The following is a 111753-nucleotide window of genomic DNA, read 5'->3' as shown; positions in this document are numbered from 1 at the left end:
TTCAGCACTCCCAGGCCAAAGACTGGATGACAGCATGCAAAGAGTGCATATATTAACAAATATATTTGTCTTATAGCATCGACCCATCCTATTGTTAATGTAATTAGCACACACTCTGCTGTTTCCCATCAGAGGGTGATAGGGATTTAGAATTTGAATTCTGATAAGCATAGAATACAAGCATACAGTATGAACACTGATAAGAAAAAGGAAACAATTATAACTCTAAAGTTCTCCAATGATTTTGCCTTTGCTTGCTGAATAATTTTCTAATTTACTGGAACAATAACTGGAGATGAAGAGAACCTGATTGTTAGATTGTTAGATTGATTCCTCCACTAGACAGGTAGTGGAGGTGAGGAGGTGAGGAGGTGAGGGTGGAGGGGAGTGCTTGCGCTTGATGTGACAGCGAATCAGGTTTCACAGCTCATCGCTGAAGAGAAGAAGCCAAAGGAAGTGTCTGGGGAATCATTAGCCAAGCTCGTTAATGAGAGGAGGAAAGGGGAGCTGCTGGTTAAAACGCAGGTGCCGGCCGAGCGAGGAGTCTGCTGTGCAGCGCTGCTCTGGCCAGCGGCTGACATGAAGACGGAGAGCGGGAGGAGATCCTTCACAGGTCGGCGCTCTTCCAACACGACAGCAAAAACAGACTCGCAGGGGGTTATGAAGGTGGGAGGGGAGCTGGAGGAGGGGGATCAGATGCTTCGATTTCAGATTCTTGGTTTAATTTCTCCTTTTGAAAGGCCTTCCGTCAGCATGTGGCTCAGGAGAGGAAGAGGAGTGAAATGCATGTCAGTGTGGGAGTGCAGTAAATAGAGTAGGTTAATGTGCTGTAGTGGCGGCAGACTGTTCATCATGTCAGCACTGGCTGCTGCTGAGTTTAATAACATCGCACTTCTCCGCCTTTCCTGTGAAAGCATTTCATCTTCGATACCCTTAGTTTCAGCAATCTTCCTTTTATTCAGTATTTCTCTGAACAAGCTTTATTTATTTATCCTGAAGGTATTTTCTTCTTCAGTGGTTGTCTGCAAGTAACAGATAGGAAAGTTATGCAATATTAGGTATTTTGCTCAAATGCATGCAATTCTGACATTGGTTATTCTCACATGCCGAAAATAGTTCTGTTTTTAATGTCACACACTTTTTTCCCTTCTCCTATTGCAGATGAGTTCTTGAATGTCTTATACTGTTTGACTTTTTACTCAAAGTAAAGGGAAGCAAAAACGTTTGATTATCACTTCAAGATCAGGAGCTTTAAATAAGCCAGCGCACAGTTATTACAAAGCGGGGAATGTTATGTTTTGTTGTGGCAACCCTGTACTGCACAGTGTCTTCCTAGATTTTATTAGTGGAAATCTAATCCTGTTTTATGGCTGCCAGTTTCTTGCTCTTCATATAATTGTTAAAAAGTAAATAACACAGCGGGGATTATTGCAAGAGCCGCTCAGGCAGATTTCAAAGGAAAGAATTTTATTTCACACAGACAGGGTGCAGATGTTAGTGCAGTGTTTTCTTCAGGGGGCTTCTCCAGCACAGACGTGGTGCACAGTTCTTGTAGCTCTGTCGGCACCGAGCTTTATCTTTAATGGGGTTCCAGGAGAAGTAAGTCAACTGGGTCCAAAGTTAGCCATACTGAATGTGAGCACCTAAGAAAACGATACAACAAAATTCAAAGGCTTGTGTTGCACAGATGGCAGGTTTTGCTTTCAGGGATTAGAGAGCTCTATGACAGCTCAGCTTTCTCTTAAAGACAGAGAGGACCTAGAGTCAAAAAGAGAAGTTCCCACTTTGCAAAAACAAAATCCCTGTGGTTAAGCGACACCATGGGAGGCTCAATGGTGAGAATGACTGAACACTGCAATAACAATCAAGCCAAGAGCCGTTGTTAGTAAGAGGCAAGCATTTGCATTGACAGGCTATTTATGGTTTGGATTTATGAACGTTGATCGGTTTATGATTAGTGATAAAAATGTCTTATGAGATTCATCATGCTGCTTGACAGAGATCTATAAACAGATTCCCTTGTGACATTTTGTTCCTTTACTTCTGCTTACTGTAAGAGATCCATTCATTTGAATAGGGCTGCATTGTTGAAATAAGTAAATTAATTTCCTGTCTTCAATTTGATGTAAAGGGCAATGCATGACCACTTAAATGTTATCTGATGTGGCAATTATGCATGTGTGGGCGTGGAGCGTCGTCTGAGGAAGTTACTGTGGGTGGTTAAAGATATGTCACAGGTTAAAGTCTTGTGCATCCAGGAGAGCTACAGCAAGCTTCTCTGATGCTAGCCCTTGGCCGCTGTGCGTAAGAGTTTCTGTGGTTGACCATAGTGGAAAAAACACAAACGTGTTCAGACTTTTGAAGCAAGATATTCCACTACAGCAAGGGCAGACTGAGGGCCCGCGGGGTCTCGCAGAGTGAACACCTCTCTTCAGTCCACTACCGCTGTTGCCTGAACAGGAAACGTGTAAAATCGCAGCAGAATGTGGAGGCAGCAGAGGGAAGAGGGTTTTAGTGCTGGTGGGAAGGCAGCGAAAACAGGGGGCCAACCTCTTCAGCCTGCAGACCGATAGGCTTCCCCTGCAGAGCGGTCTTTCGTAATTGTGCGCAGCCCCAGCGTATGGGAAGCCAGGACCTACCAGCTGTCTCTACAGCCCCGCTGGGGCTTGCCCTGCTTTTTAATTTGCTCCACAGCTGCTGGCAACAGCACCCCGAGACCTGGCCAAGAGCCCCTGTTTTACACTTCACATCTGAGCTGTACGGCCTTGGAAGGGTGGAGAACAAACTGTGAATCACAGGAGAGCAAAGCACAGGAGAACGGGTCGAAACCAATCTGAAGGTCAAAGTGGCACAGCTCAGGTTATGACTTGGTGATTGATGCAGCCACTCATTTTCTAGCATCTTATCCAATTCAGGGTCGCAGGGGACCTGGAGTCTATGAGTCTATCCCAGCAACAGCATGCACAAGGCAGAGTACACCCTGGACAGGAGGCCACTCCACTGTAGGACACGCACAGACACAAACATGTGCACACTCCCACCACGGCCAGTTGTACTAGAAACCAATTCACCTACCAGTATGTCTATGGACTGTGTGAGGAAACTGGAGCACCCAGAGGAACTCCACGTGCACAAGGAGAGAACATACCCAGAACCCAGAGCCCCAGTGTTTCACGGCACCAATGCTAACCACTGCAGCACTGTGGCATTCCGATATAGTACTGTGTTTGAAAATTCAGTAAGAAGGAAATGCCATTGAACGTTTTTTTTTTTACAAAAACAGGCTACAATGATGCTATTAAATGCATATCCATTAGTTCCCCAGGCAACACAGCTGCTTAATTGACTCACTTGTTTCTCACGACTTCTGCTCTTTCAAAAGAGAAATACAGTCCAAAGTCGACAATATTGGTCTCTTTGGCAGCCGCAGCAGCCAGACCTGCCAGTTAAGCAACCCAGAAACTACCTGTTCAACAAGTGAGTTTCACTACAGTAAAACTTAAGTGAAATCCTTTATCTGAACATCTCCCATTTCATGCGGTGTGACAAGGGTTGTGGTTTTCTGGCTAGGCTTTGAACTGGGAAGCCACAGAACAGAAAAATGCTGTGACACAATGTGTGTGTCTGCCCTAGATTTTTCCCCATTATTAGTAGTAGTAGGGGTTGTAGTAAGAGTAGTAGTAATACTAGTTTTTAAAACTTGATTTGTTCATTGGATTTACTTTCTTGTGCTTTGTCTGCAGGACTGTAAAATGATCACCCTGAAAAGCACTCAAATAAATAATAATGTACAGAGATGACAGGCCAAAGGAAGGCAGATTTATGGTAAAGTCCCCCACTTGAAAAAAATACAATATCAGTGCAGGTACAGTTTGGGGAATCCCGGATGTGCAACTGTCTCTTAAGAGCTGCAGCCCTGACAGAGCTTCTCTCATTTAGAAGGGATTACGAACACATTTAGGGGGAGTTTCCACCTAAACATTTCTGTATTTTTCTATAAACTGGGTGTGATCGCACCTGAGCTGTGAAAAAAGAGAACTGTAATCGTTAGCCCAACACCACAGAGGACTTTACCTAAAACTTCTCACTGTACGTGAATGCAGGTCACAGCCTCTGGCTTCTAAGATCCCTTAGATGTTTTCCATGTCTCGTCTTAGTGCAATTACATTTATCTGGGGGAAATTGTCAATTTTACTTTGTGTATGAACCGCTGGGACAGAGGTGCAGCTGAACCTTTGACCCCTGTGAATAGGCAGAACATTTGGCTGCTTTCCCTCTCTCAGATTGAATGAGTTTGTTCCACAGCTGGCCTGCCTCATCCTGCCATTCAGAAATCCTCTTTAGTTGGGGAGCGGAGTGGCATTTAAAAGCCCTGCCTGACACTTTGCCTTTGCTGGCTCTCTAATTAATCCTTAACACTCAGTCTGTGTGAGTGAATCTTGGAATAATTACATCTAGCCTGCAGGTGCATGCCTGTGGTCTGGCTCTGTTGGTAACATCAACAGAATGTCATCTCAAGAATATCAGAGGGAAAAGGCCAGGAATGAATGGTTCACATCAATGTGTCCATTTCCTGAATGCTTTATCCACTTAAGGGTGTCAGGAGAGCCGGAGTCTATCCTGACAAGCAACAGGAACAAGGCAGGGCTTAGGAAGTTTGTTTCATGATTTTCTGGCAGACCTATCTTTTTGTTTTTTGTCCTTAATAAATTAATGCTTCGGACTTCATGGACTTAAACCCCTTGAGCTTATCTGCGGGTCTGGTGCCCAACTATTACATTGTGCTTTCATTTTGACAATCAAAGAGGAAAGGCTGTGAAACCTCCCCTACTTGGCACCACCGAGTTGTAAGTTACACAAGGGGATTTTCCAACATTGGGCTGCAATGTGTGCCCATCTTCATTATCCAGCATTATCCTCTTCCAGCTGGCCTTTTTAATGAATCATAATTTCACCAAGGTCACCACAGTGCAGATAGGCAAACGAATACTGGTATATCAGTGCCTCTAGCCCACTGTCACCGAGTCTGAATGTTCACAGAAATAGGAAAAGAAGAGGATTTTAACAGAGGTGCTAATGTGCATGCTGTTGATTTTTTTTTAGAGTGGCTGGGAGTGTATTTTACAAGCCTTGCTGGGCTCCTTCCTTCCAGTAAAGCTGTCCCAGCTGTGATATTCTCTTAGTCTTTAGGTCCTGGTTGCAGTTGGCTTAGTGGTCTTTCACTTTCTGTGCTATAACACAATTACATAATTTAGAAGGTTAGTGGATCACATCTGTGGTTTTTGAGAGATGATCTGGTTTAGGTCGTGATACTGTTCGTAACTTGGGCTTATAACCCATATGACACAACATCAGTGTCTGACCTTGATTCATACAGTTTAGCATATTTTAATAACACCACAGTGATTAAGGCTCGATATCGATGAGTCCTGATCTCACAGGAACATTATTTCTCTAAGACAGTTTCACAAAGATGAATTGATGAATAATAATGTCTGATCAAACGGATTAGTACAATGTCTATGACAACAGTTCATATGTAACAGTACATGGTACTGTAGTTGAGTCTTGAGAAATCTCGCGCATGTCGTTCTGAAATAATGAAAACAATAGGCAAATCCTTGTGCACAAGATCCAAACTAGAAAAGATTCTTAAGTCTAAATCCCTTTTATGAATGCACTGCCCCCTCTCATTAATGTCAGGCGCTGAATATGCGCTGGTTAAACATTTAGGATCAAGTCATGTTAAATGAAAAATTCAAGCACGCGTCGTCCAAACTAGATATTGGGCATATGATTTATTGCAAACTTTAAGGTCGTTTGACACTGATTTTAGAAAATTTAAAAGAAGCGCTTGCTACAGAGGTTAGAAAGACGTGCAAAAAAAAACTTTTTGGGGTGGGCTGATTCAGTGTGCTTTCTTGTCTAACGTCGCTTTGATAACTTGACAGAAGTTAGACAAATTCTGCACTGTATCCAAAACATCCGAAGGCCACTTGAGTTGTTACGTGCATTCGCGTATATCTTCAGACCCAGTTACAGCAATAATTACGGTATTCATGAAGATTTCTAACAGTGGAAGAGAGTTTGGGGTATTTCAACCGATTACAAGACATACAATAGCGTTTGTCCACCGGTAGTAAAAATAACCAGTGAAAATATATTTATTTTAATTTATGTTGCGATCCGTTTTTCTTTTATTAATCAGTTTTTGAAAATGATCGATTTTCGACTAAGGCGTAAAGGAACTGGCACTGGTCTTCACGTTCATCTTCCGGGAAAGTTAATGCATCTGCCATCTCTCGAAATCAGTGTCTGAAATAATCCCCTCACCCCACACAGATTATGGGTCTCGGTATCTTTCCATTGATAAAATGAATCAAGTCGGCTGTCACTCATCCTACTGCTCATCCCTCGGACGCGCACCGGAAAGAGGCAGGGATTCTGCGGAGTCCCGTGACGTCACAGTGCAGGCCCACTGTAACTAGTTTCCAGGGCGACAGTGATGATGTCAGGGCTCCTGCCTTACCCACGTGTCCCATATAAAGCAGCCCTTCGGGTGCGCTGCCGACCTTAGTATAGTACAGACATCAGCTGAGCTGAGTTGCATGAAGGCTCTTCGGAACAGGACACAGCAGTTTGCAACGGTAGAGAAAGCGAGCCACTCTGTATACGAATTTCAGTCTGATTCCGCGACCCTCTAGAAGTATTTCCTTTGGATTTACCCGAGATGGCTGTTACTGAAGCTGGCTGCGACTTGACCTACTCCAAAATGAGGGGATTGGTAGCTTTCCTTACCGGTATGGAATTTTAAAGTTTATTTCCCGGTTCCTCTGCACCGCTGTAATTCCTTACTCCGTCGAAGGGACGAATTCAGTGTGCTGAGCTGTTGCCCCCACTGAAATGAACGTTCATGCAAATCTTTACAAGTTGTTTTTAATTGCAAGTGGGAAGTATCAGTGCCTGCTTAAAGCTGGGCACTATTATAACATTGGCGTGTCTTGTGAAACTACGAACTGTTTGTAGAGGCTCTGCACCTGTTGAATAAAATGGGTATTGAATGTCCCGTGGTTCCGCTACTTACAAATTGCTTTAATGAGGGACGTTAAACACGGGTTTCGTTAAAATGTATATACTCGGTACTCTGCTGAGAAATAAAACCTCCGGAGAATGCAAGAGAAGTAGTTGTGACAGAACAATGCGGACTGGAGACTGTCCGCACCCGACTGTTCTGAATTGAAAAAGAAAGTTTCAATATTTTTCTCTGCGCTGCTCATTCATTCGCGTTAAATTGATAATGGCAATTTGAGTGGCTTCTGCAGAAATACCGATTGAGTCCCCTCGGGCGTGTTTATGCAACTTGTTTTGGAAAGTATTGATCTCCGTTTGCTTCGCAGAATTATTGGGGTGTGAATGAAAGTTTTGTATCTGTTTGAATTTCCTTCCTTGTTTTTGAAATCAACCGACAGAGCGCGGAATATAGGAAGAAACGTACAGTTCTACAATAAGAATGGCAAATATTTGTTTAGGCGGTGGGGGAAAAAAATTCGGATGTAGATTATCTGTATACATTTTAAATATGAACCGCCGTATACGTCAGGCTCCTAATTTTGACTTTTGCGGTTCGCTTTAATTCCAACAAGAGGGCTTTCTGTACAGGAACTGTACATTACTAAGAATCTTAATTAAATAGTAGGTGCTGTAGTACTGTGTATGTCGCGGAAAACAGCAAGTTGGTGGTATTGCGCCGTCTTAAAGCCGCCTTCGAAGCGGCGATAAACGATCTAGGGAGTGAAACATGACCGCCGAATTTGAACAACCCTGAGCTAGGGGCGACACCGGAGAAGATCCGGGCGTTTTCTGGTCCTCCTACAGTACATACAGTGTATACAGGAAAGCGAGGAACCCCAGTCCCCCCACCCGGTCTCTTTAAAAAAGCAGTGACGTTTGGGCAGGTTGCTATGTCTCGGATTTCCCCGCTGACGAATACGCCTCCTTTGTCTCGCAGCCTTCATCAAGGAGAGGAAGATGGGCTTGAACGACTTCATCCAGAAGCTGGTGTCCAACCCGCACATCTGTCAACAGTAAGTGTCGGGGTCCGAGTCCCGCGGTTTGGGGGCGTATCCTGCGTCCTGTCAGTCGACTTGAGCAAAGCGGGGTGCTGGGCCCAAAACTGTGCAAAACAAGACAACTTTTAACGGCAGGTGTGACCAGAGATCCCCGCTCCAGCAGTGTATTTGTCTTAATGTACTTTGTTTCATGTACCGTGTTTAAAAAGCCATATACAGTAGTACAGAGGTAAACAGAGCGGATTCTGCTGTATTTTCTTCAAACGGCGTGCATTATTATGTAAGATGTTTCTTACTATGAGTGGGATCTCTGTACTAGACGAGTGCTGAGACTCCGAATCGTATAGTAGAACAGCACATTCCTGTGTCCAAAAGTGTCATTTTGCCCACGGGGTTGGTCAGGCTGTGAATAGCATCAAGGTTTAGCCTAATCTCTGTTAACACCCACGCAGGTTAACCTGCTGCTTGAGAGCAAAGCTCTGGGAGGAAATAGACTTCACCTGTCACTGATCTCAGTCGTCATTCTTAAATAAGCACCCCTTGCTGCAGATACATTTTTCTTCTCCCAGGGCGAAGATAAAGTACTGATTCCGCTGCAGTATGCGTTTTCCAAGAAAGTTCTAGGTACCCCGTCTGTTAGTCGAGATAAAAAAAACAACAACAACGAGGCAATACGATAGATGTATAGAAAATCTAGAAGGCATCAACCCAAAGAAAGGAGAAAGTCGCAGTTCTGGATCTTTTACTTTGTAGACCAGAGAGCATGAATCCGACTGACCACTGACCGCCTTGGTTTAGTGGGTCAGCCAGTTCGTGATTTCAGAGCCCGGTCACAGGATTAGTACTTTAGGGTTAGGTGAAATGTTTCGGCATTGCTTCCAATAGCGCCGTCACAAGATGGGTATACGGTAAAATAAATGTGTTTTCATAACCGGGATCCCGTCTCTCCTGTGCTGCGTAAATTATCCCCCTATTCGTTTCTCTTCCGTCTGCCCTTGTTAGAGCAGATGGTGAGTCCTTTTCTAAACCTGCCCCGGCTGACACCACCTCTGATTTTTTTTTCCTGCGCTCCCTCCTCCTCACTGCCGTGTGGCTCAATGGAAAACAGATCACGCTAGAGCCCTTAAATCCCACATCTTGACCGTAATCCGAAATGAAGAGGGCGCTCGGGTCGTGCAGCACCGCGAGTCCGCGCTGGTCTCACAGCAAGGAGCTCAGTGCGCGGTTCCTGTATGGGAGTCTCGTCTCCAGCAGAGGTGTGACTTAACACGCTTCGTATCGTCTTGGAGGGCTCCGCGTTCCTTGCAGCGTGGGCAGCCATCTAATGTCCTGCAATCTCAAGCCTTTGCATATGAATAATTGCCTACTCCAGGAATGACTCACGCTTTTCACGTTATCACTGCGTTGTGAAAGGCATCGGCGCCGCACCACGGATGTGAGAAACGCATCTCCAGCCAGATTTGGCTTGGCTGTAATGACAAAAGCCACAATTCTATAATTACTCTTGCAAAACACGTAATGGTCTTTTTGTACAGCCATCACACTGACTAGAGCTGAGTAACATCTTACAAAAAAAATAATTTCACTAAATTGAAATGTACTTTTACAATGGAAGACTTACTTTTTTTTACTTTTTCTAAAAATGTTTTGCGAGACTTATCTTGGACATTTTAAACAATGCCTTTGGTATATTTATACTATATGAAAGAACACGTAACTTTAATCGTTTTAATCTCCCAGAAGGCTTAGCCTTTTTAATCTTTTGATTGTGCGTTTTAATTGCTCCGGTAGAATGAACAAACCGTGTTACACCAGCGCCATCTAGCGGCCAGTCTGCATGCTCCTCGCAGCTGAATTTATCGCACGCTGAGGATAGTCTCCAGTTTTCAAGGACTCGGAGACAATGACTCCCTACAAAGAACTTTCAAGTACAGCAAATTAGATTCCTTAAAATAAACTCATGGACTATGACTCACGGTGCTTACAGATCAGGTTTTAGTCGAAAATTTAACTCTAAAGATTTTTGAAACGATATTTCAGAAGAGGAGTATGCTTCCTGTTCAAACCTTTTTTTTCCCCCAGCTCGGATGTCAGAGTATTCCTGAAAATCGACGAAAATCAGAATGAGGAAACGGAACTGGAGAGCGGCTCCACTCCGGTAAGTACTTACCCTCAATAAAAAAAAAAATACTTTTATCGTCACGGAAGCGGGAAGTTTAATATTTCGTCCCTTCTGCTCGTCTCCTAGGTGTGCCTGAATTCCCCCAGAAGCTCGCTGGCGGAAGAGACCCAGTAAGTCTTCGGACTCTGCTCCCCGAAATCACGACTCTGCCAATTAGAGCGCCTGACTGATAAACTGATCACCCGATCTGTTTTTTTTTATTTTTATTTTTTCAGGGTTAAACCGTCTGATTTTGACTACCTGAAAATCATCGGGAAAGGCAGTTTCGGAAAGGTAACCAGTCATCACTTTTTTTCCGTTGTTTCGATGAGCTTATTCCGTAGATTTAAATGGAGAAATCTGAATTTTTAATTTATATTAGCAGTAATTGAATGAAAGGAAGCCAGACGTCTTTCGTTGTGTATTCAAACCCGTTTAGAAGATCATTTGTTTAATGGAGAATAGTAGAGCTTTGACGCTTACAGGCTGCATTTCAGGTTAGAACAGAGAAACCACAGCGAAGGGTCACTTACATTTATCTCTGTGGTCATTAAAAACACTGCAGGCTACCTTTACTCTTTTGTCGGTTAAAACGTGGTGTACAATGGACTTTCCCAAACCTGGTGCTGGGCACTACAACCCTGCTGGTTGTCTTGGCAGCTGAGCTCATAGCTTAAATGATTTCTGAACTGAGACAACAAGCTACTCGTCAGTCACAACTTTTGCAAGTTGTTCTTCGGGCTCGGAGCCCGGAGATGAAGTAACTTAAGAAATGCAGTGGTCGGGGCGATCGCTCTCCCCCGGTGTACAGGGCTGTTGGCCATTCCCGGAATGGGTGCTGAGGCTCTCCTGCTCTGCCTGTCCACTGCAGGTTCTGCTGGCGAGGCACAAGGAGAGTGCCAAGTACTACGCTGTCAAGGTGCTGCAGAAGAAAATCATCCTGAAGAAAAAAGAAGTGAGTTCCAGCTGTGTTTCTGTATTTGCAAATAAATAAGGAGCAGGATAGTCTGTGGGAATCCTGCAGCAGGATAGTGATGTGTGTTGTGGACTCTGGCCTGCCGTTTGGTAGCCAGATGCATTTTATTACTGAAGCTATAACGGCTCTCTGTGACCCTGAGGCCATCTCTATACATGGCCCTTCACTGATTGGGCTTGAAGCTGACTGACTACACGTGTCTGCTTTTGTTGCTAATAATGCTATACTATTGCTATGTTGCTCCCTGTCTGCTACAGCAAAAGCACATCATGGCCGAACGCAGTGTCCTCTTGAAGAACCTGAAGCACCCTTTCCTCGTGGGGCTGCACTACTCCTTCCAGACCACCGACAAGCTGTACTTCGTGCTGGACTATGTCAATGGGGGCGAGGTAGGCACCAGCACTGCTGCCATCGGTACTTGCAGACTTGGAAATCAACACGTGGTTGTATTTGAACATTCAAGTTGGCTTTAGGATCCAAAATGAGAAATGAAAACATAGCCTACCGGAGTAAACTTATTGGAGGATGTTGTCTGAGGCCTGTGGATCTTGAAATGTGCGTGCTGGGACACGTGACATTTTGTTTCGGTCTTGTTGCCGTGTTTGCCCACACAGCGAGTACTGGCAGCCTTTAGCGCACACCTCCGCAGCCCAGCCTCGGCGGATCTGAAGACCTTGGCATGCTTTTGTAGTGCATTTACTTCTTTAATTAAAATGGTAAATGTCCCTGTGAGAGAACTGAGGGATGTCTTTCAAGAGAGATCTGGGGAAAAACAGTTTGAGCTTCTTGGCATCCAGTGCTTCCTAGAGAGACTGCATCCTCCCTTCCTCCTCCTCCTCCTCCTCCTCCTCCTCCTCCTGGGCAGATCGGGGAGTGCGACTGAGTCATCACTCAGCTGTAGTGTGTGTTAGGGCTGGATTTGGACTGTTGTGATGTAGCCGTGGGTTTGTAACAGCCGCCCCCTCTCTCTTTCTCTCAGCTCTTCTACCACCTGCAGCGAGAGAGGGTGTTCCTGGAGCCACGCGCCCGGTTCTATGCTGCTGAGATGGCCAGCGCCCTGGGCTACCTTCACTCCCTGCACATTGTCTACAGGTAGGACTGCCCGGCCCAGGGCTACTGAAAACGCAGCCAGGAGACACACAGCTGCTTCGATACCGTCGCACATCAGTGCTCTCTGTTGCAGGTTTAGGTCTCGGTGATTCTGATGGGCTACATGTTGCAGTTTTTTTGCAATGGTTGTAACTTGAACAAGTGGTCCATGCCACTGTAGCATGATGTAGTGAAAATTAGCCTTTGACAATCAGGTGTTAAAGATGAACTCAACATAGCAGGAAATCGGATATAAAAAAAGCAAGGACAGGTTAGTTGTGGACTATGCGTGGTTAGACTCCAGTCAGAATGATTTGAACAAGGAGAATAAATGCAAAGGGAACACGTAACTAGCTCTACAGGCATGTTATGATACTTGATTCATTTTGAGGTTATTGCATCACTATTTTCATATGTGAGTGTTTTGGACTAACGGAAGCCTTTTTCTCATTCAGAGACCTGAAACCAGAAAACATTCTATTGGACTCGCAAGGCCACATTGTGCTGACAGACTTTGGGCTCTGCAAGGAAGGGCTTGACCCCAATGGGACCACGTCTACCTTCTGTGGAACCCCAGAGGTGAGACTGAGAGGCACCGAGAGATCCGTTCAGGAGGATCAGATCAAAGATTTGGCACGTTCAGGTAGTGTCAGGTCCTACAGAGCTTTGGCCATATCCTTGACTTGTTATACATTCAAGGTGGCTTTAAGATCTTAAATGAGAAATGTAAACAAAGCTTACCACATGTTTGTTTATACTGTGCTTTATAAACACTTAGAAAATGGCTAACTCAATGAAGTTCACGCTGAGTTATTGCCTTCTAACAAGTTCAGCTCACTAGAAAAGAGTTATTGGTGTTTTAGCTGTGTTGCAGAAAAGTGCAGTTGTCTGTTTTGCTTGGGGTTTTTTGCTTTTTACTGCCATTCAAAAAATGTCTGCATCTGCTTTTCCGACAGTATTTGGCACCTGAAGTTCTGCAGAAGCAAGCCTACGACCGTACTGTGGACTGGTGGTGCCTGGGTTCTGTGCTGTATGAAATGCTGTACGGACTGGTGAGTATTGCTTTGTGTGTGCCTCTTGTATCAAGACAATGTGAGCTCATGTGTATTCCAAAACTTCTTTTGTATATTTTCCTGTGTGTTTGCGTGTCGGCTATGAACCTCTTTATTAAAATTTTGCAGTATTACGAATAATAGTGTTTAACCCGGTTTGACAATTGTTCCTTCTGTTTGGATGCAGTGTAACTTATCTACATTGTATGTATGTAACTTTTGATATTGTTTATCTGCTAAAATAATCTGTAAGATTATCTGTATGGATACATGCAGACGCCCCTGTTTTGGGATTAAAACCAGGAATGAGGCCATCATGAGTTGTCTTTCCATGATCGATATTGTCAGCAGTTTATTTGTAAAATGAGCTTTCTGCCATCAGAGGGCTGCTGGGTTGCAACTGACTGTTACTCCTCTCCCTCTCTTTCCCCAGCCTCCGTTTTACAGCCGCAACACGGCGGAGATGTACAACAACATCCTGCACAAGAGCCTGGTGCTGAAGCCCAACGTGTCCAATGCAGGCCGAGAGCTGCTGGAGGGCTTGCTGCAGAAGGACCGCAGACGCAGACTGGGGGCCAGGGATGACTTTGTAAGCACAGCACATCTGACACTGCAGGAGCACTCCAGTGACAGACGCACACACATCACACTTTTCACACCCACGCTCCCTCTGTCGCACTGTGCACACGCACACTCGTCCAGATGGGACCCGCTCTCCAGACTCCAGGATCCCATTGTCATATTTAGCAAATGAAAAAGCTATGAGCTTCAGTTTACAACTAACGTTTTATAAATGCACAAAAGCATTACATCTTAAGCCTTAACACACAAGAACTGTGTGTTGTAGTAAAACAGCCATTAGTAGTGAAATGCCAATGTATCTTAGGCTTTGAAAAATTTCTGGATGGTAATTTGATAACTGCTCATGCAAAGTGTTCTATTTTAAGTTTCTCTTAAGTTGAAAATGTAATGTAAAGACACTACTGTGTTTGTTTCAATAGGTCAATTTATTTTTCTCTCTTCACAGTTGGAACTCAAGTCTCATGCCTTCTTTTCCCCGATAAACTGGGATGACCTTGTGGCAAAGAAAATCACCCCTCCCTTCATCCCAGCTGTGGTGAGTACCATTTTGGAGGAAACAGTTGCTATTTCTGTGGTGTTTTTCTTTAGACTGAAGTAAAAAAATCTGCAACTACTCTTGTTCATCTTAGCCATGCACCACTGATTATTCATTCTAAGTGTTGGAAAAAATACTTCCCATTGAAACCTAAGATGTTTTTTAGTCCTACTGTAGAGTTGTTTGCAGTACCCATGTACACTCTACTTTGAGGTAGTAACAAACTACCATATTTTATTGCCCATTTGTAGGGCTTGAAATACATTGTTTTTTACAGTTGTAAAGCTGTGGGCAGAATTGTGTATCGGGTATCTGGACATGGGCTCTTGTTTCATTTTACAGTCCGGCCCCACTGACCTTCGACACTTTGACCCCGAGTTCACCCACCTGCCCGTGCCTGGTTCCCTTGGCAACACGGACAGTATCCTGGTAACCAGCAGCGTGCGGGAGGCAGCAGGTGCCTTCCCAGGCTTCTCCTACGTGCCCCCTGCTGACGACGCCTTCCTGTAGGGCCGCTGTCCTCTCCCCTCCCAGAGCAGCGCACGGGCGCTGTGAGGGCGGGCCAAGAGGAGGAGCGCCCCTGCAGAAGCTAGGGGGCGCCTCTCTGTGCGCCGCCGCATGACGGCAGACGGGGTCAGAGGCAGGACTCGCCCTGGCGTTCGCTGGAGACGAGTGGACTTGACGTGCTCGGCCGTACAGAGGCAGCTGGGCAGACGACGGTTCCTCTATCCTTTCTCAAAAAGGACGAACAGTCACCAAGGTGGGCTGCCCCGCGGACTCCTGGCAATTGTGATTCCCCATTCCGAAAGCACCCCCGTCCTCGCCGATGCGTGTTGAGAACTTCTATCCTGAGTTACTAATGAAGAAACCCTTGCCAGCTGAAGGATCTCGGCATCCCAGTGGATTGGAATGAAAGGACCCAAGACATTGAATGTTGTGGGCGTGTGGTGTACCGTACGTGCTATGGAGGGTGGGGGATGTTAGCTAGTTGCTTTGGACATTGGCTGCTGCTGAGTGCATGTATCTTGTGTTGATACCAGCTTTAGGGGAACGCCTTTTGGATTTTTAAATTTGTATATGTTAAAGTTATTTTTATACAAATGCTGCATTGCACTCCATGAAGTTAGGACTGAATGTGTGAGGTGTATTATAGGAAAGGTTTTAGCAGAGGTTGACTTTACAGAGAGGGGTGCTTGACACAGGTTTCAGTGTGTACAGAGTCCGAAAGAAAATGGTGCACTTTGTAATTTTGAGCTGTTGCACACCTCTGTGTCAAATACGATGTTCTCCACTGTCTTTCCATGGAGAAATCGCACTTTCCTGGAAAACACATAAAGGCATTATTGGCACTGATTTAAAAAAAAAATGCCAGCGAGTGTGGTGATTTAAGGTTACCTTGACCTCAAGTGAAAGATCTTCCTATGAGGCACTGCAAGCAGACTGGTGCTAACACTGTGCTAGAGAATGCTGACATGTTGGGAAAGTTCCTATTGTTCAAATTGCACTTAAAATGTTAAGTCACAAACCACTCCTGGTCTTTGTGTAGAGTGGCAATTTTGTAGCTCCTTTCTCAGTCCACCGTGGAGAATATTTTCTTCTGATAGTCCTAATCCTGAATGTATCTACCCCGTTAAACATATAGAGCAAAACATGAAGGACCTTCATGTTACATAATGATTCCATCAATTTATGGAAGGATGTAAGGTGCAGAGTATGAACTAGTTTTATTGAATAAGTTCTATTTTATATACCTACAGTGACCTTATAGGTCTGAGTTCCACTGGACAGGCTGCGCTGTTTGATGAAATGAGATGGAGAAAAGCTTCCTGTCCTGAGGCACTTGGATCCACGGAGTTAGTCTGTCCTCTGAAGGTGTAGTCATTGTAAACAGACCTGGCAGGTATTTTACAGGATGACTGTTTTATTGCACTGTAGCTGGAAGTAATTAGGAAAACCCTTCTTGGAGTATTGGGTTCTCCAAACTGTGACCAACATCCACTGGATCTTTTCACACTTGAGGTCATTTTCAGTCTTCTTCCAACTCCTAACACTTCTGCCAGCAGTCACTGTAAACTGCCAGATACTGTAAAGCATTGACAAAATCATTGCCTGTTTTTATAAATGTATATTATAAAAATCTTAAAGTAAGTGGATGCAATTTGCTTCCACTGCATTATGAATATAACTCCTCTACTTTGTTTTTGGAGGAGAGAACAAATGTGTAATATGATTATGCAGATATCACTTTGCCAGCATTAAAAATAGTGGTGAAAATCAGAATGGGGGATTTTTTTTTCCCCTGCCATTCTGTTTGCAAACACTACTCAATGGCATTAAGATGATATGCATCCTGTACACTGGGCACTCCCAGCATTGGAGTGGGGGCACAGCCCAGCAGCTTTTATTTAGGCTGAGCTCTGTTACACAATTGGGTCCTTAATTCAATGGTGGAATTAATTTGAACTCTAAATCCTTTCAGTTCCTAAATTTAGTGGGATATTGGATTTTAGACATAATGCAAGATCTACAAATTAAGCAGAAACGCAGGAAAGGTTCCAATCATAGGATGTGCTAATTCAAATAATGGGCTCAGCGGGCATGTGATGTGTGGGTTTCCCCAGGATCAGGGCTGGGAACTTCTGCTGTAAATTGTACCTAATTTGAGGCGAGAGGATGGCCTCCTGTTTTGTACAGCAAATATGTAGAATGTTGTGATGCAAAGAGGCCTGGCCCTACAGGTTCCTTCTTTAATCGCTGTTCTTTTTCCATGGTCTGCCTCACCAATACGTTTCATGGCCATGAATCAGCTCTCAACCAGTTCCAAACAAAGCTCTGTGATTTTATGTCTTCACACAACTGTTACTCTCGGGTCTCATGTTGACACTAGCAGGGAAAGGTGGTCCATGGGGCTAAAGTGGTTGAGTGTTATCTAGGGAGTTCTATACTTCATGTTTGGCTTTTTGTCTTGCCCAGTGCAAGGGGAGCGGTCTTGAGTTTATTCATGGACACAGACTTGCTCTTGCAGACTGAGAACTATTTCATGATGTAAACTCAGTTGAAAGAAGGCTTTCATTTACTACTGCCTTCATTCAATGAATGCAAGTGCAAGCACTCAAAAGCACCTTGAACACGCCTGATCTCCTCAGATCATGGAATTTAAGCAGGGTCAGTCCTGGTTAGCAACCGAATGGGAATCCACCTGGCAAAATGTGGTGCTGTAAGTTTTGTGTACGGCCAGATGCCCATATAATATAATTTGCACATTGCTTTGGGTTGTGAAAGCTAAAACTACCAGCTACCCACATGGTCCAAGAGGTTGGATCAATTAACTAATAACTCCCAAACAGGCTAGATAGGCCATTAGGCCTCCTCTTGCTGGTAACTGTTTTTAAGAACATAAGGTTCCAAACAAAACAAGGCCCATCGGTTGATCTTGCTCGTTTGGTTTCCCTATTGCTATTCTTCCTGCTTCAACTGACTTAAGTTGTAGAACAGTACACTAACTCATACATTTCTTTTGAAAAAAGAATCTCCCCCTCAATAATCTTGTGGGAGTTTGCCTATTTCAGCGGCCTTGGAAAAAGATGCCTTGTGCTAAGATGATGTGATCAATCAAATCTCGTGGCCCTGGCACGTCCACGGGTCTAACACCCACTGCTTCAGTCAAAGAGGCAAGAAACTTATTGGTGCTGGCTTGGCCCAGAAAGATGGGTATCTACTTCAGTTATTGAAGCATGCTCCCTATACACATTAGACTTCTTTTGGCACAGTGAAAAATTAAGTTGTAGTAGTGCTATATCTTCCCTCTTCAGCTGCATGCCAATGTTAGGAAGAGGCTCTCACTGCTGCTTAAGAACTGAGACGACTCAGTGAGGGGGTCTTTTTAAAAACTTTCTAGGAGAGTAATGATGACCTCCAAGTTGTTCCAATGTACAGCTTCTGCCATAGAGACTGAAGCTAATTATACAGTTCCAGTGTTGCAATTTCTTCCATATTTGGAAGTCTTTCAGTTTTCTTTGGTTGTTTTTCCACCTCTTATTTACACGTTGTAAGCATAAGTATACCTACTGTACTTGATAGCTGGAAGAGTTATTGCTAAAGAAACATTGCAGATCTGTAACAAATATGATAATAAATCAAAGAAACTATGGAGTGGCATGCCTGTTTTTCCACTTATATAATTGGGCTGGGTATGGGTATTTTTGTCACACTGGTGAGTTTCCAAAGGTACAGATATTGACTTTAGGAAACTAAGAGTTATAAAACTACGTATTATTTCTTCCTTCCCAGGATGTTGAATTCACTGGCTCTTACTATTTAAATTCCAAGGGTATCAAAAGGGAAACCTATGGTGGGAATCTATGACATTTTGCCACCACCTTAGGATTCTTGCGTGGAAGAGAGGGGAAAAAACTTTGCAGTCTACTCCCTCTCCCAGTTCCTTTTCACAGAGGGGTTCTTTAAAACGAAGGGTGAAACGGGAAGCACAGGACACCAGTGGAAACTATGCGAAAGTATGTTTAAAAACGAGAACAGGAGCCACATCTTCTCCCGCGGAGTCGTGTGTGCCTAGCCACAAGGATGAAGCCGAAACTTTGGCATCTTTCAAGAAACATCTGGAAGAGATCCTTGGATCAGTGGGCTATTAAGTGCCGAACAGTCTTGGTCTTCTCTCCTTTGATCTGTTGACTGGCGATTTAGTGTTTTATATTTTCTCATGCCAAGTATACCGTATTTGTCCTAATGATACAAAATCTTGATATGCTTTGGGTTTAAATCGGGGGTCTTTCTAAAGAATGGTACAGCTTGCAAAATGTGTCTATCAATAAAAAGGCCAAACCCAACTCTGGCAGGTTGTGCTTAGTGGTAGTGCACAAACCTTAAACCTGACTAAAAGTGCTAGGCGGTGATAGTGGCTTGTGGTGTTTTTACCCCAGCCCACAATAACCATGCTGTTGCAGGTTAATAATGTAACACTTTCTCATGATGGCCCAACATCCCCCCCCTACACACACACCACATCAAGACTGTCTGGGGCGAGCCAGTGAGAGGACTTCACATCAGTCTCTAGGGTTTACTGGCTACGGGCTCTTTGAAAAGATGCGTCAACACCCAGAATTCCCTTTGCAGAATCTCTTAATGTACCAGTATTTGGGTAGAGGCTCCAGTTCCTCTCCAGACCACTCAAAGGGACAGTCCAGTGATCCAGATTTCAGTCCTACAACACTCCACAACGCAAACATTCTGGTGATCAATTTCTGGGGGAGAGCCACGTGCCTGTGTCCTCTTGGGAGGTTTGCAACTAGTCACCGGTTATCCTTTCCCCAAGACTCGAAAGCAGCTACTACTACTGAAAGAATTTGTGATGTTTGTGCGGTGTTCCTTAATGGTGGAGTTACATGCTACGTTTTGGAAAATAAAAAGGATTGAATATGGTGCGTCTTGGGGAGTGCATGCTTCTTGTCAGGATAGGTTCCGGTTCCCCTGCGACCCTGAATTGGAAGAAACAGTTAGAAAATGGATGTCCTCTAAACTTATTTGGTATTTTATAAAAGTGTTTCCCAGTTTTAGAAGAAATATAACTTGTTACCGGTACTGGCCATCTTAAGATCTCTTAAGAGAAGAGAGAGCTATTCTTCACTTCCTTTAAGAAACGTTTTAAATTTAATGAAATAGTGTAAATATTTGTCTTTAAAAAACACGTCACAAACATCACAAGTCCCACTACGCTACACTGAGCTGATTGGGGTTACATTCAGGGTATGAGGTAAGGTTATTGTGGACGCAAGCATGTTTTCCCTTGACGCCACGCCCACAATGTCGTCGCCCGTGACGTCAGCCCAGAAACGCAGGGCTTCAGCGAGCCAGTCCTGCATCTCCCCTAGCATGAAGAGATACGGATCTTCACAGAACATCTGTCACTAGATGGCACAAAAGAGCGGAGTACGACCTGACTATTATTTGCAACGTGCACAAATCATAACCACTCTGTGAAATCGCAGAACAGCGTTTTGTTTTACTGCCAACAGATTTTTTAATGGTAATAAAGCAATATAGTAATTGTTACTGCCATTAGACTAATAAAGGATTATGTATTAAAGCCACGCTTATTCCAAACATCTGTAAACCCACCTTTATTTTTTTATATACTGGTGGTATTTTATTCCTGGACATTCCTGAATTTTGTCAATGATGTAAGAGAGACAAGAATGAAGAAGAAAGAAGACAAAGGCAAGAAAAAAAAATAACTGTGCAACTGTGGGAAAGTAAAAGGTGAACAAAATATAGTAAATGATTAAGGGGGGCGTGCAAGCCTATTCCTTTTGTCCAACGGTACATCCATCTCCATCCCCTGATGTGATTACTTCTGACTTGTTCAGAAACGGGGGCTCTAAAACTCGCGAGAAATTAAAGACGTGGAGTCTAAATGTATTCCTTTAAACTCACCTTTTAATTCGCCGCACGATTTCGTTTTTGCGTGGCCAGGGTTAAATCTCTGTTTCTTTCCATCAGGCCCGAATGAGGATCCCCTCAATAAGTTGCGAAAAAGCCGGGAACTCGGCTTTTGTACTTAACTTAGTAACTCCAGTCCGCCCTCCTGCGGCGCTGCCTTCTGCCAAATTGTGAGCTTTCGCTCGCCGCCTATGAGCCAGGTGAAGGTGGACGCCTGCGCGCTACAGGCCGGCGGCACTTCCTGCTAAATAGTGCTCCCTGGCAACAGCAGGAGACGAGCGGAGTGGAATTGGTGCAAGGAAATTGGATAAGACGACCTGAAAACAAAATATCCTCATGGTAAGGTGTTTCTAGAATTACTTTTTGTGGAGCCACCGCTCTACGGGCCCTCTTCCCTTCACCTCTCCAGAATCCGTGCATTTTGATTTGTTGTGGAAGAGGTAGATACAATGCTCTTTACCGTTCTTGTTTGTAGCAAAGAAAGATCAAGTAAGCTTTTAAGTTTTTCCCCCCCTGTCCTTCGGCTCAGTTGAAAGTTTTTTTTTTCCTCTTCTGATTTTCTACCATTTCATGCCAAACTTGTGAGAATTGAGGACAGCGGAATACGAATGATTTTCGATTGTTCCTTTCTGCTCTCTACGGCATGCAGCTCGGTTGCCCCAAACGGCGCAAAATGTAGTCATTATTGATCAATAATGTCCAGTTACTTTATCTTTCTTAAGAGTTGTTCGGTGATAGAAAATGGAAGCGCTGCGACTCCGGGAAAGGTATAAGCAGATGGATCCCTTAAGTGTGTTCACCTTCTTGTTTCTGTCCTTGAATCGGCAACCGTTTTTTTTTCTCGGTGTTACAAATTAAACAAATGCTGACTGCCATGCTCGTCGAAGTCATCCCGAAAAATACGTACAGGCTGCACCATTAGATGGGCAGATTAGCCAGCAATTAGCAGTATAAACAGACCATTAACCTTCAGCGTCTGATCTATTGTGGACTATTTGAAAACCTAGAACACTTTAAAAAAAAGCCGGTGTGACCTACTCGTTTACCATTGATACAGAAATACCGTCTGAATGGGAAAATATTTGTCCCGTTTGCTGTTTCATGCCATCTCATTTTCTTAAATTATGTCCCGCACGTGTGTCAACAAAGGAGACCAGCTGCCTTCACGTACGGGCTGGGCTGAGGTCCGGAATGCCTGCCAGCAAACGCGTTTTTCCTGCAGATCTTTTCATCTGCGCCGTGCTTTTCGATTCGCCTCTTGAAATGCTGCGGTTTTTCTGCAATAACCCTGTACCTGAGGGTATTATGTTGTTTTTTTGTTTGACTCTGGGGACTAAAATGTCACAACCTGCTGTAGACTTCCGTCGATTTGTGTGGCGTGCGAGTTGCTGCAGTTCTCAATTGGGCTTCAAGCGGCTCTTTTTATGTTTTCATCATAATTTGCCGCACAAGTTCCCGAGCCGCTGGTTCCATTGTCGAGACCCCTCCGTTATTGTTATTTTTTAATTCTTCAAGTTTTCTTTCTATTCTGAAATGTTCTGGGATGCTCTCACTTCTGTTTTCAAGTACAGATCAGTACATACTTGATCTGCCGCAGTCATCTCCGGCTCTCATCTGCGAGAACCCTAAATCGCAAAGTGGCATGGGGCAATCTAAATCGCTCATTTCGAAACCGATTTTTTAAAAACACTTCTTTTAATCACTAAATCAAGTAATGCGCCAAGTTAATGAAACTTAGAGCTTAAGAGAGCTGAGAATTTTGTGTTCCAAATGATCTGTAAATATATTGCCTGCAATTCATCCCAAAGTCCCGTTTTGAGCGTTAATACAAATTGTTTTTCAAGAGAGTAAGAATTGATTTTTCTCTTCATCTTTACCATACATGGTATGTGGCCCAGCTATTCTCCATGTTCCTCAACATTTTGAAGAAATTAAACAGCTGGCACACCTTGACAAAGAACTGGAAAGTAGATGACCAGGAAGCTTACACGGTAGTCTGCATACTGTTTTTTACACAAAGAGATTTGTTTTAAAAATCAGCAGTCGTCGAGCCTTAACCGGGAGGGGAGCAGGATGAGGTGAGACCGAGAGCTGAAACAACGATAAGCAAAACCCGGGAAATGTGTAGCTGTATGCATACTAATAATAATAAAGTTTATTTATAGAGCACCTTTCATACAAATAGCAGCTCAAAGTGCTTTAAATCTGCAGTTTAAATTACGTTACTGAGATTAGGGGTTTCCTTGACTATTTTAAGTGCAGCAAACTGCTTTATGTATCCCTGGGGATGAAAGGGGACATTCTTGACTGTTTTGGAAGGTGAACAATATTAAGTTAGAAACCAAAAAGAATTTTCAGGATGCACATCAACTGATCTGTTTATACATCTTAAATTTGCAAAAAATATTCATATCCTGTTCAAAGAGAAGGCCCCCCCTTAATGTCTGCTTAAGATTCTCAAGCTCGTCTTTCCACTTTCAACTTTAAAGCTGCTGTGGGCTTTCTGGTCTGAGTGCGTTAAACCTGTAACATCTAAAAAATAAGAAAACCATCTGTGATATTGGCATTTTTTCCCCTGCCAAATAAAACATTTTTTTTTCTGTTTATCATTTAATTTACAGTTAACAGTAACTTCTCTTTTGTGAAGAAAAACCCTGTACCTTACGTGACTTATACCCAAGATTAACATTCATCATTTTGTCAGGCAGAGTTCATTTTTTGTAGACATATAGAATCATATTTAAAAAAAAAACAACTGGATTACAATGTTACATTTATAAGCATCTGCTAACTGCTGGACAAGAGAGAGGAGTGAACAACATACGTTACCAGATTTGTGGTGCTGTTCGGGCTAGTAGATGGCAGACAGAGGTTAGACTGTTTTGCTGGTGATCACAAGCTTTCTGTACCTTGTGGCAGAAACTAGATGGTGGGGTGGCTGCCAGGTATGGTTACGGGGATATTAAAATAATACGTATCTAGGCACAGCTCTAGGAAACTAGTCACAGGCTTCAGTTCTGGGTAGATCAAGTTCTTTGCAGCAGCCAAGACAATCCATATCTCAAAACAGCAGTGCGTGCATACCCTGTGGCAAGATGTCTCCAGGTCAGGTTGTAAAGCGTCAGTTCTGCATAACCTGAAACCTTGTGCTTCAGTATTGATTGGGAAGGATATCTCTGGGATGAATGTGCCTTCAGGGAAAAGCAACAAATCTTTAAAAAAAAAAAATGCTTAGATCCTACATCAGTGATTCCCAATCCTGGTCCTGGTGACACACACACACACACACACGTTAGTTGTTGTTCCAGTTTAGCTTACACAATCAAACCCTTCATTGACTTAATAAGATTAATTTGAATTGTGTTCCAGCTCTTAAAAAATGTTCCAGCTGCAACTGTTGCATTTTGTAAGTGAAATGAAATCCCGAAGTTGTGACTAGAAACAAAATGCAAATATTTCATTCAAACTCTTAGATCAATGAACTTGAACTTTATTTGCCATATGTAACCAGTACATGTACTGGTACAATTTAATTCTTACTGACAGAAAGTCTCTCCATTGTTATAAAAAAAGTTTAGAAACATGAAGTGCTGACAGTGCATCAAGACAATATACAAACAAACAGAATGTACAAGTAAACAGTTTGAATTTAAACAATTCAGACATGTAAACGATGACTGAAGATGTGCAATAAATAATAAATTATAATGAGGTAGATGGTGTAGGTGTGGTCTGGCTATCTACAACACCATATTAAGGCTATCATCCTAGGATCCTAGGTGGATATACTGTAGAGGACACAGAAATTCTGAAATAACCATAATACTGATTTGAAATACTTTTTTTTTTAAATCAAGCAACTGGATATTTTAAAATAAAAACTTCATACTTTGTATCTGGTGTAGTAGTATTTTTGGTTTATTAGTTATTTCTCATCCTTGCTGAAATATATATATATATTTTGAAAATGCATTGTCTTTACATGCAGACATATTGAAAAGAGAAGTCTTGACAATGAGCAGAAGAAGGGGTTACGAATAAGAGGAGCATATTCTTGGGATGTTAAATGTACAAATAAAAACAAAAATTGTGAAAATGACGGTTTATTGGAAAGTGGTGTTTTTTTAAAATATATAAGCACTTCACCCCTGTGACTGAAAGTCTGTTTTCTTAATTAGCGTTGAGCATCAGTATTATGAGATGCAGGCTTCTACACCTTGTGATGTTAAATCAACATCATTTTTATATAAAATTTGCAGGGAGCAAATTTTTTTTTTTAATTGTTCAATCCTCCCACATGTCTTGTATTTTGAAGTAGTACTTTGACCTATTTTGCCCTTTCGTGTTTAATATGCCGGTTATATAAATGCTCCAGTAAAGAGGAAAAAACAGGTTAGATCTTATCAACTTTGCCTATTGACAAGATAGCTTGAATTTGATCACTTAATGCATCTGTTATGATCCTTTATGAATTTTCTGCTAATTACGTATCGCATTAATCATATCTAGGTTAGCTGTAATGTCCCCATTTACCTGAAGTCTTTGAGTCGCGCTGTGTATTTTGGTACATCACATGTGAGCATATGCTTTGGTTTTAATCTTTCTGTAAACAAATTGATGTACCGATTTGAAAGCCATCTGCAAAGCACATGCATCACCTGCAAATCCCGTGCCTGTGATTAACAAAGTGTGCTCCACTTCCTGCTTTCAGGTGATGTTTTTACACTAACCTATTTGATACATAGGCCTTAACTGCCTTAGAAAAAAAATCACACACCCCTCACAAAACATATTTAAAGGAGTGCAAAATGTTTGTTTTCTGAAACAGGGTTCGGTGGGTCTCCAGAGCATCGGAGAATAACCTGCGGAGTGCTGCTACAGGGCTGAAGGAAGACCCAGTCTTCTGCCTTGCGATGGATGAATCCCAGGAATTGACAGAACTGCCTGTGAGTACTGGGGCTTTTCTGCACTGACTTGCTGACTGTCCTGCCAGTACTCTGTACTTATGGCACTGAAGACCATTAAAACTAGCCAAAATGGAACCAAGAACAAAACTATTCTTTCTGTCGCCATTGCTTATGCTAAAAGCGTAAGATTTTATATCGCAATGTGACTCTATCTTCATCGCTTTTGCAGATTTGTGAACGACCATCCTAAGTTGTCTTAAGTTATACTGAAGTCTTTCAAGCAGGCACCTGTGTCAGCATGGGTGGGCTGCAAAGGAACAAGTAATAGTTTATTCCTGTGCTGAAAAGAAACAACGTTTTGGCTGTGAAGCCTTCTTCTGGTGTCAAGGCTCCACAGCCTAAACGTTGTTTCTTTTCTTCTCTTTTCAGCAGGGAATAAACCTTTGCTTGTTCCTTAAGTTATACTAGTTGTATAATGCAGGTAAAAAAAGAGAAAGGGAACTTTCTGCACACGCAAAATCTTCCTGCCTTCAGTGTGAATTAATACATCTCTCCTGTCTGTAAAAAGGGCTACAGAACGTAAGGTTTTTATTAGTTATGTAATTGCGTCTAATTAGGTCCGTGATGCTTTTTGTGGTCTTAACGTTAAAAGATTGAAAGATCTTCATCAAACGGAGATCTTAAATCTTGAAGATCTGTATTGAAGCAAGTCGATACTTTGAATGACTATAATTGCTTCTTAGCATTACAGGAGAATTTAAAAATTATTTTGCTAATCTTTTAGAACACAGAATGTTTTGTATTATCCAGGAGTTAAGACGTAAATGAGTCTTTAGGCCAATCTCAAAATGTAGCTGGAAAACCTAACGGGACATAGGTAAGTTTTAAGGGTCACTGTGCGACCAAAAATAAACACCAGAATTGCATAATGAAATGTGCTTATCAAGGTGAGATGTGATTTTTCCCACCCTTTGAAGGTGAGGTGCATGAAAACCATTTGAAACCTGCTTGAACACTGTGAGGAAATCCATCTGCAATTGAGTCTTCCGTGTAGAGAAACAGTAATAGAAGTCATTTTAATAATTGTAATAATTTAATAAGACACCTGGGGGTGAGAGTGCACATTATATATCTTCATGCGTAAAAGAAAATACTTGTATTTGTACAACAGTTTGGATTCCACCAAAGTGAAATACGAGGAGTTTAATAAAATCTCTGAGAGGTTTTAGATTTAATTATAATTAAAAGTATTTTTTAGTGCAACCAATGCCCGTATTTAAATTGGGTATTTGTTTAATTTATGTTAACAGGGAAGTCTGTTTAGATTAGGGATGGGTGATAAATATATTGCAATATTTAGCCATTATAGACAAGGCACTGTACCATTTTAATTAAGATTTTTTTATGTGTACTTCTAACATTATTATATATTCTATGATGCAGAGAATGACCAGTGCGTTGGGATTTTTGCATTTCTAAAAAAGTTTTTAGGAGTGCAATATACGTTTCATAATATGCATAAGAAATATTTGACACAAGCTGCAGTTCTCTTTTGTGACCCAAGTCTGGGACAAGCATTGACTGACAGTGAACTAGGGTTCTGTTAGAAGGGAGGCAGTGTACAGAGGCACAGCTATATTATACATTACAAAGGAAAGACTGGCATTATAAAATGGAGTAAATATATTCACTTTAAGTTTCAGAATTCTGAAATCAAATCCGATGTTTTATAAAGGCTGTGTTCTGAGAGGACACAGTACTAACACAATAAGGAATGATACGTAAAGCAGGTGGAAATTATCAATAAACAGACAGCATAATCCAAAGAACAGTATTTTAAAACCTTTGCTTTTACACATTTACACAGAGATTTTTCCTATTCTCATAAATTCTTTACTACCAGCAAGAACTTGAATGTCAAAAGGGAAACTTCCAGTGATCATAAATTCTAAATATAGAAGAATTAATCTGTGATCCCATCTGTGAAAATTCCACTCTGAAAAGTTGAAAGAAAACGTGTTTCTGCCGGTGAGTGTTTTTCCAGTGTGAGGGTGAGAGAGGAAAGTCTCAGGACTATGAAGTCAAGGAGAACCAAGGACAGAGAATGTAAGAAAGAGGGATATCTGAGGGTTGGTTTCCTCCAAACAGTTTTTTTTCAATGAATGCAGTTTCTAAAAAGAAAGTAGTATCATCAAACCAACCATTACAGTATTTTAAGATCTTTCATTGTATCTCCTAACCCTGATATGGCGATTTCTTAGATGTAACATCTGTAGTGCAATTTAGGAGTTGCATCATTAAAGTCATTTTAAGTGTTTTCTTTTCTTTGTGTGTGTTGCTTTTTTTAGGCAAAGAAAGCTCGGCATGAGCTAAAAGACTCTGAAGAAAAGGGGCCCAGGTTTGTCATTTCAATCTCCGCATGCCTAACTCTGCTGTTTCTCAAAGCCATCATTCTGTTGTTTCTGCATGTGTCTTCTCCCAATCTGTATCCCTCTCTTCTCCGTCTCTCTCCTTGTGCAAGTTTCAATACGGGGAATGAAAGTCCGCTGTGCCGGGGTTTCTTTCTAAACCATTTGAACACTAGACCCTTTAGACAAAAGGGATGCGATCTCAGCACTCCTTCGATGGTGCTTGTCTTTGCCAGGGTGGAAGGGATGGCAGAGAATGACAGCCAGCCGGGCGGAGGAGAATCGGCTGTTCTTAAGACAGACTCTGACACTTACACACTGTCTGGCGAAACCCAGCTCGGCGAAGGTGAGTTGTCTAAGGAGCGAGAGGGGTCAGAGTGAAATGCCCCATAGTCACTTCGGCACCTTATCCCAGTCTTTTGGCGGTCGGTTAGAATAATCTTTTTTCATGTTTGACATACCAGAGTTATAGTGGCTCAGTCCTACAGTCCACTAGTGATGCCCATGTAAATTTCCATGTTAACTAGCTCTGCTGTTGGGGACCATTGGTGTGAAACTGTGACGCTCTCTGCTTGCTGGTTGTTGCAGTTAAGCGGGAGCAGTCCGGTCCTGGGAGTGAGTCCTGTGAGCCGATGGGGGGTGACCCACTGACCACCTACAGGGAGACTGGTACGCTTTCCAAAACCCAAAATAACATCTTTGGAGGATTATATCATTTTGCACTTTCCTGTCATTTTGGGGTTTTTTTTCCCAGCCATGTAAAATCCTGCGTTTTCTGTAAGGTTGTTATTATTGCTGCTGTTACAGTCTGCTCTGCAGCACAGGACATTGAATGCATTCATGCAGGTATAGATCGGTTTGAAAAGAGAGGATCTTTAGCTCTTAAGCTCTTTCCCTGCTGAGAAATAAACCACTATTTAGGGAAGTTATTATTCTTTTCATGGTTGTGTTGTAACGCATATAAATGAAAATTCCCTTCTTTTGTGTGAGTTCTGTGCACTGTTCTTAGAAATGTAATAAAAGTAAAATCCTGCACTATGTGAATGCAGTATTTTGTTACAGAAAGCATATAATCATTTAGGGTTTATATATGTTCACTTTTATCCTTTTGCCAACAAAGCTATTTGAGATGTTCTTTCAGTTTTGGTAGTTGTTGAGTTTCTGAGTTAAGTACAGAAATAATGGGATTTGAGTGCATTATAATTATTGAAAACAAGCTTACGTTGTTAATAACTGATTAGCAATTAAAATGTCAACTTTCATGCAGACCCCAGTCTTAATTTCAGCGCTTGCACGTTGCACTATAGAACTGAATTTTCTGCTTGAATTTGTTTTTTAATGTTGTGGTACTTTCATTGCGATTTTGATGCCATTAAAAAATAACTTGTTTTTCCAGCTGTAACCTGTGCAGACCTTAACACAAAGACGTCAAATGAATATACCTCACAGATGTACCAAACAAGCAAGTAAGTCTGTTCATTTCACAAAAGGCGTATTTATACAACGCTCTGCTTTCAAGTTTTGAAAAAGCACTGATCCTATAACACAAAAAATTACTTCAGAGTGTGGTATGAGGTGGGGAGTCTATAATGTGGTTTAGTGCTCTGTAGTATTAGTGTTTTAAGTCTTTATACTATGATGAAATGATCTATAATGACGCAGAGTTCCTTGTATTCATTTTTTATTCAAATAGAAAGTGATCCATTCATAATAGAGCAAACTATGACTGTGGCGCAAGTTGTTATATTTTTTTTGATGTACCTCTTAAAATAGGACGCTTCAAAACAGTGCCCTATTGCGGTTCCTCTGTATATAGAGCACATTAAGTGCCCACAAGCTTGCTCTGTGGTTGTGCATAAGCTTAATGCCGAAGCATTATTGTATGTTCACAGGCCCTACACGCACATCCTTTCCCCGGCCATCACGTCGTACTCCACACAGTCTCAGTTCCCCGCTGTTGCTCAGTCCACCATCTACACTGCCTACCCACAAGGAAGCCAAAACTACGGTCTACCTCCCTTTGGTAAAGAGTTTTCCACTGCTTTCTGGAGTGCGGAGAGGGGAGAAAGTTTTGTTTGCACAGTTGTCACTTGTAACGCCCTTCATTTGTAAAAATTTGTCATAACGGCAAAAGCTACTTGTATTCTCATGTAAGGACATTTTGAGACTTTGTTCAGTGTTGATACAGAATTGATATAGACGGATCAAGATAATGCTGCCGTGCCTTTTTCTCTGTGATTTAAATCTGTTAAATTTCACGTACAAGCTGGTTGTTCGCCGTGTCTTTCACTTCTTTAAAAAACATGAAACTGTTATTTCTAATGATCTTTACAGAGCAATTCCTTCTTGGTGTGAATTTTGTTTGTAAAATATATATGGTGGTGGTGGAGGGGAGTCCCCATTACCTGTAAAGCGCTTTGAGTGGAGTATCCAGAAAAGCGCTATATAAGTGTAAGCAATTATTATTATTATTATTATTATTATTATTTTATTATATAGGCATTGCTAATGCAAAAAGAAATTCAGTATTATCTTACTGAATTACTTCAGTAATTTAGAGTGATTTCTTTAAATCAATCAGTTCTCATTATAGTGTTATACTTCATGTATATATATAAAAAAAATGGCCAGAAACGCATGCCAAGGAAGAACCACTGTAGAAAAAGCACATTTGTTTTGCACTGAAAGTCATTTATGCCATTCGGATGTTTATGTGCCATCGTGTCCTGCAGGCGCCATGTGGCCTGGCATCAAATCTGAGAGTGGGCTGTCGGAGGTGCCTCCTGTGGGACAGCCTAGCTTCCTGAGCTTCAGCACAGGCTATACCTCAACACCGCCTGGGCAGGCACACTACTCCTACCCCAGCCAAGGCAAGTGGTCTCCCTCCCTTTACATTACTAGCCACAGGCCGCCCTTGCAAGACCACCTGAAAGCCAGGCGTGAGGAAGTCCTCCAGCAGAGGAGCCATCTAGGGTGGGCGGACAAAACACATCTCAGTGCAAAGGCTAAATTAAAGAGAACATCGCTCCAGGAGCAACTTTAAAACTGCTGTTTTTCAGAAGAGTGTCATTGAGCTGGGAGGTCTTTTCCCCCGTCATCCAGCCTGGCAGCTAAAGTTTCCATGTTGGTTTTGAGGTGGTGGTCGTTTTGCGTTTGACGTGTGCTTTATCACACCTCTTTATCTGTTCGTTTGTTTGTCTTCCCTGTAAACATGTTTTTTCCTGTGTGCCTTCACGAACTGGCAGTGCTGGTATCGCATTGCTTGTGCTGACGATTCTTGCACTCGCTGCCCCCTGGTGTTCATGGGGGAGGCACATATGAGCACCTTGTAAGCTTACTCCACTTTTGTCAGTGAAGTGTCTTTGTGGATTTTCTCCTCTTTGTAGCACCAAATTAAAATATAATGAACTGGAAATGTTCAAACTAACAAATGTTTAAATAAGCAAACAATAGGGAAATGACAAAAATGGTTGTCCGTTTCAGCCTCCAGTTTCACCACATCAAGTGTTTATACAAATATCCCCAGTGGGACTGCAGCTACCACAGCTACAGCTACTGTAACAAATCAAGTAAGTGCCTGTGTTTGAACATTTACATTTTAAGGTTTCTTGTCATTATGAATAACCTGGTCACTCTTGTAATTGATACGTTTAGAATTAAGCGCCAGTGTTTTGGAGTTTTGTGGCATTCCACCACATAATTAACTCAGAAAATATAAAAAATGAAGCAACTAATGTGAAGATTTAAGATGCTTTAGGGTTGTTCTCCAGCTAAAACAACCTCTGCTGCCATCTCATGCTTTTTTGTGTCACCCATTTTAATGGTCAGGAGAATAAGAAGTGTCCACAAGGCATTAACTGCTGAATTTCGCATTCTTTGCCATTCCTCCACTGATTATAGGAGTATCCCAATTACACCCCCCTGGGACAGAGCCAGTACCCCCAGTATTATGCTGCCCCCAGTTATGTGTCGGCTGGGATGCCCAACAATAGTGGGGGTACAGAGAGTGTGAATGTTGCAGGCTACCCCAGCATGAAGACTGACAGCCCTGCTACAGCTGATCTGCTCACTGCTACAGGTACCCAAGTGCTTTAAATCTCTATTAAGCCACATACTGAATGATGCATTGACTTATATAAAAGTGGTGAATTGTGTGATTTTATTTTCAATTAATTTTGTTTTAGTCATTTATTAAACTTTATGGTGCAGACTATGGATAGCACAGAGGTCATTACTGTTACCTCGCAGTACTGGTGACCTGGGTTCAGTTCTGGGGGTTCTCTCTGTGTGGAGTTTGAATGTTCTCCCCAAATTTGAATGGGTTTCCTCCAGGTGCCCCTGTTTCCTCTTACAGTCCAAAGACATAGTAGGTAGGTTAATTGGCTTTTGTTAAATTGATCCTGGTGTGAGTGTGTGTGTTTGTGTCTGTCTGCCCTGCAATGGACTTGTGTCCCATCCAGGTTGTACCCTGCTTTGCACCTCTTGCTTGCTGGGATACACTCCAGTTCTCCCACAACCTTGAATGGAACGGAGCGGTAAGGAAATGGATGGTACAGGCTATTAGAAGAAAACATTTGGAGTTTTTTCAAAACCCATCGCAGTTATCTAGTGACTTGGTCTGTTCTTCAAAGGTCTGTATTCGTTAGAACTCGTAAATGTGGAGGTTTTGAAAATCACCCTTCTGTTTCCAGACTCCGCAGCTGGTGTGCCAGCCTCCACCGGCTCCAGGGACCACGAGGAAGCAGGCCGGAGAAACAGCACCGGGAAGGCCAAGAGCAAAGGGAAAAAATCGGACACTTCCCAGCCTGCCAATAACGACCTGGAGGTACTTTCCACAGCCGCAGTTCCTCCGTCTCCCTAGCTGTTCAAAAGTTTGATGAGTGCTGTGTAGTTCACTCAGTGATTGATAGTAGATTTTCATCAGCAAGAAGCAAGCTTGAATTGGCTTATCAGCATGGCTCGTGCTTTCACCCCTGTAGCTTAATTCACTCCCTTCCAAGTGCTATAAACGCTCCTTACAAACTTATTGGATGTCTAGCTCATCTAGAACTTAAAACAGACCTGCATGAGATTTGTAAAAAGCGGAAGAGTAAATTCAAATTCAAACATGACGATCAGAGCCTTCAAATAAATTCTGGCATTTGAATCGCTGTCTGTTTAGACTCAGTTGTAAAAATTATAATGCGGTCTAGATGATGCCTGTTTAACACCTTCTGTGTGCCATTATTTTTCTCCCCTAGCGTGTTTTTCTCTGGGATTTGGATGAAACCATTATCATCTTCCATTCGCTGCTCACAGGCTCCTTTGCACAGAAGTTTGGCAAGGTAAAATCAATCTGTAAATGCTTTTATCCCTGCCTTGAAAATTATGCCATTGATGTTCACTCAGTTCCAATCTAACCTGCTTTTATCAGCCTATTTGCAGTTGTTAGTCATGGTTCCATCACGTAGGCCTGTTATTCACCAGCAGTGTTTCTATATTTCCACTAGGACCCAACTACAGCTCTCACCCTAGGGTTACAGATGGAAGAGCTGATCTTTGAGCTTGCAGACACACACTTGTTTTTCAATGACCTGGAGGTGAGTTCTCTGTGCGACCTTGTGTTGAACATTGCAGAGTCTAAATTGAATCTGCAGTCTGAGTTGAATGAGATGACAACTTACAGCTGAGATGACTGTTGTACACGGAAGACAAGAAAGGAAAAAGTAAAGGTTTATTCGATGCTGAAAAGAGAATAAAAGAAACGCAACATTTCGGCTCTGGAGCCTTCTTTGGTTGTGTAAAACAATTATGTGCTTCTTGTTTACGATAAGTGTAAATGAGAACTACACTTACAGCAATTCAAATTGAGCAGAACTGCAATCACTCTTTTACATGAAACTGTTGAAATGCTATGAGATGACAAAATATTGGCGTCCTTTAATGACCACTATTTTTTTTTCCTTTTAGCGATTTACTAATTCTCTGGCAGAGTCTAGAATGTGTACCGCTGTTTAATGTTTTGTATTGTCGCGAGTCTACTAGTGCAGTGTTACAGATTTATTTTTGTCCTTAGGAGTGCGATCAGGTTCATGTAGAAGATGTGGCCTCTGACGACAATGGACAGGACCTGAGGTAATTGTACTATATTAAAAACATGTCATGTTATTAAGTGTAAGAGGTTTAAAAAAAAAAGCCAGGCTTCAATAACATGATTAATTAGCTTGTTCCAGACACCCACAAACTATTGTTTAAAAAATACCTGCTGTTCTTCGTTTTAAATACACTGCCTCTTAATTTCCAGTTTGCTCTGATGTGTGTTTCACTGTTGATTCTGTTGTCTATTGGGTTGCCTGTAAGTGCTTTTGAGGATTATGAGTAATTAAATTGTGTCCAGTTGTAGTTTTCTGAACTACAACTCAGTTCTCCTACCCTGTCAGTAAAGGACATTAATTTTTTTTTTAAACGGTCACCAAAGGTGTAAGCACTGTTCCAAATCATATCTTACTAGTGCATTCTACAACTTAACATAAGATTATTTGTTTTAAATTCTACAGTTTAAAGTTTAAATATATCCCAACTTCGTTTTCCATTGTCTAGTGGAGGAAAAGGTCAACAAAAACACAGATTAAGCTCAGTGCTTCAGATCTTTTAGAAGTATTAATTTATTCTGCCTTTCTGGGCACCCTGTGATATTACATCTCTACAAGGTGTAATCAGCAGAGCAGTGTAAAATGAATGCAGACATGGTAAAGTGTAATTTTATTCCATTTTCATTGCTCAGGTGTGAGTGTGCTGAACCAATAAACATTTAGTGGGGGGGGGGTGCTTTGTCAGGTTTCATGTATATAGGCCTTTTCATGTTACCCTTTCTCAACATGTTGCACCCATACCCTTCTATTTGTGTGCACAGAAGGTAAACAAAGCTTCTGGTGTGCAAAGTGTATCAAAGTGTAAGAGACGTCTTGGTATCATGAAATACTATGCTAATGTGACAGTACTGACGTTCGGATGGAAGCAGTTTATAGAACATCCTTCGTGTCAACAGGTGGACCCCTGGCTGCGTCTTTGTTTTGTTTTGGTTTGTGCCAGAAACCCAGCTAATTCCCAGCTTGTTGACAGTTCAGGTAAATGTGTCAAAAGGAGGTGTATGTGCTTACACCAAGTCAGCTGCTTGACTGCCATTTTTCTTCTGAAAAAATTCAAGCTGGATCTCTCTTGACCTGAAACCCGATAGGCTGGACTGTCTGTCCTCGGTAGGCCTGCCTAGGATGAGCTTGCTCAGCTGGCCAGTCTTCGAACACGACTGCTCGCTGGGAGCGCTGTTAGGCTTTAAGATGGTAAGTTTTGGGCAGGAGTGACGGGAGAGAGGTGTTGGCCTTGTCTTGCAGTAGCTACAACTTCGCGACGGACGGCTTCAGCAGCTCGGGTAGCAGCAGGGGGCCTGGTTCCGCCAGCGGGGTGCAGGGGGGTGTGGAGTGGATGAGGAAGCTGGCTTTCCGGTACCGGCGTCTGAAGGAGATCTACAACACCTACAAGAGCAACATTGGAAGTGAGGAGAGGGGGGGGTGTCACGCTATCTCTGTTTCAGTGACCCACTTGCAGCTTTTTTGCAAAGAACGATGCAGGTGAATTTAAAGTTTCTCAGGGGGTTGCTCCCTCCTTTGTCCGTGAGACGGAGACAGGATGTACTGTGGAATCCTCTGAATGCCTTTTCACCCTGGCTAGCTTAATACATGATGTAAAATTAAGGGTCATGTCCCTCTGTGCCCTGTGTTGAACTAGCGTCCCATTGAGTGTATAGTGTCTTAAGCTTTGTGGGACAGGCTTACAGTAAATAATGGCTTTCTGGAAGTGGATGGATTGAAGATTAATTGGTATTTATTATGATGGGTAGAAGCACTTTCTACGTTATAACTGATTTAACAGCTGTTCTGTGCAGTGTAAGCTTAGTTACTGGGAATGATGTTGCAAAGGTCAACATCATCCAATTCTACTGTTTCTGACCATATCTGTGTTTTTCTTAAGATGTGTCAAGTACTGAAACTACCCACCAAAAATGGGAGTATCTGTGCTTAGCTGTTCATGTGGTTATGATTCTGTCTCTCCACTAATTCAGGCCACGACCGTTCTGTGAAAAGAAAGCTTGCATACAGTTACAAAAAAGAAACGTATATGTATTACTGACAAGTTGATATTACAGCTGTTCCTTGATTCTTACAGCTCTCCTGAGTCCACTGAAAAAAGACTTGCTTGGTCGTCTTCAGTCAGATGTGGAGACTGTAACTGATTCCTGGTTAAGCACTGCGATGAAGTCTTTGCTGCTGATTCAGGCCAGGTAAAAGGCTTTGAAAAGATCTTGCTGCATTTGTCTTAGTTAAAATTTGTAAATGGAAATGGCTGTTGGCACGATTAGAGATTGCCTGAAGCACGTGACTTTCCAAGTATTGCAAAAGGCTGACCTTGATATCTCAGAAATAAAATGGTCGAAAACTGTTAATAGTGAATATTGAATGTTTCCCTTAAATGACTAAATCGTTTACATCAGGATAAAGCATACCCATTATTGTACTTCAGATGTATATTGTTTTGTCTTTTTGTTTGAATCTTGCCTATTTACTTTAATTGTTTGCTACCGTGTATTTTTAGAATCAAATTAATCTCTTGAGGGCAGGTCATAAGTTATTTTCAGCAAATTGCATGTCTTGTGTTTAAGTGCACTGTGAAATGAGGTATAGACTGGCACCGGATGCCTAATGGGAAAGGTGTTGTGTCTTTCCAGAGGGAAGTGTGTGAATGTCCTGGTCACTACCACCCAGCTTGTCCCTGCATTGGCCAAAGTGCTGCTGTACGGACTGGGAGAAGTGTTTCCTGTAGAGAACATCTACAGTGCCACTAAAATAGGTAATGAACTGCTGGCTTTGGATTTTTATACAATGAGATCTTAATCAAGGGATACTACAGTGGTGAACAGGTCTATGTAGTTAGAAGGAAAATCATGTTTCTGAAACAGCAGAGTCTTTTTTCGATACACATATTACTCCGGAAATAAGAGTGACACCAGTGCTCTTATGAGTTGTGTAGTTTTTGATGTCGTTTTTTCTGTTCAGACCCTAGCAGTATGGTCTGCAGTTCCAGTTATGTTCAGGAGTGCTTGTAGTGCGTACCAGTTCTAGCTGGGATGCTTTGTGTCAATGGTGTTATTTAAAGCTCGTTCTTGAGCAGGGAAGGAGAGCTGCTTTGAGCGGATCGTCTCTCGGTTTGGGAAGAAGGTGACCTATGTGGTGATTGGGGATGGCCGCGATGAGGAATTCGCAGCGAAGCAGGTAAACGTCATGATCAAGGCCGTCTGTTCCTGTAGAACACCTTAACTAATTCCCTTTCATGCTTTTCTGGACACTCCAGTTAAAGAGCTCTACAGGTAATCGGGACTCCCCTCCCCCACCACCAATGTGTAGTCCCACCTGGATGATGCGACTGCAGCCAAAGTGCACCAGTACACTCACCACACACCAGCCATCAGCGGGGAGGAGAGCAGAATAGTGAAGCCAGATTAGTAAAGGCCAGGGGGAATTTTGGCCAAGACACCCCTACTCTTTTCGAGAAACATCCTGGGATCTTTAATGAATATGGAGAGTCGGGACCTCGGTTTTATGTCTCATCCGAAGGACGACGCCTATTTTTTTACAGTACATTGTCCCACTAACATCTCTTCCCACAACTACCTTAGCTTTCCCAGGAGGTCTCCCATCCAGGTACTAGCCAAGCTCACACCTGCTTAGCTTCAGTGGGTTGTCCGTTGTGAGTTGTAGGGTGATTCACTTCTTATTGAACGTATAATTTGTATTGTATTCCCTTAAAAAAAAAATGGGGTCTTAATCTTGATGTTAACTTATGGCGGTTGTAATTCAGAAGGACCCTACCAACGTTCAGTGGTATGGTACAGCTTTGCAGCTTCAGATGTCCTTTGGACAACATAGTACAGCATTTTAAATGACATATTCTTTTCTAGAGAAATGCAGTGAAAAGCTCTTCTTGTGAATGTTTAATTTTTTTGTTAGGTGGGCAGTGGTAGAATGGAAATTTAAGAAGGACCTTTTCTCAGGGGTTTTTCTTGTCCCCTACTGTCATTGTAGCACAACATGCCATTCTGGCGCATCTCAAACCATGGTGACTTGGTATCCCTGCACCAAGCCCTGGAGCTGGACTTCTTGTAGAGAGCCAGGAGGCCGGAGGCTGGGACCGAGAGGTCCCCCTAGCAGGACACCGGGCTCTCGGTACGGGGACTTACACGCAGTGCAGCGGGCTGAAGCTGAGGCCTGGGGCTTCTTTCCTCATCCTGTCTCCGAGGCGTCTGCTCTCCTGCTGGAAGGCTGTCGGCACCTTCGACGTCTCTCCTTGGGAAGAACGGAAGGGACCGGAGGTACGCAGTTCTCCCAGTCTGGCCCGCACCCCGCTGGCAGCCCGCGGGAGAACTCCCAGGCCGGTCCTGGCACAGGGTAGCGGCAGTCGGAGTCGGTGCCGATGAGGCAAGCGGAGGCAGCCCTGGAGGGCTGTGTTGTGTGTTCCTCACCACTCCAAGCATAGCTCACACGTTACATAAAGGGAATGCAGGCTCTCACACTCACTTGGACCTACGAAACCAATTTTATGGAAATGCCCTGACTAGGTAGAATTTGGGGACTTTATTTTGTTGGTATTGTTTTTGTGATCTTTTTTTTAATGGAGACTTGGACTAATTGTGGTCTAAACCATGCAGATATAGTGCATCAGTAGGCTCCAGCTGGCTCAGAACAGTGTGATTCTCATCACTAAGGTACTCATAAGCTCTTCTAGGTCAAGCTGCACAGTAATTTATATGTTCTTTTGAAAGTGAGTTAGGAATCGCATAAATGAAAGTCATCCTCAGTATTGGGTGTATTGATGCCTCACCTATTGCAGGATTTTACGGTAAAAGTTTCGCTGCGTGTCCTTTTTTCTGACTCTTACTATTGGTTTGATGATGGATTCATACTGGATTAGTGTGGAAGACAACATTAATTCAGAGTCTGTCTCTTAAATGCCCACCATCATAGATAAGCTTTGCCAAAGTTAAATGAGTACAAAGACAATAGCCAGGTCTCTTGCACACTAAATGTTTAGTATTCTGCTTGTCTTGTAGAACTGTAGTGCTACCAGACCAGGCTCAATAGAAGGTTACCAAAGGGAAACATTCATCTCAGACAGAATGCACTGATTCTTGCTGCATGCAGGTTAAGTTCATTCCATTTTTCAACTGTTTTATTGTTCTCTTCATCGAAAACATTGAAATATATTATTAAAAACATTCTATGAAAGAAAACTCTCAATTTGTGAGATCGGGCTTTGTATATTTCTTTTTTTTCATGATTCATTTTCGAAGCTAAATATTAGAATCATTTAAACCAAATGTAGGAGAGCATGAAAATGGGTTTTTGACAGTATCAGGCTAACAATCGTGAGTTGTTTTGGCTTGCGATGCCTGGAGAGAGTTCTTTTCTGCTGCAAACATGTATTCATTCAAAAAAGCTTTTTTTCAATAAATCTCAAAATTCATCTTCAATGTAAAATACAATCAGTTAGTTGCAGCTGTGCAGACATTTTTAGTCTTTTTCATCCCCTTTTTCTTCTGCTTGTCCAGGTAATAATGATGGAAAGCCATTGAATTCCATTTTAGAAAAGCTTCACAAACCAGTCAACTGGAGTGTCTGTTTGTGATACTAATGCCATGAGTATTTTTCCAGGGTGACAGTCTTAGATGTTAATCATTTTCATGGAAAGAAAGCTGAATGAAAAATTTAATAATTCACATGTTCATTGTATGTAACCGAATATGTTTTGATGGCTACCATGTTTCACAATGTAGTATAAATTCTATGAAACAATTTGATCTATATATTACAAAACCTAGAATCAGCTAGTTCTAGTTATATGCCACTAAGTAATGCAACTATGGCCAAAGCTTTTACATCGCCCTAGTATTGTAGCCAACCACAGTGATTATACCATCTCACAGATTTAAAGAATGATAAATCATTACAGCTTGGATAGGAGCAAATGTGTATCAATGTGTTGCATCCAGCAGAGCCTTGTATTTTTAAACAATCAGATGTCGATCTGTGCAGAAATAGAAAGCGGAGTACATTTCCCCAGTGACTCGGACAGGAATGGGACTTGTCCAGGACTGGGACTAAGCCTTGTAGATCAGACACAGCCAATAAGAATTTGAGCTATATCATTAGCCGGCTGTGAGCACCACACAGCTGGCCTTAGGGCTACCATTGTACTGTGGACCCGAGCTGGCTACTGTGTCTGGTTCAATGGCAGGGCCTGCTGGGCACTGCTGTGTGCAGTGATGAGTGGAGGCTGTGTCACTCACGCCTACACGTGCGGTGGGCACTGTGGGACTCAGCATAAAAAATAACCAATGTCTTGGCCGAGCACTTTTTGGGTGAAATCATGCTTTCTTTGCACCCTGCTTATTCTTTAATATAGTAAACTACATTGGTGGACAGCTGGGTTTAAAGAAATTTAATTCAGTTCCAAATATAAAAAAAGAATTTTAAGCCACACTTAAAAAGACAGCATGTCAGAGTTTTCCAAATATGCAATATGCTGTACTGTCAGTGTATACCTATGTATTGTCTTCTCTCTAGAAGCTGTGGGCAGCTGGTGAATACAGGTAGAGTGCTTCAGTTAGAAAGATTGTTGAGCTCCTCGTAAGTGTGAGATTCTAACAGAACAAACTGAGCCCAAGCAAACTACGTTTTACTCATAGCAGCTTGACGTGAAGAATGTGTATACAGTGTATTTGTATATAGTTATATAGTGCCTTTTAATCCACATATATGTAAATGTATCATACTGTGTAAGGGATATCCTGAAATGTTTAGTTTTGAAATAGATCATTGTTACAGTTGTCAAATGTTAAATCGTCTAAACAGATCTCAGTTGTATGCTCTCCTTAACTGGTGCTCTAACCCATATGTTTTTAAGCTATGGTTAACACTTTGAAGAAACTGCATGCTTTAAAACCTGGTCCCTAGCAAGATACTTCTTCCTTTAATATTGTATCCTATAAATACTGCTAAATGATTGTATAGTTTTGTTTCAAAAAGGTTTGTTGCAAGTCTTTGTAATTATTGTGCATTATTTCCAAACTTTCTCATGACAAGAAATCGTGCCACATGCTCCTTAATGATTTGAAAAGGTAGGTGTTACTTTAAGTACTTGGAGACACGATGAGCTCATTGCACAGACAATCAAACACCTTGTATAAGGTACTTGGAAATGGAAGAGCTTTGCCGCGGTTTTTCTCAGTAGCCACCAGCCATCCTTGTTTCTCAACTGTGGCTTTCAGAGAAGCCTAGAATAGCAAAATTCAGTACTTCTGTTGCAGGTGTTTAAACTGAAGCAGTCATAGAGGTTTACATGCTGTGTTCAATTTTGTTTCTGTCCTCTCCGTCCATTGGCATTGCTCTACAATTCCTTATTACTGTAGAAGCTAATGCTGGACTGCAGGGTATCCATTTAGAGTTAAGACATTAGTGACAAGACAGCCACTGGAAATACACAGAAACTTTCCTAGAGGAAGGTGTGTTCTGACTGACTACGTCATTAAAAGAGCTTCTGGTTTTCAGTTTATTTCTGATCACCCCTTTGAACACTCAAGTTGAGTTGGTTGGTTAATTAAAACCACACAACTGTTACGCACAAAATAAAGGTAGTTGCTCTTAGGTTAGTCTTGGTTAACTGTGTTTGTACTACCTTTCCTGGGTCAGAGGTTTGACTCTTAATTCCTAACAGTAATTTGACATATTCCCCATTGTATTTATTATTTGTATTTTGTAATTCACTGCTCAAGAGTTGAGCAAGGGATTCCCTGACAGATTTTGTCATTGTAATACATTCATTTACACTGCCCACCAATCACAATAGAGTCTAATGGAGTGTTGAAAATTGTGAGAATTTGCAGAAGTTTTAAAAACTAGGCAGTTGTGAACAAGATCACTTATGAAAGCCATTACAATTTTGAAGGCAGCTCATCATTAATAAATACTGACAACAAACAGGCCCTGTCATAAAACATGTTGTTAAAGTAGTGTTAACAATGTTCCAGGCGCAGATGTCAGTTGACTTTATATTATCCTGCGGTGCCAGATTTGTTAACCTCTGTAGGAAAAGCTTGTGAATCGCTGATTCACACTTACAAGAGGTCACACTATAGTACACATAGGAATGATTCTTGCTCAACTTTGGAAAGAGTTTCCTCATCTTTGCATGCAAATGCGTATTTCTGCATAAAATGAGGTTGGCTACAGCAGCATCTCTATTTCAGATATTTAAGCTTTGCTTTTTTGTTTAGTTCTTTTTACATATTTATTTTAAGGAATGGTACTTTTTACTGTAACAAAACAGTCAAACTTTTTTCTAATAAATGAGCTGGACATTTACATAAACCTACCTTAAATTAATTTCTCTTTCATTTTGAAAGCCCAGTTTACCAGGAGCTGCCGTTTTCCGACGCTGGGCTTGATCACTGTGTCGGTTTGAAAGCAGTGCAGCTCAACAGTAGTCTACCCATACTTCAGGTCTCATGACTGAGAGGTGGCAGGCTCTATGCTGATAGGGTCCTTTGCTTTTGTTTTTGAAATACAGTGCTTTCTCTTTCTGTTGCTTGAATCCGTTACAAAGGATTCTTGCCTATATATACCCTTGTTTTTTCTAACAGGTAAACTAGAGCCGTGTGTTGTCTAATTTCCTGTTCAATATGCAGGACTGCAGCCAGGATGAACTGCTTTTACAGCCTGGGATTTCCCTGTAATTGTTCCATGTTTTATTATCTTAATGGCATGAGTCACTGTTGATTAAACTTATCTGCAGAGCTGAACAAACATATCCCCAATAAAAGAAAATATCTTTTGGAACAGGTTTCTTAAAAGCTGAATTGGTGACTGTTATTGGGAATTATGTCTGCATTGCACAGCAATGCTACACCAGTGGTACGGCAATAAGTTGAACACCCCTCCCCACTAACATTTCCTGGCCGCAAACTTTGTAAAGGCTTTTCTGACATTAAAGCAAGAAAAAAAGATTCACTTTGTGCTTGTAAGAAATAATTCTTATTGTAGGAACCTGTCTGCATTTCTTTCACAATACTGTATTACAAAATGAGTTTGGGTAATTGTGGAATGACACTGAATTCAGAATGGAGAATTGTTACATTGAAACACAGGGAATCCAATCGTGTTGTAAAGCAGTGGTTTCACACTGTGCTCTTGAAGGAAGATGGTCTTGTTTTTGCTCCAGGAGAGAACTTAATCACAGGCTAACTGATTTTCTGTTTGGGACATTTTTGTAGATCTGTATTTCCACTTAAAAGATCAAGTGGGGTTTCTAACTGGTATCAGCCCTGCAACAAAGTCTGGGTTTGAGCATTACCCTCATTTAGGTGCAGCCAATTGGCAGCCTGCAGAAGGAAAAATGCTCATTGTGGGAATATCTGATAGTGTTATTCCTACCCGTCTGTTCATCATATAGTGGTCACTTTGTAAGAGCTGTTTAATCTGAAATAGTAGCTAGCAGGCCAAGGGGTGGTTGTGTAAAGTTCTGTGTTCCTACGTTCTGGATTCACCTTAAAATAGAGTATTTTTGGCTCTCAGGATTGACCAGAGAAACAGCCTAAATAAACAAGCAAGCAGAACAATTGAGTCATCGATTAACATTAGGGATTTAGAGCTCAGGGCAACATGGTAGTATAATGGTTGGCATTGCCGCCTCACGCCTCTGGGGCCCTGGGTTCCAGTCCAGAGCTGGGATGCTGTCTGCATGGAGTCTGTATATCCCATGACTCTGGATGGGATGAAGATGCATAGATTTAGAACTCATCTGGAATAAAAAACCAGCAGACTGTGTTCCTCCAAGACCAATGCTGGAATCCTCTGCTGTAGAGAACTCGATTTTCATATGTAATAGTATAGTTACTAAATGGAATATTAAAACATGTGGTGAGTTTTTATAAACATAACATTTGGACACCACCCCCATCCTACTCGCCCTTTAATTATATATAGACCAAGAGAATGGTGTCTGCTCAGAATTGAGTTTTCAGTTGCGAGGCAGTTGTTATAAGATCATAGTGTGATCCAGAATTCCTGTGTTGTAACGGGCAGCTGGTTTTAGGCAAGGTTACTGCAGCGCTATTCCGATATTTTTCTTGCCTTTTGTAACGATGCCTAGGATGCTACAATCTACAGTTACATCCTACAGAACAGGGCTTAAAAAGGGCTTAAAATAAACCTTCACAGATTTTGGCTTTTTTCATTCTTCTTGTTTTGATATCCACTAAATTCTTTTCAAACTTGAATGTTGTAAGAGTGTGTTGTTTTAATTGCTGGTTGTTAAAGAAAAGGGGGCTGGCTGAATTGTTAGTTCAGTGCGGTACCCAGTGCCAGTATACAACTTTCCACGGAAACGAAGCATCCAATAGCAATACTGAGTACTCTTTTTACGTGCTTGTTTGCGGAGGCGAATCAATCATTTATTATTTTTCTTTGTGTTTATTTTGTATGTATTTATCTTTCCTACTAAAACTTTTTGGACAGCTCATCTCTTTATAAGCAAGGGTCAAATTGCCAAAACCTCCATAGATTACTCAACCAACTTGATTTAAATCTCTTAATGCATCTGACCCTGTTTATGTAGAATAATATATATTATAGGAGAATCTTGCCTTTTTAAGTTATCCAAACCAGAAGGGTCTGTAGCATTATTACGTGGTATCGGCATGGATTTGAAGTTATGTTCAACATTGTCTTGTTCATGTAAAAATGTTTTTTTTATCCTTCTTGTATTAACCAGTAAAAGCTGTCACAATAATTCTGGAGAAAATTGCAAATATGCTTTAAAATCATAATTGTTTGGATAAATTGTAGGGGTGGTGGTAGTTTTTCCTTGCTTAAAAAACAAATGCTTTATTGTACTGTATATATCTATTTATTTTTACGACTTATTTCTTTTATATATGTATGTGTGTGTGTATTCAGAAATGTTAGTTTTTTCTATGTTTACATTAAAAAATTGAGTATTTTATATTTGTGTGAATTTTACTTACCTAGAATAAACTGTATAAGTCTTAGTCTTTCTTGGGGGTTTGGCATTTATTTGAAACAATTAGATTAAGATTTCAAGAAAATTTCCAATTCTAACTTTGTTTCATAGTTAATTTTTTTAAGGTTGAGGAAGTAACTGTTTGGCAATTCTCTCTTTATTTTAATTTCAGGGAGACAATTTCCCCTTGGTTGCTTTTGCACAATTCAGGTCATTATGTACACAAGCCGGAATGAGAGGTTTTAGTGTTTTATAGTTTTAGGAAATGAAGTGGATTGTAGGTCTGCAGAAACAGAACTTAGGGTGTTCTCCAGCATTGCAGATGGGAATAAGACTCAAGCCTGTCATTTTAAGGTGTAGATAAAAATTAGTCAATAGCCTCTTTTTAAAATATGAATGGCATGATATACCAACTGATGTTGCTCTTGTGTTGCATATGGAACTCCTCAAAGAAGCACAGTGCTTCACCCAGAGTGAACCACGCTCAGTTTCAATACAGACCAAACATCTGACCAGTAAGAAAACACTCAGTTATCTGCAGGTTTCCATTGGCTAGAAGAATGAAACTGCTGGGATGGATTTGCTTTCTAGTTTACATCTGGGGTAATATACCGAAGCTGATCAGATTCAAGTGGTTAGTGCCAAGCAATTTGCTTCTGCGTGCACATCGCCGCTCTGAAAGCAAGGAGTTCGAAACTACAAAGTTGGAATGTGTGCTCCAATAAATTCCTGTGATGAAAAGGCTGAGCCATTCACCCAGTCATGAGCCTTTGCTGCAGTGTGATGATCAGTGTCCCTTTTCCCGGCTCGTTCCATTGGCTCAGTCTGCCAGCTTCTTTGCCAGCAGTAACCATCTATAGCCACTAAGAGTGCAAACAGGCAGATCATTTTTTCCCCTGATAAGAACCCATTTATTCTTCTTGGGTGGTTTTGGCTTGGGCAGCTATTGTGAAATCTCACCAGTCCAGCTCCCCCTGTGCGAATGCCCCATGGCGGACTTCGGTTCTCACCATGCCTCTATATGACAGGGTTCTGCTGCGTCCCGTTCGCACTGCTGGGGTATGGCGGGTGAGGCTCTGCAGAGTAGAAGTTCTTGGCGAGGTTCAACATCCTTCTGTTCTGGAGATGTGAGGGGGCTGGTGTTACCGGCATAGACCTGAAGTCGCCATGACTATCAGGGTCATCCTTCCCTGAGAGTGCCTGAGTATCGGGGACATCCTGCCCAGACTGGGGCAGCAAGTCCCATCGTCTGGGATGGAAGAACCAGTAATAAAAGGCTTTGATCAGCAATCCCAGCAGGTAGGCAGAGGGCAACACGGAGACGAGAGTCCCTGCATAGGCCTCAGTCAGAACGCAGTCCCTGTAGTAACCCCAGGTTGCCACCAGGATAGCACTGTCTACGAACATGAAGGAGTGGTAGATGACGCTCCTGCCCCTGGTCTTGCCGTCTGCAACATTGAACCAGCTGAAGTACCAGATGAAGGCCACTGCAGCACGGTACAGCCACTCTCCTGGCGCGTTGTCCATGAACTGGGTGTTCTGGAGCCAGGCCCAAACAAACAGGGCTAACCACAGTGCCAGGAAGTGCAGAACCAAATACTGTGGGAAAACGGAGGGGAAGACAGCCACCGCGGCCACACGCGGAGCGATCAGCAGCAGGTTCCACAGGAAGTAGACGACAGAGGAGCTGTAGCCCATCTTGGCCTTTTCAGGCAGGAAAGAGCGCAGGGAGCGGTGGTAATCCAGCACCATCCAGGCAATGGAGATGGTAGATGCAGCTACGCTGATCCCTGGAGGCAGATGAGGAGCATAAAGGGAAACTAATCTGAGTAAGGAAAAAAAATCTTGGCTGCCTATCAATCGGAATCCCACCTGTAAGATTATACCTGTACAGGACAGTGAAATAACCATGACTCAGTGTCTGTCCCCACACCTGCCCCAGTAGTGCTGGGCACAAAAGGTAGAGGCCTGTTTCTCTTATTAATAAGGACACAAGGAAGCCACATGTCAACTACACTGCTGCTTGAGTAACTACCACCTGCCTGGGAGTTACAGCATGTCAGAGCAATGATTACTCCAGACGTGCTGGATTTCATTGCTTCATACACACATTATAAAATGAAACAATACTAACATACTTTATATGATTTAGATAGTGTGCATTGTTATACTTAACATTTTAAGTGCAAAACTAATACATTTCTGTTATTGCATTTACAGTGCGTCCATCCCTCATTAAAAAGCCACTTATGCCAGGCAGGGAAAATCTCAAGTCTCTCAGATGCAAAGAGCACAAGGCAGGAAAACACTCTGGGACACCAGTTGAGGTTAAAGATAAAGGGTTGGCATTTTCTCCTGCATCTTCCCTTAGAACAGATCAATTCTGAACACTCCTGTTCCATTATTATTAATCTGCCTTCTGAACAAGACGAGCTTAGGCAGTGGATTCTTAGCATGCTTCCTTTAATAACTATGAACCTGCAGGTAGATTTACTGATACAATGCCTGATGTTTGGTTTCATTTCAAAGGCAATGGTGTTAATATATTCTGTGTCACCTGTTAGGATACTATAATTCAGCCACCAGCGACTGGCAAATAGGAATTAAGTCTGTTGTTTTGAACTTGGCCAGGGAACTAGATTAACTTGTTACCGTTTTCTTTATTCAGTAACCTTGCAGTTATGTAGACATGAAGTTAAACCCCATAAAAAGTTCAAAATAATCATTTTGAAAATCAATCTTTTTGCCCTTACTCAGTACAAGATGTACAAAATCCTTCAGCTTCATAAACCTGAACATCAGCCGTTTTTGACTTATTTGTTTTAACTCCGTTCTGCTGTCACTCTGCCGCACTCACACTGCACCACGCTGGCCTGGTTGTTGCGGATGATGATGTAGAGCATGAGAGTGAGCTGTGGGGTGCTCTCGAAGAAGGTCTCGAACAGTCGGAGCATGCTCAGGTCGTGGGTCTTGTACACGGCATATTCCGAGCCCTGCTTTCTCTTCCACCACACTTGGAAGCCCTGCTCAATGGCCATTATGTACCTGCAGGGAGAAGAGCAGCAACAGAGTAAAATACTGTCCCAGTGTCGCAATGCACTGCCCCATGCACTCCTGCATTTCTCCCCCGCCCTGTACAACCACTGATCTTCCTCCTGCTTTGCAATAATCATGCAACTTCAGAATGCTTCTAATGTTAGCTGCCCTACTCAGACAGCTGTGTGGTGCAGAACGATGCAAGTCAATCCCCTGAGCAACAGAACATCCTCCCACAGGCACCTACACTACACAGTAGAGGGCACTCACATCACTACTGTGCACTTGATCAAGGACAGTGTGCTCAGTGAGCTGTTGTCTGTGGAAATGTGTCCCTGATCTCATTTGTTTTCCCAGTGTCTTTCAATACAGCTGTGTGAACAGATCAAAACATTAGCACCTATGTGTTAATTTAACTCTGAATATTATCCTCTCCCCCACTCTCCCCTCACCCTCTACATGAAAACAACAGAACACTGTACATTGAGACCTGTTGGCAAAGATCAGCACAGGGTAGATGAGAAAGCTGCTTGGCTTTCTGAGCTGGCGCTTGGAAGAGCAGACCAGACTTTAATCACAGCTGATTTCTTGTAAAATTATAAAAGTGCAATGGGGAGGTCTTCTCATCACGTGCTACAGACGTTTGTGTTTGTCGCTGAATCTCAGCTCTTAATTTGGGCTAATTATTTTCCCCAAGTCTGTTAAACTTATTCCAGGTTTTAAACAGGCAGGGAATATAAACTACAAAAACTACTGGCCTTGTACTGCCCAGCACGAAGGCCTCCTTCCACACAGAAACACTACTTAAGGGTTTTCTTTTAATCAGGTGTAACAGAGAGAAAGTCTTAAAGTTGTTTTTGCAGAATCTGCGTACTAGTGTGCCTTGCCATATATGTGGTTAGACATTTACTAACCTGCACTATGTACAACTATGTACAAGGGGTGATTCAACACTTAGTTTAAAATCAGAAAAAATATTGTAAATTGTCAGTGGAATCAGATCCACAACTTCTACTGTACAGTGCTAAATTACTGGATAAGCAAATCAATCTCGGAAATTGAACTGGGAAGAATGAATAAGTTTAGGAATTAATGTTTCTGAAACAAATCGATGTTTGAGACATGAATAAATGAAGAATATACCACAACTGGCATTCTTGTTCTACGATGAGCACAGCAATAGAATGAACGTTTGCAATACGGGAAAGAATAATAAAAATAAATAATAATAAATAATAATAATAATAATAATAATAATAATACAGACCTCATGAATAATCCAAGCTGGAATATGTGCAGGAGGTTCAGGCAGCAGCGTCCTCGGCCTCTCAGGAGGAAGTCTTCCGTGAGCGTCAGGGCTCTGAAGTCCTCCAGCTGCCGGTCGTACCTGTACCACAACCAGCTGAACATCTGCACGACGGCGGAGGAGACGGCGATGAAACCGACCACGGTTCCGCACCAGAAGTAGTCCCCCCGCGAAAAAAAGTCCACCGCGACCCAGACATCGGATCCCAGGTCGAAGAGGAAAGTGCACACTCCCAGCAGGGTGAAGAAGAAGTCCAGCCACGAATACTTACTGAACTGGGAGCACTCCATCTCGCGGCTGCCCGGGTCGCGCAGTCCTTTAAGGGCCCCGGCAACGCCCACCCTTTCAAGTCGTTATAAACAATATTGAACAAACGCGAACAACGTTATTATTCCCTTTTACCGTGCCGGGACCTTTAACAAGTTTTAAAGTTATGGAGGAAAAAAAAAGCCAGGGGCCGGTCGTTGTTTAGCCCCGGGTAAGCCTCAGGACCCTCAAGTCCAACAAAGTTCTTCTCTTGCCAGGGTGCAGTCCGGGTAGCAAACAGCAAGCAAGTTCAGCTAGAGTACCTAAATCGGAAGAGCAACTTCCTCTCTTTACAGGACAACTGTCTGGTGCCATGATAGACAACGGCTTCTGCAGGGCTCTTATTTATACTAGCGCCGACTACAGCGAGCCAGCAGACCCGTGTATTGACAAAACTCAGGTCGACTTTCTTCAGTCCAACTTTAAGCTCCACCTAAAGGGCGGATGTTAAGTTTTAAAGAGCCATCGCATTAAACTGAAACTGTCTCGTACTGTACGTAGGTGTCAGGCGATAGGCTGGTCGAACGGCCGTTACTGTAAGGAAAAACAAAAACTACTTTGACAGCGCTGGACTTACGTAGTCTTGTCTCGTCTAGTCCACAGTAAACAGAAATCGACGATACTCATCTGTTAATGTCTGACTGTTCAGATAAACGAGAGAGACGGGGTTAGTTTAGTTGAAAACAAGAAATACATGTTTAACCGTCAAAACTGAAACCGCAACTGCGCGCGCCCGACTAAAAAAAAGGAAGCAAATTCGTTGTTTCCCCATTATTAATTATTCCAGATGCTCTTCGTTGTACCAATCGTAGTAGATGATGTAACTACGTTGGGGTAGCAGTGTAACGTTGGGGGCTCTGGATGTTATGGGAGGTTTGAGGGTCAAATCCCAAGTGAGAGACTACCGTCGTGCATTGGGCGGCGTACTTATACATACTTATACTCAGGTTTATATGAATGCAAATAAAGTCGCTTTGCAGAAATGTATAACTAAACGAGTGTTTTCTCGTGTGTTGCACCCGAGGAATTAAAAGGACGTCATTCACCCCCCCCCCACACACAATGCCGTAGGGAAACCAAACCGGTCTCATTCGGTAGTGTTATGTTAGTGCTATGAGTATTATTAGATGTGAATAATACTAAGACATAACGAATGCCAACAAGTTAACCATCTATGACATAAACCTGTGGTCGGAATGTATGTAAAATCACCGTGATTGTAAGATCTCTGATTTTTATTTTCTAAGGCACATTTTCCTTATCAGTACATGATATACCCAGATAGGACGTGTAGAGATATAAGGACTTTGTGTCGTGACATGGGGTCAGCATATCTTGTCAGGGTATGTCCTATTGCAGCATATGGGCTTCATGTCAGGACATGGAGGTGGGCATTTTTGACAGGGTATGTCATATCGCGATATGCGCGGCTTCATGTCGCGACATGGGGCGGGGCATTTTGACGGGGGTATGTCATATCGCGATATGAGCGGCTTCATGTCGCGACATGGGGCGGGGCATTTTTGACAGGGTATGTCATATCGCGATATGAGCGGCTTCATGTCGCGACATGGGGCGGGGCATTTTTACGGGGTATGTCATATCGCGATATGAGCGGCTTCATATCGCGACATGGGGGTGGGCATTTTTATGGGGTATGTCATATCGCGATATGCGCAGCTTCATGTCGCGACATGGGGCGGGGCATTTTTGACGGGGTATGTCATATCGCGATATGCGCGGCTTCATGTCGCGACATGAGGCGGGGCATTTTTGACGGGGTATGTCATATCGCGATATATGGACTTTAATGTCGGGACAGTGGCGCCGACAGTGATGCACCAGTCGCAATGGGTATCGCGATATGATCGTGATGCGCGCACTTCTATCGTGGCATACTACCGGAGTCGTGAATGCCATGACATTCTTTGTCTGCTATTCAGTTTTGACCTCAGTGCAACTTATCTTAGATTGATCAGTAATTCAAACCAAACGATGTGTCACTGTATATCCAGCGTGCTCATACAGCACACACAGTACACACGGAACCTCGGCTGTGGCGCTTTACCCAATCAGAGTGTCGATTCTCACTTTTCACCCAATCGCGGCCCGACCTGTTGGGGGGGTTTAGCCAATCACGGGTCTGAGAGCTGTTCAAGCAGCAGCGCCAGGTGGATCGGCTTGTTTACTGTCAATTAGAACCTATTTTTTAAATGCTTTACTTATTTGTAAAATAACTACATCGGCTTATTTTTTAACGTCTTTATTGATTCACAATGTCCCGTACTCTTCGAAATAAATACTTTTTTATTTGCAATATAACTGTCTCCGCTGCTTTCTGTAACGAATACATGGTATTTGAACAATCGTAATCGTATTAAATTTAAGGTAGGGGAAACACCTTCTGCTTTGTGCTTAAAACATTAATAGACATGTAAAGTCTATGATCATTATATTGTTATGCTCTTGCTTTCGATTTTGTTTTTATTATTAAATAATATCGATCTGGAAACGAATACCTAAAAATGTGAATATGGGCTCTCGTGTTGTACCAGCGGTAATTTGGAAACTGGTGTCTCTTCACCAATGAAAGGAGTACACAAGCAATACATTTTCGAGAACATGATTAAACATTAAAAGAAAACACCTAACCCAATGAACTAACATAGTAACTCCTCAAATGTAAGACTTTATTCGAGTAAAGGCTGCAACGTCAGGGGTCAACTGATCAAAAGATCACAACTGAAAGATCTGGTGGTCGTGACTTTGCTGTTTTGTAAAGACGTCACATAGTAACGTCACAGCCAGGAAAAGAAGGCGCTATATTGAAATATATTGAAACATCCACCCCACCAGAACAGACTCGGAAAACAAATCCCCCCCCCATTGTTTTCATCACAATCAGGAGCTCAAGTACCGAGTTAATTGGTACCTGTAAACTTCCTTGTGGGTAGTCACGTGATTACCCGAAAAACGAGGCTCTATATCCCGGGAATGAAAGCAGCACAAACGCAGCACTAACGATTGAGACCGGTCCGGTTCCCCTACTACGTTGTAGCAGGGCTGGGCAAGGTCACCCCCTGAAAAAGAAGACGTTATATCTAAGGAACGGAAACAGCTGGGAAGTTACTTTCAACGGCACAAACCGCCACAAATGCAGCACTAACGAATGAGGTGGGTTTCATCGTTTGTGCTGTCTTTAGGGGGACAACTTCACGGAGCTCTGGGAACCGTGTTCAAGTTGTTGAAAAGCAGTGCTGGCAGTTAGAAACCCAAGGCGCGTTCAGAGCTGGCGAACGGGTCTCCACACCTATTGCTGTAATACAAATCCCCCTTTTCTGACCACCCCAATGTGCTCACTGTGCGCAACCTCCCCTCTTACTAACTTAAAGACACCTCCTTTTCTGTGGCCTGTGCACTGTTAACAGCTACGGTGCTGTTGAAACACCTCCCGGATCACCTTTATTCTTAGCAGCGCCTCTTGGTAACGCACGTTTCTATTGTACACAGTTCGAAATACTGTGAAAATATACATCATTCAGCACCAAAAGAGTAAATCGCTGACGATCACATTGGTTCCAGTAAAGTCATTTCAATACATGAATTGTAGGTGGTTTATTCTCATCATGAGATAAAGCTCCTGTGACTGTTCCTGCTCTAGTCTTCCAGTGATCACTGACCCACAAACCACGTGTGTCACCTCACAGTCCGAGCCTGCATTTCCTCACAGCGCGGGCTCACAAGACAGCCGACAGCCAAGACTTCTGCTCCACACAGATGACATGACACTGCCGCTTTGTGGCTTCGACAAGCACAGTTGCAATCAGCACCTGTATTTGTATCATTGTCAGTGACACAGAAGAAACACGACCCACTGTGTAAACATCACCTAAAGCTTAATGAGCGCTAAAAAACCCAACTTTCAAAATCAAGGAAATCCACCTTTATTAATCCATATAAATACATCACTAGATAACTTTCTTTATTTGAATTCTTAGTTTTTAAATAAAAATGTGTTCATTTGTCTTTTAAATACAATAATTGCATTTCTAGAATGTTTTTCATCATAAGGTGTCCAAGGTATGGGGAACTGCAGATGAATTCCACATAAGGAAGAACTGTCAAATGTGAAGAACTATGAGAGCCACAGGAATCACATGCAGAAGACTGTCAAAAAACTGGAGACATCTTTGACTAATCTCCCCAGGTTAAGCAGGTTTGAGATGTTTTGAGAAACATGCAGTCAGCCCCCTCTCTTCCCCATTCTCCAGGCACAGTGCTGAAATTTGTTGCACAAAGAGACTAAATCCTATAGTTTACACCTGGATGTACTTTGTGCCATTGGGGTTTCTTACCTTGGTAGGTTTCCTGTGGTTTTAACACTACATCACTGTGCTTTATCACACTTTTGCTATTGTGTGACACAGTTCGCCAGCAGCCACATCACCCTGCAGCCCAGCAGGTGTGAGCCTGGTCAGTCCCTGGATGGGTGACCTCCTGGGAAAAACTAAGGCTGCTGCTGGAAGAGGTGTTAGTGGGGCCTGTGGTCCATGTGGGTCCTAATGCCCCAGTATGGTGACTGGGACACTATACTGTAAAAAAGACACTGTCCTTTGGATGAGAAGTAAAACCAAGGTCTTGACTCTCAGTGGTCATTAAAAATCCCAGGGTGTTTCTCGAAAAGAGGGTTTACCAATCATGGCCTCCTAATAATCCCTAATCTATGAATTGGCCTCATCTCTCTGTTCTCCGCCCCACTAATAGCTGTTGTGTGGTGAGTGTACTGGTGCACTATGGCTGCCGTTGCATTACACAGGTGGTGGTGGACGGGAGTCTCCATTACTTGAGTGGAGTGTCCAGAAAAGCGCTATGTAAGTGTAAGGAATCATTATGATTAGTATTAGAAGTTCACCTTTATAAGGGGACTGCTGTATGTCACACTGCTTTCTGTTCCTTTTAGCTCTGCATTCAACACTATCATCCCATAGCTCCAAATTAACAGAACTCCTGCCAGTGGATCATCAACTTCCTAATAAACAGAAGGCAATGTGTGGGAATGGGCTCTTATTTTTCAGACTGCTTACCTGTGAACACTGGTGCAACTCTATATTCTATATTCTCTCCCCATTACTGTATTGCCTGTGTACCAGTGCCCATTCCTCCAGGAACCCCTCTGTCACACTACTCAAGTCTGCAGAGGACACCAGCCTGGTGGATCTTATCAGCAATGGAGAGGAGAACATTACAGAACAGGTACAGAAGGGAATTTGGTCATCTGGTGGCATGATGTGTACACAATATTCTGCTCAGCAGTCTCAGAACAGTGGAAATGTTAATTGACTTTTGGGAAAACCATCCAACCCCCCCACCCAGAAACTGACAAGGTTGTAGAGAGTGTGGTGGAGCCTTTCACGTTTCTAAGAATAACCATCTCTAACACCCTCAATTGGGAGCAAATGTTATTAGCATCACAAAGAAAGCACAGCAGAGATTGTATTTCCTGTATCATCTGAAAAATCTCAATGTTTCCCTGCCTATTATCATTCAGTTGTATAGAATACCATTGAGAGTATTCTCACAGTTTCTATAACTCTTTGGTTTGAAGTCTGTCCACTCTACAGGCAAATTGCAACACATTGTCCATTGTGCAGAGGGAGTCATAAGCTACCATTTACCATCTATTGAAGACCTGTATAAATTCAAGCTAAAGAAGTGAGCAGAAAAAGTTGGCAATGATTCAACTCATCCAGAACACCACCTGTTTCAAATATTCGCCTCTGGGAAACACTACTGGTTGATCAAAATAAAAACCGCCCGGCATCTGAACAGCTTCTTCCCAGTGACCTTCAACCTCCTTAACCAGAACACATGAGTACAGGATACAGTGTGTATAGAATTATAGGCCTGTGCATGTTCCTCCTGTAAAGGTTATATGTATTATTGAATTATTTCTGTTTTTGCACCAAGACACCAGACCAAAATCCTTGTGCATTTTACATGCCCGACAAAGAAAGTGATTCTGATTCTGATTCTGATTGCTCTCTTCACAGGACACAAAGGGGGAGAAGAGTCAGGGGAAGAAGCAGGTCAGACGTTCTGGTAAGTGTGTTCTGTTTGTAGTCTATTCCTCTGTGGCATACATGTATTTGGAAATCATTTGCTAGATTGTGCTGGAACTTCATCATAAGCGGAATCAGTGTGGACCAGATAGTTGTGACTTGGGCAGCCTGAGAAACCCCTATCTCTCCCATCCAGAATCCCCTGTGCAAATGAAGTATGCCGGTGGCATAATTCTGTTTTCACCGCACCACCTGGCATTCAATTACATGGTCCTGAACTGTCCTGTTCACTCTGCTGGGGCAGGGCAGTTAAGCCTCTGAAGAGCAGAAAATCTTGGTGAGGTCGTGGAGATGTGAGGAGGCTGGTGGCACAGATATAAGTTGAGGTCGACCTTACCATCGTGTACTGTACATCGTCCCTTGAGGGTGCCTGAGTATCAGGGACATCTTGCCCTGAGAGGGTCTCACTTTCAGAGACATTCTTCTTTGACAAGGGAGAAAATGTCCTCTGTTTGGGGTGGAAGAACCAGTAATAAAAGGCTTTGATCAGCAAGCCCAGCAGGTAGGCAGAGGACAACACAGAGAAGAGAGGCCCTGCATAGGCCTCAGTCAGAACGCAGTCCCTGTAGTAACCCCAGGTTGCCACCAGGATAGCACTGTCTACGAACATGAAGGAGTGGTAGATGACGCTCCTGCCCCTGGTCTTGCCGTCTGCAACATTGAACCAGCTGAAGTACCAGATGAAGGCCACTGCAGCACGGTACAGCCACTCTCCTTGCGCGTTGTCCATGAACTGGGTGTTCTGGAGCCAGGCCCAAACAAACAGGGCTAACCACAGTGCCAGGAAGTGCAGAACCAAATACCGTGGGAAAACGGAGGTGAAGACGGCCACCGCGGCCACACGCGGAGCGATCAGCAGCAGGTTCCACAGGAAGTAGACGACAGAGGAGCTGTAGCCCATCTTGGCCTTTTCAGGCAGGAAAGAGCGCAGGGAGTGGTGGTAATCCCGCAACCCCGAGGCAATGGAGATGAAAGATGCAGCCATGCTGATCCCTGGAGGAAGACAAGGAGGATAAAGGGAAACTTTGGTTGAGTGTGGAAAAAAACCATCCAGGTTATACCCAGATTATACCTGTTCCATACCTGTACAGCACAGTGAAATAACCATGACTCAGTGTCTGTCCCCACACCTGCCCCAGTAGTGCTGGGCACAAAAGGTAGAGGCCTGTTTCTCTTATTAATAAGGACACAAGGAAGCCACATGTCAACTACACTGCTGCTTGAGTAACTACCACCTGCCTGGGAGTTACAGCATGTCAGAGCAATGATTACTCCAGACGTGCTGGATTTCATTGCTTCATACACACATTATAAAATGAAACAATACTAACATACTTTATATGATTTAGATAGTGTGCATTTTTATACTTAACATTTTAAGTTCAACACTAATAAATTTCTGTTATTGCATTTACAGTGCGTCCATCCCTCATTAGAAAGCCACTTATGCCAGGCAGGGAAGATCTCAAGTCTCTCAGATGCAAAGAGCACAAGGCAGGAATACACTCTGGGACATCAGTTGAGGTTAAAGATAAAGGGTGGGCATTTTCTCCTGCATCTTCCCTTAGAACTGATCAATTCTGAACACTGCTGAAAAAATGCTCCATTATTATCAAGCTGCCTTGATGAGGTTAGGCAGTGGATTCTTTGTATGTTTCCTTTTATAACTATGAACCTGCAGGTAGATTTTACTGATACGATGCCTGATCTTTTATTTCAAAGATAATGGTCTTAATTTAGTCTGAATCATCAGCATTAGGATATTGCCACTCAGCTGGCAAATTGGAATTAAGTCTGTTGTTTTACTCTTGGCCAGGGAACTAGATCAACGTTACCTTTTTTTTTTATTCAGTAAGCGTGCACAGATGCTGGCATGAAGTTAAAACCATTGAGGAAATCAATCTTTTTGCCCTTACTCAGTAGAAGATGTACAAAATCCTTCAGCTTCATAAACCTGAACATCAGCCGTTTTTGACTTATTTGTTTTAACTCCGTTCTGCTGTCACTCTGCCGCACTCACACTGCACCACGCTGGCCTGGTTGTTGCGGATGATGATGTAGAGCATGAGAGTGAGCTGTGGGGTGCTCTCGAAGAAGGTCTCGAACAGTCGGAGCATGCTCAGGTCGTGGGTCTTGTACACGGCATATTCCGAGCCCTGCTTTCTCTTCCACCACACTTGGAAGCCAAGCTCAATGGCCGTTATGTACCTGCAGGGAGAAGAGCAGCAACATACTGGATAGTATGTTACTGTCCCAGTGTCGCAATGCACTGCCCCATGCACTCCTGCATTTCTCCCCCGCCCTGTACAACCACTGATCTTCCTCCTGCTTTGCAATAATCATGCAACTTCAGAATGCTTCTAATGTTAGCTGCCCTACTATTATTGTAAAATTATAAAACTGCAGTGGGGAACTCTTCTCATCACGTGCCACTAGTTGTCACTTAGCATCCGCTCTTAACTGGGCTGATTGTTTTCTGACGTCTGTTAAAGTAAAATAAACATATTCCAGGTTTTAAACAGGCACTGAATAGGAACTACAAAAACTGCTGGAATAGTCATAATAATACAGACCTCATGAATAATCCAAGCTGGAATATGTGCAGGAGATTCAGGCAGCAGCGTCCTCGGCCTCTCAGGAGGAAGTCTTCCGTGAGCGTCAGGGCTCTGAAGTTCTCCAGCTGCTGGTCGTACCTGTACCACAACCAGCTGAACATCTGCACGACGGCGGAGGAGACCACAATAATGGCGACCGTGGCTCCAAACCAGACATAGTCCCCCCGCGAAAAAAAGTCCACCGCCACCCAGACATCGGATCCCAGGTCGAAGAGGAAAGTGCACACCCCCAGCAGGGTGAAGAAGAAGTCCAGCCACGAATACTTACTGAACTGGGAGCACTCCATCTCGCGGCTGCCCTCGTTGCGCAGTCCTTTAAGGGCCCTGGCGATGCCCACCCTTTCAAGTCGTTAATAAATCATATGTAACAAACGCGAACAAACTTACTATTCTCTTTACTGTGCTGAGATCCTTTTAAAGATTTAAAAATTAAGGGGTCGTGCTCGATTTTCCCCCGGTAAGCCTCAGGATCGCAGGAGAATCCAATAAAGTTCTTCTCTTGCCAGGATGCAGTCCGGGTAGCAAACAGCAAGCAAGTCCAGCTAAAGTACCTATATTGGAAGAGCAACTTCCTCCCTTTATAGGACGACTGGCTGGTACAATGATAGACAACAGGTTCTAAACAACTAGCACTGACTACAGCGAGTCAGCAGACCTGTAATTTGACAAAACTCAGGTCGTTTTTTTTAGTGCAACTTTAAGCTCCACCTTAAGGGTCGGTGCTAAGTTTTGAAGAGCCATCGCATTCAAGTGTCTCATATGTGTTGGCCGATAAAACATTAAAAAATGTGTTGGCACATTAAAAAATAGTCTAGTATAGTCCACAGGTCACAGGAATCATCGATACTGGTTAAAAGCTTAAGTATTCAGATCAACAAGAGAGACATGCATTGTTTTGTCCAACAAGAATATGAAAAGGGAGCTAAACAAGCGCAAATAAAAAAAAATGCAAACTGAATGTTTCCCCATATTAATTATTTTAGATGATCTTAATTGAACTAATCACACTAGATTATAACCACATTGGGGCAGGAGTGGTTAGAGGGTTCTGCACTTGCGGAAGGCTGGTGGTTCAAATCTAAGGTGAGACACTCATTGTACCCTTGTGTAGAATACTTCACCTGCATTCACTGCATTAAAATACTATCCAAATAAATGGCTCTATTCTCGTGTGTTGAACCTGAGGAATTAAAAGCAGATCTTAGCCACATCATTTTACTACATGTTTCCGAAACTTGGGGACCCACACTTGTGCTTTCATGCATGATCTCCAGCCCTGGTGCTGAAGAGTCACACACCTGCTGGTCTTCATTCCTGCTGAGTTTAATAATTTCACTGAACCTCAATGGAACGAACAACTTACATGAATGGAATATTTAAAAGTTTTTAGTTTTTTTTCTACTCAGATATTTGAGATTATATTTTATATATAGAATGCAGTAGTTAAAAGGCAACATATAACATGGTCAAGAGGTGAAAATGATCAAACAGTTCAAACAAATCCAGTTATTAAGTCAGTTAAGGGCTCAGTCGTGTTACTGAGATCTCGGCTGGACCTAAATCCAGCATGACTGGGAACCCTGTTCAAGATGTTGAAAAGCAGTGCTGGCAGTTAGAAACCCAAGGCGCGTTCAGAGCTGGCGAACGGGTCTCCACACCTATTGCTGTAATACAAATCCCCCTTTTCTGACCACCCCAATGTGCTCACTGTGCGCAACCTCCCCTCTTACTAACTTAAAGACACCTCCTTTTCTGTGGCCTGTGCACTGTTAACAGCTCCGGTGCTGTTGAAACACCTCCCGGATCACCTTTATTCTTAGCAGCGCCTCTTGGTAACGCACGTTTCTATTGTACACAGTTCGAAATACTGTGAAAATATACATCATTCAGCACCAAAAGAGTAAATCGCTGACGATCACATTGGTTCCAGTAAAGTCATTTCAATACATGAATTGTAGGTGGTTAATTCTCATCATGAGATAAAGCTCCTGTGACTGTTCCTGCTCTAGTCTTCCAGTGATCACTGACCCACAAACCACGTGTGTCACCTCACAGTCCGAGCCTGCATTTCCTCACAGCGCGGGCTCACAAGACAGCCGACAGCCAAGACCTCTGCTCCACACAGATGACATGACACTGCCGCTTTGTGGCTTCGACAAGCACAGTTGCAATCAGCACCTGTATTTGTATCATTGTCAGTGACACAGAAGAAACACGACCCACTGTGTAAACATCACCTAAAGCTTAATGAGCGCTAAAAAACCCAACTTTCAAAATCAAGGAAATCCACCTTTATTAATCCATATAAATACATCACTAGATAACTTTCTTTATTTGAATTCTTAGTTTTTAAATAAAAATGTGTTCATTTGTCTTTTAAATACAATAATTGCATTTCTAGAATGTTTTTCATCATAAGGTGTCCAAGGTATGGGGAACTGCAGATGAATTCCACATAAGGAAGAACTGTAAAATGTAAAGAACTATGAGAGCCACAGGAATCACATGCAGAAGACTGTCAAAAAACTGGAGACATCTTTGACTAATCTCCCCAGGTTAAGCAGGTTTGAGATGTTTTGAGAAACATGCAGTCAGCCCACTCTCTTCCCCATTCTCTAGGGCACAGTGCTGAAATGTGTTGCACAAAGAGACTTAATCCTATAGTTAACACCTGGATGTACTTTGTGAATATTGGGGCTTTTCCAATATTCATCTTACCTCGGTAGGCTTTCCTGTGCTTTTAACACTACATCACCGTGCTTTATTACACTTGGCTGTGCTTTTGCTGTTTGCCATCGTATGACACAGTACATCTTTATAAGGGGGCTGCTCTCACGCTATCAGTTTCCAGGGCGTTCCTCCCTTTCCCCGTTGTGCACGTGCAACGTGTTCAAAGAGTTCGGAATTCATGAGCGCATCAGCAGCGCACAGCAGCAGCATCAAGGAGGGCCTGCTGCTAACGCCAACCTCTGGAAAACCACTGTTTAGTTCCCAGAAAGGTCAAGCTTGTCTGCTGACCATGTCCTGGGGTCAGTAGCTGTGAAATGCAGGATACCGGTGGTCATTCTGGCAGGCGAAGTAAGCGATCAGCTGGCCGTTGCAGATCATGAGAAACAAACCGCTCCCTTCCCAGGAAAGAAGGGAAAAAAACAGTCAGGAAGGAAGTCGGGAAGGAGTAGTGAAAACTCACAATGAAGGGGGTGAGACGCACAGTCATTAACGCTCTTGGCCTTCTTTTTAACCTTTAGTTTGTAGAGGATATTTGCCCCAATAATTGTGTTACTTATTTTCACTAATTTTCCCAACCTGTTACAGTTAAGAGTAGTGATGTTACCAAACCAACATGTGAGACAGGACATTAAGACACTTTCAAGAAATGACTTAGCAGACATGTTCTACCTTGAAATTCCTAAGAAAAAAAGAGTCTTAAGGTTTTTTATGTGAAAAGCAAAAACTTTTTTACAAAAACAGAACTTCCGTATATCAGGGTAAGTTCCTGACTGTCACTGTAAAAGAAAATCATTTGTTCTTAGCTGTCTGGTTAATTAACAGAAAAATTGGATAAATTCAGACCTTCTGACTTCTGCTCCCTGCTCCAATTATTTAATGGAATTAATGCTAATTAATAATAAGCTTTGAAATCACTGCTTTAAGCTTTCAAAAGACTTATAGAAGTGCATTTGTTCAGTCATGTAGATGATCTAACAGAAGTTAGTCCCTTGGAATTTCAATCAGCTCTCAACTTTGTAATGCAGCCTCTTTGTATTAGAAATTCCCAAGCAGCAAATCTAATCAAATCACTTCTTGTGTACAAGACAATTTAGTATTGCTGTGGAAGGCAGCATGTTTGCATGCTACGCAATTCTGTTTTATTGTACTTCTGTATATTAAGACATTGAAATACTGTGAAATGGAAAAAAATTGCATAACATATGAAAATACCTGAGGAGCCCATGTATTAATTAAAGCAAAATGTTTCCTGCCACCAAAGTTCCTACTTCGAAGTCTAATAGCTAAAAAACCAACAGTATGTTGAAAATTGTTTTTAAAGTTGAAAGATAGATTTTGAACATTAAACGTAAGATATCCTCATAGGTTTGTGGGGGAAAACATGCACATGAACAACAGAAATCAGTCAGACAATGATTTGCAGAAAATGTTAATGCATATTAAAAAATAGAGAAATGTGGCCATGAATTCATCTTTACGAAACTGAAAAGTGAAAAAGATGTAAAAGTGAATAAATATCTTGTGTTTTCATAGGACTGTTTCTGAAAATCAGGAACTTAAACAGAAAATAAAGATGTGTCTCATGTACAGCAGAATTGTTATTGTTATGTTGCTAACAAACAGACTTACCTAGTGCTAGCCACCACTGCCACACGAGAGGAAACTCTAACATAACTGGAATACCAACCAAAAAGATGATTACTGCACAGTATGAACAATCAAAAGTCTTGATATACCTGTGAAACTATTAACTTTCCTTTAATACAGGAGTCTGATGCTTTCTAAAATAAAACAATTTGGAAAACGGGGATCAAGAGTTAAAGTTAATAACAAGTATTTGGAAATAGCAGGGGTTGAGGAAATTGTGAAATAATTCTATCCTCTACTTGAATGCCTGTTGTACTTAAAAGGAATCCAGACTCTAACAGCATTAGTGACGTGCTGATGTCAAGTCAAGCATATTTATTTCACGAACTAAGGTGTGGTTAAAAACATGCTTGTGAGCAATTTAGCATCCAATGATTTCCAAGAAGCACATGTACAGCAGATGATTTCCATTCAACAATGAACTACAGCAGGCAATTAAGTTTTCACTCCACGGGCATAATGCACATTTCTGCAGCCCTGGATTTGATGGGTTTTTGACATGCCCAAGCCTGTTTGAAGACTGATGGATATTATTGCTCCCTTACGGGTTTTTTATGTAGGTATGTACAAGTGAATGCTTCACTGTCAACCTCTGGTTATCGTTTTTTGTTCTGCTATTCCTGTATATGAGTCTGTGCAGGCAGGGCTGCAAGATGATGACTCAGACTCAGTGCGGTGAGTGATCAGACCTGTGTGCGTGTTGTAGGTGTGTGACAAGAAATCAAGTGTACAAAAAATGCATTATATGCAAGACAAGACTCCAATTATATGTCATTTTCTTGATGCATTTTTCGTGCATTTTAATTTCTTGTCACAGTGTGGAGTCCAATTGGAGGTCTTTTCTTAATGCAGTCTGGGCGCCTCACCTACAGACGTCAGGGCAATGTGGATCAGAGTGACAGTGAAGGCGTAGTCCCACACCCATCTCTTCACCACGGCGGCAAACAGCAGCCCACTGCTGAAGTAGGTGAGCTCCATGGACAGCAGGTTCACTGCAGCAGAGAGAGAACAAGCAGCAGCTATTTAGACCCAGGGTCAGAAATCTCACATGGGCTCTTATCAACATCCCTCAGGAAAGCCATGCTGGCAGTAGCAGTTACCACCTTGCATCAGCTCTCAGAAGCTAATCAAGGCCAGGGCAGGTCAGTACTGGGATTGGACAACTCCAAGGAAAAGCCTTAGAGCCCCTCTGGAGACCAGCTTGTTTTTTTAAAGAGTCTTACTCAGTCAGTAAGAATGAATGTGAAATTGCCACAAGGTTCCTTAATTGCTACAAGTACTACAATGACGTGCCTTGTTTTCAGATGGTGTCATTTGAATGACAGAATTTAAATCCATGTCAAAATCGAGGTGGTTCTGTAATTTGTGGTGGTGGAGTCACTGTTCCATCTGGACCAGAATTTCCAAACCAATGACTCAGAATTGAGGACGTTGCTGTTCTTGTGATGAAAGGCTAAACCAAGCTCCTGACTACCGGACATGTGAGCACAGAACACATGGCAACTTGGAAACACAGGGCTATCGTGCCCTCTTGGTTTGTAGACTCTGATCTTCCTGGGGTTCCGCCTTCACTTTCAGCTGAGCGGAAGCAGCGAGTCACCCAGGTCGGGCTGCACCTCAGTGGGGGAGGCAGTAACTCCTTCCCCCCGTGTGTCAAGTGCTTTGGGATCATTTGGGATTCAAAAGTGCTCAACACATGTAAGGAATTATTTATTATAGAACTGGAAAAAGCGACATCAAAAGACAAAACAACAGCAACGCTACCCAGATATTTAGAGCTGGACTCCGAGGGCTCGGTCTTGAAGTCAAACGGAATGAGTCCATCGAAATGGTCAAGCCTGAAAGAGAGAAAATCAGAAACATGCCAAGTACTCGCTTGCACGACTGTGTCGCTCTCTCTGCTCAGAGCGTTGTCTACTAATCAGTTCATTCAGGGGTGGGACAGTGCTGCACTGGTTAGCATGAGAGCAGAGGCCCGGGTTCAATCCCTGAGGTGCTGTCTGTGTGGAGTTTGTACGTTCTCCCTGTGTTCATGTAGGGTTTCCTCTGGGTGTTCTAGTTTGCTCTCACAGTCCAAACAAATACTAGAGTCATCCTTGCACAGGGGCTACGCTAATCTCTGTATCGTTCCAAATGTAGTATATGTGCTGCCAAAGTGTACAAAGCCATACAAGCAGGTTAATTGCCTTCTGGGATTGAATGTATGCATGAATGCCCAGGTATGAATGTGTGCATGTCTGTGTCTGTGTGTGCTCTGCAAGGGACTGGTATAACAGCCTCACTGCACCTACTACTTTCCAGGGATAGACTCTGGTTGCCTTGCCACCCTGACTTGGATACGTGTTATTGAATGTGACATGCTGATGATGAATGTATACATATCAGATACACTAACTGACCATTCCATCAAGGAATAAGAGACATGCTGGTCACCAGGAAGTGTGCAATAGAAGGACACCACTGTTGTTATGGTACAAAGCTAATGTACCAGTAATGTTTTTCCAATTCCCTCTTCAGAGAAGTCAATGTACAGTATTTATTTTTTATTATTGTTATTATTATCATAATATGCATAATGCGGTTGTTCAGTGCACGTTCTATTACAGGGTACTATTTTACATAAAAACACTCAGATCACGAACATGTTCAGATATGCGACCAGAAATTAAAGAAATGAAAAATGTCTCGTGAAAAGACTTGTGATTGGAGAAGACGCACAACCTTCACAAATCTATCGTTTCTTTTAGAATAAAAAAAGGTAAACCATTTTAGGCTGCATGCGCCCAGTTCTGATGTCATGTTTAATTATTTGTTTGCTTTGTCTGGGTCACATACGAATGAAACCATTTCCTGGTGTCATCTGCGTTTTTAATCCATCACCACGTGCTCCGCGTGCAGCGTCTTCGTTCGGCTCGCTAGACAGGTCGTGTCCCACTACTGCCCCCTGTAGGCACTGCGACATTTTTTGTGTCCGCATTTGTCCAAAGAGACTGTCATCTTCGAGCAAGTCGAGCAAGTAAAAAAAGTCTTACTTGAAAATACCGAAACAGACGCTGCCGATCATGTAGTAGACAGTGTAGAAAATGACCAAACACAGAAGTAATTGCAGGAGTACAGTCTAAAAAGAAAAATGCAGTGCATTATTATTTTAGAAATATAAAGCATCCGTGCTCATCTCATCCCTTAAAGGGTGAGGTGAAGATCAATGTAAATACTATTTTCTTTTCTTTAATTATTGCATTTGTGTTTATGTTGTTGTAGAATCAAGCTTTTTTCAAATGCTCATGAAGAGAATTTCTGCTCAACAGTGCAATTTTTTAAAATGTGTAAACTGTCCGCTATGATAGCATATCATTTAAAAGGTATTTTTTTCCTGCTTAAACACTTAAGGAAAAATCAGAACCAGGATTTTATGAAACAGTACAGAGTATTTTAATAGACACTGTTACTTATATATCTGGTTATAGATTTAGAGTACATTTTCAGAACAGTACCTTGGAAACCCATATAAGCAATGTAAAAGGCGAATTTCAAACAAAGTAAATGCCAATTTAACATGCAGATTATTTCAATCATCCTTAAAATACGTATTTTTCATCCATAGTTGAACAGGAAATAAAACCGTAAAACCATAACAAATCAAACTATATTCTGTGAAGGGCTTGACCTGTTCCTACAGCTGTTGAACAGAGTCCTGTTTAATTGTGTAATACTCACATACGCTCAGCATTTAATACATATATTCCTAAAACATAATTAAAACAGAAATAAAAATTCAAACGTCGTTATCGAGCTAACAGAGAATGCCTATTATTAAATTAGGTTCCGGAAACTTTATTTTCACGTGGCATTCATTCAGATACTTTATACATTGTCTTGTTGTTGTTGTTTTTTCATTGCTTTCTTTAAAAACGTACGATAAACCGTATACACACGGTACACCGCTGTGGCAATGCCAAAGGTGATCAAGAAATGCGAATCGTTTCACCCAAGAGCACAAATAATACCAAGTACAACATAAAACAGAGAAAAAACCGCGAGGAAAGAATTAACTTGTTAAACGTACAGTGAAGCACCTTGTTAGCACTGATCCCGTTAATAACAAACGTGACATCACAAGACACCTTGTGCGTTGCGCCAAATCCATAAAAACGGCACAATTTAAAACCCCAGAGATAGGAATACGCGCCTTTGTAATACGTGTTCCATACCTTGGTGTCGGCTATTTTCCCTTTGAATGCCATAGGTGCACAGTCTGTTTTTACCGGACCGACATTCGGAGCTGTTCCTATGTTTTTCCCCCTATTACTAATACCTTACTGTGCCGTGCCCATCACGATCTCCGATACTCTCTCCCTCCAGCGCTGTAAAGTGGAACTACAGGGTTTAAAGGCGCAGGGGTGTCCTTTTTACCCCGTCGGCATTGCTACCTTTAAGAAACGGGGGCAAAACCCACGAGAGAGCGCCTGATTCAGACACATTTTACGAAGAACAAATAAAGATATTAAGGTGTCCAATTCCGTGGAATAGTGCCGTCACGCTAGATGCACAGCTCCCAGGTCTTCTGGGGCTGGAGCTTCTGAACACAACGGCACAATGTGCATTATTATCGAACCTTAATAGACTCTTTTAAGCGCTGTTATAACTGAAGTAAAGAATGGAGAGAGATATAATTTTGTTATCTGCCTAGGAGAATTGTAGAAAATATAAAAACTGTAGACTGCTTAATACTTTTAGATGACCTCTACAGTTTAATACAACTAATGCGGGGGTGACAGACTATTCATTAGCTGGTCACCAGCAGAGAAACAGCGAGTTTTCACCCCTGACCCTGTGTGTAGAATCAAAATATCTGTGTTTACTGCGGGTCTGCTGGCCGGTACGTTCGCTATTAGCACTATCCTATTACAATGATATTCATAGCAGAGTTCAGGCAATCGCTGATCATACGAGAGAGGATTTAATTACGGCCGCCTTTATCATTAAAGCGACATTACACCAGCGGGCAAAAGAGACAAGTGCCGAGCACCTCCGCGTCAGGCATGAAGACGAAGATGAAACGAAGCATCCGAGCGGCGTTTCCAAGGTTAAAAGACAAAAAAAAAAGGGGGACCCCCCTCCTCCTCCTCCCCGGCCCCCGCAGATGCACGCCCCCGCCGCGCGCAGGCACCCTATCCCCGCGCGCGGGCCGCGGAAGGTGTAGTCACGTGTGCTGTGGGGCGAACTCGCAGGCAGGAGGAGGAGGAGGAGGGGGGTGTGTTTGGGACCAGTACACGGAGCTGGGAAATGCCAAGGGTTTACATAGGGAGGCTGAGCTACCAGGCTAGGGAGAGGGATGTCGAGAGGTTCTTCAAGGGATATGGGAAGATACTCGAGGTCGACCTCAAGAACGGGTAAAGGAAAAAAAAAATATGTAAAAGAACCAAAAGGAAACTTTAACAGGAGGCCAGTCGATAAAGCACCGTGTAGCCTCGGCTCTGTAGTCGTTGTCATAGTGCACGGTGGGCCTCTCGGTGCTGCGACGGAGTTTTCCGAGCCGCCGCTCGGGCTGCGTGAGAAATAGTGAATGCAATTAATTTTTTTTTTTGCAGGTCGATCCGAGCGGCTGCCGTGCCGGCTGTCTGCGCCGCACGGTGCAGCCGACAGCGCCGGTGGGAGGGCGCATGCGTGCGGGGCTCCGGGCTGGAGTCCTCCCCGGTCCGCTTCGCCCCGGCGCGGCTCAAATCGGGAGGAGAAAACCTTCTGAAGGGCGTGGGAGGGAGGGGGCAGCGGTTTTGGTCTTGCGACCACGATAGTTCGTTTGGTCCGTGCGGTTTGAGCCCGGTCGGGTTGTGTTCTGACCCGCTGGCGTTGGCGTAGACACGGACTAGCGGTTCGGTCGGAATGAAAAAAATATAAATAAAACACGAACACGTTTTCGCCGGTGAAAGTGCCACCTCTACACCTCCACCAAGCTCATCCCTCCATTTCTCGGATTTCGCTTCTGTTTCCGACCGAACCTCCCGTCTCTGCGGGAACCCACCGCTCTTGCGGGGACGGTGTCGGATAATAACACTGGCAGGTTCTCTCTTGTACAGAAAAGCAAAAGTCAGCCCTTCCTGAAACCCCCCCGTGTTTTCATCCGGGCCTGTCTCTCATGCAGGTACGGGTTTGTGGAGTTTGACGACCCCCGCGACGCGGACGACGCGGTGTACGAGCTCAATGGCAAAGACCTGTGCGGCGAGCGGGTCATAGTGGAGCACGCGAGGGGCCCGCGCCGCGACGGCAGCTACAGCTCGGGACGGAGTGAGTGCGCGCGCTCAGTGCCCAGATTATTCTGATGATGATGATGATGATCGTAGTGTTTTAGTTAGTTTTTTTTATTTCAAGTGTAACACTTCAATGCTTTGAACGTGCAACTATTTTTTTTTTTAATGAAGCAAATATAGCCTGGCTAAAACAACTACCAACAACATAACGTCGATTCTGACCATGTGTATTAAATGTATTAAACTCGTGGAGCGAGTATAAAAGCTTTTTTTTTAAAAGCAATAAACTGGGGGGAAAAATATTTGGTAGGAAATTTGTTTAAATCTTCCAGTTTAAACTGCTGTATGCCTGTGACTCATAATTGACCAGCCTGCTAAAAAAAATAATAAAAATAAGCCAGGTTGAGTTATTACACCTGTGTTTTGATATCAAGTGTTCTTTCTGAAATATTTTGATCGATTTGAATGGCATCTTTTTATTTTATCGTTTATTTGATCTTTTTTTTTGTAATGTGACTGTGATTAACGCTAGAGATTTAACAAAGAACCTCGATGTTTTAATTGAAAGAGTCCTTTGAGGCTAAGATGACTGACTGCCTGTCCCAAAAGCTGGCCTTGGGCTGCCTTTCCATGAGTGTGGCTCTTTGACCATTGTGGGCCCTTGGCTGACCCAAACAGGAAGCCATTGTGAAGACCGCTACCTTTTCCCATTAGACCTGGGTGGTGAGGATTCCATGGGGGTAGAGACAGATGTGGTTAAACTGAAATAGGTGCCTGAAAACTCTTTTTTTTTTCCATTTCCGATATTATGTTCAAATGTACAGTAACTCACCGTAAGTACTTAAAAAGTTGGCTAACAGTGAATAAAACTGGTTTATGTTATACTTTATTAACAGATGCTTTTGAAAGATAATTTAATGGTTTTACATCAATGCACATAGTTTATAGCCATACAGCACCTGACACGTTTTGTAAACATATGATGCATGTCTTAATATTTGTGTATTGTTACTCTAGAGTCTGTGGGAGTCCACTTTTGTTATGATTGTGCGCACAAGTTAAGATAACCGTGCGACACTTTAATCCTAGAAGGCAGGGAAGCTCTGATTGTTGCTTTGTTTCTCGTGATGCTGTTGTAATTGAGCTGCCTTTTCAGATGTGAGGACACACATAGAGTATAAGCAGGGGATGTCTTGAACGGGTGCCCTCCCGGGTTGGCTGCTGAACCGGTGCCTGTCTGTGCTTGTCACCTTGAAGGTGGATATGTGTATAGGCGCAGTGGGAGAGATAAGTATGGACCTCCGACTCGCACAGAGTACCGCTTGATAGTGGAGAATCTGTCCAGTCGCTGCAGCTGGCAGGATTTAAAGGTACTGTACTGCCTGAGGTTAATTATTAATTACTGTATGAGGGCGCTGCGCATTCTGAGGGGAGCTTGCATGGTTGGGGGTGGGGGTGGTGGTGGGGGGGGTGCCTACAGGGCCATATGGGGTTAATGGGTTGATGAGGATTATTAGGGAGATCAGGGCACTTGTGGGCACATGGTTTAAGTGGGCAATTGCTGACAACTACTGCTGCTCTGTTACAACCCATCCACCCTTTTACTAACCACTTATCCATTACAGTGCCGCACAGTGCTTGCCTATCCCGGCAAGCAACGGGCGCAAGGTAGGATATACCCTGGACGGGATGCAGGGCGCACACAGACACACACACGCACACACTCACACCGGCGCTGGTTTCCCCAGAAGCCAGGTAACCTACCGGTACGACTTGGGACTGTGGGAGGAAAGAGAAGTACCTGGAGGAGCTCCAAGCTGATAGCACCCCAGGTTCCGGCACACTGTAAATCTGAGATTAGGTGATTGCATATAGGATGATAATCAAGGTAGGCGCTGGATTCTGGCACTAGTAGAATGAACAAAACAAGCGTGGGCATCAAGCAGTCCTGTGATCTGCTCTGCTTTAGGATTACATGCGCCAGGCTGGGGAGGTGACCTATGCCGACGCCCACAAGGGAAGAAAGAACGAGGGAGTGATCGAGTTCAAGTCCTACTCCGACATGCGGCGGGCCCTGGAGAAGCTGGACGGCACCGAGGTGAACGGGAGGAAGATCCGGCTGATTGAGGACCGGCCCGGGTCCCGGCGGCGCCGCTCCTACTCCCGGAGCCGCAGCCGTTCCAGGTAAGTGAGCGCGGTGTCCTTGGAGCGACGCGGCCGTGTCGCAGTAGTGAACAATGGTGAACGGCCATCAGGGCACGGCAGGCGTGCTGTCTAACCAAATTCCATCAGTCTTGCCATCGTATCAACACAGGAAAGAAAGGGGGGAAAAAGGAAACCAGAGGTGTGAAAGAGATGGGGAAAAAGTAGCGAAAGGCTATAAGAGAGAAGTATTTAAGGTCTCTCGTATGTCTGGATCAGTCTACAAGCTCTTCACGAAGTTTAAAAGGGACTGTCAGGCAAAATAAAATTTTGCATTTGAGCCACAGAGGGAAAACCTAATTTTTTGACTCATCTGCCCAGAAGTCATCCTGCCAGCAGTCATCAGTGGATCGGCCTGGTTCTCTTTGGCAACCTTGTATGGTTGCATGCTCAGCACTGTGTTGCATGCACACCTCTGGCGAAATCCCAGCACTGGTGCCGGAAGAGGTGTTAGTGGGGCCAGCAGGAGGTGCTCACCCTGCAGTCCACGTGGGTCCTAATGCCCCAGTATAGTGACGGGGACACTATACTATAAACAGGCGCCGTCCTTCGGATGAGACATAAAACAGAGGTCCTGACTCTCTGTGGTCATTAAAAATCCCAGGGCGTTTCTTGAAAAGAGTAGGGGTGTAACCCCGGCGTCCTGGCCAAAATTTCCCATTGACTCTTACCAATCATGGCCTCCTAATAATCCCCCTCTATGAATTGGCTTCATCACTCTGCTCTCCTCCCCACTAATAGCTGATGTGTGGTGAGCGTTCTGGCGCACTATGGCTGCCGTCGCATCATCCAGGTGGGGCTGCACATTAGTGGTGGTGGAGGGGAGTCCCCATTACCTGTAAAGCGCTTTGAATGGAGTGTTCAGAAAAAACGCTATATAAGTGTAAGCTATTATTATTATTATTATTATTATTATTGGTGTCCTGCGGACGAGCCCCATCTCCACTGTCCAGCATGGCAATGGGAGCGGTGTGGTCTGGGCTCTGAGGCTTCGCTGCCTCTGGACCTGAACAGTTTGCCACCATCAATGCAGAGACACTCTGCCCCTCCAGTCAGTGTTAAGTGTCCTGTGAAGCACCACAGAATCGCAAAGTTCAGAGATTGAATTGATCTTGATTAGTGGGCATGTCAGACGAGCATATTTGCAGATTTGATTCACCATGCGCAGGACACGGTCCCCCAAAAAAAACTGTAAGGTTGTATATAGATTGGAAACTAATAGACTCTTGATATACTCTTGATTTCTCCAGGTTACCAGAGGGGGCCAACTTGCATTCTTTATCTGTTATGGGATTGTAAAGCGACTCGATATTTGGTTAGGAAAGTCATTGTGGAGAGTAAGTGTACCATTGTGGTGAACGCTTGACGTTGCAGTTGAACAAAGAGGCCATCCTTCCGATCCAGGCAGGATTGGGGGTTTAACGTGTGCCCCTGTCCCGAAGCAGGTCTCGCTCCAGAAGCAGGCGTTCCCGCAAGAGCCGGAGCCGCAGTGGGAGCAGCAAGAGCAGCCGGTCGAAGAGCCGGTCGCGCTCCAGGTAGGAGGATCCATTCGAGAGGCAGAGCGGGCATTGGAAACGTCAAGCCTCAGGCCATCCGCACCCCCCTCTGGCTTCAGCAGGCTAGCTTTGCCCATTCCAGCACAAAAGACAGGAAGTATGTCAACACGGTAATGAATCCAGATCCCCCAGTTTTTCCTCTCTTATACAGTAGGTGTGCAACTCGATCTGTATCTGAAGCCTTCAAGAAAGGCCTTCCGTTTTCATTTCTAGTCTAAGCTACACGCAGAACGTATTCTCTCTGAACCTTTGCATTGTGCGCAACTGTTTGTTTTTCCCATTTGAAACCCCGGATCTAACCTTGCTGAAGCATCTAGTGTAACTGTTAAAAATCCCCGGATTTGCAAAACTCTGAACAGGGGTGTTCAGCCCTTTCTTGCTAGAACTGCTCTGTGAATGATGGAAGATGTTTTATATCTTTTCACGAAGATTTGATGTTTTTTGGTGTCATCAGTGGGATCATCTCTCCCCAGCCTGACAAAATAAAATATCGGTCTTTTCTTGAGTTCTGTATGTCATCATGCGTACGAAAGGGTTTTTCATTTATTGTTTTCAAGGTCCGCCTCCCGTTCCAGGAGCAGGAGCAAGAGCCGCAGCAAGAAGAAGGGGAAGAGCCGGAGCCGGAGTCGGAGCCGGAGCAAGGGGGAGGACAAGGAGGGCAGGGAGCGCAACGACAAGGGGCGGAAGAGCCGGAGCAAGGAGAAGAGCGTGAGCAAGGCCAGGGGGCGGAGCCCGGAGCGGAGCCGCAGCAGGAGCCGAACGCGGGGTAAGAACCGGAAGGAGAGCCGGAGCCAGAGCAGAAGCAGGAGTCGGAGTCGCAGCCAGAGGAGCAGGAAGAGAGGCAAGCAGGACAGCAAGAAGAGCAAGAAAGACGACTCCTGCTCCAGGTCGAGGTCCAGGTCGGCGTCCAAGGAGAACAAGGAGCACTCCAGGAAATCTGTCTCCAAAAACCCGGAGCCCAAGAGCGACGGGGAAGAAGACGCCCGCGCGGATCGCAGATCTGGGTCTCGATCCCGCTCTCGATCTGCCTCGAAGCCCGAGATCAAATCCCGCTCGGCTTCGGCCTCCCCCTCCAAGGCCAGGTCTCGCTCGCGATCCGGGTCCAGGTCCGCCTCCCGCTCCCGGTCACGATCTCGCTCCCGGTCCTGATTTGCTCCTGTTTTTTTCTGATCTTGGAGTGCGTTTATACTCTGCTGTTGGGTCTTTAAAGTTTGCTTGCTGTTTGTTCTAAATTTCCATGCATTCACCCCTGCTGCATTTCTCTTTTAAAGCTTTCTTTTATGAATAGTGTTGTCTCCGTAGCGTAGTGCCGAGATGTTCGTAAAGCTGGGTTTGTCACGTGGATTGATCACCCTGAAGATCAGAAGGCGTTGGCAAGAGAGTTTCCTTTCAAATAAAAAGGCCTTTCATCTAGTAACCCTGGGTATTTTTCAAGTTGTAATTTCAGATGTCCCTTCTTCCCAAGAGCGCGGTGTTGAGATTTTTATTTCCATTACCTTTCTGCCACTGGTACTGAAGTTCCCCTTTTCACTTTTAAAATAAAATTTGTATTTTTGCCGGATGTTTGTGCTTTTTTTTCTTTTGTGCAGCATTTATTCTTTGTTGTGGTCACCTGGCAGACCTGTCATTTCTTTACCAAGTCTCCTTGAGCTCTTTGCCCAGCTGGACAGAACCCCAAATGTCCATCTTTCCACAATTGGGCAACATAAGAACAATCCTCTGAGCAAAGAGGAGAGAGCTGGCAAAGGGGCACTGCTCTAACCTTTTCCATCCAGTGCTCCAAGACAAAGCATCTCTTACAATGGATAAATAGAGACCTGGGTTTTCCATTAAGAATGTCAGTGACTGATCCGTCTGTCTCCTGAAACGAGAAAGGAATCTGGCTAATCTTGGCAACATGGCTGGGTGGCTTGCTCCACTTAGAAAACTGTGTGCAGGAAGGTAAAATCGCAGTTCCTTGGAATTAAGGATGCGATGCACGTGGTGGGCACCAGAAGAGGGTGCGAGGTTCAAGCTGGCCTTTGATCTGCCCAGGTCAGCGATTGGTTTACAGAAGACCAGCAGCCCGGGCTAAAGTGGGCGTCCTGTGATAAGGTGCACACCAGGGCCAAGAGCTGGTGGCAACAGTCCCTTCGGGGTGAGATAGGACTGCAAGTGAGACGTCGGGGCTGCAATGGGGAAGAGCTCCAGGTGTCTCAGCTCTTCGATGCTATGCTCTGGTGTTGATATAGTGAAGTCAGTGCGGTCTGGCGACACTTTTGCTACTTGCACTCGGAAAAGGCAGTGCGTGCATCAGGCGAAGGGGTTTGGGGTCCCTCGGGGTGTCCGTGATCATCTGGGGCACTCACTGAGCTTGAGCCCTCTGGGATTCTCAGAGCTCCAGTGCTGTATTGCCTACAAGATCAACATCCAAGGTTTCCTTAGAACTTAAACCTCATAAGACTTGATGTTTGAAGTTTTCTCAAGGTTTAATGTCTGCACAGCTCAGGGTTTCGTTTGTTCAGCTGAGGCTCCCGGTCCTATATGTTCTCAAACCTCAAGATTTTAAGTGTCCCCGATATTATACCCATGGGAGTAGACAAGAAGAGAAGAGCTGCACTCAATCATCTAAGTGTGGAAGAGAAAAGTACAGAACCAGGAATCGGGAGGATAGCTCTACTGTTCGGGGTCAAAAGAGGCAGTAGGCACCCTCACCAGTGAAACCCTAGAATAAACCCAGTCCTGGGTCTAGCATAGGGCAGGCGAGCTCAGTTGTTGTTCATGACCCACCCCCATCCCACGAGAAGAGCAAAACCTTCCCCTGCTCTCAGCAGGAGGAACTGTTCGGTGGGCCTGGCCAGGTTTCCTGTCCACCGAAACAGCCATGAGCAGGGTATTGACAAGGCAGCAGTGATGGGATGTACCAGCACACAAGGCTGAGATATGAGCTGCTGCTTCCCCAGCTCAATTGGAGAGGACCTTTTTCTCTTTGGGGGGGGCAGGTGGTTCATCAAGCCCAGAGGGGAATTTAACTGGGATACGAGGGTTAACATCCCCTAGTTCTACAAGCAGTGTCGCGGGATGTTAAACAACCAAGCAGTCAAGAACTCGGTTTAACATCTCGTCCCAGGGATGAGACCTCCGACAGGATATCTGCACTAAACGCACCTTCGGTTTCTACTAGTGCCCCCAGGTTCACGTTACACTGTTTGCTCTGGAGGAACCTGCTGGCTGGCTCAACTCCGGCAGTGCCTTCGAGGATTTTGAATACTTGCCTCTGTCTTCTCTGTTGAAGACTAAAAAGGTTCAGTTCCTTCAGCTTCGCAGCGTAGGGCGTTTCTGTAAGTCCCAGAATGCACCTGGATGCTCTCCTCTGGATTGATTCAGAGCAGCAGTTCTGAAATCTGACTGAAATCATAAACAATATTCTAAACGAAGCTTTACGAGTGAGCTATACAATTCAAATATAACATTCCTTGAATTAAATTCTTCCCTTTTAACAATGATATATTTTGTTTACTTTTTTAATTCCTTCCCCGCATCGTCTAGATCTAAATGATGTCAGCGTTATTATTGCTATGTTAAAAGTCGTGTTTTTGCTACCTGCGTGCAAAACCCTGCGCTTGTCTACGTCATCTCCCAAGTGTTTGCCCAGTCTTGAATGTTCTCTATAGCTTTTTTTACAAGAAAATAAACGTATTTTACTACATATAAAATGTAACTGATCCGAACTGAAATAAACATATTTCAGTGTATATAGTCATATTTCAAAGAGCAAAACTACAACAGTTGAATCCCTTAGAACAATGATGTAATAAAATGTCACAAAAGACTACAACACTGCTTAAGGAGACGCAAGGCATAGACGCTTTGCGGTGCTTTCTGTCGTCACAGTTAAAGCTACCGACGTCATCGGTGACGGCACCTATGAAGTAATTAACACATGCGGTTGATCTGCTAAGCTTCACAGGTCTATTTAATTATATATTTCAGAAACAAGTTTCTTTTACATATCCTCATATGTAACGGAAACGCATTTGCCACTATAACTAAGAGGATGGTGTAACCACCTGCAATTTCCGTCTATTGTTAGAATTAAAAGGATCTCATAGTGTGTATATTTGCTTTGTTTTTAACACGATTATGCTGTGATCTTAAAATGCAATTATTAAAACTGCACGTTTTCCGCACAGTCTTGTTTGTATGGAAAAAAAAAATGTTAAAAAGCGCGGTGCCCATCTTCATCGATCACACCTGCAAAAGGCAGTATCCGCTACCCGCCTGCATGGATCTTATTGCTTTTATTTGGAAAATGTCGGCGTTTTAAACACCTGAATGAAAACCGTTTTTGACTGCTCGGGGATAGAGACCAAGGCGTTTCCAGATGCATGTTTTTTTTTATTACCCGGCCTGTGATGCGAATGAATCGATGCGGGTTGTCGGATTTTAGTTGCGTGCTGCTTAAAACCACATTTTGGCACTGCCGCGTGTGAAATTACCGACGGACGAGGAGGTGCTGCCAATCCCCTAACCCCATCTTTCGTGCCCAAAGAGGTAAAAACAAACGCCCCGACTCTGGGAGATTCATGGCCATAACTCAGCCTCCACGTACGCGTTAGCAATGGTACTGCACTTACGCGCCTCAGCTGGCTTTGCAGCTCAACTGCGAATGTAATAAGCTCCACTGTTTTAGGTTACATAAGGACCACCGTTATGGCAGTACGTAGCAAGACTAGTCGTAGAGATCCAATAATATTTAAAAGGAGGTGGGGGGTGTACAACAGACTGTTGTTTCTGGTGGGGGGGATTTAAAATTGGGCGCGGGAGCGGCTCTAAAAAATGGTCCTGCTCGGAACTGGTCTCTCTTTTCTTGTGCTGCTCGGGCACTCTTCCTGAATTTAAACAACGGGCAAACCAACGGGTGTAAACGAAATAAAATCTGTGGTGAGCACACACACACACAAATATATAATTGGCGACCCTTCCTGCATATGTAAGGTTTTTTTTTCCTCATGGTGCGAAATAGTCGCAGTGCCCTACCTAGCTACCATCAGTAGTTGTGCTAAAGTTTGTCTGGAGCCGAAGTTGGCAGGAGAGCCTACGTCTGACGCATGCGCGGATGAATGCACCGTCCCTCTCCAAGTAAGAGTTAAAGAGAAACGAGGTGAGTTTCCTTACAATTCAAATATTATCTTCCAATTCGGAATAAACGGCGCAACAAAACGCCGACCTCCCAAAGAAAGGCTTTGTTTTACAGTTTGCACCCAGTTTGAATTTCGCCTGCGCCGTGTGAAGCCCGCAATCTTTTTAATAATAAAGGCAAGTTTGCCTAGAAGAAATTTAAAAGCAATGCATTCCCGTAACTGCAAATATTGCGCAGCGAGAAAGGGTGCGTTTATTGGGGGAGGCTGGTGGTTACGAGGTACATCTTAAAATATTTTTTTCCGTTCTGGGAAGAAGAAACCTAGAAACTTTCTTTTATACGAATTGTGATTACTTCTATCTGAGCTCTACATTCCGTGACAAGGGGCGAAGTATAGAATGAACTTACGGGGGAAAAACAATCGCAGAAAAAAATTAGGGCATGATCTCCTCTATCTGTTTGTTTTTTTTGCCAGGCGTATGCACGTTTTGTTTCTTGTGTAGTAACAAATTATATTATTTACATAGTTTTAGCGTGTTTGGGGGCCTTTTCCTTTCCTCCGCCATTTTGTATCAAGTCTAACGCTAATAAATGGGCGCTTGCACATCACACTTTATTTATGACAGGAATAATTCTAGGGGGAAACTTGAAAATGAAATTGAACAACCGCGTCTCAACCGCTTTTTATTGTTTATCCGCCATTTTTCCAATATGTTGGAAAAGCAAGTAAATGTTTTTTTTTTCCACGAAAGGCTCGGGCCGTGAACGAAATTGTGAATGTTATGTTTTAGAAATTAAAACTTTATTCTCGCCGTTACTTCTCGAAAACCACGCAGGGGCAAAGCATCTTTCGATTTCCTTTCCCCTCTCGTAAGCCGCCCGGGGTTCGAGAAAGAAATAAATCAAATATCCTTAAAACAAGTGAAAGCTGAACTTGTTGTTTTAATTTGTTTTTGTTCGGAAGTGCGACGCCACAGAAGCTGTAACTGACAAAGGCGCAGCGCCTACGTGGTCGTTCTGCCGGATAAATAACCTTTTCTTCATTTTAAAGGTAAAATAATAACATTTTGTTGTTCCTTATTATTGCACCATAATTGGAGAAAGATAGCACTCGTCGCCCCCTACTGGGGCCTAAGTTCACGTCAGGTCTGGACTTGCTGGGATTGAATTGGTTACTCCCTGAAACTTTCCGCAGGTATTCGGAAAATAATCTTTTTCATTTTGTGAGGATCATCGAGGAAAAAAATAATAATAAAACGGGTTCGTTGTGGCCCCGGCTACGATTGATAAGGTGTTGAGCACAAACCGATAAGCTTTTGAATCGATCATTAATTTCTGGGAGGCTGGATTTGAATTTCGCCAATAAATTTAGTGTCCAGCCTAACGTTTTCGAGACGGTTGAAAATAAAACAAAAACCCTGTTCGTACTTAAAATCTTCTTCGGTTCATCCCTGGCCTTCGTTTCTGTTAGTGTGTAACAGGTAATTCAGTGAAATAGGTCATTACGGACCGAAACGTTTCGTTTAGATCAGTTCAGCGGTGTGTTTTCTGTGTATCCTGCATTCGGACAAAAGTGTTTAAAGACACCCGTTTTAGACAGGGTCAGGCACGATTAAAAAATAATCGATTCTGCGTTATTTAATACATATGTGTAGGTTTTGAAAAAAACATGTTTTTTTGTTGCGTTATTAAAATATTGCGTGTTACTGTAGGTATGGAATAGAAAAAAAAAACGTTGCTGATGTTAATTTGCTTGTTTAAACATTTGCTTACCTTCGCTTTGTCAACATTTTTTACTAAACCTAAATATTTAGGTAATATTCTAAGATGTTTTTATTTTAAAAAAAAATTAGTAAAATACAAACTCGCCAAACACATGTATACAGTCTTAACATCTTTCTAGGCCCAAGTTTCAATTTACCACTTCACCTGAATTAGGAGGATTTTTTTGTATCAGATGTGAAAAGTATTAAGTAACATAAGTAGCGAAGTTCACATTTTCACATCACAATTTTCTCTGCTGTGCTGAGCGTTACAGATGGAGCAATAGGTATTTTTACCTAGAAGGATCTGATCTTTTTCGTTCACAGCTCTTGATATGAGGGGTTAATACCCTGCTGGGAATGTTTTTTTTTTTTTGGAGGCTTATCTTTATTAATTGCCCAGCAGACACAAGTATCCTGGCAGACTTGCGGTGTATACCAGATTTACTCTGTGTTGAGTACAGTAAAGTAAAAGGAATGACTAAAACAACAACATGGCCCACAGAATCTGGAAGAGTACCGCGGGGGCCTTGCACACAGATTGAGGCAGTAGGATCTGCTGTACACAGCAGCTGACATCCGCGCTGTGATGTGCACACCCTGTCAGCAGGCCGTTCGCTTTTACCGTGAGTATGAGCCGTAAGCAGATCGCCCAGCTGGAGAGGTGTGTGGCAGAGAGATCACGCTGGAGCAGGCGCCTGAGCTGCTCCCAATTCCCGCGGTGGTGCCCTGCGAGGCTCCGCCAGACAAGGTGCAATGTGAAGGGCTGGTTTTGAGCCAGTCCCGTGCTTTGGGCCAGTAAGAGAGACGACGAGAGTCCTGGATGGCGCAGAGTGTGACAGGAGTGAGACAGCAGGTCAGGCGAGAGGGCGTTGCAGTAGCCTCGGTGAGAGAGAGAGAGCCTGGGCTGGGAGCAGTGGTTTGCACTGCTGCTCTGTAGCGCCGGGGCCCTGGATTCTATTCTGGACCTGGAGCGCTATCTGTGTGGAGTTTGCATGTTCACCCTGTGTTCACATGGGTTTCCCCGGCTGCTTAAGTTTCCTCCTGCAGTCCAAAGACATTCTATACTGCTAGGCTGGCTGAATTTTGGGAAAATTGGCCCTGGTGTGTGCCTGTCTGTGTGGGCCCGGCGATGGACTGGTGTCCCATCCAGGGTGTATCCTGCCCTTGCACCCATTGCTTGCTGGGATAGGCTCCGGCTGTCCCTGCGGCACTGTGTTGGAAAACGTAGCTAGTGAAAGAATGTATGGGTGGATTCTGCAAATGTTCTTCCGTAAAGAAAACTTTTAAAATTGCATGGGTGTGCTTACTGCCAGATTGAAAGACGATTAGGACCTGTAATAGACCATATTAAAATATCAGATCTGTTTAAAAATACAACAGTTGTGTATTTTGCTGTATATGTTCAGAAGGTACTGTGCAATGCAGTAACGTGATACTGCAGCTTATTGTCCAAATACTTTTGGCCTTCCTAAAAGTGGGAGTGGGGTTATACTGTTATATGTGGTGAAACAGTCAAATTATGTTCTGAAGTACAGTGATGGACAATTGAGAGATGTTGGAAGAGAGGTAAATAAGCAGTTCTTTTGTGCTGGGGTGCACCAAATGATGAATTCTTCACTTTGGCACTCAACAACAAACACAAGAAAACATGGGAAGCAATGAAGACTCGCGCAAGACATGTCCCTCACTTTTAGTGTTGCACCAACATACTGGACTGAAACAAGTTCAAATCATGGTTGTCTGCTTTCCTGGTAGAACTACACTTGGGGAGCAGTGCAGTCTTGACCTCCGCGGCATTAACTGTGACTGCCTGAGGCCACGGACTCATCTGTTCTTTCTGCTCTTCCCTGAGCCTGTTGCCTTTTTTGAGACCTGCGCTGTTATCCTCTTCTTGATGGGCAGATTCATCCTCAATTTTAAGCTGCTGGCTCCCTATCTTGTTCTTATCAATTGTAACCTTCCATAAAAACTCACTGTTGGTGGACTATAATATTGATGTAAATGTTTGAATTTTAAACATCTGCGTTGGTGCCCTTTTTGGGGAAAAAAACCATTCATTGCTTGATATCACTGTTGATCTTGTGCTGGACCTTTGTTCTGCTCCTTGTGGAATGACTGTGGGCTGCTTTGACATTGTGCTCCAGCTGTATGGATAGTTACTGTCCAGTTGCTAAATTGTTCTGTAATAACAGATCTTCATCATCTAGTCTAGAATGAGTGAGATCTGGTTTGATCCGTTGACACTTTTTCTTTGCTGCAATTCCCTGGTCTTCATCTCGGCTGCTGCAGTGAGCAGATTCTTGTTTTCTGGCTCGTGCAGGTGGCACAGAGCGCCCTGCAAGATGACGGACACCCCGCCCATAGAGACGCCCACCTCCGGGGGTGACTTTGACATGATGAGCGCCCTGGACTGGAAGGACGGTATCGCTACACTGCCGGAGAGCAACATTCGGGTGCGAACGTGGTGCACACCGCCTTGATTTCGCTTTTCTGGATGGGCCTGGCAGCGCAGACTTGTGTTTTCAGCGCGTGGAACGTTTCGTTTGAGTCTATATTTGAAACGGCTTTGTTGATCTGTTTGGTTTGTCGATGTCCGGTGTTGATAGCTACATACATCCCTACCAGTCTGCAGTTTTGTTTTCCTCTTGTGGCCCGCAGTTCCGAATGAATGAGTTTGGAGCGTTGGAGATCGTCACTGACCTGGAGATGCAAGCTGTTCAGGGGGCTGCCTTGGCAACAGAACCTCAAAATCCCTCCCTTGCCAATAGCCCCACCCCTCCACCAGAGGCTGCCACGGAGACCATGACATCAGCAGAGCCTGAAGGTATAAAAGCAGCTTCCTGATTTTGGACACTGATGCTTCCTTTACACCAGCCTCTATGAGCACCTCATGATGGTCTCCAGCTGAGGTGAAACTGGAAGTGCCAACCTGCAGTATGTTTGTTTCCTTCAATCCAGGTAGTGCTAAACCAGCAAGGAGTAACCCTGCATCTATGATCAGACAGTATTCTAAAATACTGGCTTTTCAATAATTGATTAAATTTGATTAGGACAGATGCAGTTATGGTCCGAATAAGGTTACGAGTAAGTAGTATTTGTTGACTCGAAGTCCAGAGCAATGTTTTGCATCAGATTAAAAGAGATGTATCCACAAGCACTCTTCTTTGCAATGTAATAAGGCCACATTCTGAATCGCGGGAAATTTAATCTATTTTGTGATGTGGATTGGAGGTTTTACAGGTTACTGTGTACGTTTTGCTCATCAATGTTGATACTTTCTAACCCTGATGGATTAAAATACCATTGCAGTTCCCGTTTAAATCCAGTATCAAGTCTCATGACTCCAGGTGCTAAAACTGTGGGGCCACCACGATGTTCAGATTCCGCTAACTGACTGCTTTCCCTGTCGTTCCCAAGGTGCCGAGCTGCTGTCCCAGGCTCTGGAGGAGGCCCCGAGCGTGGAGGTGGTCAGCTGTGGCTATTGTGGAATCTCTGGGAGCCAGGACAGCTTCATCCAGGGCAAGTTCTGCAGCCCTGCCTGCGCACAGCCCTCCAGCTGCAGGTACAGAGCACTAGTTCTGCAACAAGATTCATGCGATTCACCCAGCATCTATTATCCAATCTGGTTGGTTCCCAAATAACCCCAGTTCCCATTTTAACTCTGCAGATGGCTTAAAAATGTTCATTTCAAGATTATTTTTTCACCTTTTCATTTTCAGTATGCGTTTACTAGTTGCCATTCTGCAATATGAGTGTTTCCTGACCACCTGAGCTGGTTAAGGTGTATGCAGATTTTCCTAAAGCTTCTTTGTTGGAGAATTTTCTTTTTTTCTAACGAGGAGCATCAACTTTCACGCTTCTAATAAGGGTAGACAAAATGATCCTTCTTATCCAAACCTCTCCATTAGGCCAGACTGAAGAATTCCAGCCTGAAGCACCAGAGAATGTTTACATTTCAAATAAGTGATGTTTAATCACATCAAAAGTAAAGATGTTAAAGGAAACTCCCAGGGTTATAAGACAAGACTGCTCAGCATGTGACACTCGAGATTACTTGCAAAGAAAGCAAGGAGACGGATTTTATTTCTGATTACAAGGTTCCTGGTACAAAAAGTGTGAAGGTATTGCTGTACCTCCAAGCTCTTTTAATATAGCTCGAAGTGACAGAAGTAGAACCAGGAATTGATCATGTTGTGTTGGTTTGCATGTGAGGAAAGAGAGTATATGGTTGTGTCCCCCGGATGCTTGGATGTCCTCTTTGTAGACTGCCCTCTGTAAGGAGCGTGCTCGGTGCTGTTGTTGCAGGGCCAGCCCTGTGGAGCAGAGAGACAGAGGCGGGGCCAGCGGTAACCCAGGCAACGAGAGCGACAGGCTGGGAAAGCGTGTGAGGAGGAAGAGGAAGCTGTACATGGACTCGGGTGACGAAGACGAGGAGAACCCCGAGGAGGAGGAGGTTTTAGAATCTTGCTGCTATCAGCTCTGTCCCTCACTTTGTACTCTTGACTGCAAAACACTGAGGATTCCTCTTTGATACCCCCTCTCACCTCCAATTCATTTTCTAAATCTGAAGCTCCAGAAGATGTTTTGTTTTTGCCTTGATGCTGAAATAAGGCACTCTCCATCATAGCCATCCACGTTAAATTTGAGAAAGCTACAACATATTGAGTAACTATGGTCTGAGGAAATGTTTCTTTGTGAAACTCCAGAAGGGAAGATATTAACTGAAGGTCTTATAAATATGTACTTCTCTTGGATTGGACACCACAAATCATTTTCTCATTTAAATGAACATTTTTTTCCGCAATTTTCTTCTTGCTGACCAAAATGGAGAAGAAAGGCTGACGCTAGATTTTTGGTTTCTTCTGTTGACTGCTTCATACATTTGATGCATTTCAGGAAGTTTTACGACTGTTTTTTTTTTTTTTACTTGTAGGAAAAGTCCAAGGCGGGCAAAGGAAGGAGAGCTGCCAAGCAGGCCAGGCAAGGTAAAGAGTTGTGTTGTGGAGAAACGTTCTCTTGAGAGATGGGGCGGTCCTGTGTGAGCGTACCTCCATGTCAGGATGCACAGCTCTTGACATTTCATGGCATCACCTAGCTGGCAGCTGACAATTATTAACTCTTCCCCAACAGTGGAGCAGAGCAGAAAGTTCTTAAACTGTTTTTTAAGAGCATTTACCCTCTCGTATCGTATAGAGTGCTGTTGTCACTAGAACATTGCGTTCTGTGCAGTTTCTGTATCGGCATGTGCAGGGGCAAGAGATAAGGACGAAGATAATTTGTTTTGACTGTTACTGCTTACTTGTCACCATCATTTCAAGTCTGGATGTGTCATACCATGCAGTGCTGGTTCCATTTGCAGGCACTGGGAAATAAAAGATGACAATTGTTCAGCCAGTATTCACCGATTTCCTATGTACTGCTGTGTATAAGTCTAGTTTTTCTGTTCCCTTCTTTATGCAGAAAAATAATGCTATAATATTGATCTCTTGAAAGAAGAATGCAAAATGTAGGCCTTTAGCTTTATGGAACTCTGAAGAGATGTTAATGTAAAGAAAGGCCTGACAATGACTCGGTTTAGTTACGATTGGCAGTTGTGGTAGATTAGGCACTACAGAACTTCATCTTTGCTCCTTATATGTACTTTACCTTCGATGGTTATGATTGTGTTTTTGAAGATTCTGATCAATGTAAATTAAAGTTTGCATAATGACAAGTCTGGCGTCTTCCCACCCAAATTAAGCCATATCAGTAATATTTGTCATACTGGTAGAAAGCAGTAGTGGAGGTTTTGAGTAATTTGTTGATGCTCACAGCACATATTGTAACTCCTGATTGTTTAAAGTATCTTAAGACTTTTACACAGCAGTTTATGATTGCATGAATGGTTGTGATGACAGTAGTAATAAGGGGGAAGGAAATGTACTGCATTCGTGCCGGATGAAATTCTGTTTTTGACTGCACTGTGAAAAGAGAGCGTGTGGGTGTGGTATTTTTTTAAAAGTTTGCGTCAGTTGTGTTCATATTGGTTCTTCCACAGTAATGACCCAGCCAGCAAAGAAGAAAGTGTGGAGTTGGCACACGTACCTGGAAGAGGAGAAGGCTGTAGCCGCCCCAGTCAAGCTCTTCAAAGAGGTTGGTGCCTCCTCAGGCCTGTCCTCCTCATTCCTATCTGGAAGAAGGTGGAGACGGATGTCTTTGTCTTTAAACAGTCTCTCCCCCAGTGACCTGCAAGTATGGTGCAGTGGGCCAGTTTGGTTGGGCGTTGTTGGAGGTCAGTGAGCTACACTTGAGCAGTTTGTGGATGGCCAACTGATTCTGATGAAAAGGACAGTTTGCTCGGTCACTTTTCTCATCTCTCATGAAGCTAATTTTTTATGTTGATTAGTGTCTTTAAGATCAAAGATGTTGACAGGCAGATTTAAAGAAAATACTGGGAATACGAATGAGGTGAATTTACAGAGAAGCCAAAGGCTTCTAGAGAATGCCTGTCTCTGCGATCCTGTGTTTATGAAATTCTGTTGGCAGATATTGCCTTGCTCACCGTGTTGACCTCTCAACTGCTTGCCGGTCATCTGGGCTCCAGCTGCACTCGCCCTGCCTGGGCCAGACCGGATCCTCATTGGCTGACCCTGACCTCTTGACCCCGCGTGTCTGTTTTCCAGCACCAGTCGTTTCCTCAGAGTCGGAACGGCTTCAAAGTGGGCATGAAGCTGGAGGGCCTGGACCCCTGCCACCCGTCCCTGTTCTGTGTGCTCACTGTGGCAGAGGTGAGCGGGACGAGCTCGGGCAAAGCGCTGAGTGTTAAACAGGGCGAGGCTTTTCGTCTGCCCCTGTTCTCCTGTGTGCCAGTCAAATAGGGCATCATCATCATCATGAGCACACTATGGGAGCTCACTGTTGTGCCTCTCAGCAATAGGATTCATTTTTCGCTTGTGCTTTATTTTACACATTAGGCACTTAGGCACTGTGAAAGAGTAATATATACTGAAATATCCACAAAAATAATTATAAATAGAACCTGACTGTTTTAAAAGACTAACAAATTCCATTAAGCTCATAGTTCCTTCATCTTATGTCATTTACAGAACAAGAGAGATTTGACATTAATGGTACAGCGTTTAATATTCACCAAGAGTGTTGATTATATCATACATGCTGTTGTGGGTCAGAGTGGCTTATGTCTGTGAAACACTTTCTCTTGTGCTTGCAGGTCCAGGGTTACAGGATACGACTGCACTTCGATGGTTACCCTGAGTGCTATGACTTCTGGGTAAATGCAGACGCCTGGGACATTAAGCCAGCTGGCTGGTGTGAGAAGACAGGGCATAAACTGCTGCTCCCCAAAGGTGAGTGTTTCTCGCACCATGAGAAAGATGAGAAGCTGCAAGAGGCCATCCTGTATTTGGTAATTAGTAGCTAATTGTTCCAAGGATCTCATCCAGCTGTTTCTTGAAAGAAGCCTGGGTATCGGCTTCAACAACATGGCTAGGTAGCTTGTTCCATTCCCCCACAACCCTTTGTTTAAAGAAGTGCCCCCTTTTCTCCGTTTTAAATGCAATTCCACAGAGTTTCCACTTGTGCTTCACTTTCACACCCTCTTCGAATCTTCTCTGAAGAATTAAAAAGGTTCAGTTACTTTAGCCTGCCTATGTAAGAAAACAAGGAGCAATTACACGGAGTACATCAGTACTTTATTTGCCCATTCTAGTTTCTCTAACCACGGTGAGGTAGTGATAATTCTTTGCGAAGTTTTCTGACTGGCTGAGCTTCGGTGCAGGGTGCAAAGACGGAGAGTTCAACTGGAGCACCTATGTGAAGAACTGCAGAGGACAGATCGCTCCTAAACACCTCTTCAAGAGTCTCAACACTGTGAGTAGAAGCTTGACTGTTCACGCGAAGCTGTTTCACATCTCCTGGCTCTTATTTCTTATATTTTATTATTTGATTTTGTCCCAACCATTGGATTTCTAGCCAGCAGACTCTCAGTACCATTTTTCTTTAGAAAGATTTCGACTGTTGAAAACCTCCCGTCTTTCAGTCGTTAAGCAGTCATCAGTGAACGCTCGTACCCCTTTAAGAATATGCTCCAGAGCGGTGGCTTCATGGAGGTTTAATTTTCTGCACTTTCCTTCACTTTTAAAAGGGTGTCCATTGTTGTATTCCTCCTGGACTGGCAGGAATTGGAATGAAGCCTCCTTGACTTTAGGCCATTTGTCTTCTTCCCTTCGGATGTGGGGTCATAACTGTGTGAATCTTCCCCGTTCCCCTCAGTCTGTCACCCCGTCTGGGTTCCGCCCGGGGATGAAACTGGAGGCAGTGGACAGGAAGAACCCCTCTCTGATCTGCGTGGCCACCATCGCTGGCGTGGTAGACAACCGCCTGCTCATCCACTTCGACAACTGGGACGACAGCTACGACTACTGGTGAGAGGGCCGACTCGCGCCCCACTTTCCACCTCCACCCGCTGCCTGTCGCCCCCCCGGCCAATTCTTAAAACATTCTAGCAATCGGCAGCCTTTACGTCCGCCCTGCCGGGGGAAGCACGACTCCCTTTTCGTTAATGACAAAGGCCACGGGACTTCAGAGCTGATGACCGAGCGCTGTTGGTCTTTTCCAGGTGTGACTCCAGCAGTCCTTACATTCACCCCGTGGGTTACTGCCAGGAGCAGGGACTGACCCTGACGGCCCCAGCAGGTGAGTTCATCTCCCACCGCCCTGCCTAATCCTGTACTTTGCTCTGTTGGACAATCTGTTGGGCAGATTGTGGACTCCTTTACTGCCATGAGCAAAAATCTGTGATGAATTCTAGGGACTCTTTAAGTGGGGCAATGATGGAAATTATATCCAGTCCCTGAAGAAGTATTTCAACCTTGGAATGTAATAAACCACTATTAATTTGTACCAGTGCTAGTCCAGTATAGGTTTTTGTTGTCTGTCTTGTGCATCTAAATTGGTTACCAGTTCAAGATATTGAAAGCAATGGTCACTGATATTGGGCTGACCTTTGACCTCTGCTGTTGTGGCGGTCTCTTCAGTGGAGGGCGTAGGCAACCTTGTGTGGTCTGAGTTTGTGGTACAGACAATCTGGGTATCCTGCTCTCTTTCAGAATACAAACATCCGAGGAGCTTCTCTTGGGAGAAATATCTAGAGGAGACGGGATCCCAAGCTGCCCCCGCCAGGGCCTTTAAACAGGTAGGGACAGTCTGCAGCACAGCGTGACCCCTAATAACCCTGTCAGCTGGAGGGGCACACAGCTACAACCAGAGCGCTGTACTGGGAGGAGAAGCCCTGCTCCAACAGACCCCCAGCATTCCCGCCTTATCAGAGCTGCTAACCGGAATACCATACTGACTCCAGCCATTTTGGCATAATATTCATTCTGTCTCCCTCTCGGCTGAGGCCTGTGCTTCTCTGGCTTTGTGTCCCTAGCGTGTCTCCTGCAGGTAATCAGTGGTGCAATGTTGTCTATCCCCCCCACCAGAGACCCTCTCACGGGTTCCAGGTGAACATGAAGCTGGAAGCCGTGGACAAGAGGAACCCCATGCTGATCAGAGTGGCCACCATCATGGACACTGAGGACCACCGGGTGAAGGTAGGGCCAGACAGCCCTGCTGTATGTCACACAGCCTGTGCAGCTGTGATGCGTGTTCTGAGCGTGTCCAGTTGGTATCGGCAAGTGCCCCAAATAATTCTTTCAATAACAAGACCCTAACGTACTAGAGCAGTTGCCCTCAAGCACAGGAATGATCCTGTCTCCTCAAGAGTGTGTGGCACAAATATCAGCCTTGGGTATAAATATATACATCGGACCCTGTGTGACGCTGATGCGCAGTTTGTTGCTTCTGTTTTGTGCCAGGTGCTGTGTCCAGTGTCAGGGTGTCGTGTTTTATTTGTATGCTGAGGAGTCTGTGATGCAGCTTCATCGTTTGTTTTACGGTCCGTCAAATACTTTGACGGAGCACATTCTCAGGGCGAGGACCAGCGCAAAATAGTTTCAGCGCAAGCTACGGTTGCAGTAACATTTGCACTAGTGACAGTAGTTCAGCCTCTGTCATTGGCACTTCTGTCCTGAGAACAGTGGGGAAGCAGAGTTACAGCCTCGACTGCAAGTACAGTTAAGCAAAGGTCCAGGCTCAGGATCACATTCCCAGGCTGCACATCAGACATTTAGTTATTCACTTAGCTCTTTTTTTTTCCTTCTCCCACTCTGGCAGATCCATTTTGACTGCTGGAGTAAGGACTATGATTACTGGGTGGACGCAGACAGCTCCGACATTCACCCCGTGGGCTGGTGTCAGAAGACCGGGCACCCCCTGCAGAACCCGCTGGGTAAGGTCCGGCAAATTCCCTTCGCGCTGATCTTCTTTGCCATTAGTTTCCTCCCATGTGCCATTTGTGAGAATTACTGCTGACTCAAGGTTTGCATGTGAAGGAATATTCCGAATCACTACCTTATTAGGTAGATGCAAACAGGGTAGGACAGTTAAGGTTTTGTGCATCCTTCTTTGGCAGGTCTTTCACACTGGAAGAACTTGCTGTCAGGTGTCTCTGTACCTCTGTACACAGGATCAGTACCTGCATCAGTGCGAATACGAGACTGGAGGTGCTGTAACACGTTCTGGCTGAGTACAGGGACCACTCTGTTCCTCCCTGGAAGGGAGATGCCAAACCTGCCCCGTTACTGGCCAGTGACTGACCTTGATGGCCCCCAGGGGGCGCTCTGGTCAGCTGCGTTCGTAACTCGCGGCTCTGCCTCTGTGTTCCAGGACTGTCCGACTCCACGGCGCTCCCGGGGCAGGGCTGCCCCACTCCGGGGTGCAACGGCGTGGGCCACATCCGGGGACCCCGGTACGGCACACACTACACGTGAGTTCCACCCTGACCCCGTTCTGGCAGAGCCCCTCGATGTCCGGAGAGAAGAACGGGCTCGGAGACTGCCCCTCGCCTTGGAGGAAGCTGTAATCAGTCGGGCCGCTTTGTGTTTATTTTCCCTGCTGGGAGACTTGGCTCTAATTGGAGATGAACAGCCTGTGTTTTAATGCCATTCCTGCTGTGCTGGGGGAAACTAGATTCACGCGACCAGCCCAGTTGCAGATAGCCTTCACTGCCATTACAGCCTGGTGCAAAACCGAGACGAGACACGCTGGGGGGGAGTTTCTGGCCTCTGTCACTGTATATTTATGCAACATATGCTTTACGCTGCCTCTTTCCGGATATAGTAATTAAAGCCATGAAAAGCCAACTGAGTATGATTTTGGGGGAAAAAAATAAATGGAAAAATATTTAACAAGCTATTTGATAATGCATCAGCCAACCCTTTGCATCTGTCAGAGATGCAAGGGTAGGTAGCGACGGACCACTGAGGCTGTGGTGGTGAACTCACGGCGCTGTTGGTGTCCCGACAGATCGGTCAGCTGCCCCTACTCCGAGATCAACCTGAATAAGGAAGGGCTCCTGCCTGACCGGCTGAGCGGAGAGAGGACGGTGGCGCTGGCTGGGCCGCACAAGGGCAAGCGCACCGAGACGCCGACGCCCACCTCCACCACCCCCGACCTACCCGAGCTGCAGGACGACTCCCCCCACTCCAGGTCAGTGGGGCAGCGCGCCTCTTCCCTGTGGCGTTTGGCAACGTCCGAGCCCCTGTAGTGTTTTTAAAGTGACTTACTGAGCATTTAAGCTCAATTGTGTGTCATGCTCCGCTGTAGAATTTTCAAATGAGCAGCCGCAGAGAGGCAATGAGAGGAGCACAACACAAAGCACCAAAGGGAGGAGCCACAAACACGGAAGCACCTGGTACCATCTGGTAACTATCTTGTTCTCAGTGTTGGCAGGAAGTCTTGGAGCGGCGACAGCGAGCGGTCGGGGCGCAGCAGTGTCCAGAGCCTGTCGGAGCCTATGCATAGCAGTGAGGAGAGGATAGGGGGCGCTGCTGAGCACTGCGACAGTGGCAACAAAGCCAAAAAGTAATTGAACGCCGTACTACACAGGACAAAAAAATGGCAGTTCTTTCTCAATTTCAGTAAAAAATTTCAGAAAAGTGAGGAATATTTCCCTGACAAGAAAACCCTATGATCTTATGGAAATTACTTTTCTTCTCATCTCTTTCACTGTGAAATATCCGTTGCTTTATTTTTTAACCGTGCCTGTCTCGTTTTGAAGTCGTGACGCATTCTTCCCAGAGAATAATCAGAGTTTTATAATCTTTTGTTTTTCTCCAGGTCTGAACAAATTCCCAAATGTTTAAAGCTTCATTTTGTCAAACAGGAAATCGGAGATGGAAAAGGTACAAGACTCGATACTTAACTCACTGTTTTTCTGATCTGCCACACCAAACAGAAATGTGCCAAACCGCCTAATTGTTTCTCTTGTTGTGCTGTAGGTTGCTTTACAAATCCCTGTGTTTATCTTTTTTCCTTACAAATATTGAGTCAAACATGTATAGAGGGAGGTGCCTATGCATTCAGGATGTTAGTGTCGGAACAGCATGCTCGTGTTGTGCTGTAATGACACTGCTGTGTCTGTGTTCAGTGTATATTTAACCATGGCAGTGCGGTGTAGGTTTACAGTGTACAGTGGGCTGCAGTCATACCCAGACTACACGTCTCTTTAAATTATCACCTTAAGAGCTAAGAAAAGTGTTTATACTTCAGTGCAGTTGGATTTAGCTGGAATGAAAACTTGCTCCTAGTAGGTGAGAATCCCTGTTGTACAGCAATGTTGCTGTGTTAGTGTTCCCTTAATGCTCTATAGCAGTAATATTCCTATACTGGTACACAGTCTTATGGAGAGCAAGTTGGGGTATGCGAAAAGACAAATTCTTAAAACAAGAAATTGTATATAGCCAATAAAGTGATCTGATCTCTTGGGATTGAGGTTTGATGGTTTACTTGCCACTGTGCATTCAGTGCTGTGTTGTGGGGGATACTCTACAATGACTGTGTTCTCTTCCTCCCCTCCCCAGAGTCCCCCGTGAGTCTGCAGCAGGCTCTACACGACTCGGTGTTCACCCCTTCCTGCTCCACCAGCCCCACACAGCGCATCCAGATGTGCTGGGAGAAGCACTGCAAGCTGCTGCCAGAGGTGCTGGGCCTCTCTGCCAAAAAAGTGGCCAAGTGGACCACTGAGGAGGTAACTGGACCCCGGAAGACTTGTCACTGCCATTTGGGGAGCTTTGACAAAGAGCCAAACCTGCTTAACTCTCCGGGGAAATGCCTGGACTGTGCTTCTCAATATAGTTCTTGCAATCAATCTTTCCTTTGAGATGGTCTTCTGTAATGACCCGCTGTTCATCTAGGCTCGTAACTGAATTGAGTTGCTGGTGGTCCACTGTGCGATTGTTTTGTAGTTTTAGTCTCATTACATAAGACTGGGCAGCTAGCTTTAAGCAAGGCTACAACTCTATAGCACTATTGCAAAAAGCCTGATTGGCTGCCTAGTCTCCCAACTCTAGCAGTCACCTCGTCACAGAGTGGCTGCTTGGGAGCCAGCCCCCTGTTACTACACACGTTGAGAGGTATAAATTGAGGTCTGTTTTGATCCTTAAGCAGTGTCATCATGTCTCTGTGTAGACAGCAGGGGTGCTGTGCTGCATTTGCCACTGGCCACACAGCAGGGCTGATGTTTTCATCCCAGAAAGGGCAGAATTGAACCTGATTCTAGGAGGTCTGTGCTTTCTACTTCCTGTCAAGGGATTAGGGACTACATGACTAATAGCTGGGTTTGCTGCTATGCTCCCTTCTTAAATTAGGTCACCAGCTTCGTCAGAGGCTTGCCGGGCTGCAAAGATCATGCTGCTGTTTTCAGGAGTGAGGTAAGGGTGGTTTTCCTTTTGGTGTCTTCTTTTTCTCATTTACATTCCTCTTGCTGTTCTGTAGCCTTAGCCATAACTCACAAATACCTAAACAGAAGACTGGGTAACCAGGTATTAAACATTTTCACTTCAGCCTTTTTGTCTTGCTACTAAATCCCAGATTATAACATGTAGTCTGTCCGTCTTGTGTAGTTCCTGCATAGTTATAAGAATCTCTTCTGGCTGTTTCCTGGAAGGATCATATATAACGTGATTCATCTGATGGTCATTGAGTCTAATAGCTAATCATGTTCTACCAAGTCTGTTTGTCCTGGCTGCTGTTTTGATCTTGAAGTAACGGTTGGGTCAAACATCAGACTTTTGAACTGAGGTCAGCCTGAAGAACTTAATTTCACTCAACTTGCACATGTATCACTTACTTCTAATCTGGCTGACAGTTTCATCCAAAGTGATTTACTATTGCACCAATTTATTCCTCTTGTTAGTTTTACTGGCGAGTCCCTCACTCAGAGATATTACAGCCTCGTCATCCTTTGGGATTCGAACCTACAACCTTCCAGCTGTAGGTCCAGAACCCTAACCACTGCTGCTGTTCTAGGAGTACTGTGGCTGCTCTTCTTTCTGAGCCCTGTCCAGAAATGTCTGTTTTTTTAGTTCTGGAGTCTTACCCTAAAGCTGGATGCTTCAATGGTTAGAACCTTGTAAATTAGTTTGACTTTTTCCTTTTATTCTGTAAATAAAAGCCAGCCCTGTCCTCTTGTCTGGCAGCAAATAGACGGCGAGGCCTTCCTGCTCCTCACCCAGGCGGACATTGTCAAGATCCTGAGCATCAAGCTGGGCCCGGCCCTGAAGATCTACAACTCCATCCTCATGTTCAAGAGTGCTGACGAGGAGTGAGGCTGTGCAGTCCTGTTCATGGAGAACAGTCTTCCGGTGCCTGCTCGTCTGGGCGTGCAACTCATTCTCCTTGATCGAGTCTCCCGATTTAAGACCGCTGTTCCACAAGCCAGGAACGGGGACATGTAACTTTTATTTGGAGGGAATGTGTTTTTTTTTTTATTTATTTCGTCTACGTGTTTGTACTTCCAATGTTTTATTGGAGGATATCTTTTTTGTTTGTTTGTTTTGAATGTCACAGAGTGAATGTTTTTAGAGAAACAATCCTCACAGATTTCTGGTCTACAGTGCAGCAGTTTGGAGGGCCTTTGCTGGCTGACCCTTGACCTCTCATGCTCTCAGTAGCGGCAACAGGAAGTGGATTAGGAAAAGCCACTGTGATGCAGGACATCATTTGCAACTGACAAAAAAAACCTATCCACTCAAGCATGCTGGGGTTGATCAGTTCACATCTAGGCAGATTTGTCACTTACATTTATTTTTTAAATTCCCTAAAAAAATAGCTTTCCCAGTGATCTGCACGGAAATCTGTCCCGTGAACTCTCCAGAAAAATCTGTCCCGTGAACTCTCCAGAACTATTTTGTAAGAGGAAAAGCTATCTCTAGATTTTTAACTTGTAGCTTTTCCTGCATGAATTTTGATTTTAGTGTACATTAAGGACACAAATGGTGCTGAGAGCACTTTGTTGAGCACATGGTGCTTGGGGAGGTTGTTCTCCGTTTCATTAAAAAAAAGTTATTCAAAATCATAGAAGCCACAAGAACATAAGTTGTTTCGATGTCTGTAGGAAAAAGGATGAGCTGTGAGGTGAGGGACTATGAACTGCTTCAGTGTGCTGCAGGTTTGGACTCCACCAGTAGATGGCGCCCTTGAATTGACAGACGGTGGTGGAAAGGAGGTTGGATCATGGGAGAAACTGTGGAGGTGGATACAGAATTTTGTGAATTGTTTTTCATCAGGTTTTGTTTCAAAGCATATTTGAACTGGATTTAACACCAGCCATTCCTGTGATGCTGTCTCTCCAATGAAATGTTTTTTTAACTACAAATGAAAATTTGTAAAATTCAAGAAGAACACACCTCGTTTATCTATTTACTTGGAAAGAGTGCTTCCCTATAGCGTTTTAGGGAGCACCACTGGCCAGCTGTGTAAAACACCCACTTTTTTCCTATATGAGTTTCTTGACCTCTGAGGTACCTGCACCTAGTATGTGATAATACTGAGGTTAGTTACCAAGTAAGCAAAAAAAAAAAAACTGACACTTTTATGAGACTTAACTTCCAGGGCTCCTCCAGTCACTTCTGTAGGCACAGCCATAACAGAAAAACCGCGTTGTACTCGAGAGCCGGAAGGAGCCATGAGCTTTCAGACTCCTATGTGAATCTTGTTGTTTTCTGCCTTGGTTTAAGCAGCTGACCAAAGGAACTTTAGCTGGGAGCGTTTTTTAATTAGTGATGGGTTTTCTAATGGTCAGATCTTTCCAAGGGAATTAAATACCTCCACTCTCAAAACTTGAATGTTATTAACTAAACCTTCTTTGCTATGGGTCTGGACTTATTGTTGGTCATAGGAAGGCTGTGGATGATTTCGGTGTCAAAGGGGTAAAAGGAAAACTAGGGTGATGGGGATAGAGTCCACAGAAAAACTGGAAAACTACCAATAGTTGCATGACAATGCAAAAGTGTTTACATGTAGCTAAATTTACATAGAAGGCATTGGCTCTTTGTCTTTCTCCTTTATTTGACTGCTATGTCTGGTTTATATGGCTACAACTGTAACTGTATAGAAACAACATGAAATACATTGACCCTTGAAAGAAACATTTCTACACAGTTTCAGCTCGGGTGAGAGAAATATAAATGCTTTTTCACAAACTAAAGGAATCCAGTCTTGGATAAGGAAAGGTTAGAATAACCCTGTTTTTTTATTTTAAAAAAGGCAAGGGGAGTTTAAATTATTCATACCACTTAACAAATTCCCAAAATGTGTCAAGGACTGGACTTTGTGAATGTTTTAAAATGAGTTCTTCTACGGTATTGTTAAATAATACTATTTGGTGCTTAGCTGTTGAATTTAAATGTGAGACGCTGTGTAACATGATGGTTATTTATGTGTGTTATTTAAGATATTTCCTATTAGGTGAGAATACCTCCTCGTGATGTAGCAATTTGTGCAGGAACATCCAAGGGAATGTCTTCATAGCTCTGTTGGGGAAATGTACACGTGTCCGAACAAATTAAACCCCTTTACCCTTTACACCCTGTACAGGGGTTTGTCTCGGCCTTTTTCTTCCAAGCCCTTGTAAGGTCTCATGAAGGCTTATTTTAACAGACTGGGTTATCCAGAAGTTTGGAGATCCTGTCTGCCTAGGCTGAACATGTTTTCTAAAGTATCCCAGCCCCAGAGAACCTGAAATGGATCAAAGTTAGGTGCTATAAGTGCCACTGAGATACACAGCCCAGAAGACCTACGGCTGAAGGTTCAGGCAAAGCTGGGCTTCTGTACGCTATTTAAACCACCGTCCAAGGCTCAAATTCTGATTACAAAACATCTGCTCCAACTTTAAACCTCTGCATGACTGCTTATGTCCTAAGAGGGAAAACCAAATGAGTATAGGACTGGTCTTAAAACTGCCACTTGCAATATTCTCATAATATGTTGACGTCTATTTTTTTAAAAATATCTAACCACTTTTATCTTGAAAACAAGCACAGAGGTGGAATTTTTTGTTAAAACAACAGTTTTAAGAAATTGTCATTATCATTTTAAATAAGTTGGAGTAAGAAGTCATTTTTTTTAGGTCTTAATGAGTTGTTAATTGAAAATGACATGAAAGGTGAGAACTTTAGCTGCATTAGACAAAGAAATGTTAGTGGTAATGTTGCCCCCCTACCTGGAGAGAATTACTTTTTTTCTTGCAGTACCGCCCAGACACAAGCATGTGTTCAAAGTCATTTTGTTCTTATGATATAAGTTTGGTACCACAGATTTTCTCTGTGTGCCTTCCAAAGTGGATTCCTATAAGCTAACTTCCACTGCTGCTAATTCCCGTCAGTCTGCTGCCCAAACAGTGGGGAGTTTCTCCATTTACAGTGGTTACTGCTGCTTAATTAGCTGCTTATTTTGTGTTTGCATCTTAATTTCAAATTAAGTCACGGTGGAAAAGCTACAGTTTTTAGAAATTTTGAATTATTTTTGGGATGGTGCGTTAGTGTTTTCTGAAAAATATTTGATCTGCAGGTCTTGAGGCACCACAGCTGAGTCACATCCTGATTATACATATTATTCACTGTGATATACCGTGAACTAATATTATTAAGGTATTTAAACTTTTCTAAAACCGATCAAAGACTCCCAGATCCTTGTTTAAATTGTTACTCTCCTTAATCGATAGGGAGAAAACGTTGAGCTCTTCGTCCTTCGCTACTTAAAGGAACTCAAGCTCTCGGCCAGTATTCGTGTCAGCCGATTCTTGCGCCTGTGAAGTTTCTATTATATTTTATTTAATCGAATCAATTGGATAAAACAGTCATTTAAAAAAGGGACGGGAAGGTAAAATTGTAAATGAGTCCAGCATAACAGGTGTTACGTACTGGCCACTATTTCTTTAAACGTTAAACTAAATGAAGCAATTGAGCCGTCCTAGATAGAGGGCGCTCCTAAGGGGTGTTAACGTTTGCTTGTACTTATTTAAAATCTATATCTAATGGCAAATACCTATGGAAGCTGAAAAACAGTCATATTAATTTAGACTACATTACCGACTTATCTTACAAACGCGTTTTACAACGTTTAAAGAGATTACAATTAAAATCTAATATATTCTGACAATAAGAGGCAAAAAGATTTTTAAAGAAATCAACAAGGTCTTTCTTTACCTTTTCCATCAAAGGATCTGAAAGATATTCTCCAAACCGATGAGAACTAGTTGTTCTGTTGTTTTTAAATTGATTTTAAGCGCGTGACTAATGTTTGTATCGGTTGGTAGCGTTCGGACGTTGATTAACTCTAGAACCATCTGACGAAGGGTGATCATTCAGAACGCTGGGGTTCATTTGAAAGATTACAGGATTTTTATCCCGGAAATCACCCGGAGCTGTAGTTAAACCTGAACACGGGAAATGCATCTCTACCCAAAGTTGTGCGGGAGAAAGGAACAAGCTACGTCGTCACAGCCCTGAAGCTCAGATCCTCAGATCGGTTAGATGTTGGGGGAAAAAAAAAATCAGGATAGGCCAAAATGCCTCGTCTCGTTTATATCCACTCTTTTGATCCTGAAGGTTCCCAACAACATTTTTTTTCCCATTCGTGTTATGCTGAAGACTCATTTGTGTTTCAGCTATAGCGGTATAGCAGCAATGATTTAAAGCACATCTTGCATTTAAGGAGCCTACTGCACATGCATAATTTCTAAAACCGAAGATTCATGGCTCAGCACAATACTGTTATGCGAACCGACTCTATTTTGTTTTGAGTTTTAAATGGTGAATGTGGCTAAAACGGTCAGTGAATACAGGGGACACCGATTACAGGACTATATGCGACGTGTATATGGTATCGTGTATGATATATACTGTATATTACTTTATTATTTGAGTTCTCGGAAGTTTATTTTTGTATCCCAGTAGCTGTTTTATAAGGGAGAGTTACAAAAACAAACAATACCCGCAAACATAACATCAAAAATTAAATATAACTTTGTTAAACAGATCAAGCCACACTCAGTCATTACACACAACTTACTTGTACGTTTAGTTCTTCCACAATCAATGCGAGCTCTTATAATTGCACATAACCACAAATCGCGCTTACCCATAAACCAAACCCCCTTTAATGTAAGCTCATTCATTGAGTAGCTTGATTGAACGAGGGCGAAAGGAATTAGTCTGTTCATTTAGACATTTGTTTGAAGGCATGAGTGGGTATTGTTGGTGCAGAACATGGGAGAAATCAGAGGAGAGAGATACTAACAACCAGTCTGAAAGCTCTGCTCAACTGGCTATAACTATATTGATTTATATAGCGTACTATTTAGTATAGAGTACATATATATATATATAATATTAACATTCTTTACCTGCACCAAGGTTATTCGGTACTTGTCACAGTTGAGATTAATTGTCGAATATTCTGTTTTCAGGGATTTTGAAATGGTCATTCGTCCTGGTAAATAATACTCAATCTGCTCTAGAGAGACGATGTTTTACCATGGTCCTGGGTGACACCTGTGAATCTGGATTTTTTTCCCCCCAGAGAAGTTCTTTTTAATCACAGGCTAATTCATTTCTTTGTTTTATTTTTCGGTTTTTTTTTCAAATCTACGGTTAATAAAAAAAATCTCTTAAAAAGCAGAGGGAGATATCGACCGCTCATTGAGTTTCAGGAGTTGTATCTCCGCAGAAAGGGAAAAAAACATGAAGGATCTGATACGTCGCCATCCCTGTGTCCGCTTGTCACAAACTGATTGCAGGTCACGATCTGTCTAAGCAGAAATGAGGGAGGACATTTTAATCAATCGTGGAGAGGCTGCGTGAAGCTCAGAATTTTTTTTGTGAACAGTAAGTGAAGTACTGTAGGCTAACTTTTAAACGAGAGACGGAGTACAAACAGGAAAAAAAACTCTTGACGATTAAGATCTCTTTAAGGCACCCGTTCGCAGGCTAATGATGAGAGCTCATCTGGAAAGAAAGCCAGCAGACACTTCATCCCAGGACCAGGGTAGGGAACGACTGTTCTTCAAGATACAAGGTGAACTCACTCGTGAACACCTGTACAGACTAACACGTCCCGTCTAATGTTCGCCATCTAGTGGCCACTATGAAGATCTACAACTGTCTTCGTAAACGCCTTGATATTCTTGTCTTGACCGGCTCTGTTAAATTGCCCCCCTACAAACAGCACAATGAAACCCGGCGTCATTTCTTAACCACTGCTTTTAAGAAACAGACATTAAAGAAGTCTCAGGAGCGACTGTTTTCTCAAGCAAGGCCAACCGTAAAGTTTACAGCATGCAAACATTCCCTTTGCAAAAAGACCCGTCTTCGAACATTCAAACTCTGTTCTGATTTTTTTCCCGATTAAAATAACCAGAACGTGGTGGAATCGAACGTGTTTGGTTAAGACCGCGCTTGTTAAGCACAGACCTCTAAGTTTCCTTTAGGCACGGCGTGACGTCCCGTGTTCAGGTGACTTCATTAAAAAAAACAGGGAAGAATAGAAGCGTCTAGAGTCAGAGAAACAAACTTGAATCATGTTCGAAAAGTCCGATTGCCTGAGAGACGCAATGCCAAAAACCAATCACATTCAATCATCTGATTGTTAGAGCTGTTTGTGACAGGATTACCTAAGGCAACCCCACTGCTTCTCAACTAGAGCTCACTGGCATATAAACCAGTCCAGTTCGTACCCATCTACTGGGCTCGGGGAGAACAATCAGGTGAGCATTCTCGGGGATGGCGGGTCGTTTTTTTTTTCTGAATACGCAAAAGGTTTGCCCTCACTATCTACCGCCCATTGCTCGGTAGAATTCACATGCGGTACCGTCTGGACCTACGGCTGGTGTGTACGGTACTGTAGGTGATGCGGTACGGGTGTAGAGAGAAGGGAACTTTCGACCGAGCGCAGACAGGCTGCTCTTTGCCCTCTTGGACCGGCTTGGGGCTCCGAGCGCAGCTGGTAGTGCCAGGAAATTGTACCTACAAAGGCGGCGGTGCCCCGGGACCGGACAGTGCTCACTAGAACAACACCCCTGAAACACAGTTGCCTGCTGTGGATAACCAGCGCCCAGGAAGCAATGGGAGGGAGAGAGAGGGTGAGGACGCCTTTAAATGAGAGAGAATCAAATCTGGAGAAGCGGGGGAGGGGGGGGAATTATCGTTGTCTTGACGTCGCTATCGCTGTGTTTTTTTTACGTATGCATTCTGCTATATAGTTTTCATGCCGCTTAATTATAGCGTTGAAATATAGGTTTTATATAAAAAAAATGTTTAGCGTTTCGGAGAAGTTTGGCTTTAAAAGGGCAGAGAGTCTGGTTAATCCTCACGGATTCAGCGAGCATGGATATATTAGTGTGTCGGCAAATCAGGGCGCGGGGATTAGAGAAAGGATGATTAAGGAAAATTAAAGAAGGACGGAAAGATGAAGCAAGGGAAGGTTTGCGTGTTTCAAAGAACAGGCACCGCAGGGCCAACGTGTCTTCTAACCGGCGCCCTGTGAGGAGCTGAATGATGAGCCACGTACATTCAGACTGGTGCGATACTGCTGGAGGTCTCTCTCTCGCCCCCTGGGAAACGTCCAGTACACCCCAAAACAAACTCAGCGCCGTGGCTGCATTCCCCTCTTTTTTGTTATGAGTCTGTTGGTAGGATAGCTTAATCGAAACCAGGAAGACATGAACGCAGCGATACGCGTGTCCATCCACAACAAGAGAGAACATCTCCTACTTTGCCGAGCAGTGTTGTGACGTTGAATAATATCCCCGAGGACAGACTATCTGTGAATTATAAGTTTACTACTAAACTGGTTACAAAAGTACATTGGAATTTATTTGGAAGCTAAATAGTAGGATGTGGAACCACGCTGGTCTTAGTGCCTAATCGTTCCACTGTAGTATTTTAAACCGGAAGCTTGCGAAGTACTGTGATTAAATACAGTATATAGTAAGCAATCGTACTCTTAGTGTCTGCGGGGTCATGTAAAGACTTTTCCGTGCGCGTATGTTGTTTATCGACTTAGTGGGGGCTGTACGCTGTCATCCAGCAGCTACTGTACGCAGGACCCGGCGCGGCGTCAGCAGGGACTCGTTTCCCACGAACCGGAGTTTCCACGGCGCGGTCCAGGAGCCCGGGAGCAGTCCAGCAAGAGCAGGGGCACCGCCAAAGCGTCAAAGTCATAGGCGAGGAAAACAGACCTTCATAGATCCTCCATGGGCAATCGTCAAGCACATCAAATACGGTCCGTTGTTATTCTTAAAAAAAGAAAGAAAACGCCTTGAGTAATATTCGCTGTCCTTGTGAAGGTACTGCGTCATTTACTGTACATCGGCTAGGCTACGTTCCACACCATGGGGACAAATTAAGATTTTTTAAAACTCAGTTGTACTGTAACATGGAGACAATTAAACATGTGCCAGAATAAGTCAGTGTTGCACTCCTCTCTTTTTAAATTACCGCTGCTAGAAAAAGTATTATTTTGCAGCAGCTGTTTTTTTTATTGGATTGCGCTGCACGAAAATGATTTACGAGTATCAACCAAAAAGTCCAATAGCCTTCAGTGTCCATTGCCTGTGGACTGTTAACGAGGCTGTGTAGTAGAAAGCGCTCTCGGCATTTCAGTCAATTCTCGGCTGTAACTTCGTGAAACATCCCAGCCTTTTAATTAAAAATAACTTTTATTAAAGGGGACCCTCGTCGCATCTAAGTGGTATTCCTAACACGTCGGTTTTTAGAAAACGTTTGTCCAACATTTTAGTTTATTAATAATGCATGAAATGAGATTTTATTATGCTCCGCGGGTGCAAACTCTAAGCGATCGATTTCTTCACTTTTCATTTATATGATGGAAGTACAGAACGGCCGAGGTACCCAGAGAGCCGGAAAGTGTGCTGAACTTAAAAGAGATGCGCAAATTGAAGTCGAAAGTTTAATTTTCACTTGGGGAGAAATTAGTGTTTAAAAGCTGTTGTCGACAACCCTCCACCACCTTTCATCCGCGGCTTTTCAACTCGATAAATGCCACCCCGTCAGTGCCATTAAATCTGACGTTTAGTTCGTGTGATTTACAGCGGTGGGACTTGGCACATGAAAAAAAAGCGCATTCTAGATGGAAAGGAAAGGTCGTTAAACGCGCTACAACTGGAGCTTTCGCAAATCAACTCGCTGTCAGTACGCAGACAGCGGCTTGACAGCAACATCTACTGCCGGGGGTGGAGAGGAGGCGCTTCAGATACTGCATTAAATAAAGAGAGGAGTGGAGTAATTTGAGTGGGAGTTAAAATAAAGACAGCACGGATTCCGGGCTCTTTAGAAAAAACATCAGAATATCCACCCCTCCTCCTTGCCCGACAACAAGAGTGTCACTTTTCTCTTCAGTCGGATTCCTGAATTCCCGAGTCTTTCTCCTCCGAGGGAAGTTTTCAAGGCTCGGCTCAGCCAGCGGGGTGCCGTCCCCTGCGCTCTCTCTCTCTCCCCCCGCGGTCCTGGATTTCCTGCCGCGGGGACAGCCAGACACACAACGGGGTCTTGCGCTCTCTCACAATGTGTGGTCTTCGCGAAACCCGTCCGTGCGAGGAGTCGGGAAACGCCAACGCTACGGAGCGGCACGGCAGCAAAGGCAAGTCAACCCGCCTTCTCTCTCCCTCCGACTCGCACGTAGTTTTACGGGCTAGCTCCCTCGTCACTGTAAGAACACGGCCAGCTATTGCTGTGCATTAATTACACACTGGCCTACCTAGGCGTGATGTATCCATTAAATAGTTTTAAGCTGTCTGGGAAGGGCATTGCTGTTTCTTGTCACCGACTGTGGTGATCTGTCTCCACCTCACTTTTTGTTTTAATCAGAAGTGTGACAGAGCTTCAGGATCAAATACTGGATTACTAGCGAACGCGGGAGTGTTGTTCGAGGTCGTTTTTTCAACGAAAGTATTTAAATAAATAAGAGTATCTCATTGAGCCTTGAAGGTGTCCAATACAAAGGTATCCAAAACGCATTCGTCGGTGTTCTAAAAAGCAATAGGTTACACCAGCAGCTTGTATGTTGTGCATCCATTAAATGCGAAGAGTCCATTTTATACAGTATGGACTCCAAGAACTTTTTAGCAATCGTTTAGCAATCGTTCAGATCTAACTGGAGGGGGGCATTATAACCTGTGTTTCGAGTGTCTTTTCATATATCGCGTTGAAGTGATCAAAGTACACTGTTTTGTTTATCGCATATTTGCAAAAGCGTGTAACAAGCGACGTCAATGGTCATTTCGGCGCATTGGAGTTAGATGCGGCAGAGTGCGGCCGTACTCAGATTAGTGGCTTGTCCTCCGTCGAGGACGTGAAGTTTAAGCAGACCAAAGCAACGGGAAACTGAGTCAGAGATGCCAAACACCCCACACAGCCCCCTCATTCAAATAGTTCACCTTCTAAGTGCACTCCGAAAAGCCCGTTTCTTGCCTGGATTCAAAAGCTCCGCCTAGTATAATAAGCGATCAACTTTTAAATGCTTCATAACGCACTCCAGCTTTAAGCCCTTAGCACTGGCCACCCACTGTAGTTGAACTCGAACCAAAGGCACGAGCGTTTGTTTTTACGCAGCTCGGGCGAGTCCACAGGGAGGGAGGGAGGTCCTTGGAACAGTTCATTTTACGCGCGAGCCGGACAGTGAGCGAGATGCCGTTGAGCTGAAGTGAGTGGCCGTTTGCAGTGCTACCTCTGCAGGGGGGGGTGTGTGCTGAGCTGTCAGCCGCTAGCTCTCAGCGAGCCTGTTAGCGGTCCGTTCAGCAAAAGCGCATCACCAATCGAAATTACTCTGGGCGTCTAGAGCAGACATTCCAATCCGATTCTAACATGCTGTAGTCGCAGAATGGGAAAGTGCAATTGTAAATACAAACAACAACAACGACAACAACATAAAATGAGCAGCGAACGCCCTAATTTCAGTTTCATAACTTTCAATACATGTATACATTCTCTATACACGATGTGTTTCTGCTCAGTGCAGAAAAAAACTACTATTTCGGATGTTAAGCTAAACTGAAGTACTATATTCGCTATGGAAAAATAACCATTTGCTCGCTTTATATAAATAGAATATTTGGAGTGAGCCTAGTCTATTTAAAGACACAAGTAAAATAAACATTCACTGCAAAGTAGTTGCCTACAAGACGCCTTTCTTTGCTTGAATATCTTGGGTCTGAAAGAAGAGAGGAGGTGAAAGAGAATCACATATCAACATAAAAAGGCAGGCTACTTGAGGGTTGATCTCAATGCATGGAAAAAAAGAAACCCTCACAGAACAAAACTTACGATGGTGTACCAAGCTTGCACATTTCAGTTTGTGGGCGGGAGGAAATCTGTGTAGAAGCATCTTGGCATGCAATTACAATTGTGTTTACGAACGGACCAAGCATATCCGATAGACACGAGAAAACGATATAATTACCAATTTCCAAGGTTAGAGGAACACACACAGGCCACCTTAATGTCATTATGGTGGATTTATGTGACGAAGGAGGTGGTAAGTGTTCCGAGTCTGAAACTCGGTATAAAACGGTGGCCACCGGTATTGAATAATTACAGCTCTTCAGCCCCTGGCTGCTTGCTTTAAAAGTGCAGAAAGCGCACATTTCCGTGCAAGAATAAAAACATTCGTGGTTCAGAACAGTAAAAGAATTAGAAATAGATTAGCAGCCCAATCCATTCAAGGATCATTACATTCAGTACCTCACCTTACACAGCCAGCTCTTCGGCAGCACTATAGTTTCACAGGGGATAGACCAGGTGAGAACACCTGACCGTACCTCAGCGGTTTCTCCAAAATGGCGACTCTCGATGGTCTATTCCTGTCGTTCATTCAAAAACAGAACTCAGAATCGTTCTTCGAGTTACAAAAGCAGCAGACGGTTTAAAGACGAGTCTTTTTCTCCACAGATAAAACCCCTGACTTCTGGCATTGTTTCTTAAATTTAGTTTATTGGGACCCGAACAGCTAGTCACTTGCTATTTATAGAATTTATAGCTATTTATGCGTTAAAAAATAATAGACGTATTAAACGCTAGATCAGTACCAAAAATGAAGACATTAACAAGAGTTAAAATCCTCCGAAGTCTTAACGTTTTTCAACCTTACTGCACAGATATCCTTTGTGTAGTTCGCCTTGCCTCGCCTGAAGTACAGTAATTTTATGCTATTACAATTAAACGTCGACTATATTGAATACATTTAAGTGTATGCTATATTACGTGCTAAAAATTATTGTGTCCTACAGGACTCAAGAGCCTGGTGATTTGAATATCATCCTTTTAGTGTTTTAAGTTTAGAATTAAAAGACAGCAGAATTCCAGCATTAGTCAGATGAGAGAACTGTATGTCCTTTTTTAGGAACAACCAACAAGCCAGCACTGAGATCTTAGGGAATGTTTTTTTTTTTAATTTAGCTAAATTGCATTCTTCATATTTTGTTATAAGCAAAAGAAAACTAGCCAAGACTTCTGAAGTTAGCACATTTTTTACTGAATGTGTAAACCCCATCCATCCATTTCTTCCCCAGATTTAACAAAAGAACTTCCATTTTATTTTTTCAGATCTAGCGAAATGAATAACTCACAGTTTAAAACTCACAGTTTACTTTGCGATAAATTGCATGCAGCTGAAAGAGCAGTGTAAAATAAAGTTGACCAGTACATGCTAAGCATAATTATACAAATTGACATAATTTTATAGGCCTCAAATGCCAATAGTTTACACATTAGTTGGTATTATTTCCTCCCATTTAAAACATTGGTACAAACATGAAAGGAAAATTGTAGACTTTTGTCATGTGTGAGTGTTGCTTTAGCCAAAGTTCCTGAGACAGTCTGGAATTAGGATGATAGAACTGATTTTGTCCAGATTGAATACTGGGTAATTCTAGTCCAGACAGACCTGAAGCTCGTAAGGGGGTACACGTCGTAAGCAGAGAGCTGAGCAGGCATGTGTCTTCATGTGACCTTCCTACTGCGTTTGGTTTTGTCGGGGCAGTGGCTTGGGCATTAAGAGGTGGCTCCCGTTTCATCTCCACAGCTTCCTCTTGAAGAATGACGGCGTCGGGGGGCTCTGGGGCTGCTCGTGCCATGAGGAACCAGGAGCCCTGGAGCCTGGCCCAGCCGCCCCCCTCCCGCCAGCGCCCGCTGCGGCTCGCCTTCCGAGGCAAGGAGGAAGGGGCCGTCCGCGGGAAGCTGCGGATCAAGTCCCCCTCGGGGGCTTTCCTGATTCTGGGCGTCTTCGTGGTGCTGGTGGGCACGGCGTTGGCAGTGGCCGGGTACTGGCCCTACAGGGCACATCGGGCAGCAGCGGCGCTGAGCCAGTCTGGGGTGGGCCTGAATGACTCCCTGCCCGGGGGGAGGGCTGGGGGCTCAAAGAAAGTCCTGTCCTCCCAGAACCTCATCCACAGCGACCGCATGAAGCTCCTGGGCCCCATCATCATGGGCGTGGGGCTGTTCATCTTCATCTGCGCCAACACCATGCTGTACGAGAACAGAGACCGGGAGACTCAGCTGCTCCTGGCCGAGACACAGAAGATGATCTGCACCTTGTCCGGCACCCCAGAGGAGCAGGGCAGCGTGCTGACGGGGCACTACCAGTGGATGACCAACGTCAGCGCGACTGATCTCAACATCCGCTGCCTGGAGGAGCTGGCGGGCTCCGAGTCTCTTCTCCTGCGGGTGAAGTCTGGTCGGGGCAAGTGGGCTGACTGCTACAAGCCCAACACTCTCCAGACCAAAGTGCTGCACCACAAGGAGTCCTCGCCTTCCCTGTCCCTGCACAGCGTCCACTCGGATTCTTGCAACTCCAGCGACGGGAACTTTAATGTGCTTTCCTGCCAGACACTGGAGCCCAGGGTCAGCTCCAGCACCAATGCACTCTCTTTGCCCTTGATCAAGCTCAACAACTGCCTGATCGACACTGGGCCTTCCCTGTCCTCCAGTGGGAGCTGTGGAAGAGACGCTCCCCCAAGGCGTTCTTACAGCTTGAGCAGCAGGACTACGGCTCTCCGTTGGAATCAAACCGGAGGTCGGGCTGTCCCAAATCTGCATCCTCTCCCCAGAGAAGGGCGCCCTGCGGACAGGACAGATAGATCCGTCTTCCTCCCTGAACCGTGCACGAAGGAGTTCAGTTCTGACGTCTGCCTGAACTTGTCCAGCCACTCCCGGTCTTTGGATTTGGGGAGAGGAGGGGAGCAGACTGGGGCGCCCATGGAGGAGAGGAAGAACCGCAGCTGGCCACGAGTGGACCTCAGTAGCATCAGGAGGTACATGAAACTGGAGAATAAGGAGGACTCAGTGGACAAGCTGCTGGACCAGCTGGAACAGCAGTATTCGCAGTGGGAGAGAAACTGTTCAGGCCCCTTCCAGTGAAGATCCTGTAGGTCTGCTGTTGACCTCACAAGTGGGCTCTGACACTCTGTGGTTGAAGTTTATGTGTCCAGGGAAGTCAAACCCATATACCCAAACACTCCCTGTCCCATTTGTCTCTGGGGTAGAGCATCTCTTTTTGTGGATATACAGTTCTGAAAACATAATGCTGCCCAATGGCAATACATTTAATAAAGAAACCACTTCTCAGTGGCCACCCAGGAGGCCCAGGACCAAGAGACACTATAGGTGTTGTGGGGACTCCACTGAAGTTCTCTTCATGTGCAGATGGAAAACGTTGCTTGCACACAGTTTTGAAACAAGTGGCCTAAGCAATGATGGGGCTTCAAGTGTGAATATGAGAATCGATGCAGATTCCAGTGACCTATTGTGAAAGAGTGTGTTAAGTATTCTTCCAAAATGGACTTACCAAAATGTAAGACTGCAAACACAGTATACAGACACTATTACATGTCAATGGGAGGACACTGGTACACTGTGAGTCAACTTCAGCATCAAAACTAGGTACCCAGTGCCCAAAGAGATGACAGCTGTGCATTGACAGCTATGCAAAGTTCAGATACTTTAAGAAAATCGCAGGTCAGTAAAAGATAGTGAGAAACAAAATAGTGAGGTGACAAACATTTCCCCTCTATCAAGGGCTATACCGAAGTCTGTACATGTGGATCAGAAAAACAAGGCAATGTTTACTGTGGTAACAATTCTTCACTGTCATTTAGATTTTTAACCTTGTATAGATTTCTTGTCTTTTGCAATACCTGCTTGTTAGCTACAGTACATCCACATGGAGGTGTACAATCCCTTAGATAATCTGTCAGGATTCACTGGGAATTGTTGACCCAGATTGAGAATTGCATTGGCTGTAGTATGGTTGAAGCAAAAAAAAAAATAGCGAGCATGAAAACAAGGAAATAGAGAGGGATGTGGTGCCAGATAGTGTTTATGTGCAGGGGATTTACCAGTGTTCTGTGTTTCTCATTGCCGGGGAAGATCCCCTTGTTTACAATAGAAAAAATGTAATTCTTTTCTTTCAGTCTGTTTGGAAACTACATGTGACAATGCAATGTGTTTTAATTGTATTCGAAGCAATATCTCAATCAGATTAATAACCACAGTCAGAATTTTCCTGCTGTGTTCAGCTGTTCAGACCCAAGCATTAAACTGTGGGATGACACTGTTAAACATGGTTTGCATCCAGTGTTGTTTTATAATTATTGTTTATCTTGCAAGATGTCCCTCCATTGTTTTTAAAACTAATGGGGCTGCCTAGGGAATGAACTGATCTAGTAATTAAATACATAGCAGCCTTACCTTTTAAAACTTTGACCTTTAAACACACCCCTCACATTTTATGACAATCAGCTCTTTGTTATTTTCTCTGAGTGATAATTAATGCAGTTCCTTTAGTAGTAGGCTACACTGACTTCATGAAATGGCTGGATGAGATCCTTGGGCCAGTAAGGTACCAGCAACCAAAACTAACCAGAAGGACTAAACAAACTCCCCTAATTTGTAACCTTGCTGACGTTCATTGTTATCTGAACGAATAGGGTCCTTAATTTTAACACAATGAACATTCTTTTCTAATAGTTATTTTTTGAAAAGATTCCTACAGTCCTCCATCACATCCTTCCCACCCTGTGGTGTTTCACAAGTAAACATTTCATCCTTGATGAATGAATGTAGCTCTCACGATATACCCTGTGGAGACCTCTCACTGGGAAGACAGAAGCTTAAAAACATGTCCAGTTAAGTTTCCTGCAGTTTTGTTTCAGATTGTACGACCGAGCATCTGCTGTGAGTAACCATACGCCTACTAATCAGAAGAACAATGTTGCCACTAGTCTGAATACCATACAAGTGCTTAGAGGAGCTGTCTGAAGAGAGGCTAAATGCTGCTGTAATCCAGAAGGGTGTTTAACTGTTGCACTGGAGAGCCACAGTAGTGGTTTTATATTATATAGTACTTTTAGAGTGGCAAAATTCTGCTCTCTTCCAGTCTGTTAAGCTGAAAGCTTTTAAACAATTCTAATAAAGGTAACAGAGCTCAAAGGGGTTTTGAGAAAGCCTGTTGCGTCATTAGTTTAGAAATACCTACGTACTCAGGGGGACCTTTATTTATAGACCCAGAAACTTCCTGGATCGGTCCTTTTTTTCTACTTAGTCTCTACTTATCTGTGTAATATGGACTAAGACAATTTTTCAGCTGTAAATGCCGTAAAGGTCACTGGAATGAAGGTGTTTCCTGCGACCATAGAGACCTGGACCAGATCTCTCCTGTCCCAGTTGGATCAGCACAGTGATCATTCCTGGTGTAATCTGTCATGTACTGTAGGCAGCCTGCAGTACTCTTTGAAGCTGTAATAAAAGTAAGCATAATGAGTGTGTGCCTACACAAAATAATTTCTCCCTCTATACTTATGCCCACATTGTGGTGTATGAGGACGACCTACTGCTTCATTTGAAAGTTTATCGAGGAAATCTGTGGGCTTTGTTACACGTTGCATATTCATTATTTTACTAAGCCAGTGCCACCTCTTCATGAGCAGAGCTTGGCTACTTGCTGCATTCAGTCTTTCTTTCATGACATGCAAATACTAGGTATTGTTAAAACTTATTGTTTCTGAGACAAACACTTTAGCGCTCTAATGAACTCCAATATGTCAACTGCGTAAGCACCCTTACCTGTGCAGAATATATTATTGAGACAGGCAGTGCGTCATAGGTAAATAGCTTGTATTATTTTCCAATCTGTCTCTGAAATCTTTTGTGTAGTAGCTAAGTGACAGTCGACCCACAGCCTCCCTGGGGGGCATAAAATAATAATACTACTGCCTGCCAGGTCTTCCAGGCAATTTGTTGCCTTTTCTTCCAATGCACCCCCTTACAGAAAGCATTGGGCCAGCTTTGAATATCAAACCGCAGCACTTTCT

At 43.7% G+C, this 111753-nt stretch overlaps 8 protein-coding genes, 1 long non-coding RNA gene and 1 other non-coding gene across 25 annotated transcripts; 5 read left to right on the top strand and 5 right to left on the bottom strand.

Moving 5' to 3' along the window:
- The first annotated feature begins 6556 nt into the window (after nucleotides 1–6556).
- Nucleotides 6557–18612, top strand: LOC102691934 (serine/threonine-protein kinase Sgk1). 2 transcript variants are annotated; one of them, XR_001478539.2, is made up of 14 exons: nucleotides 6557–6800; nucleotides 8009–8084; nucleotides 10152–10227; nucleotides 10318–10361; nucleotides 10467–10524; nucleotides 11102–11185; nucleotides 11464–11595; nucleotides 12186–12298; nucleotides 12751–12874; nucleotides 13252–13347; nucleotides 13781–13936; nucleotides 14375–14464; nucleotides 14807–15224; nucleotides 16222–18612. XR_001478539.2 is itself a non-coding variant. In XM_006631279.3 (13 exons), the coding sequence occupies exons 1-13, from the start codon at nucleotides 6731–6733 to the stop codon at nucleotides 14972–14974; spliced, it is 1287 nt and encodes a 428-aa protein (XP_006631342.1). In that variant the 5' UTR covers nucleotides 6557–6730; the 3' UTR covers nucleotides 14975–18612. The 2 variants fall into 2 exon arrangements, 1 of the variants encoding a protein (XP_006631342.1); XM_006631279.3 differs by having other exon boundaries at nucleotides 14807–18612.
- A 2538-nt stretch (nucleotides 18613–21150) lies between these two features.
- eya3 (EYA transcriptional coactivator and phosphatase 3) lies at nucleotides 21151–45320 on the top strand. 3 transcript variants are annotated; one of them, XR_001478538.2, is made up of 20 exons: nucleotides 22878–22995; nucleotides 25746–25863; nucleotides 28173–28222; nucleotides 28469–28578; nucleotides 28821–28901; nucleotides 29629–29698; nucleotides 30125–30255; nucleotides 30965–31102; nucleotides 31716–31801; nucleotides 32133–32310; nucleotides 32924–33057; nucleotides 33473–33556; nucleotides 33722–33811; nucleotides 34288–34346; nucleotides 35603–35763; nucleotides 36435–36549; nucleotides 36994–37115; nucleotides 37437–37537; nucleotides 38348–38634; nucleotides 39373–45320. XR_001478538.2 is itself a non-coding variant. In XM_015348584.2 (19 exons), the coding sequence occupies exons 2-19, from the start codon at nucleotides 25831–25833 to the stop codon at nucleotides 38426–38428; spliced, it is 1824 nt and encodes a 607-aa protein (XP_015204070.2). In that variant the 5' UTR covers nucleotides 21151–21256; nucleotides 25746–25830; the 3' UTR covers nucleotides 38429–45320. The 3 variants fall into 3 exon arrangements, 2 of the variants coding, with proteins under 2 accessions (XP_015204070.2, XP_015204069.2); XM_015348584.2 differs by lacking the exon at nucleotides 22878–22995 and adding an exon at nucleotides 21151–21256 and having other exon boundaries at nucleotides 38348–45320; XM_015348583.2 differs by having other exon boundaries at nucleotides 38348–45320.
- Nucleotides 45321–45477: 157 nt separating this feature from the next.
- On the bottom strand, nucleotides 45478–50976 carry LOC102683801 (XK-related protein 8). Its single transcript, XM_006631411.3, has 3 exons — nucleotides 49642–50976; nucleotides 48196–48383; nucleotides 45478–47128 (listed from the first exon to the last, which is right to left on the bottom strand). The coding sequence occupies exons 1-3, from the start codon at nucleotides 49968–49970 to the stop codon at nucleotides 46356–46358; spliced, it is 1290 nt and encodes a 429-aa protein (XP_006631474.2). The 5' UTR covers nucleotides 49971–50976; the 3' UTR covers nucleotides 45478–46355.
- A 2938-nt stretch (nucleotides 50977–53914) lies between these two features.
- On the bottom strand, nucleotides 53915–59421 carry LOC138241829 (XK-related protein 8-like). Its single transcript, XM_069195732.1, has 3 exons — nucleotides 58679–59421; nucleotides 58096–58430; nucleotides 53915–57173 (listed from the first exon to the last, which is right to left on the bottom strand). The coding sequence occupies exons 1-3, from the start codon at nucleotides 59005–59007 to the stop codon at nucleotides 56305–56307; spliced, it is 1533 nt and encodes a 510-aa protein (XP_069051833.1). The 5' UTR covers nucleotides 59008–59421; the 3' UTR covers nucleotides 53915–56304.
- Nucleotides 59422–60684: 1263 nt separating this feature from the next.
- Nucleotides 60685–68298, bottom strand: LOC102691542 (putative transmembrane protein 244). 3 transcript variants are annotated; one of them, XR_011191025.1, is made up of 7 exons: nucleotides 67309–67404; nucleotides 66130–66215; nucleotides 64862–64935; nucleotides 63964–64089; nucleotides 63080–63124; nucleotides 61439–61845; nucleotides 60685–60898 (listed from the first exon to the last, which is right to left on the bottom strand). XR_011191025.1 is itself a non-coding variant. In XM_015348550.2 (6 exons), the coding sequence occupies exons 2-6, from the start codon at nucleotides 66159–66161 to the stop codon at nucleotides 61751–61753; spliced, it is 372 nt and encodes a 123-aa protein (XP_015204036.1). In that variant the 5' UTR covers nucleotides 66162–66215; nucleotides 67413–68298; the 3' UTR covers nucleotides 60997–61750. The 3 variants fall into 3 exon arrangements, 2 of the variants coding, with proteins under 2 accessions (XP_015204036.1, XP_006631340.1); XM_015348550.2 differs by lacking the exons at nucleotides 60685–60898; nucleotides 67309–67404 and adding an exon at nucleotides 67413–68298 and having other exon boundaries at nucleotides 60997–61845; XM_006631277.3 differs by lacking the exon at nucleotides 60685–60898 and having other exon boundaries at nucleotides 60997–61845.
- Nucleotides 65157–65258, bottom strand: LOC138241913 (U6 spliceosomal RNA). The gene has a single exon (XR_011191203.1). It is a non-coding gene; the product is annotated as a U6 spliceosomal RNA (small nuclear RNA).
- Nucleotides 68299–68313: 15 nt separating the features above from the next.
- Nucleotides 68314–74664, top strand: srsf4 (serine and arginine rich splicing factor 4). Of its 2 annotated transcripts, none has more exons than XM_015348546.2 (6): nucleotides 68314–68490; nucleotides 69240–69382; nucleotides 70603–70715; nucleotides 71315–71529; nucleotides 72990–73082; nucleotides 73661–74664. In XM_015348546.2, the coding sequence occupies exons 1-6, from the start codon at nucleotides 68384–68386 to the stop codon at nucleotides 74250–74252; spliced, it is 1263 nt and encodes a 420-aa protein (XP_015204032.2). In that variant the 5' UTR covers nucleotides 68314–68383; the 3' UTR covers nucleotides 74253–74664. The 2 variants fall into 2 exon arrangements, with proteins under 2 accessions (XP_015204032.2, XP_015204033.2); XM_015348547.2 differs by having other exon boundaries at nucleotides 68315–68490; nucleotides 72993–73082.
- Nucleotides 74665–77261: 2597 nt separating this feature from the next.
- Nucleotides 77262–96956, top strand: l3mbtl1b (L3MBTL histone methyl-lysine binding protein 1b). 8 transcript variants are annotated; one of them, XM_069195512.1, is made up of 23 exons: nucleotides 77646–78246; nucleotides 80494–80614; nucleotides 82312–82444; nucleotides 82650–82815; nucleotides 83409–83553; nucleotides 84297–84444; nucleotides 84925–84976; nucleotides 86029–86123; nucleotides 86654–86758; nucleotides 87202–87337; nucleotides 87769–87860; nucleotides 88263–88414; nucleotides 88609–88685; nucleotides 89099–89184; nucleotides 89474–89584; nucleotides 90207–90321; nucleotides 90759–90858; nucleotides 91398–91580; nucleotides 91815–91955; nucleotides 92211–92275; nucleotides 92954–93120; nucleotides 93740–93802; nucleotides 94571–96956. In XM_069195512.1, the coding sequence occupies exons 3-23, from the start codon at nucleotides 82334–82336 to the stop codon at nucleotides 94697–94699; spliced, it is 2439 nt and encodes an 812-aa protein (XP_069051613.1). In that variant the 5' UTR covers nucleotides 77646–78246; nucleotides 80494–80614; nucleotides 82312–82333; the 3' UTR covers nucleotides 94700–96956. The 8 variants fall into 8 exon arrangements, with proteins under 8 accessions (XP_069051616.1, XP_069051613.1, XP_069051615.1 ...); XM_069195511.1 differs by lacking the exon at nucleotides 77646–78246 and adding an exon at nucleotides 78295–79276; XM_069195513.1 differs by lacking the exon at nucleotides 77646–78246 and adding an exon at nucleotides 79307–79420.
- LOC107077513 (uncharacterized) lies at nucleotides 83871–86645 on the bottom strand. The gene is made up of 4 exons (XR_001478535.2): nucleotides 86533–86645; nucleotides 86076–86160; nucleotides 85291–85353; nucleotides 83871–84304 (listed from the first exon to the last, which is right to left on the bottom strand). It is a non-coding gene; the product is annotated as an uncharacterized lncRNA (long non-coding RNA).
- A 3360-nt stretch (nucleotides 96957–100316) lies between the features above and the next one.
- Nucleotides 100317–109009, top strand: tmem200b (transmembrane protein 200B). 3 transcript variants are annotated; one of them, XM_015348540.2, is made up of 3 exons: nucleotides 101647–102653; nucleotides 103790–104030; nucleotides 107469–109009. In XM_015348540.2, the coding sequence occupies exon 3, from the start codon at nucleotides 107483–107485 to the stop codon at nucleotides 108800–108802; it is 1320 nt and encodes a 439-aa protein (XP_015204026.2). In that variant the 5' UTR covers nucleotides 101647–102653; nucleotides 103790–104030; nucleotides 107469–107482; the 3' UTR covers nucleotides 108803–109009. The 3 variants fall into 3 exon arrangements, with proteins under 3 accessions (XP_015204029.2, XP_015204026.2, XP_006631471.2); XM_015348543.2 differs by lacking the exons at nucleotides 101647–102653; nucleotides 103790–104030 and adding an exon at nucleotides 100317–100448; XM_006631408.3 differs by lacking the exon at nucleotides 101647–102653 and having other exon boundaries at nucleotides 102660–104030.
- Nucleotides 109010–111753: the final 2744 nt, after the last annotated feature.

Source organism: Lepisosteus oculatus, chromosome 11 (genome assembly GCF_040954835.1).
Source record: "Lepisosteus oculatus isolate fLepOcu1 chromosome 11, fLepOcu1.hap2, whole genome shotgun sequence".
In the NCBI taxonomy this organism is placed as follows: Eukaryota; Metazoa; Chordata; class Actinopteri; order Semionotiformes; family Lepisosteidae; genus Lepisosteus; species Lepisosteus oculatus.
The sequence above is the reverse complement of the archived record's forward strand: the minus strand, read 5'-3'. Positions and strand labels throughout refer to the sequence as shown.

Bases quoted from the DNA above. Each gene is read 5' to 3' on its own strand.
- LOC102691934 (XM_006631279.3), top strand. From the start codon at position 6,731: ATGGCTGTTACTGAAGCTGGCTGCGACTTGACCTACTCCAAAATGAGG. The intron at 10,228-10,317 runs GTAAGTACTTAC...CTCGTCTCCTAG, and splicing joins TGGAGAGCGGCTCCACTCCG to GTGTGCCTGAATTCCCCCAG. The intron at 13,937-14,374 runs GTAAGCACAGCA...CTCTCTTCACAG, and splicing joins TGGGGGCCAGGGATGACTTT to TTGGAACTCAAGTCTCATGC.
- eya3 (XM_015348583.2), top strand. The intron at 28,902-29,628 runs GTACGCTTTCCA...TTGTTTTTCCAG, and splicing joins GACCACCTACAGGGAGACTG to CTGTAACCTGTGCAGACCTT. The intron at 37,116-37,436 runs GTAATGAACTGC...GTTCTTGAGCAG, and splicing joins CTACAGTGCCACTAAAATAG to GGAAGGAGAGCTGCTTTGAG.
- LOC102683801 (XM_006631411.3), bottom strand. From the start codon at position 49,970: ATGGAGTGCTCCCAGTTCAGTAAGTATTCGTGGCTGGACTTCTTCTTC. The intron at 48,384-49,641 runs GTCTGTATTATT...TTCTCCCTGCAG, and splicing joins CAGCTTGGATTATTCATGAG to GTACATAATGGCCATTGAGC. The intron at 47,129-48,195 runs GTGAGTGCGGCA...ATCTGCCTCCAG, and splicing joins CCAGGCCAGCGTGGTGCAGT to GGATCAGCGTAGCTGCATCT.
- LOC138241829 (XM_069195732.1), bottom strand. From the start codon at position 59,007: ATGGAGTGCTCCCAGTTCAGTAAGTATTCGTGGCTGGACTTCTTCTTC. The intron at 58,431-58,678 runs GTCTGTATTATT...ATTGCAAAGCAG, and splicing joins CAGCTTGGATTATTCATGAG to GAGGAAGATCAGTGGTTGTA. The intron at 57,174-58,095 runs GTTAAAACAAAT...TGGAACAGGTAT, and splicing joins CAGAGTGACAGCAGAACGGA to AATCTGGGTATAACCTGGAT.
- LOC102691542 (XM_006631277.3), bottom strand. From the start codon at position 67,341: ATGGCATTCAAAGGGAAAATAGCCGACACCAAG. The intron at 64,090-64,861 runs GTAGCGTTGCTG...TCTCTGCTGCAG, and splicing joins GTCCAGCTCTAAATATCTGG to TGAACCTGCTGTCCATGGAG. The intron at 63,125-63,963 runs GTGAGGCGCCCA...TTGGTATTCCAG, and splicing joins CATTGCCCTGACGTCTGTAG to TTATGTTAGAGTTTCCTCTC.
- srsf4 (XM_015348546.2), top strand. From the start codon at position 68,384: ATGCCAAGGGTTTACATAGGGAGGCTGAGCTACCAGGCTAGGGAGAGG. The intron at 68,491-69,239 runs GTAAAGGAAAAA...TCTCTCATGCAG, and splicing joins GAGGTCGACCTCAAGAACGG to GTACGGGTTTGTGGAGTTTG. The intron at 71,530-72,989 runs GTAAGTGAGCGC...CCTGTCCCGAAG, and splicing joins CGGAGCCGCAGCCGTTCCAG to CAGGTCTCGCTCCAGAAGCA.
- l3mbtl1b (XM_069195515.1), top strand. From the start codon at position 82,334: ATGACGGACACCCCGCCCATAGAGACGCCCACCTCCGGGGGTGACTTT. The intron at 91,581-91,814 runs GTCAGTGGGGCA...TCTTGTTCTCAG, and splicing joins GACGACTCCCCCCACTCCAG to TGTTGGCAGGAAGTCTTGGA. The intron at 93,803-94,570 runs GTAAGGGTGGTT...CTTGTCTGGCAG, and splicing joins CTGCTGTTTTCAGGAGTGAG to CAAATAGACGGCGAGGCCTT.
- tmem200b (XM_015348543.2), top strand. From the start codon at position 107,483: ATGACGGCGTCGGGGGGCTCTGGGGCTGCTCGTGCCATGAGGAACCAG.